Raw genomic sequence first — 119,381 nt, 5'->3', positions numbered from 1 at the left:
TCTTTAACAAAAGCATAACACGTTCGACAATGGAACATACGACACTTTCACAATGGGCAAATTTATTAAAAATGAAATCCTTGAAGAAATTAATTTCAAGTGTTTGATACGTTTTCAAGTTTGAAATCCAGAAAAGAAAAAAAAAACGTTGTAATTTAGGTAAGGTTGCATTGTTGCCAATTTGGACGATAGATAAATTGTAACAACTGAATTTTAAAGTTTAATTGACACTTATTTTATAGTAGTTTAACAATCAATTAATGTAGTTAATTATAAAATGTGTATTATGGTTCAATAAACAAACAAAAAACACTAAATTTTCAGATGGGGAGAGGAGGAGCGGGGGGGGGGGGGTGACACGCAAAGTTGACCCCACCGGGTGACACCCACCCTAGTGACGCCATTGGCCTACAAGAATCTACCTAGACAGAGAGAGTGAGTTGATATAAGCTTTGTTTAAAAAAAAGGATAGTTGAGTCCAATAGAACTGTTCCTACATCATTTGTCAGTGTGGGCGTATGTCTCGAAGGTCCGGACAGCGCCTGTTCACAGGCCTACTGGACGTATTTTGGGCAGCAATGCATAACGCCGCTTTAAAAACAATGAGATCGACAAAAAAAGTTTCTACAATTTCCTAAGATTACTTGGTATGTTTTTTGTGACATATTTTTCGGATATTTTCATACATGGCGAAAAAAACTATAAATAGCAATATTTTGTTGTTGGTGTCTCCGGTGTATGAAATAAATGACGTGTTGCTCTGTGACATCCTCATTGTTCAGCTCTTCTGTTTGTGACTTTTAATTAGTTGTCAATTTTGAAGTTCAACTTAATCTGCCTGACATTGTTTAGTCTATCATGACAATCTACAATAGCCTTTTATTTTGCATTCTACGAAATAAATTGTGTCGTTTTTTTTTTAATTAAGAGTTTTATTTTAGATAATATATTCACTCAAAATCCATCGTATTCTTTAAATTAATTACATATTGTATAGCAAAAGGATATGATTTACAAGATATTGTCTAGCAAGAGGATACAATCATATTGAATGTATAAAAGTAGGACAAGATACTACTACAAATTGTAAACAATATGACATTATGATTTGATCTTACTTTACATTATATATCAATAAGATATGCTCCTTATCTGATCTTATATAATACAGACGTTACTTCAAAAAAGAAGATGATTACGCCCTACGCGTCATGCATTTAGTCATGCATATCAACAAAATTACCAATGACCCATATTCTGCCAATTACTGGTTTTCCTGGCTAGCTCAGGCAACCCATTCCATGCTCTAATATCACTAGGGAAGAAGGAGCAAATGAACACATTTGTCCTAGCATATGGGACGAGGAATGTGCCTTTATCTTTGTGTCTTTCTGAGTATTTTATTAAATTTTGTTTTTGTATTTGAAGATTATGGTTCAGTGTTTTATGTATAATTGCTACTTTACTTTTAAGTCTTCTATCTTGAAGGCTTTCTAAATTTAGTGATTTTACTAAAGCTGTTAGGCCTACTCTAGTCAAATGGAAATATTTGTTTGTTATGAAGCTCACTGCTCTATTTTGTGTCTGTTCCAGTTTCTTAATGTTTTCTTGAGTTGAGTCGTATAAAAACGTGAACTAAACTGGTAACTGCTAATTTTGATTATTTTTAAAAGGTTTTTAATAATAATGTAGATATCTATTAGTTCTCAACAATAAAAAAACAAAACAACTAACATGCTGACAGCTCAAAGTATTACTTCTGCTTGTCTCTCAACGTATCCCCTAAGGATTTAGTCATGAGTGTCACTGACAATGACTAAGTGCTGACTTCCTGCCATTCTGACAAATCACGAAAGAAACAAAATAAGTAGAGAGACATTTCAATGGATTTGTAAAGATGAGCAAAGGGCGGGGAGGAGGCGGAAGCTAATCAGTTGATCAGCCATAACTTCATCTCAGAACGACCCTTGGAGTTAAGCAGATTCCCCGTCCATTACAAGTCACTTGAACTTCAGTTTTTCCTTAAAAATTCTGGTTTATTTATATAACATGATTCCCGTACCCCATTCCTTTGTTTCCTGGACATACCGTTAGAAGTAGATAGTTTAGTAGTCTTTATATGTCTTCTAATTCTTTTAGTAGTCTATATATGTCTTCTAATTTTCAATCTATATGTATATGTATATATATATAAAATTTTAGTTGAATAAATAGAGGACTGTCTATGGCCTCATTCACTATGAAAAATCTCAGACAAATGAGATTAATGCCTGGGCATTAGTTATGGTCGGAAATTAAGTCGCCCACGCAGCAAGTGCCGATACAGTTTGGGGTCAGCAATCTGCCAGGGTGTAGTCGTGACCTCCGTAGCCCTATGTCGAAGGTGCCGGTGTAGTACTGTGTGCTGCAAACTGCCAAAGGGTCGTAGGCTCCTGATTGTTCCTCAGGGATGACTCCCGAAGCAGACCAAGGGAAAGGTGAAAGTGAATGTGAAGTTAGACGTGAACGTGGCCTAACTGATGTCTTATAATGAATATCTAATTGATCTAATTGTTTTGTAAAGGGTCAATCTCTTATTCAAAGCCTCAAGAAAAAAACATTTCCGTAAAAAAAAAATAATAAATTCCTTAAGGTCCAATGGAATTGCCATTACGCTACAGTTTACGCGATAATGTGAAAAACTAATTATTAATTGTTGTTTTTAATTATCTTCCACTTATATGCATATTAAATAAAGTTTTCTCTTTAAAAATAAAAGTAAATATTTTTTTGTAAATATAAAAGTTAGTATGACAGAACTTACTTAACTTAGTAGGCCTAATACATTTGTAAAAAAAATATTTTTTTTTGACAAAAAATCTAAAACCGTTTCCATAAATATTTTTCAAATATATGGTAAATAATACTCTCCTGTGTTTATTACTGTTATGGTGTATTTTTATGAAAAAACTGCTTGAATAGTACAAATGATTTTAAAAATTAAAATATTCGCTTTCAGAAAATATAAAAGTAGCCGTTGCATCAGAATTTTTAAAGGTAAAAAATATCATGATGTCGGATTTTCAATATCTTTTCTATTTTACGAGATCTAAACTGGACGGACAGACTGACCACACAAAACTAATAGTGTCTATTCCCCTTTCGGGGGCCGCTAAAAATCTTAGCAAACTGGAGATATTTCTTTCAAGATACAGTAAAAAGAGGAAATAGAAAAAGTCACCAATTTGGTTGGACATCAGCTATTCATTGCCGACTGCGTTGTGCACCAATGTCAAAATGAATGTGATGTGCACCAAATGTCTATTCGATTGTGTTTTGCAAAGATATAAGGAATCTCAACTCAATGATGTTGTGCTTCAAATGTCAACTCGATTATGTTGTGCACGCGATGCTACTTCATTTGTGTAGTGCACCAAATGTTACTTCGATTGTCAACAAAGCTTAAAAGTGTATCAATTAGTTTGGATCAGTCATGTGATTAAATATGTAATAGATCAAGACTAACAATAATTGTTTTGTGCGATTAGAATTGTTTGTTTTTTTACCAATTTGTTGTTGTTTAGCGAAATTTCATGCTTTTAGCTTTCTTAATACGCTATGATCCTTTCACTTGTCTGGACCAGTTGGAAAGGGGTAAGGGAAGAAAGAACGGGGTATTTAGGTGATCGCTTTTGAAATGATTTTTTTTAAAGGGAACGAATTTGTAGGCTAAAGCCTTCTGAGGCTTATCAAGCCAACACAGTAAACACTCTACTAGCGAAGAGTCTTTTTTGAACACGTAAGATTGTATAGTTATTTGTTGTTTCTATTTCATGTTTGTGTTCACTAAGCCACAGATGACAATCTATAAAGGAGGCTAATTCAACTTTAACCACCACTTAAGTTAAGTACATTTTCTTTCCTTTGTTTGAGATACCAAAAAAAATGTATTACCATTAGTTAATTAAATAACTGGTTAGTTTTTACATTGATTCTTGTGTTGTCAGGTAAAAGAAATAGTTGTGCAAAATTTCAGCTTGATCCGAGATTGGGTGTTGGAGAAATCACGTGTTCAAATTTTTGACCAGTTGAGCGAGTTGATATGAGCTTTGTAAAGACTAAAATAATTGTAATGGAGCAATTATTGCCACTTTTTTTTTTTTGTTAAATTTTTCCACCAACTTTTTGAGTGAATAATACTTTAGACTTTAATAAATGATTTTGAACATTTAAAGATGGGGTACAAATTTCACCATCGCTAAAGAGTCAAAGTCGATAAAACCTTGTACAAAATAAACTTAATTAATTTTAAAATATTTTTACTCTAAAAAAAAGTAAATGATTTCATGGGGTATCTGATGCAAATATCAGCCATAGCCGATGAGGGTGTCATCTGAACGGCCCGTAATTAGATTTAAAAAATGTTTATAGAGTCCCGTGCACGGCCCCCACCAATCGAAGACCATAGGCGCTGCCTAGTTTGCCAATGCAAAAGACCGGCCCTGCATGTGGCCAGCACTAAGACCAAATGCATTTAATTTCAAAAAAAAATATGTCAGAATAGCCAAGGAGGTTGAGTGGCTCAGGGACATTCTTAGGATCTTGAAGTTCTGGGAGTTCCATTCTTGATCGAGATTGGCACGCGTGGTCTGGTTTGGATGCCAAGCGTTATAGCACTCTGCCACCTCGTCCCTTCAAATCAAAGAGTAATTGATTATATAGTGCAGTGCAAAGCAAATAGTTATTGATTATACGCAGTGCAGTGCAAAGCAAGCATTACTCGAAATGTGCCAAAGGTTAAAAGGTACCTCCGATTTCATTGACAAATGAATCGAATGGAGAATATGCTGCATTGTAAAGAAAATTTTTAGCAAAAAAAAAAAAAACTTGCAAGTTTATTAAGTTCAGAATAAAACTGTGTGAACTATCGATTGCCCCGGATTTTTATTTCAATCTTCTTTCCCTCATTATTTTCCTTTCATCTGTTACTTTCTGTCTCTCTCTGTAGTAGGATGATATGTTTCTTCACAAATACTCAGACCGAACATTATGTCGATAACAAAGACCTCCTCGTTTGGGATTTTGAAGGCCAGTATGCATTTTACAGGACATAGTTGGCAACCAAAATCCCCAGTGAGTTAGGCACTATCCAGCATCCATACAGAATCATTCTTGCTTCCTCGGAGTTGATTACTTTCCGTGCAGTGAAGTTGTCTCTTTTTAGAATGTCGTATTCAGCACAGTGTTAGTTGTAAATGCCAAATTATCCTTTTTTTTGATGAACAATGCTATTACATGTACAATGAGCACAATTTGAAGTCAACACATTTCAACATGTTTCTGTGTAAATGTTTTGGGAGTGTGTCTGTGTGTGTTGACATCAATATTACATCAAGCAATCACTAAGTAACACATGAATACTAATCACGATCTAGATCTTTATTAAAGTGTCTGCAGCTCCGAGCAGCCCAGCTGTGCAAGCCAGTGATTTCTCCATGACACAACTAAGTAGGGATGTATGTACCATCTGTGACATAGCACTCTGTGCCATAAAATAACGTCGAAATGAGAGAGGGGTGGATTAGGATTACTACATCATACTGTACGACTAAATATGGAATTTTCAAAGTTCACAAAGTTTAAGGTTTGTCTTCGTGAGCTGAATGTCTACCTAAACAAACACCGTGTCTGGTCTGAAGAGTTTAACAATTTCCTGGTGTGCGCTTCTGAAAATCGTGACGACGGCAAAAGTTTGAACCGTGCACGTCCACATCTCCCAAAGATCTACACAATATTTGACTATTGATCAAGTTTTGTTTTAAAGTATGATACACTAATACAATCAAAGTCCGATAGACAAGAAAAATTGGTAATCTTCAAAAGGACTTATATTCAACTGGTCTTCTCTTAATGTAATTAATCCTGTAATTACATCTATTAATTATACTCCTTATGTTATTAGATCAATATACATGTATTATACTAGGTATATGATTTATGCTATTAGATCAATCTAATATTTCATATGCTATTTTATCTATTATATATGGCTCCTTTTGTCTCGAAAGGCAATGGATGCGCCCAAATGAGTCACTGGTTTTGGCTTAATCTTGAGACGGGGCAGAATCTGGTGTGGCTAATCAAGCCAATTCTAGAACGGCAGACTTTGCCACAATTCGTACATGTGTATGCCTCTGATTTAGGGCTAGCAGACAGGGCAGCTTTCTTTTTATCCCTCTTGATTAAAGCCGCTTCAATTCTTTTGTTCTCAGCAAGGGTTGTCCCAGCACGCACAGTCTGTCTCCATGCACTCCGGTCTTTGGCTATGTTTTCCCACATACTTTCGCTGATGCCTGAGGCTCTCATGTCTCGCTTGCAGACATCTCTATATGTTAGTCTTGGGCGGCCCTTGGGTCTGACTCCTTCCACAAGCTCAGCATATAAGATATCTTTCGGGATTCTGCCATCTGGCATGCGGGTGACATGTCCGAGCCAGCGTAATCTTCTTTGTGTCAGGAGAGCATACATGCTGTTCATATTGGCCAATCTTAAAACTTCCTGATTGGAGACATGGTCCCTCCAAGAGATGCCCATTATGCGTCTCAGGCAGCGCAAGTGGAAACTATTCAATCTGTGCTCTTGGTACATGTATGTTGACCAGCTCTCACTGCCATAAAGGAGAGTGCTCACAACACAGGCGTTGTAGACTAGGATTTTGGTCGCTGTGGTCAATTTACCATTTTCCCAGACGCGCTTGGAGAGTTTTGCCAATGCTGTGGTAGCTTTTCCTATCCTTTTTGTCAGCTCGATGTCTAAGTCTAGGTTACTGACAATTGTTGAACCCAAGTAGGTAAATTCCTGCACCACTGAAAGGGTGTGGTTCCCAATTTGTATTATAGGTATTTCTGCGACGTCTTGTGCCAGGATTTCGGTCTTGGAGAGACTTATAGTAAGGCTAAACTCTTGACAAGCAGCTGCTAAGGCGTTCACTAGCTTCTGTAGACCTCCTTGTGAGTGAGATACGAGTGCCGCGTCATCGGCAAACAGCAGCTCCCTTATCAAGATACGACGCCTTTTCGTTTTGGCTTTAAGACGTGCCAGGTTAAAGAGCCTTCCATCGGATCTGCTATGGATGTATATTCCGTCTTCCAGGGATTTAAAAGCACTGGATAGTACGACTGAGAAGAAGATGCCAAATAGTGTAGGGGCCAGTACACATCCTTGTTTGACACCGCTCTTAATGGAGAATGGCCTGGAGGAAGAACTTTCAAACTGAACGGTGCCCTGCATATTTTCGTGAAAAGCTGACACTAGTTTTCTTAACTTATTTGGGCAGCCGATTCTCTCTAGTACATCAAACAGACCGCTTCTGCTAACAAGGTCAAAGGCCTTGGTCAAATCAATAAATGCTATGAAGAGGGGCTGCTTTTGTTCTCTGCTCTTCTCCTGTAGCTGCCGAAGAGAGAAAATCATATCTGTTGTAGATCTACCTGCCCTAAAGCCACACTGCGACTCTGGATAAACACGATCTGCCAGGATCTGTAATCGCTTTAGTAATACTCTAGCAAAAGCCTTTCCGACTATGCTAAGCAGTGAGATGCCTCTGTAATTGTTACAATCAGAGCGGTCGCCTTTATTTTTATAAATTGTAACAATGTTGGAGTCTTTCAATTCCTGGGGGACCATTCCTTGTTCCCAGCACAAGCTTAGCAGTTCATGGAGTGGTTTGATTAGGGCATGTTTTCCAGCCTGAATTACTTCAGCAGGAATGCCATCTCCTCCGGGTGTTTTCCCATGTGCAAGCATGTCAATGGCAATGCTCAGCTCCTTTACTGAGGGCGTTTCGTCTAATTCCGTCAAAACTGGAAGTGATGGAAAGTTGGAAACAGCATTTGGTGAGATGGCGTTTTCAATCTGGTAGAGTTCTGCATAGTGTTCAACCCATCGTTCCATTTGCAGCGCACGATCGCTGATGATTGAGCCATCTTTTGACTTGAGCGGAGCACACTTGCTGGTGTGAGGTCCAAATGCTTTTCTCATGCCCTCATATAGTCCTCTTATGTTACCACAGTCGGCACAAGATTGAATATCTTCGCATAGCTCCTGCCAGTATTTGTTAGCACATTGTCTCGCTACTCTTTGGGCATTGTTACGTGCAGCTCTGAACCTTTTTAAGTTGCTTGGGGTGGGATCCTTCTTGTAGATTAGCATGGCTGCTCTCTTGTTCGTAGTGGCAGTTTCCATTTCTGGTAGACTAGCTTCAAACCAGTCTTCGCTTTTCTTGGTTTTGTTTCCAAAGACCAGTGATGATGTTTGGTAGATTGTATCACGCATAAACGTCCAGCTTTTTTCTACCTCAGTCACAGAGAAGTTTTTAAAAGCTTCCTCTAATTTGTTCTCAAATTCGGTGCAAAGATCAGGATTTTTTGTGCTAGTAGTATACAGGCGTGATTTTCTTTTTCCCTGTGATGTGTGGATCTTAGTTGGCAGCAGTCTTGTCCGGCAGGACACTAAAGTATGATCAGTATCACAATCCGCGCTTTGGTAGCTACGTGTCAGCAGTATATTTCCAATGTCCTTTTTTCGTGTCAGTATCATATTCAGCTGGTGCCAGTGCCCAGACCTAGGGTGCCTCCATGAGACACAGTGCTGTGGTTTTGTTCTGAAGTATGTGTTGGTAATGCAGAGCTTATGGTATGTGCAGAATTCAAGCAGTCTTTGTCCGTTCTCATTCATCTTTCCGATTCCAAAAAGCCCAAGACAGTCTGGCCAGGTAGTGTGATCTGATCCTACTCTGGCATTGAAGTCACCTAGAAGGATCATATGTTCTTTTTGAGGAATGTTTGCAATGGCTTCTTTGAGGTCTTCATAGAACTTGTCTTTGTCCTCCTGAAGCGAGCTTAGTGTGGGGGCATAGGCACTAACTAGAGTGACTTTTCCAGATGCTGTCATCATACTTATGCTTAGTAGCCGTTCCGAGCCACCAACTGGAGGGACTATCATGGGAAGAAGACTGTTCTTGACAGCAAAGCCCACACCATGTATTCGAGTCTCATCCTGTGCTTTCCCTTTCCAAAAGAAAGTGTAGTCAGTCTCGCGGAGCATGCCGTTTTCGGCCAGTCGGGTTTCTTGCAGGGCTGCAATGTCGATATGTAGCCTTTTTAGCTCGTTGTTTATAACTGCCGTCTTCCTTGCATCGTCGATCTGCCTTAGATCATTAGTGAGACCAGGACACATTGTCCTGACATTCCAAGTGGCCAGTCGCATGACAGGGATTTTCTTTTTCAGTTTAATTTTTCTTCTTTTGTTGCTTGGTGCAAGTTTCCAGCCTACTTGTCGTTTTAAACTAAGCTCTAAGCACCCATTAGAGCAGGCAGGCTGTGGCGGATCAGCACCTAACTGACTGGGGGCTGCCCAGGTTGAGGCGGGCGGTAGCTGATCAGTGAGGCGCGAAGACCTCTCCCACCGTCAGAGACAACCCGTGGCGTCCATACATTACGCCAATCAAGTTGGACTTATAACCCGTAACTGTTGTCTCCCGTGTTGTTTTAGCCGCTTTGCAGCAGCACCAGAGTTTCCTCTCCGGGGCGCATTCCTGGGCCTTGGATAAAGGGGTCATGGGTGGCCCATGCGTCATGATCCCTCTCTCGACCTTGCTGATGTGATCCAAAGGAACGCATCGCATTACATTTGGCACCAACTCAGTTGCAGAAGCTGCCGGAGGGAATTTCGCAGCTGATACTCCCAACGCCTAAGGGGCTTCACTCCTGATTTCTCCTCGAGGTTGTCTCCTGAAGCCTCAGTACCGCAAGGCAGCGGGGGTTTGAAGTCAGAGTACCCCTCTCCTAGATGAACTGCCTTACTAGGCTGACGAGCTCCATCTGCCCGAAGCTCCCGGTTTTGTGGCGCCAGGTATCCGCCTTCACCCCTTCACCTGTTAGTAAGAGCAGTTTCGCCGGGCTTAATATCTAAGCCACACGAGCAGGCCAGGTGCTGGACTTAGTTGTCAGAGGCTATTTGAGACGCATGCCATTAGGAGTATTTTATAGACAATGGGAGCTTAACCCCATTGACACCCCTGGCCATGACAACCTTTGAAACCCAGTGTTTATCTATTATATTGTAATTATATCTAGAGCATTTTGAAAACGAGCTATGGCTATGTTTTAGTGCTAATTACTTTCTATGTTTCTCGATTGATCTCGATGACTGCTTCAGACAAAACAATTCTTTACAACAAACTTGAACAAAGGGATATTAAACATTTCTCTGGAAACAACCACTAAACATGTCGCAAGTGTTCAGTAGTTTTAGCCTCATCTGAAATTTGAGAAGCACTGATTTGTTTCCTACTTGATGTTTATAATTCAAGAGGAAGTTAAACCTCTCTTCTTATCGAGGAGGTACGGAAAGTTGGGCGAACTCTCTAAGTATTGGAGTAAACTTTATATTCCCAAGCTTTGTGTGTGTGACTCTTGTATGACATTTAGGACAGCACAATGCACATTTTGTTTGGTATTTCAGTTCCCAGATTTGATACGTGAACAAAATAAAGGGCAATTAGCGACATACAACAAAAGCAAAGTATTACCTGCGTACGCGTTGGAGAGCTCGGCTGAGTTGTATTCATTTCCTGATACACCCATGACATGATCTATCTGCAGAGAGCCACGATGTGAATACTTTAGTTAAACTGTTAAAGTGTGTGATTGTAGGAGTCCGCAGAGACAAGCAGATCAAACGTGTCTCTTCCCAGAGAATATCGCCACACACCAATCGTTTTGTATTATATACGAGCCCTAAACTCTCAGGAACAATGAGTAACTAGAATTAGCTATAACTTAGAGCCATTCTATCATTAGATATAATTTAATGCCATTTTATCATTAGCAAGGCATCCATGAGCCCAGAAACAAAATTTATCTAAATTTTGTTGAAAGATCCGTATGCCATTAAAACTCTGACATCTACCTATTTAATATAAATTAATTAAATTTATATATATATATATATATATATATATATATATATATATATATATATATATATATATATATATATATATATATATATATATATATATATATATAAATTCCGAAGATTAATGAAGAAACTTTAAGAATATCGCCAATATATACTGATATAATGAAACTTATTTCTACATCAGTTCAACATTTTACTTTAGCACATTTCTATTTGTCTAAATCTAAACACTCAATACTCTAATGAAATGCCACAACTGTAGATCTAGTCTGTGAATCACTCACCACTGTATGGACAGCTCTAACTCTCCCCCATGGAGCTCACGCGGTTTTAAAGCGACTGTTTTTTTTTTATTCTTTCTCTCGAGAAACAATCGAATGTCACCCACTCGAGAGAAGGGAAATTTCCTTCCGACATTTACTTCCTAAAGCTAATTTTGACTCATGCCATTGAGATTCACCGTTCAAGACAAAGCGATGTGATTCATGCAATATTGTAGACACTTTTTTTTTCTCAATATCCTCGCTACTCTTAGGGTCTCAGTTGTAAAATGTCAAGTACTTTTGTCCTGTAACTCATCTTATGGAACAAACTCTAAGGTCTATGAGTCAGTTTTCGTGGTAATTTAGAAGCTTTATCTTTTTCTCAAAAAAAAATAAATTAATAAAACACAAATTTAAAATTTACAAAAGTGTTAATTATAAAACTTTAACCGGAGAGATGTAACAAAATAAACTTGTTAGCATCACAAGGTCTATAGGGCTCCTGACAACTGTGTTACCGATATCTAGCCTGTGTACAACAATTTGATATTTTGCCAAATTGACTTAGGAAAATTTTAGAAATTGTTGTACAAAAAATAAGTCTTAAGACAAATGTTAAAGCAATAGTCTAGTCAGTTGAAAGTCATCTATTAATTTAAACTAATGATACTGCATAGGTTTAGTAAGTTCAAAATCCACATTAAAATGAGAGTATAGCGGAATAGGTATTTCCATATACATATATAGATATATTATGTTTGGCTTCAACTTAATTGTTTCGCCGCCAATTTAGACACCCTAAAATTCTGGCACCTTCGGGGACAGTCCACTCACGCTTAAAGGTAGAACCTAATATATTATAGTATGTAGGCTATCCAAATAAAGTAAAATCTCCCAGTATGCCTGCCGTAATGCGAGAGTTTAGTTTGTTTCCGGTTCCCGGGTAAGTTACAGTCCTAACCCAAACGGAAGGACTGTTCAGTCATTGGGGACCTACGTGGCTCAGTTTTGCTTTATCGGTGTAATGAAATACACATATAAATGTCAAAGATGGGGGTACAGCTTTGATTCTCATAGAAAGTTGGGATGCCCTGAAACTAAGTTTACTCTGACTAGAGTGACAAAATGTGAGACATTTGAATTGAATAACTTCTGCAGAAAATGCATAATTAGAGTCAGGTGGCCACAAAAATATATTATTGAATTAACTGAAAAAAAAATCATCTCTTTATTTTTTTAATAATTTAAGCTTATTTAAAAGAAATTAAAAGAAAAAATTAGTATAAATTATTGAAGAATACGTGGGAATAACGAACTGCTTGCTAGAATAACTGTAGAAAAGGTAATAAATAGGCCAGATAAAATAATATGCCTACACTATTTTAAAAGACTATAACTTGAACTAAAAGCTATAAACAATTAATCAATGGCGGATATCAACCCTAGAACAAACATTCATATTGTTGCCCAAACTTCTATCCGATTGAAATAGAAATTTCTATAAAAAATGTGAAGTAGTCTATTTTTCAAAGCTACTTGCATGACTCACTCATAGAATCAAATGTCTAACAATGACTCTGAAGTGAAATTCACTTTTAGCTCTTAAGTTCTTCAAACCGCTGATTGGTCAGTTTGTTTCCACGTGACCTCATCCGCCTTGGCTACTACTTTGATCAGTTTAGTTAGCCAGTTTTGTTTTTAGGAGGACAAAGTCAAAAATAAATAAATAAGAACCCACAAAATTGTATGGCGCATTGTTCATTTACGTCACAATGAAAATGAAAACTTGGTAGCACCTGAATAGAGTCTCACTGTCCACTGATCAGCTCAAACAAAGTTAGTGGGTTTTTTTTCCAGAACGCAATTAATAATAAAAACAGATAAAATAAACAAATACTTTTTTTTAAAAAGCAAACTTATATTGAGTGAAATTGCATCAACTATTTTCAATCAAACATGAATAAAATTATAAAAGATCTAGTTCCCCATTGAGACCTTGCTATCTATAGGGCAGATGATGTAAAGGTCGTCTGTCTCTGCGGTTAAAGAGGGTGTCATGTGGCCAGCACAACGACCAACCGCCTTTACTTTCCCCCAGACTAATCTTAGGCACCCATTAGAGCTGGGTGGACTCAGAGGCGCCCAAAGATCCCGAAGTTAAAAAATCCCAGTCTTCACCAGGATTCGAACCCGGGACCTCGGTTCGGAAGCTAAGTGCTTCATCGCTCAGCCACTGCGACTAACAATAATACATACGTGCGCTTGGAAATATCTGCTCTATGGTCCAATCACTTTTGTTGGTCAGTTGGAGGCAGGTATCTGGGGGAAGGTTTCCGTACTGCCTTTTCAAAAGCATTTTTTTTAAGTTGCTCGTGTCAAAATTCAAACTCGAGTTCTCCGCTATGGTAGGTCGACACGTTAACCACTGAGCTATTCAAGTACTCATTAAAATACAAAGTTTTAAAGCACATCGTCTTTGTCTTCATGAGATGTTGCAAAATATACAGGACGCACATGGGTCCTCATTTCATTCAGTGCCGACTTGATGTTCCATTAGCATGAGAATCAGGGCAAGCTCATAATTATCAGATCTAATCAACATGAGTATTCGCCTGTACCTTAAGAGGCAGTTTCAAAGTGTGTCTGTGTGTGTGTGTATACATATTTAGTAGAATGTTATAATTATTTTTTTAATTGCCCTATCCCAGCATATTCAGTTAGTTGACATGTTGTTATTAAGACAGTCGAACTGAATGCAGTGACTATGAGTTTACAATTGTTGTTGACGGTCATTGACTTGTAGCACCAAACTGCTGGTAGATAATTAAACCGCTGTAGGCCTATTATATATTAACTTGTACAACGAGATAACTTGAATAACTTCTTTGTGAGCACTATTATATATAAATTTTATTACAATACATGTATAGACAAATTTAACTTGAAATAAAATGAAATAATGTAGCAGATTTAAGTTATAATATAGAATGGTATTTTGAACAAAATCTAACTCACTACAAAAACACGTCTTTTCACTCAAACAATCTGGAGTCGTTTTTCGAACCTAAGTCCGCTGACGACAATGCCGCTTCTCTTGCATCATTCACACTGCATAGCTAACCTTCTCCCACCGTCACCATAGAAACACACACACACACACTCCATAATAATAATGTAGTACAAGAGAACATGTTAAAGACTAGAGACTAGACGACCAGAGCATATACCACTGATTCTGTCAACCAGATGTAGCACTACTTCTATTGGAATGTATAAATAGTGCTCTTGTCAAGCAGCAATTAAAGCGTTAATGCTACGAATGTGTCTCACTATATAACCAATACTCAATATAGCACAAGTCAACTAGTAGAAATACAGCTACACGGAACCAATGGTCTTTGATCATCCTCGCTGCAATATTCATCAGCAATACACCAACGAAAACAAACTTTAAGACTTATGTGGTGTCGCTTTGAACAGTGTCCGTTTTCTAGTATTTGAACAATTTGACACGGTGGGGACACTAACATTTTGTAATAGCCTTAACATTTTCTACGTTCCAAGTCAAAATGTGTGGTCATCATCAGGCCAGTGGCGTAGCTAGGGGAGGGGGAGGGTCCAAATTCAAAAGTTCTCCCGGGCCCCCAAATGAATGTCCGAAACTTTAGTTTTCATTAAAGATTACGCCACTGGCATGTAATCTTGCTAGTCACGTGGAGTCGAAAATACTAGACAGCATTGATCTAGATTCTAGCTGATGTTATAGAAGCATTTGCTGCACAGAAAGCATGACTTGAAAAAAGTTGTTTAGGGGAGGGGGAAGGGGGTGCCTCGTTGCGTGAGTGCGATGTTCGCTTGGTGTTGGTGATAGACGGGCTTGTCGAGTTGGAGGTCAGTAGTTCGTACCCTGGCCAGGACTTGTTTTGGCATCTTCACCTTTATCTTTCCTTAAAACAGTAGTCTTCAAGTGCTGCCTTTATATAAGTAGCATATATAGTATTCCTTATTTCAGCACTAAGCTTCATATTTCGTCTTGTAGGTAAAAACTAGCTTTAAAGAAACAACGAAACGAATGAAATCATTACACATTACTAAAGACGAAGCGACGTGCACTAGCCCGTATTTATCTCTCCAAATGATCAAGGCCACCTACAAGTAATGTGCAGAGACACGCTGAATATATCACAAAGGAGCAAACTATTTCATTAAATTGAGTTGAACAGGCAAGTGTAGACACATCTATACAAAGAAATCCAACAAACGCAACACGGACGTCTTATGAGCACAAAGAAGTGACATACATACTATTTAAATCATTCTTTTGAAATCTGAAAAGGAAACAGGCCTCTTTAAGGAGAAATAATATAGGTCAGGGGTGACCAATATTTTTAGGTCAGGGGCCTTTATACATTTCTTATTCATGTTTCACCGCATCACCGCTAAACGACGTCGATTCAAATGGAACTTTACCGACATCACAATGCATTGTGGACAAGCTTCGAAAAGTCGCGTAACACCTCTTCACATGCCGGATAGATCCGCGTACCTTAGTTTGGGCGTCACTGATATAGCTACAACTACTCTACTTCTCCTGTGCGTGCAAGTAGCCTACTCATGCGTTAAGTGACTAAATCTTGCGTACTAGATTTAGTCTTTAGGACTACGAGTACAAAACGGTTCTCGGAAAAGTTGTCCTATTAAAAAAAAAAACCACTTGAATAAATATGTTTGAGAATAGCACTACACACCGGCTACGCCCGTTGATTAGTCCCTATACTATAAAAACTTTTTTTTGTTGTTGGCTGGACCTAACCTCCTTGTTTAAGCACTCCAATAATACGGCCCGCATTATAACGATCACTCTAACATTGTTTAGCCCAAGAATTCTAGTATCTGTTATGTTGAATGAGAACGGCCCTCTCTCTCTCTCTCTCTCTTACTCTCTCCTCTCTCTCTGTCTTACGCTGTTGACAGAAAGATTTACTATCAGCCAACATTGGAGTGCGGTTATTTAAATCTAGTACGCCTATCTCCATCCATATGAAATGAAATATCAACATATCGATCAAGTTCCCGAAAGAAACAGTGGCCATTTCTAGACCAAAACAAAAAAAAAGTTGTGAGAAAATAAAATAGACCCTCTCCTTTTCCCTAATTCCGAAGAGGAACTGCTCGAAGGATATAAGCAATGGTTGAAAGGCTTGGAAACTGAGTTCATGTCTATCCTAACTTTCTACCCGAAAGATCCTTTCTACCTAGTCGCCACCATCAGTTTACGAGTCAGAGCAGTGGAAATCATAGGTAAGCCACTGTTCATTGAATTGTCTAGCTCAAGATGGTAACGGTCATCTGTGTGTGTGTGTGGGGGGGGGGGGTGAGTGAAGCAGAAATGGCTGTTTATAACGACAGCCAGACAGACTATAGTTTCGTAAACCTGGATTTTCTTCGAAGGAATCCTCGGCTGGTTTGTATAAATGTAAATGTATTTGTTTGCTGGAGAATACAAAGAAATTAAACAGTAGACGACCTTCATAGACAGAATCTAATTGTTTCAAATAACTGTAGACCTTCATAGACAGAATCTAATTGTTTCAAATAACTGTAGACCTTCATAGACAGAATCTAATTGTTTCAAATAACTGTAGACCTTCATAGACAGAATCTAATTGTTTCAAATAACTGTAGACCTTCATAGACAGAATCTAATTGTTTCAAATAACTGTAGACCTGCATAGACAGGATCTAATTGTTTCAAATAACTGTAGACCTGCATAGACAGAATCTAATTGTTTCAAATAACTGTAGACCTTCATAGACAGAATCTAATTGTTTCAAATAACTGTAGACCTTCATAGACAGAATCTAATTGTTTCAAATAACTGTAGACCTTCATAGACAGAATCTAATTGTTTCAAATAACTGTAGACCTTCATAGACAGAATCTAATTGTTTCAAATAACTGTAGACCTTCATAGACAGAATCTAATTGTTTCAAATAACTGTAGACCTTCATAGACAGAATCTAATTGTTTCAAATAACTGTAGACCTTCATAGACAGAATCTAATTGTTTCAAATAACTGTAGACCTGCATAGACAGGATCTAATTGTTTCAAATAACTGTAGACCTTCATAGACAGAATCTAATTGTTTCAAATAACTGTAGACCTTCATAGACAGAATCTAATTGTTTCAAATAACTGTAGACCTTCATAGACAGAATCTAATTGTTTCAAATAACTGTAGACCTTCATAGACAGAATCTAATTGTTTCAAATAACTGTAGACCTTCATAGACAGAATCTAATTGTTTCAAATAACTGTAGACCTTCATAGACATAATCTAATTGTTTCAAATAACTGTAGACCTTCATAGACAGAATCTAATTGTTTCAAATAACTGTAGACCTTCATAGACAGAATCTAATTGTTTCAAATAACTGTAGACCTTCATAGACAGAATCTTTTTTTTTCAAAGCCTTGAATGTAAATAAACCCGACTACTAATTTTAATATTGAAGATATATGTAATTAAATAATGTCCGGTTATTACTTAGTCCTATTAATAGATTTTTGGTCTTTCTGTTCATATCCGCGTGTTTCAATCCTAGTTGTAAATAACACTTCAATTATCTTAAGTATATATGCCTGTGAGTGAGTACGCTGACAATTAACCAACCTTTGGCGACTATTTACGAAGTTAACAGTCAAAGAGCTCAGTAATACTAGTCTTGTTTCTAGAGAAATTGGGAGAAAAACTGCGGGTATAAGGAACACAAATAGAAGAAGAAAATCCCTAAGCAGACAGTGGCCTGTTCAGGACAACGTGTTCAACTCGAAAATATTTTTAATGGTTAGCAAAATACCTAAACACCGGACTGAGCTACAAATAAAGTTGGATTAGATCATGGATTAGATTAGCATGCAGAAAGAATTAACTACTCAATATTTACAATTTGTAACAATAATGTCGAAACAAAAACTGGCAAGCATTCGATACCTACCTATATTGTATTTATGTAGTTAAAAGCCATCAAAGCAACAGTAAATATTTAAATATTATAAAGTTTGAGTGAATAAGAGTTTGACTGGTAACATTGCTATGACCTACAAGGAACTATGTCACTGTAGCATAATACCCAACTTTTTTTTTTTCCTTTTATATTATTTATTTCCTTAACAAGACAAGTCCATGTTTTGAAATGAATAGACTTCCCGCTGTGCTTGAGAAAATACAACTAACAATCAGGATTCATTGGCTAGAAAATCACAGTCTCACATTAAAGTTAGGAATAAGAATTTAAACAAATCTTTTATCTTGCTACCAAACAAGAGAGTTGAAGAGACAATGATGTTTGCTACAGGTTATCTTGCTATCAAACAAGAGAGTTGAAGAGACAATGATGTTTGCTACAAGGTATCTTGCTACCAAACAAGAGAATTGAAGAGACAATAATGCTTGCAACAAGGTATCTTGGTACCAAACAAGAGAGTTGAAGAGACAATGATGTTTGCTACAAGGTATCTTGGTACCAAACAAGAGAATTGAAGAGACAATAATGCTTGCAACAAGGTATCTTGGTACCAAACAAGAGAGTTGAAGAGACAATGATGTTTGCTACAAGGTATCTTGGTACCAAACAAGAGAGTTGAAGAGACAATGATGTTTGCTACAGGGTATCTTGGTACCAAACAAGAGAGTTGAAGAGACAATGATGTTTGCTACAGGGTATCTTGCTACCAAACAAGAGACAATGATGTTTACTGATATGGGACAGGTTATTAGTGCTGTACAAATAGTTGATTTCATAACAGAGAAATGAAGAAGAAAAAGAAATGACAAAAGGAAAATTATTATTGTCTTATATCAAGACACACCTCATTAACATTTAAAGTTTCTTCAGCGCCAATTTATAATGTAGACCAATGAATAAAGTTGCCAAGAGGAACTAGCTGTTTTCAGAATACATGTCGCCTATATTGTGTAAGACACGTGACATGATAATAGGTCTTCTCTGTTCTGATTATTTGTTCTTAAAGAACTGTATGAGTGCACATATGATATGATTGTACATGTGTCTTAGCGCTACAATATCTACAGTATTTACAATATCTTTCAAGGTGTTGTCAAACTGATCTTAGAAGGATTTACTAACCACTTACTCATTTTACCCTATATTCATAAGCCTATTTATGTACAGCCCTTAAATTGTATAGAAGCAAATAGATCTACTATTCAGAGAAAGAATAAATTATTTTTTAAAATAAATATTTATAAATACATTTTTACAAAAGACAATAACTCCATTATACAACTTAAAAATGAAATAAACGAATCAAAAATTATTTTAAAAAATGTTAGCAGTAACCGGATGTCAATCTCGTGATTCTGACACCGTCAACTTCTTGTACGAACGCTGCTACCTATTAGGCCGTCGGGCATTGTAGAATCAAACATTGATTTATTGGTACTTTAATTTTATAGAGACAACTAGAACTAGAGCCTCTGATTTAGTACTCTAGAATCGAGACGTACTATATTAGATTTACGTAAACATATAAGCAAAGCTTAAATAATCTATCAAGCAACTTGAAGCAACTTTACATTTAATAAACAACTCATTTATCGGTGCACTACGGCTCCAATTAATAGCCAAATTTATATTTATTTAATTTTGACTTGAAAATTGATAACGGTCAATCTAGAGTTTTCTCCGTGTGGCTAACGAGCTAGTTATTATTTTCTCAGCGATATACATCAACTGTTCAATTTATAGGAGCCGTTTTTGAGATCAGCGTCCAGGTTCCTCCATGACGTTGTGACTTGAATAAAGGTATTGTAATAAGCTTTGTAACAAAACAAAACATTGTTATCATTTTGTTAGGAGCAATAACTGTGTAAGGCTCATTAAGTTTGGGATCACGTTGTTGTCGGTTCTTTCCCTAGCGCACCAATGTTGTCATCGTTTGTGCTATCCTACATATACCTACTGCAACATGCATGTGGTGTTCATGTGTACCCTCTCTCTTTGGACTAGTTCACTACCTGTGCAGGTGGTCGGCTCAGTTGCTTTGTGACGTGTTTTGGACGCCATTAAATAATTGTGTAGCATATTTAAACGTTTCCCGCTAACTACGATCTTCCCCGCCCCTCTACCATCACCCAATGCACACTGCATACGACTTGGCGTTATGGGGACTATTTCAAAAGGAATTACAATGACACCGGGTGTCGGCCAAGATAACACGCGGGGCCTTGCCGGTTAGGATACACACATTAAAATTGTGAAACAGAAAGACAGAGGGTCTTAACTAGAAGGACAAGGAGTCCAACTAAATTGTGGCTTTAATAAGAGGCTAAGAACCGGTGGTAATAATAGGGGGAGAAAACTTCTCGTATTTATCAGTAAGTAAAAGTAAAAAGTAAAGTTGCCCTTTCAGACCTTGCTATCTATGAGACCTATAATGTTATGTCATCTGTTTCTGTGGCCCACGGTTAACGAGGGTGTCGTGTGGACAGCACAATGACCAACTGCCTTAATTTTACTCGGGGGAGTCCAAAAAATCCCGGAATTAAAAAATCCCAGTTGTTACCAGGATTCGAACCCGAGAGTCTCAGTTTCGAAGCCAAGCGCTTTGCCCCTCAACCATTACGCACCTCAATACAAGTTCTATACAAGCTTCAAACTCAAGAAAGAGGATAGCTCTTTATACAAGGCTGCAAAACAGTATGAGAACCCCTTCAGTGTGATATAGAAGGTAATGTCACCAAAGCTGCAAAACAGTATGAGAGCCACTTCAGTGTGATATAGAAGGTAATGTCACCAAAGCTGCAAAACAGTATGAGAACCCCTTCAGTGTGATATAGAAGGTAATGTCACCAAGTTCTAGGACGACGAGTCGCACTACTACCTAGTCTAGACCTGTCACACTCTCGTGCTTAGTAGCCTACACGTAGTGGATTTTTTTCCCCCCTAAAAGCCACCGGATACTGGAGTTTCAATCTCTGATTTGTTTTCTAGGGCCTAGGTTTTCTAACAGGTACAAGTGTAATAAGACCACCTGTTGCCTCCTCCCATTTTTTTTTCTCTTTTCCGCATGGATCCTAATTCAAACAGGATTGAATGAACATATCCACCTTGCAGTGGGGACTGGGCAGTAAGCAAGTCATTTTTTTAGCATCACTAAAAAAGAGAAATTTTCGACAAGCTAAAATCAAAATAAATAAATAAACACAAACAAATGGGTAAAAAATTGGGGGTATATTTTTACTAATGTAAACAAGCAAACATGTGCTTCACTCTCTCTGTGTGTGTGTGTGTGAGAGAGAGAGAGAGAGAGCACGTGATTCATATTTTTTTATTGAAAATGATAAATTTGAAATAAAGAGGCTAGAAATGATTGCAGTTGTTCTGTTCGCAACAAGTTGACGGCCGTGTGTGTTACTTGTAGTGATCCGATGTGACATACAAGTGGCATCCATTCACGCACATACCTACATTTAGATACTGGTTCTATAGTATTCGATCAGCCCATGGTATGTCTTCCCTAACAAAGAAGAAGCTATTTACACATTTAACAATTCAGCTAAACGCATGGCTGATAACATTTGGGGGAGGGGGGTGTAAAATTATACAATACTTACAATACGAAAGAAGAGAAACCGCGCTACTTTTAGGATCAAGGTCAATGGTTTAATCTGTAACTTCCTGGTTTCATATTTTGACATATGTAAACATTAATATGTGTCTCGGTTGCAGTGTAATAGTATGGTTTAATTCAATTAAAGTGTGAAATAAACACAACTTAGGAGTGGTTAAGAAGCTACAAAATCTAGAATGATAGATTTATAATAGATTAAATAATTTAAAAAAAAAACACACCAGTTTCAATATTCAAAGACATTGGCCAAGTAGGCCTACTTGGAAACTTGTTTTTTTTTCTTTCTGAGAATTGGTCAAAAGGAAGAAAAAAAAGAGGGGGGGGGGGTCAAAATGGGCCATGTGGTGAATACAATCTTATCCCCCCCCCCCCCCCAAAAAAAAAAGCTATATAAGTTGCATGTCTATATTTTGGCGCCTTTCGAATTTGATTTTATCTTCTTCCAGGGTCGCCTATACTTGGTTTCAATCTAGATATAAGATAGTTCTAGACTATACAAAATCCCTACTTAGGTCTATTGTCCCCCTTTAGTAATCCGCCGTTGAAAATACAAGAGAATTTGATTTTGATTGGCAACAATAACATTCAATGTTACTTTTAGAACAAGGTTCTTTCTAATAATAATAGAGATATTATTGGGATATTTCTTTTGTTTTTAATACAAATAACTACTTCTGGATCAGAGTCGAAATGGAGCTGTGGTCTATCGTATTTCGTCTAGATCTATATAATATTACAATCAATGGATATAAGTAATATAACATCTATATAATCTAGATCTAGATCTCATTTGCATGCTTTGTCATTGTGTTAATTAAAAAAAAAAAGAACTATTAATAAAATTAAGTGTTGCTTAAGTGAGTACAATAGTTATAGTGAGGTCACTTACCTGTATAAATGAAACATTGTTGATTTACTTTCGGAAGCGTGAAACTGCCACCATTAAGAAAGTGGTACTAAACGGAAATCAAACAATGATAATTATAACTTATTGGCTTGGGTGATGAAAGCGTCTAGATCCCGCGCGCTCATGGTGACACTAGCGCGTGTGTCGCACAGGACGCCTCGAGGAACTCCTTCCGGCACATGGCGCGGTCCACGTTGCGAAACCAGGATATGTTATTTTATTGACAAGGGGAGGGAGGAGAGGTCACAATTAGTAACGCAGGGTGGAGTCACATAGCAGTTGTTTGATTCCTATATAACGTTTTACCGCATGCAGTGTTGGGTCATTCAAATTTTGGAAATTCCCAAATGGCTTTCTACTTCTTGAGGGGATGTGACACGACTGCATTCAGGCGATAGCCTTAGTTAATAAATGGTATCGGTCTCTAAGACATTAGGACGGTCATCCGAAGACAGAGACACAAACTTTTAGTTCTTTACCTATCTTAGTGCATACTTCTATAGGTACTATCTTAGTGCATACTTCTATAGGTACTATCTTAGTGAGTACTTCTATAGGTACTATCTTAGTGCGTACTTCTATAGGTAATATCTTAGAGTGTACTTCTACAGGTACCACTGGCGGATCCAGGGGGGGGGGGGTGGACGAATTATAGTATAGAATTCACACAATTTGTATGCGAATTTATTACTTATGTTAATAATATATACTAATTATTTATATTTCAACCTATTTTAAGATTTTATTTTGCCCCGCCCCTTCTAGTATTTTGGCCGATTTGGTAGGGTCGGGAGGGGGCGATGGCATCAATCCGCCCCCCCCCCCCCAACCATAAACTTTCGAGTGGAGGGGGCGGTCCTATTTATTTGTATAAATCACAGCTTGCTAACAGAATCAATTAAATATCTATATGATTAAAACTTGTTATTGGTATTTTAACCGGTCTTTATATAATTTCATTCACCTGTTGGCCGATTGGAAGGGGAAGAGTGAATACCTCCACTGCCCTTCCCATCTAAACCCTTTGAGTGGGGGGGGGGGTCGGCTCTACTTTTATGGAGAAATAGTATGTGAACAAAATTAGTCAAATATCTATATAATATAAACAGGTGGAAGTGCGATACATGCAATTCCCTTCCCCCATCAAACAAATCAATACTTTTTCTTTTTGTATTATAGTGAGAAATTACAAAATTTAAAAAATCTGTAACTAATATAATTTATATATGCTATAAAGTAAATTCTTATATCGAGTCGCCCAACCCCTATTCTTTAATGCAAAATGCAATCAATACCAGAAATTATACAAAGGAGCGAGAATTAATCGTTTTCATTTTACCGCCCTTCCCCTTTCCAGACAGAGTTTGTGTAATTTGACATGAATTTATCATAACTATTTTAAGAAAGACTTTTTCAAACGAAATTTTTCAATATAACAGTCACGAATGAGATGAGTTCAAAAGCCAGATAATCTTTTCCTAGTCGACTTTTTCCAACCTTTACTCTATCTCATATTTTTTTAGTTAAATAAATTTAGGACTATAACTCACTATTTATGCTAGAATTTTATTGAATATTATTAATCGAATTTTTTTTTTCGGCGGCGATCCTCAAAACCTTAATTTAAATATGTGGGGTATCTAATCTTTTCAAAGAACAAATCGGTTTTATTTGTAATGTATTAAGGGACTATAAATTCATATTAGAATATTTTTCTCATTATTCAAAAGGTCCTTTATAATAGAATGAATAATGAGCTGTAGGTCAGGAGAATGCGTTACTGCAGTGAAGAATGCCAAAAAACGCTTTTAGCGTCGAGGCTTCGCCTCGAACCTCACTGATGAATAATAAGCTGTAGATGTCAGGAGAATGCGTTTCTGCAGTGAAGAATGCAACAAAACACTTTTGGAGTCGGGGCTTCGCCCCGAACCCCACTAATAAATAATGAGCTGTAGATGTCAGAAGAATGCGTTTCTGCAGTGAAAAATGCAAGAAAACGCTTTTGGCGTCGGGGCTTCACCCCGAACACCACTAATAAGTAATGAGCTGTAGATGTCAGGAGAATGCGTTTCAGCCGTGAAAAATGCAAGAAAATGCTTTCGGCGTCGGGGCTTCGCTCCGAACCCCACTAATAAATAATGAGCTGTAAATGTCAGAAGAATGCGTTTCTGCAGAGAAAAATGCAAGAAAACGCTTTTGGGCGTCGGAAGCCCCGAACCCCACTGAAGAAGCTTACAGCGCTCTCCTAGACCCCCAAGCTTGCATGAGAAAGACTGTTTTTTTGTCTGTTTTTTTCGCCGAAGATTGAGAAACAGTCTTATTTTATTCTCATATATCGAAGATATAGATATATAGATATATATATATATATAAAGATATATATGCTGTACGCACGTTATGCATAGGGTTAGGGTTTACTGGGCGTTAGGGTTAGGGTTTGTAAAAAAATCGCCCCCCCCCACTCCAAAGTTCTGGATCCGCCAGTGATAGGTACTAACTTAGTGCATACTTCTATAGGTACTATCTTAGTGAATACTTCTATTGGTACTATCTTAGTGCGTACTTCTTTAGGTACTATCTTAGTGCATACTTCTATAGGTACTATTTTAGTGCATACTTCTATTGGTACTATCTTAGTGTATTTTCTATTGTTACTATCTTAGTGCGTACTTCTTTAGGTACTATCTTAGTGCATACTTCTATACGTACTAACTTAGTAGGCCTACATATTTCTGTTGGTACTATCTCTCATGGAAAGAGATTAAGTAATCTACTATGTATATATATATATGTAAATAGCAGGGCCAGACTTAACCATTGTAGGGGCCTTTGCGAAACGGATATCGCGGGGCCAAGTTTGGGTAAGGAAGCGGATAATAAGTGAAATTTAAGAATTTGTATTAGAAAATAAATTCGTCTATGCATTTTATTTATTCTTTACTACGTACTTTACGAGCCTTGCGTGTAGCAAAGTCATACAGTATATCATAATAATTCTGTTTCCTACATAGATCACGCTCAATAGCAAGAATTACCAAATGTTTCAATCTATCTTTGAGAATTGTTGACCTCAAGTAATTCTTTATTAGTTTGAGGCGCGAGAAGCTTCCAACACCAGATTACACAATTACTACTGATGCATAATGCCGCGCGTAGGATTGGCGTTTTCCATATTGAATGACACCCCAAAATGACATTTTTTGTCTATCTATTTCCTTATATTTTTAGGACTTTTTCGTATATTTTGCAAGTTCGGGAGATTTTCAGGAGCTCCTGGTAAATCGACAGGAGGGCGCGGGAAATCTGTTTTAAGTTATAAAATGGTTTAATTTAATAATTTATACACCTTGAATTAGCGCGGGTCCAATGAAAGTGCGGGGCCCACTGCGGTCGCATAGGGTGCAGTGGCGTATGGCCGGCCTTGCAAAATAGCGGCGTATGCTACGCCGCCGGTCGACTAGTAGTAAATATAAGAAGCATTACCAAGAAATAAATAAACAGAAATCGTCACAGTCAGGATCTCCAGAGTTTCGGTCGATTAGCGGGTCCTTCTTATGGGCTGACTGTCGCGGGCTGTGTCAGACGGCCAGGTCTGTGCTCACGAGCTTGGCTCTAACTGGCCCGTTCACCGGTGAGCTAGTAGAGGTCCATGCCGCTAAATAATGGTAGATCGGCCGATACGGGAAATATCAAACAAAGGGTGCTAACTCACTCCTGTCCTGCTGAAGACTAATTTTCCGATTTGAGGTCGCTCTCAAATTCAACTCATTCGTATCTTATCTTATATAATGCAGACGTTACTTCAAAAAAGAAAAGAAGATGATTACGTACTACGTCATTCACCTAGATCTATCTGTATCTTTCATCTAATTTTCTAAATTCTAAAAAAAAAAAGGGGGAGCACGGAGAAGATTAGGACCTAAAGGCAGTAGATTGGTTTATAGTGCCCGTCGCAAAAACCATGTTGTTTTTCTTTTAACGTTTTCTGCAGAATTTTCAGAAAATGTTAATTTAGCTTTTAATTTCCTGCAATCTCTGATCTAATAAATTTACACTACATCCTACAGGTTATGGTATGGTACCCCAAATATTTCATTTACAACAATGTTATTTTGTTCATTCATAGATTTCATTAAACTGGGTCAGAATGTGGACCGAGTTATACTCTCCCGCCAAATGTGATTTTCCTTGAAAACTAAATTATGGGATAGGTTTATAATCTGCAGGACAACTTTGGTATAGCCACATTTCTTGGCTCGCTGCTGTGCTTAAGGATATAATCGATGTGGCGTGTATTGTCGCACACTCTGACACGTAGACCTGCAGTAACTTGTAATAAGTCATTTCTAACCAAATGTTTCTATCTCGGGCTTGTTAGACAACAAATAGGATGTCCCACTTCCGTCTCGTTTTCGTGGTGAACCTTCACCATACGTGCTAAGCAAGAATGTAGCGTTCTTAGTTGGCATCACTAGACCATTAATCGCCTGTAACCTGATATATATATATATATATATATATATATATATATATATATATATATATATATATATATATATATATATATATATATATATATATATATTTATATATATATATATGTATTTATATATATATATATCAAATTATGTGTCATAGCCAAGTGCTGGTGTATTAACTTTGCAACTTGGTTATGGCAACCGAACCTATACACACACACACACACACACACACACATATATATATATATATATATATATAATAGGTAGGCAGATTCTGATAGGGTTGAACACCCTGCCATTATGTGTTCAATTGACTCACCCACATTTCCACATTTTCGGCATTTGTCAACAATATTAAGTTTTAGAATATGCTACTTGTAATTTTTTTGTCCTAATTACTCTGTCCTGTATTGCTGTAACAAAGCCTTCAGTTTCAGGGTAGAGATGACCTGCTTTAAGCTATGCTAAGGAAGCAGCCTTGTCAATGTTGTCCCCTTCTAATAAAGCCGGGAGTGGAGTGTTTCGTGGAGTGTTTTTTTTTCCCATTGGCGAATCTCATGCCCTACGTCGTCCAAACCGACATTAACATCAACATTGTTTAGGTTCAGAGGGGTCGCATCATAGTCGTATTTGCGTAGGAAGGAAACTAGTTCATTGCTGGAGGCATGCAGTTTTGATCGTATTTTGGAAACTTGCGTCTTACACAGTTTGAAGATGTTCTGCAATCCACGGCCTCCATCCTTCCGGGGCAGGTATAGCCTTATGGTGGAGGACTTGGGATGTAAATATCGAAATTTGTTTAATAATTTCCTCGTGAGTCTGTCAATGTCATGTAGGTCGGTGCACTGGCGGATCCAGGGGGGGGCGGTAGGGGCGATCGCCCCCCACACACACACACACGCGGACGAATTTTAGTATAGAATTCACACAATTTGTATACGAATTTATTACTTATTTTAATAATATATACAAATTATTTATATTTAAACCTATTTTTAGATTATTTCGCCCCCCCCCCCTCTAGTATGTTGGTCAACATGGTGGGGTCGGGAGGGGGCGATGGCATCAATTCCGCCCCCCCCCCCAATAAACTTTCGAGTGGGGGAGGGGCGGTCCAATTTATATGTAGAAATCACAGCTTGCTAACAGAATCAATTGAATATCTATATGATTAAAACTTGTTATTGGTATTTTAACCGATCTTTATATTATGTCGTTCCCCTCTTGGCCGATGGGGTGGGGATCGAATACCTCTACTACCCTTCCCACCTAAAACCTTTGAGTGGGGGGGGGGGCGGTCCTACTTTTCGGAGAAATCATAGTTTGTGAACAAAATTAGTTGAATTAATGGTAATAGGCGATATTATGCCGCCCACGCCTGATCCGGTTCTTTCTGTGGTCCTACCGTAGACCATAGGCTCATAAACCTACACTCCAAAGCTGTACCATCGCAAATTAATATTAAGCCGAAAAAAAAATATTTAGTTTTTACGGTTCCTTATTATTGCTGTAATAGAGGCAACGCCATATTGTTATGATGTTCTGGAGAGGAAGTAAAGAAAAAAATGTCACTGAACTATATATCGTTTGGAGCGCTATATTATAGTTTAGGATTAGGTTTAGTAGGATCAAAATAAAAGGTTTACTGCTAGGTTTAGGGTTAGGTTTAGAATAAGAATTAGGTATAGAATTAGGGTTAGGTTTAGAATTAGGTTTAGGGTTAGTGTTTAGGTTTAGTACTAGGTTTAGGGAATTAAGTTTAGGGTTAGGTTTAGTATTTAGGTTTAGGGATAGGGTTAGTGCTAGGTTTAGAGTTAGGTTTAGTATTTAGGTTTAGGGTTAGTGCTAGGTTTAGGGTTAGGTTTAGGGTTAGTGCTAGGTTTAGGGTTAGATTTAAGGTTAGGGTTAGGTTTCACTAAACCTATTCTAAACCTAACCCTAATCCTAAAACTAACCCTAATTCTAAACCTAAACCTAACCCCTAATCCTAAACCTAGCAGTAAACCTAACCCTAATTCTAAACCTAATCTTAAACCTAGCACTAAACCTAACCCTAAACCTAATTCTAACCCTAACCCTAATTCTAAACCTAATAATCCTAATCCTAAACCTAACCCTAATTCTAACCCTAACCCTAATTCTAAACTTAATCCTAGCCCTAAACCTAATTCTAAACCTAACCCTAATTCTAAACCTAACCCTAAACCTAATTCTAACCCTAACCCTAAAGCTAGCACTAAATCTAAATTTTGATCATACTAAATTCCATCAAAATAATATATAGTTCAGTGATACTTGCTCTTAGTTTATTGTTTTTTAAACTTCTGGGATGGAGAGTTACATCCTCTTAAGAACGTAGTAAACAAAATGGCGTATTTTTCATTACAACAACAATATTACCGAATTAATATATAAATTTTATATTATGAAAAATCATAGTTTGTGAACAAAATAAGTTGAATTAATATATACATTTTATATTATGTCGCTCTCCTTCAGGTATTTTTGCCGATTCGGTGGGGGGGGGGGGGCGGCGATTGCATGTACTGCCCTCCCCACTCTAGCCCTCTGAGTGGGGGGGGGGCGGTCCTATTTTTATGGAGAAATCATTGTATGTGAACAAAATTAGTTGAATATGTATATAATATAAACTAGGTGAACCCATTGTATATTATGTTGCACCACACTCTAAACTCAAATTTTTTAATTAGTAAATATAAAATGAAAAAAGGTTGTACCAGGTGGGAGGGGCGATACATGCAATCACCTTCCCCCCATGTGACAAACCAATACTTTTTCTTTTTGTATTATAGTTAAGAAATTACAAAATAAAAAAAAATCTGTCACTAATATAATTTATACATGCTATAAAATTAAATTCTTATATCGAGTCGCCCCAACCCTATTCTTTAATGCCAAATGCAATCATTAGCAGAAATTATAAAAAGGAGTGAGGATTAATCATTTTCACTCTATCGCCCCCTCCCCTTTCCAGACAGAGTTTATGTAATTTCACATGAATTTATTATAATTATTTTAAGAAAGACTTTGCTTTGGAAAAGTTTTAATTCAAACGAAATTTTTCAGTATAAGTGTCACGATTGAGATGAGTTCTAAACCCAAATAATTTTGTTCCTAGTCGCCTTTTTCCAACCTTAACTCAATCTGATATTTTTCTAGTTAAATAAGTTTTGGACTATAACTCACAATTTATGCTTGTATTTTATTGAATATTATTTATCGAATAATTTTTTTTCGGCGGCGATCCTCAAAGCCTTAATCTAAAGATGTGGGGTATCTTATCTTTTCAAGGAACAAATCGGTTTTATTTGCAATGTATTAAGGGTGTAAAAATTTATATTAGAATGTTTTTCAATATTATTCAAAAGGTCATTTATAATAGGATGAATAATGAGTTTTAGGTCAGGAGAATGCGTTTCTACAGTGAAGAATGCAAGAAAACGCCTTTTCGTGATTGGGCTTCGACCCGAACCCCACTGATGAATAATGAGCTATAAATGTCAGGAGAATGCGTTTCTGCAGTGAAGAATGCAAAAAAACGCTTTTTGCGTCGGGGCTTTGCCCCAAACCCCATTAATAAATAATGAGCTGTAGATGTAGGGAGAATGTGTTTTTGCAGTGAAGAATGCAAGAAAATGCTTTTTTGCGTCGGGGCTTCGCCCCGAACCCCACTGATAAATAATGAGCTGTAGATGTCAGAAGGATGCGTTTCTGCAGTGAAAAATGCAAGAAAACGCTTTTTGCGTCGGGGCTTCCCCGAACCCCACTGGGGAAATCCCCCAGACCCCCAAGCTTGCAAGAGAAAGGCCTCAACATGACTTTTTTATTTTTTCGCTGAAGGTTGAGAAACACTGCTCTATTTTATTCTCATATAGGCCTATATATATATATGCTGTACGCACGTTTATGCATAGGGTTAGGGTTTACTCGGCGTCAGGGCCGGTCTTAAGCCACTGCAGCCTATGCGGTCGCAGTGGGCCCCGCGCTTTCATAGGCCCCGCGCTAATTATAATATATGTGTAATTACATAATGATGCAAAATATACGAAAACGTTAAGGCTAAAGAAAACTGAGAGTTGATGGGTTTGTTCAGATTCTTGTGACAGCAAAGGAATTGGCTGAAAACATGGAAGTTGTTGCAATCTTTCCAGCCAAACGTCAACGGAAAAGGCAATATGATAAATCTGTGGAAAATTTCACACCTGGAAATGCTGAAGATGACTACAGGATAAATTGCTTCAACAGAATTGTGGACATTGCAATTCAATCCTTGCAGCCTAGATTTGAACAACTAAAATCAAACCACAATTTATTAGGGTTTCTTGCTAGCTTCAAGAACCTTCAGCTTGAGGACATTAGAAAGTTTGCAGGGATCATCAAGCAAGCGTCATCAACAGACCAGTCGGCAGATATATGTGGGCGAGAATTAATAGTTGAAATGGAATCTTTAAGGCATATTCTACCAAATATCAACAAAACCCCCGGTAGAAATTTTAGCTTATCTGTCAACTAATGAAATGTACACTGCTTTCCCAAACTACTTTGTTGCACTCAGAATTTTTTTAACAATACCCGTAACTGTGGCATCTGGTGAAAGAAGCTTCTCGCGCCTCAAACTAATCAAGAATTACTTGAGGTCAACAATTCGCGAGGATAGATAGAACAAGTTGGCAATTCTTGCTATTGAGTGTGATCTATGTAGGAAACAGAATTTTGATGATATATTGTATGACTTCGCTTCACGCAAGGCTCGTAAGTAAGTAAAGAATGAATAAAATGCAAAGACGAATTTATTTTCTTTTAAAAACCTTTAACTTCACTTATTATCCTTATCCCTACCCAGACTAGGCCCCGCGCAACCTGTTTCGCATATGGCCCCGCAACAGCTAGGACCGGCCCTGCTCGGCGTTAGGGTTAGGGTTTGGAAAAAAATTGCCCCCCCCCCCCCCACTCCAAAGTTCTGGATCCGCTAGTGGGTCGGTGTCTGTCCATTTGATGATATAGCTTATAGTGACTCTGTGGAGGAGCACTGGGACGGCCCAGCTATTTATTGCAGTGATGAGGTTACTGCTAGACAGTTCCGTGTTTCGAGTTTTATTTACCCTCTGCTTGTATTTACCAAGAAAGTCCCTGTTGTAATTTGTCTGGTTTATCGTGGCATTCTGGTTTATTCCAAGATGTTTATAAAGAGAGGCAGAGTTCAGTTCTTCGATGCCTTCAATGCAATGTTGGTGTTGGCTGCCTTGCCTTATCATTAACTTATCATTATTATTATTATTATTATTATTGTTAATAAAGGCAACGTCTTTGATTCCGAAAATTGTGCTGTATTAAGGTAATTAAGCGTCCCTTAGATTCTTCCAGTGCAGTTTAGGCTATCTGAATCAGCCGGCAGGCCTACAATCAATGACTTAGAAGTATTCAAGTTTGCTAACATGCAAGATTAGATTGACACATAGATTTATATACGAATATGACGTAATTATATTCTATTAAGAAGGAACGTCTGTAATTTATAAGATAAGATGATTTTTAAACAAATCTATAAGTTTTTATTTTTACGGTCTATAGGCCTACTATACTGTGAAAAGACAACTCCAGCTTTTTCAGCTGTTAGTTTTATTTTAGTTACATCCCTTTTCTAAAAGGGCTGCTCATAAAAAGTCGTAAATAAACAGTGAGATGACAACGATCTAGATCTAGAGTCTAGATCTCTCTATATATAAATCTAGTCTAGATCTCTAGATCTAAATTCTAGATTAGATGTAAATTATCTAGACCGTGACACAACTTTAATAGATCTATATCTTAAATTAAGTTAAATCAAAATGGTATCATTAGCTTTAACTTTAACTTTAAGTACTTTAACTAGATCTAGATCTAGTTTAGTCATTAAGTTTATATAAATCCGATGCGGCGATGGCGATATCAGTTTAACTGTAATTGTAATTAGTGTAATTTCAATTAATTTGTAATTCAGATGAATAACTTATAAGATATAGATTATAGATCTAGATCTAATGATATTATAATGATAATCTGATAATCATATAACTTATAATGATATATTATATTATATAATTATTATTATTATAGATCTATATACAAATTACACTAATTACTACAGTGAATTAACTGATATCACGGATTTATAAACTTAATTTTTTAATGAGTTAAAGTTAATCATAGTTAATGACTTAATTTCTTCTATATATAGATCTAGATCTAGTATAACTTATACTTATACTGTCACTAGCACTATAAGTATTGTTACAGTATTGTATCTAGAGTCTAGATCTAGACCTGATATAAATTGGAAAACACTAACCATAGATAAACACCAAAACCTTAAGGACATAAATGAGCTTTTCATAGAAACTTTACACAACCTAAGTTTAGATCAAATCATTAAAAAGCCAACTAGATTAAACAACACATTAGATCTCTTCTTAACCAACAGACCTGGATTAGTAGTTGATTATGAAATTATCCCTGGTCTATCAGACCATGAGATCATAAAAATACACAGTCAGATAAAAGCAGTAGCCAATACAAAACCCAAAAGAAAAATCTTACTCTGGAATAAATGTAACCTGACACAACTACACCAAGCTGCACTAAACTTTCAACAAACATTCTTATTAGAAAAAGACATTAACCAACCAGTCGATGAACTCTGGAATTTCATTAAAAACCATCTTAAAAGCATTATAGAAAATCATATACCAACTAAATACACATCAAACAAAATAAATAAATGCTGGTTTAATAATAGACTAAAGAAGCTTTGTAAACAGAAGTTAAACCTATATAAAAAATTTAAAGAAACTAATGCAGAAAGAGTTTACAAAAAGTATTTAAAAATTAAACACTTAACCCAAAAAGTAAGCAGACAGCTGCAGAGTGAATACATAAACAATGTAATATCTAAAGATAACAACAAAAACCTATGGTCATACATTAAGTCTAAGAAAATGGAAACAACAGGCATAGCGCCATTAAAAGATGAACATAACATAATACATAATGATAATGAAACTAAAGCAAACATCCTAAACAAATACTTTGCATCAGCATTCTCAGCCCCAGGAGACAAAGACATATTACTGAATTTGAACCAAGTAGACAATAGAAGATATAGTAGTACAAGAAAATGGAATTCAAAAAACTATTAGCCAACACCAAACCAAATAAAGCTTCTGGACCTGATGGTATTCCAGCTAGATTACTCAAAGAACTAAGCAATGAGCTAGCCCCAGTGTTTAAAATACTCTTTCAGGCCTCACTTAACCAGGGCAGAGTACCAAAGGACTGGAAAGAAGCTAATGTCACCCCCCTATTTAAAAAAGGAGAAAAATCTGACCCAGGAAACTACAGACCAGTATCACTTACCAGCATCACATGTAAAATCCTAGAACACATAGTTTGTAGCAACATCATAAACCACTTAGACAAACATAATGTCCTCACACCATACCAACATGGCTTTAGGAAATATAGATCATGTGAAACACAACTAATAGGACTAATTGATGATTTTTCAAAAGGTTTAGATAATAGTGAACAAATAGATGCTATCTTACTAGATTTTTCTAAGGCTTTTGACAAAGTACACCACCATAGTTTGCTTAAAAATTCAAATATTTCGGCATTAATGGTTCACTGCATCAGTGGATTAAAGATTTTCTGATAGGGAGAGAACAAACTGTAATAATAAATGGCTCTAAATCAACACCGATAACAGTAAACTCAGGTGTACCACAAGGAACAGTATTGGGTCCACTACTATTTTTAATTTACATAAATGATTTACCAAATTGCATTACTTCAGGAACAAAAGTCAGATTATTTGCAGACGATTGCATAATATATAGAACAATAAAAACAACACAGGACACAGATATTTTACAAAGAGAATTAGATGAATTACAGAAATGGGAATCAAATTGGAGCATGTCTTTCCACCCAGAAAAATGTCAGTTGTTAAGAGTAACAAAAAAACTAAAACAAATTAATTCCACTTATCTTATTCATGGCAAACCAGTAACACAGACTAAAAACGCAAAATACCTAGGTGTTATAATAAATGAAAAACTGTCATGGAATCCACATATTGATGAAACTACAAAAAAATCAAACAAAGCATTAGGATTTATTAAAAGAAATTTCTATAAATCAAATAAGAACATAAAACTAAAATGTTATTTAACCTTGGTTAGGCCAATAATAGAATATGCATCCTCCATTTGGGACCCCTCAACTCAAGAAAACATTAAAAAACTGGAACAGACACAAAATAGAGCAGTGAGATTCATAACAAACGAATATTCACATTTGACTAGAGTAACACCTTTAGTAAAATCACTAAATTTAGAAAGCCTTCAGGACAGAAGGCTCAAAAGTAAAGTAGCAATCATACATAAAACACTGAACCATAATCTTCAAATACAAAAACAAAGTTTAATAAAATACTCTGAAAGACACAAAGATAAAGGCACATTCCTCATCCCATATGCTAGGACAAATTTGTACAAACACTCATTCTTCCCTAGTGCTATTAGAGCATGGAATGGGTTGCCTGAGCTAGCCAGGAAAACCAGTGACTTGGCTGAATTTAAGTCATTGGTTAATCTGCATGACTAAATGCATGACGCGTAGGACGTAATCATCTTCTTTTTTGAAGTAACGTCTGTATTATATAAGATAAGATAAGATATTTAATTTCACTATTCGTCTATATTCACTATATTGCTATTCAATTGTTACGAATATATAAAATTTATATTTTATAAATGATAATAGAGTCTAGACTATATAATATATTCTAATTCTGAGTATTTATCAATGTAGATCTACTTGTCTTGTGCTAGACTAACTAGATCTAGACTCTAGAGTCTAGTATTGACATTGTGATTGTTATTGTTATTGTACAAACTGTAACAAACTCAACTGTAACAACAAGATCGACGATAAAGATTCAAGATGTCCGAAGATATATCCCTTTTGAATTTCTTTGTTTTTAATTCGGAATATGGACCAAGAGAAGGAGAGGTAATCAGCAATCTAGATTCTATATAGCCCTGATCTAGACTATAGTATATTAGTAGCTCTAGATAGAATAAAAAGAGGTATACATACCGAATAAGAATAAGTGTGATGGAGTCTTAGTCATAATTTACATCTAGTCATTCTAGTATGAATCTAGATTCTAGAGACAAGACTTCTGTATATAAGACTTGAGTTAGACTTGAGTACATAGACGTCATAGTCACATAGTCATAATGGGATAGTCATGGTGTGATAGTCTTGATTACTCTAGAGTCATGACTCTATATTATATTATTGACTAGATACTATATTATTAGTGTATATATATATATATATATATATATATATATATATATATATATATATATAGATATATAGATTTATAGATATATATATATATATATATATATATATATATATATATATATATAGATAGATAGATAGATAGATAGATAGATAGATAGATAGATAGGCAGGCAGGCAGGCAGGCAGACAGACAGACAGACAGACAGACAGACAGATAGATAGATAGATAGATAGATAGATAGATAGATAGATAGATAGATAGATAGATAGATAGATAGAGTCTAGATTAGTTGAGATGAGTAGATCTAGATTTCTAGACTAGACTAGATTATAGATCTAGAAATACTAGAATCTAGTCTGTCTAGATCTATATCTAAGATCTAGAAGTTTCTAGTTAGTAGTAGATAATCTGTGTATGTACTAGATCTAGAATAATCTAGATCTAGTGTATAGGAATATCTATTGTTATAAATTTAAGGCAAAGGCAAGCACTCAATGAAAAGGAAATGAATTAAAGAAGATGTGAATAAAGCACACAGAAATGGAGTCTCAACTTTAGTTCCTTCAGTCCTTTCCTACCCAAACCTCAATACAGACCACTGACACATTTCCCAGTGTCACTCCAGGTCCTCACTCCAATGGACCTCATTCACCAATCGTAAACAAACAACATTTAGTCACGTGATCTTATTGAGAAAACAACGAAACAAACTGTCACGTGACAACCATCATGAATTAAACATGAGATTGTAAATTATATAGAAGAGATAGAGCACCACGTGGCTAAATGTTGTTTGTTTACGATTGGTGATTGAGGTCCATTATCCAATAGCATGAAGGACGGCTCTTAGCTCCAGACAGCTCAGACTCATATCGCATGCAGATCACTTCAGTTGGATCTCAACAGTACTTCTTCCTTCTCATATTATGCACCATAAGCGTCAGCACAGGATAAAGTTATAATAGTATTTTAAAATAAAATACTGATCCATATGTAATATATCTGAGATTTTCTACTAGACAATAAGATCTACATCTAGTCTAGATTCTAGGGGGTTTAATAACTGTTAAGATTATAGACTTATTAAATAATCTAGGTCACTAGGCTAATGTTTGGCAGTCTTGGAAATAGTTTATAATAGATCTAGATCTATAGTGTTCTCCTAAGAAAATCTGAACATTATTTTACAAAACAGAGAGAAACTTCAATTCTTATTATCAGACACAAAATACATTCAACATAATAGTTTCTGTTATAGTGTAAACAGCAAATATAGTTTTCACTTTATTAGTAGTGCTAAAATCACCTAATTATGAGATACCAAATTTTAAATTTGTATTTTTCCTTTTTCACCTAAAAATTTTCTGTATTGAAATTAATTTCAGGAAGAGAAAAAAATATTATTTTACTACCCAGGAGAAGTTGATGTGGATACAAAGATCAAGAGAGTAGGATTAAGTGAAGCAATTATCAAGTTTTCTGAGTAAGTATTCATTAATAATAATAATAATAATTGGATTAATAAAAATGTGTATGCCTATTTTAACAAAAAATTCTAATTAATGTAGAAAGAGTTCCATGAAAGATAGTAATTTTTGTTAGTTAAAAATAAGGTTTATTGTTAACAGTAACAATGATTTAGCAGTAAGTGGCATTCTTTGTATTATTGCACACAACTTTTAATCTAATTTTATCATAAATATTTTATCATTTTCTATCTATTAAAAATTTGTTAAAAAAATGTGGCAATATGCACTAATTTATACCAGTTCTTGTTCTTTCCATGGAGAGTTATTATTTTTTTTTATCTTTTGTTAACCAGAACTTTTTCAGATAAACCCTGTCAGAGTCTTCATACCCAAAAGACAAGGCAAGTTTTCTATGAACCAGAACAATGTTTTTGGATTGTTATGGTAAGGAAGTTGAAAAACTTGAATATTTTAAAATATGTTTTTATCATATCATGGTAGGGCTGTTAACCATTTTTAATGTTGCTGCATAGGTGGTAATATGATGCTTTAGAAACTGGAAAATAACAATAGTAATGGGGTATAACTAGATCTGCCCTTTGTGAAAACACTAATCTGGGGTTTTATTAAATGTGCTACTTATTACTTTTAATACATATTATACAATTTCTGCTCCACTTTACAGTTCAAAATAACCAATGTCAACTAGTTCTAGACATTATTTTTTTATTTTAAAATTCAACTATTTCATTTCTTGTCTTTTAGACTGTTGCCATCCCATTCAAAGAAAAAATAAAAGATGGACAGCCTTTTACAGAGTACAGAGATGATCATGTTCAGGACTCAGTGTATGAAGCCATTCTAAGACAAGCTTATAAAATGTTTAAGGTGGGAGTCATTTGATTTCATGTTATGTTAATTTTTTTTAACACTAATAATATTTGCTTAGAAAAATTAAACAATTTTATAATGGCATTTTTTTTATAAACAAAAGTTTGTGGAGCAATTTATACTAGGCAGGACACCTTGGCAAAAAGTAGTGTACTTGCCAAGCTTAAGGGCCTATGGCAGACTATGATTGAGATAACTTATCGATGTATTAATGAGCTAGGGCAGAAAATAATGGAGAAAAAAAATTAACAGATCTTGTGTGGTGCCCCAGCAGTCCAGCAGACCAAAGGATTTGTGAAAGTGAATGTGAAGTTAGATGTGAACCTGGCCTAACTGATGTCTTATAATGAATATCTAATTGATCTAATTGTTTTGTAAAGGGCCAATCTCTTATTCCTCAAGAATAAAACATTTTCCTAAAAAAAATTAAAAAAAAAATTTTTTTCCTTTAGGTTAGGTGTTCTATAGTAGCCTTATGGTGCTGTAGTTCACGCGATAATATGAAAAACTACTTATTAATTGTTGTTTTAAATTATGTCTGACTTATATGCGTACTAAATAGATTTTTTCTCTTTAAAAAAATAGTAAACATTTTTTTGTGTGTAAATATAGTACATAGTATTACAGAACTTACATAGCTTGACAATACAAATATATGTGTTACAAAAATATGGAAATTGATAGTCTCCCCTAATAAAGAGCTTCAAGTGTTTTTTACTATTAATAATGAATAGTTGTAAAAGTGGTGTATTTTTATGAAAAAACTGCTTGCCTAAGTGATTTAAAAAATTAGATTTCAGAAAAGAAAAATTTAGCCGTTGCATCAGAACTTTAAATGGTCTAAAATATTATGATGCCGGATTTTCACTATCTTTTCTAGTTTACGAGATCTAAACGGGACAGACAGACAGGCCACACAAAACTAATGGCGTCTTTTCCCCTTTCGGGGGCCGCTAACAAAATGGGACATTGGGAAAGGGTGCCATATAGAACCAAGTCCATTGCATTTGGCAGAAATGTAAGATAGCCTCATCAGACGTATCACATTCCACTACACCTTTCCTTTAAGGAGACATTTTTCCTTTGGGTGCAGTGGTGATAAACAAGAAAAATGAGATAAGTCTCCCGGAGTGCTTGGCCTTTGACCTCATCCTCTAATTTCCCTCACTTTAAGTGGTGAAGGTTTAGAGACCTCTGAAAAACAGGTGTAATAAAATTGTGTACATTGAAGCCATTGAATCTCAAGAGACACAGTCTGGACTCTCAAGACAATCAATAATCATAATGTCACTGGTATTTATACAAATAAAAGTAAACCAGATGCTACAAGATTTTATGGTCGAAATTTCCTTAGAATACTGTTTTATATGTAATATTTTAGTTCATTACATGCTTTGTTATAGAGAAAACAAATTCATAGAGAAAGAAAATTGTTTATCTAAAAATTTAAAAACAAAAAAGCCATTTCAACATGTCAGGAAAAACACTTGCCCTTGATTGGTATGGCATTGTACATGCATTAGGAATTTTTATCCAGGAATTTTAACAAAAAGAATTTAAGTTTCTCAAGTCTTCACTCAAATAGAGTTTGATTATGATAACTGATCCACACATATGATCCACATGATTTTTTTGAAATACTAGTTTGTATTGTTTTTGTTATGAACATAATGATAACAGAGTCGAAAACCATGTCCGCTTAGAATGGCTTTAATACACTGAATGACTACACAACACACATTTCGTGAACACATTCTCACGGACGAGTTACAAGCACATGTAAACATAAGAATGACAACCGATACAGCATATAATTTTCATAACAGTTTTACTTTGCTCATTGAATCTTTTTTTTTCCTCTAGCTCTTCAATGGAACATTTACCACAATTCTAGCTCGTGCTAATGGTGAAGTTGAGGCATTAAAGCAAAGACTTGAACACTTTTATGACAAGGTTTGCTGAAACTTGTTACAGTACATGTCCTGTGTTCCTATTTCTGTTATTTATTTTTCACATATTTTTGGATGTTTCTTTAGAATTGAAGATAATTACACCCAAGCCCAAATCTTCTCCAGGGCAGCGGGAGGCAAAGTTGGAACCTGAGACTATTGAGACGACAGTACAGAGGTCTTACCACATGACCAGGCAGCCCTGACCATTTGCTGTGTGCTTCCTCATTGTATTAGCTTTCAGTCATGAGTGGCCTTCATGGTAGCATAATATATGAAAGGTTTTATGGGGTAGTAAATAAAGTTTTTAATGCAGTATTTCAGAGAAATGGGCACCTATAGACCATCAAATTAGTATTCTGTTGGTTTTTTGGTCCCTCACATAGTCAAGTATTAAAATGCTCTGCATATATTTACATTAATATATAAATAACTTGCAAAACAGACAGACTTAGGTGGCAAAAATGGGAATCTAAATCGACCACTTGCAAACAATAATTATGTCTGCATTGGTTGTGGCAAAATATGTAAGTCACAATTAGGTCTGCGTAACCACTAGACATGAAATATCACACTCCTCTTTAATCTTCAGACTTCAAAGCAAGCCTTATTATTAAATAAACTTTCAAAACTTATTGTCAACAAAATTTATAGAAAACAAATAATGCTCTTGTAACAACACTTCATATAAATTTATCACTTATAGAATAGGTCTTACAATTGTGAATATTTCTGGTTGAGAAGAATTTAACACTTCAAACATTGATAAATAGTAATAATAACCCTCTCTTTCTTGAAAATGTCATTCTTGCTGTTAAAAGTGATAAGTGCTTTGTATAAACTCTGCCCAGCACCACATGAATTTTTAGTGGAGTATTTGTCAATAGGATGCAAAACTAAACACTTTTAAAATTTTATATCTCTGAATATAAAGAATATATATATATCAAAGTTCATCCCTCCCTTTTTCCCTCCTGAATATTTCTATTTTACAAACGTCCTATATAATCTTGTAACTTGGTGTTAGGTGTCATTGTACACGGAAGCTTTTTCAACATTAATTACATTTTAAAAACTTGAATTTTAGAACACATACCAGGTACAGAACTTGTAGCTCATGTGAATCTGACTGGAATAGGATCCCAATTTATTATTTAAGCATAATGTCTAAATTAGATCATATCTCATCTGGATGAAATAATTTGAAGGTTTGTTGCATTAGCTTAGGCAACTTGTCCTTATTGCCTTTTTTTTTTGCATTTAAAAAAAATTATTTAAAAAAAACTGTTGATCTTTTTTTTTTTTTAACATTGCAATTTTTTTTTATCCTCAAAGTATCTGTTGACTCTGAAACTTGCTCAAGGTGATATACTAGATGTCTTCAATGGAATACACTTTTTACCACTTGATAAAAATACTTATCTACGGATTCAGTGTTTCATCAACAGTCTGGAGGCAACATTTCCCTTTGTCAAATACACAGCTTTCTTATACAATGAAAAGCTTGTCTGGTAAGTTGTTGTTTTATCATACTTGTTCTTTCATAGACTAAAGTCTGCTGGGTTTTTTTTACAAGCTGTTGTGGAATGTTGAAATATTAGCAAGTTGGATTGTTATCTAATATATAAAGCAGAATGTAAGGCATAAGTATGTATGTATGTTCCTCATAGAAATCAAAACCGTTTTACCAATCTTGATAAAATTTGGCATAAATGTTCCATAGATCATGGCGGAGACTGTATGTTTAATGTCCCCCCTCCCACAACCAGGTGGGGGGAATGGCTAATAATAAAAGAAAATGCCTAAATTTGTCTCTGTTAAAGTGCGAAACTCTTTTACAAATCAGGTAAACCTGCAGTCCGCGGGTCATACTCGGCTAGTTTTTTTATAAACTAAACTTGATAAGTAATCCATCTTTTCAGGATATTTGAAAGAGTGTATTGTGGTAGATGTTAATACACCATTTTACTGTTTAAGTTCCACAGTTTATAAATGTATTGCATGTTAATATGATTTGTTTTTATTAGACTATTTAATTAGACTATTAGGAGGTTGTTTAGTGCAATATTTTGAATGGGATAAATATTTCAAACAAAAAAATATTGCGAAAATAAATGCTTATTTTATTCACTGTTATCTCTCTTTAAAAATCTTTATGCTATCATTATGTAGCATGAATAGGGTTATTCATTATTTCAACACTGATCTTCAATTATGTTTTTGTTTACTAGGAGTGGGCTAGAACAAGAGGACATGAGGATAATGTACAAATATTTAACTCACAGCCTGTTTCCTACCTTTATGGAGCAAGAGTTACATGGTGGTCAAAATAGGCCACCAGTTACTTCTGGTCATTATGGAAAGTTAGTGGGTGTTTTTTTATTCCTTATAATTATGTGTATTGTATTTTACTCTTTTGATGTAAAAGTTGTAATCTTTATTTGCAATTTTTTTCAGATTCATGACAGGACCTCCTAATCTGAATGATGATCGCAATATGGGAAAACTGCCCAGGGTGTATGTCAACACTGAGGAAATTGATGAAGAATGTTATCTTTTAGTTTACACTGCTTTAAGTGCTACAATATGTTTACTAGTCAATGGTAAGGAATACATTATAACAAGACTACACTATACTGCAATGCATTAATTTTAAAAAAATTCTTGTTCATATTTTAATTAGATTGGGAGATCATTTTCATGTTTATAAAATGTACTTTGATTTGATGATCAGAAATAAAACTTTTCAGCTTCTCAGAATGTCACATAAACTTTACACTGTTTAGTGACATTAAATTCTGAAAGAAAAAGATATATAATTTACAATTATTGATTAACTTGTTGGTTGCTTTTGAAACTCAAAAATTCCTGTAAGATCCAATTCTAAATTATCACATTTCATTTACAACTTTGCTATCTTTTATTAGTATATTTTTATAACATTATACAATACTGTAGTTTATTTGCCAAATATCCATTAAGACTAACTATCTTCTTAGGATATGAAAATTTAGTAGTTTATAATGAAAAACTTTATCACTAATGTTTATCGTAAAATTTGAAATGAAAAATATCTAGTAGAGCATTGATGTTACAAACTCTAAGAATCTTTGAAATCTACTAGTATCTAAAACTTTCTAAAACTAAATGGGTTGACTATAAATTTTCCTAATCCAGGTTAAATAAGCACAGACATTATTTTTTTAGTGATTTAAACAAATCTTCAGATGCTCACATTTTGTTAGATTTACAATGTAACAGCCAAAAACCATTTAGCTAGCATTTTCTAAAAAATGTATTTTATTTAGACAACAATTCTGATAATTACACATATTTGGATTAAACAAAAGCTGAATGCAGATGCTCTACAATTATGTTAGGTTCTTGGAGATCAGATCAGACAGGAAAGCACTTGGTTTTCCAACTGAAAATCTATTTTATATATGTTTTTTTAAAGTTTTGTATCAAATTAGGTTCATATAAAGTGTAGTATGTAGTAAAAAGAATGTGTCTGACCATTTGTAAATAGTATAAGATTATAAGAGATGCGATGTTCTGCTAAATCAAATTAATTTATTTTAGAGTTTCAAGTTTATCTTAGAGTACAGTTAACAACTATGTGATTCAGTCAAACACAAAGACATTTTGTTTAAGTTGAGTTTTTTAAAGAAAAATGTATAACTAGACTAAAAACTCTGTCGTAAGTAAATGTTGATCATTTTTATTGTCAGTGAGAAGTCCACTAACTGTGCCTTTGTGTCGTAAGCTGGACTCCATGTTGGGCCCTCAGATGACCAAATTAGCTTCAGATATTAGCGAGCAATACAATAAACGAGTGGCTGCATTGAAGTAAGAACTTATCAGTATTTGTTTCTTCTTTTTTAATGACAAAAATTCCGATTTAAAAGTTAGATTTATATGTGATTGATTTTTTTTTCAGTGCCTTAGGCACTCACAACTCTGCAGAAGTTGAGATTCAAACTTGAGCTCCTTTTGAAAAGTAGCCAAGTGGTTTTTGCCACTCTGCCACACATTCTGTGTATAATGGGAATAGAAAACATTTACTTCACTCCAACCTGTAAAAGTTTTATGGAAATAAGAAGAAAATAAGAAGAATAGCTTTATCACTATGGGACTTACTAAAGGTTCAACTACATATGTTTGAAGGACTTTTGCAAAAGCAAAAAGAAATCATAAATTCACAAAATAAACATTTTGCATTTCAACAAAGAAATAGTGTATAAATCCTCTTAAAAGAGGAACCAAATAAAAAGAGTGCCAGGTTAATCTTCCATTTTTCATTTTCAGAGTCTTGGATTTCAATCCTTATATTCAAATTTTTAAATTTTTTAACTTTTATTTTTTACATTTTATTTCATAATTTTTTTTTTCACCATCTTGTCTGGACATTTTTGTGTGTATAAGAAAATTTTTTTTATCTTTCAGTTCTACAGAGCCTGTATTTAAATATGTCTACTTCAACCACATGAACTTAGCTCAACAGACAACAGTGCACATTGACCTTCAAAAAAGGTCAGGGGTAAATATTCATAAAGATGTCTTGCGACTTCTTGGAGATATAAATGCAGATCTCACAAAGTAAGCCCTGCTTTTTAAATGTCTCTATTGATTTTTAGTTTTTTTTTTTTTTTTTCAGTAATCACAAAACAAAATTTATTCTTAGTACCTTCTTGAGCAAACATTTACAATGAAAAGATGTTGAACAGCATCTGTTATGCATGCATAGATCATTCTTCAACTATAAGCTTCCCTCAAAGAAAACTGTGACGATCTTAAAAAAACAAACAAAAAAAAACCACAATTTTCACTTTTATAATGTCTTGGTATAAAGTCAACAGTTTCTGAACTAAAACTTGATTTTCTCATTCAAATTTGTTTTTTAAATTATGTAAAAAAAAAATTTTTTAACCACAGAGAGAATGAAGATGGTGAGACCATTGTGAAAACAACATCTGATGTTTGGGTCGTGGGTAAAAAATCAGATCAAAGAGAGTTTTATGTCATCATAACCCAGAGAACAGCTAATTTGATAGACATTAATGGTAAATAGTTCATTGAATGAATCACTTTTTTTCATCAAATATTTCACATTTTTTTTGTCTCACTTCACTCTTGCTGCCTCACTTTACCCCTGCTGTCTCACTTCACTCTTGCTGTGTCTCACTTCACTCTTGATGTCTCACTTTTGCTGTGTCTCACTTCACTTTGCTGTCTCACTTTACCCCTGCTGTTTCACTTCACTCTTGCTGTCTCACTTTACCCCTGCTGTTTCACTTCACTCTTGCTGTCTCACTTTACTCTAAGAACATTGTGTCTTTGTTTATATGAATACCTTCACACATTTACTGGTATATCAAAAGTGGGAACAATAAAGTATTTCACATATCTTAAGCTAAAAAAAATGTAAACGCTAAGCCTCTTCACATTTAGTTTATGTTGTGAAACAATTTTTTCAATTATCTGCATGGAACAATTTAGTCCCTTTATTTTATTTCTTCTTGCTAGAAATCTTTTTATCATCATCTTCCTCATTATTTTAAGCGTCACAATTATTTGAATGCAACATTTTATTTCATTGAAGGGTTTTAGTGAGTTGCTGGAATTTCTTGTTAGCTCAATATTCATAAAATATTTTTTTAACCAAATCTTTTTCTTAACATTTTCCAGAAGAAGTAAAAAGGTTGTGCAGTACCTACTTGAACAGCATATTTTTTCTAGATTGAACTTGATTGACCCGATTCTGCACTGATGATTTTGTTTTAAATGAATGAGTCCTACTAAATGATAAAAAAAACTATTTAATTTATTTATTGTATGACTGAGACAAATGTGTGTGCTTTTGTCATAGCTCATGACATTAACAACTTTGTAAATAAAAATGTTAGGTTGGATTAGAAAATAAGAGCATTAACATAAGAAGCTTTTATTCTTTAAATAAGCACAAGTTTTAGATTTTTTAAAGAACTGTATTCAATGTGTACATTTAAAATAACTAGTCAAAACATAATTATAGAAATTTGTTATTGACCTTGTTTTATGGATTTTTTTAGTGGTAGTACTAGCTGATTGTTTAGGTGAGTTTTTTTTATTCTTTAACAAATACATATTTGGTCTCTATACATTTGTGCACATGGAAATTTGCAATTTATTATTTTTGGTTTGAATATAAATCTGAAAATCCACTTCAAACAATGCAATGTTTTTTCTGTTTTTTCTTCCTCTCAGACTGTGTTAAGATTAATTAAATAAAACCCATAGTCTCAATTTATTTATAACTTTTAATCACTAAGCAAATATTTGTATTCATTTTACTTTGCTTTTGGTTGACACTAAATGGGTCCTTCTTATTTATCTCCCCTGAATTATTTTTTTTTAACACAACAAAATTATTGTCAAAGATAATTATTGCTGTTGTAATAGATTTACCAATATTATATCTTTAAATGGCTTTGCAGTAGATTATATTTCTGCTTAATCAAATGTCCTAGGTTTTAATTCTGCTCTCGCACAGGTTAGGAAGATATTAAATTGTCCCCATGATGGTCCAGAATTTTAAGCCTGCTTACTTCCATCCCCTGCTGTCATATAGGAGGTTTTGGTTAGGTCATAATTATCTTAGTTTCTGAAGGAACGCCTGAAACCTTTTTTTTAAAATCCCATTTTTGTAACATGGATAAAGCATAGAAGCTGACATTGGTCCTTGCCATTTTTTAATTTTCAAAACTCTTATCACTGAAAAGTATAATTGTACTAAGCTGCATTTGAGACATTTGTTTTTTCTCACGAGAGTACTTATGCAGGCATATAAATGAGTCACATGATTTATTAATTTAATGATAATACTGATAGCACTTGGTGAACAAATCCAGCCCAATATTTAAACACTAAACCCTTCTAAGAAGTGACTAGATTGATACATTGTCAAAGTTAAAAACCTAAATTAATTTCATTAAGCCTCCTGTGACAAAAAGCCAGAAGACATTCAGTTATGTAAGTTCTGTGGTCATTTATTGGCTCATTTTTGTGTGTGTGATTTGTTTATTCATTTTGACTTGTAGGAACCATGGGATGGAAGGCTTTCAAGTTGTGCCTATCATTCATTGAGGAATCAAACTAGATTTCACTAAACATGTTAGTATGTAACATGCTAGTAACTTGACTAGAATTTTCATGAAGTGGGTTTTATTATACAAGTACATACTTGAACTAACACTAATGCAAGTTCAATTTTCAGTCATTTTTTATGTGAATAATTGCTGGTGTGAAAAAAAAAAAAAAAAACAAGATGATTCCATTATGTCATATAAGAAATGTTTTGATAAACTGCCTGGTTGTTTGGTGTGTGATCCTGACTGTCATCAGCTGCCCTCCAGCAGTAGATTTGTGTTAAGGTGTACTAGGGGCCTAATAATCTTCAATTATGAATCAACATCCAAAACAATCAAATGAATACCAGTAATTTAGATTGCTAACATGGTTCAGGAATGAACTATGTTCACAATTCTTGATGCACAAGTGATGTGATGGTAAGGTAAGGCGTGTAACTAACATAGTGATTGTTTTTTTTTTTATAGTTCTAGTACATTCCTGAATTATAACAGCTATTATACAACATACCATTAACAGAGTATAGAAAGTCCTATCAGTGTGCTCTCTGCTACTACTACTATACAAGTTTTGTGTACCCAAGACACATTTCTATTTCATAGACTGCCTGGTATGTTTTATGGAATGTAATTGATTCTGTGTAGCAAAACAAATGTTCTTATTTAATTTGTTTATGTTTCATTATTAAATTAATTATTCTATTACACCACCAAGCTACTTCTTAAATATGTCTGATTAAAATGTTTTGTCTAGCTTCCTGCTGTTTTTGGAATTTCCAAACATTTCTAAGATAAATCAAATAGGACAAGCCAGATGTTTATTCACTTTTATTTTACAAGGGGGAAGACAATGACATTTTTGTTGTTTGTTACATTAAATTTCTGTTTCATTTTCTTTTTCGTCTAATTGAACTTGAATGCACATGTACTACATGATTGTGTGTGTATATATATATATATTCTAGAGGGGACTCAAATGACAATGTGCCAGGGGTTGCCAAAGATCATCGGAAATAATGGATTTTTTTTTTGTACTCTAATGTGTAAAACATTGCATTGTACAAAAATTTTCTCATTGGTCATTCCTTTTTTTAGTGGCCCCCAAAAGGAGAATAGTCACACTTAGTATTGTGTGCTCCGTATGTCCGTTCCTCCATCTGTCCATCCCATTTAGATCTCAAAAAACAGAAAAGCAAATGGAAATGCAAAAGGGAAGTTATTTTTGGTATAGTTTTAATATATTTATGCAAACGTTGTTTTTTTTTTCTAGAATAATGTTATTTAAAAAAATTAATACTAAATTAAGTGTTTTCTGTCAGACAAGTTACTTATATTTTAAATAAAATCTTTACTATTGTTTTAAAAGAAAAAGACTGCATTTAGTATGTATACACGTCCAATATAATTTAAAATAATAATTAATAAGCATTGTTTCTTATAATGTAAGTGAACCATTTTATGCTAAAAAGCGGGATATATTTATCAGAGGAGGAGGGCATTTAGGCGGTGTAAAAAAATGTCCACTTCTTTTTCATTTATCATTCATCATTTATTAATGCAAAGTAATTGCTCTTACGAAGTCATCAGATTCATAATGAAGGAATTAAAAAAAAAAGGATTTTTTAAGTTACTAGTCCTTTTACAAAGACTCACTCTGTCTGTCTATCTGTGTATCTGTCTGGCCAAAAGTTTGAACACGTTATTTCTCCAACACCCAATCTCGGATCTGAAATTTTGAACAATTGTTTCTTTAACCTGACAACACAAGAATCAATTTAAAAAATTAACATATTAGTTAATTAATTATGGTAATAAATTACTTTGTTTGGTATCTCAAACAAAGGAAAGAAATTGTACTTGACTGAAGTGGTGCTATAAGCTGAATTAGTCCCCTTTATATTACGCTGCCTTCTGAGGCTTAGTGAACACAAACATGAAATAGAAACAATAGATCACTATATAATCTTCCGAAGCAAGGGACATTTTGGCGCGAAATACATTATACGTTTATTGTATTATTTCTTTAAAGCAATTATGCATATCTATGTTTTGCATGAGTGTTTGTGTTAAGACATATTTTTCACGTACAGAAGAAGAAATATTTTTGTCCACTATTTTTAGCGGCCCCCGTAAGGGGAAAAAGCCGCTATTAGGTTTGTGCAAAATGTCCGTCTGTCACACTCAGATCTCGAAAACTAGAAGAGATATGAAAAATATTATTTCATCATTAAATGCGGCTTGAAAAGTTTAGGTGCAACGGCTACTTTTGGTTTTCTAAAAGCAAACCGTTTAATTTATAAAATTAATTATGCAAGCGATTTTTTCATAAAAATACACCAATTCTAAAACAATTACGTAAATGTAAGGGAGGCAATGTTACAATATGCTAACAAAGATGGACAATTTTTGTGTATTTTCAGTATCACTAAGTCAAATATATTTTTAAAATGTACACGAAATGTTTACAACAAAAATAAATAATAGTTAAAAATGTTTTTTCTGGTCAACTAGCTGCTAAAATTAAAAGAAAACATTTCTGTTTGTTTATAAAGGCTAATAATGCATTTTGTATGTAAATATCATGCACATTTTTTTAATGGACTTTTTATGCAGCGATTTTCGTGCAGTAGCGTAACGTCGCTACATGATCAGGTGCTAAACCAATTCCTTAAACTTTTTTAAAAAATCAGATTTTATTTATTTTTTGTTTAGTGCCCCCATCCAAATAAAAGAAGATTATTTTTGTGCGTTTTGTCTGTTGGTCGGTCTGTTAGATTAAAAAAACTAGAACTCTAAAAGCTATTGAAAATCTGTTTACACTTTAATGTTCCTCCCGTAACATCTCAATAGTTTTCAGTATCTAAAAATTGATTGTTCCGGATTTTTTTGTGCAAAACTAATCAACCCCAACAAATGTTTGTTTGCTCTTCTAATTTATATTACATTCAATTTCCATGCTTAAACGTTGCAAAAACACATTATCAATAATATGTTGTTCCGTTTTTTATGTAAATAGCATATTAATGCTAAATCAAAATCTCTATACTGACTTATATTTCATTAAGTGTAAAAATGTTCCGGATATTGTTTTATAAAACATGAATTATGCCTAATGATTGTTTGAAATCGCATAATTTACTAATATTACACTTATATTATTTGACAATGCGTCACTATAATTTGGTTATCAATATCAAATAGTTCCGTATTTTCATCTTTAAACAAATTTTAAAAATATCGACAATAGGTTGTTCAGGGCTTTAAAAAAAGTAATTTACTAGAATTGATTACTGAAAATTACTTTTTAGAAATTAATTTTTCTTGCTAAAACATAACATAGAAGTTTTGTAATCGATAAAGAAAGTTCCAGATTTTGTTTCTTACAAATCGTCGCCAGCAATTTCAGAATTTATTTAAAAATCTACTAAAGCCAAATAATTGTTTGAACTCCCTCTTCTAATTAATTAACAAATAATCTTCTCATTTACGAAATAATGTTTTTACGGATTTTTATGAAAAATATTTTAACTCACTACTCTCTTACAGTACATTTAACTTTCTACCTAAAACATTATAAAATCTAATTATCATTAATATTATGTTCCGATTTTTAAGGAAAACAGAATCCAAACACCAAAGTAAGGTATGAAAATCTCTCCACATGGCTGTAGTGCATCTAATTTTTATACGAGACCGTCCAAAAAATTTAATTAACGCTATTACATTTAACTGAAATTCTCTTTTTCTTTTACTATTTATACAAACATCCGGAACAATCTATTATATAAACTTTTCAATTATGTTCATACCTAAAAATTATTGCGATGTTTTGAAACGTAAAATAAAGGTTAATCAATTTTTAATAACTTTTAGTTGTTTTTTTTATATCAAGATGACGGACAGACCGACTGACAGACAAAACGCATAAACAATGCGGCTTTGATCCTTTTAAAATAAATTCTATTAGAACTCAGTGCACCAATGTCTATGAACCCTCGTTAAATATCTCGTGTAAATAACGACATTTATTTTTTTTATGGTACCGGTACTAGCCTATTGTGAGGTAATGGAATTTTTTTTCTTTGACGTTTTCTTCTTCTTCTTCATCGTTCTCATTGTTATGTTGGAGTGTTCATATGACTAGACCAATACATGAGATGAACTGCGCAGTGGTTTCCAAATCAGGGAGCTCTCCATATAGTTTTCTTTCTATTGGGGTGATTTGGGGCCAATGTCTTATACGGGCCTCTTGGTAGAGAGAGCAGTTTTGGAGGACGTGGTCGGCATTTTCTGGTGATACTCCACATGGGCAGATTTCACTGGTTCCAATTTTGAGCTTCCGGAACATGTGTTGTCGCATTCTGTTGTGTCCGGTCCTGAGTCGAAAGATTAGACGCTGGTCTTGTCGGGATAGCTTATAGTAAGCATCATCTTTCTTGTGATTTGGATGGGAGCTCGTCCATTTCTCATTTATTTTATCTACAATTAATTTCTTCATTTCTTCTGGATAGAGAGCAGAGTTTACTTGTGAGTTTGTTCTCCCACTCTTGGCGAGTGTGTCAGCCTTCTCATTTCCTGCTAGTTGTATGTGAGCTGGTATCCATTGAATGACAGTTTTTTTGCTGTTGTGGTTGAGCTTTGTGAGTGCTGTTCTGAGGTTTTTAATATAAGGGGAATCAGAGTTTTGCAGGCTTTGGAGGGTTGTTTTTGCGTCTGTTAGAAAGACAATCTGACTGTGAGGGGAACTTGGATGATTTGCTAGCATGGTAGCAGCTAGTGCTAGTGCTTCCCTTTCTGCTCTGTGACTGTCAGAGAGCTCTCCAGTTGCAAAGGATTTTTCTAGTTTTCCTCCATCTGGCCATTCGATAAGTATTCCAGCTCCTCCATTTGTGGTGGCTTTATGGGATGAGCCATCCGTGTAAACTCTGATCCACTGATTGCTAGGGTAATTGGTATGTAGAAAACAGTTCACTATTTCCTTGAGCTCTGTTGGTCTGTAATCAGATTTTCTTTTTATGTTTTCAATATGGTCCCTTATAGTAGGAAGAGGGCTTTCGTCCCAGGGTGGAGATTCATTATAGTGTATCGAGGATTCCAGAGTAATTTTTTCAAGTTGGTGTTTCTTTTTTAGGTTTAGAGATTCCTGTATGAAATTGGTCCTTTTGAGACGGTTTTTTGTGCCAGTTTTGTGGATTTTTGTTCTGAGTGGGTGCCTCTCCAAGGTTTCCAATTTTGTGAATTGGGAAAGGATTTTTATTTCTCTTCTTTGACGTCATATGAATGAATTCTTTAAAAGAAATGCTAAAAGAACGCACTCGGTGCACCAATGTCTATGAACACTCGATAAATGGCTCGATAAATGGCTCGTAATGATGAAGGCGATTTTTATTCTAGCTAGGCCGTGTGACGTAGTGTTTTTTTTCCTTTGACGTCATATGGAATGAATTCTTTAATTGAAATGCTTAAAGAACGCACTCGGTGCACCAAAGTCTATGAACACTCGATAAATGGCTCGTAATGATGAAGGCGATTTTTAGTCTAGCTAGGCCGTGTGACGTAGTGTTTTTTTTCCCTCTGACGTCATATGGAATTAATTCTTTAAATAAAATGCTTAAAGAACGCACTCGTTGCACCAAAGTCTATGAACACTCGATAAATGGCTCGTAATGATGAAGGCGATTTTTAGTCTAGCTAGGCCGTGTGACGTAGTGTTTTTTTTTCCCTCTGACGTTATATGGAATTAATTCTTCAAATGAAATGAAAAAAGAACTCGGTTTAGTAGGCTAATGTTTATTAAGCCTCGTTATGTGACTCGCGTTTAAAAAAGGAATGATATCTTGATTTAGATCTAATCTAGAATTTTTAAACTAGATCTAGATTTTTATTACAGTATATCTAGATCTGGATTTATATTCTAATTAAAATTATTCTAGATCTAGAATTTCTAGATCTATATATAGTTAAGACTAAAATAGACTAGATTAAGATGTAGAATTTCAATATCTAAACTTAAAGTGTAAAAAAAAAAGTGTAGTTTTTCATTTCCAAACGTTTTGATCAATACTGTAATGTTTTAATATACTAAAACTAATCTACTATTTTTTATTTAATTTAAATTTACGGCAAATGAATCTTTGAAACATTATTACTTTTGACCATCAAAATTTAATCACCTCTTGAATATTATTTGCGAATATGCAGATCCGACAGGGATCCGACTTCGACGGGGGTCGCCTCTGAGTTTGTGTAACACAAACTCTCTTTGTAATCTTGTTGGTATTTAAGTTTGTTATTTAATTATTGTTAAATCTCTAACATTAGACAACACCAGGCTGCCATCCATACTTCACAGTATGCATGCATGAAATAGTCAAAATTATTAAGTTATTAAGACTTTTTTAGTGGGAGCGGGGGGGGGGGGAATTATAGTATATATTTTGTTTGTCTCGGTATAAAATAGCTATATATACTACACATTTGCTAATGCTAAGTAAAAATATAATACATTAACCATGTTTCTCAAAATACTAAAGTTAAGTATGTATAGACACCATGGTTATTGGCCTAAGTCACTTGAATTCGATGGTCCATTAAAAAGTTGTGTGCAAGTCCCTTGAGGTATTCAATGATGTTCCTCTGTTGATAAGTTTGTACAATTACATTGATTCTTTTGTCTGTGTCAATATACTTTTTTCGTTTAGAAAGAGGCTGGTCTCCCCGGATATATTGTTCATATATAAGGTCTCGGCCTTTCTGGACAGCTCGTATTCCATCAATGAATTTCCATATGGTTGGGTGGCTCATTCCAAACTCGGCTTGTAGTCGCCGATGTGCTGCTTCCACAAAATTGTTTGTTCGATTATCCCCATTGAGTGTTCTCTGATAGACCACATAGGAGGACATCGTCGAGTTGTACTGACGTCCAATCTAAGTGTCCTCATTTGCCAGAGTTTCAACAGCCATATCTAAGTCCTCGATGGGAACAAATGCCAATGCAACTATCATTCTAGCTGCCAAAGCAAACTCTGAATCATTGTTGTACATTGGAAGAAGATTTTCATCTGCCAATTTCTTCCGCATATTTTTGTCAGATGAAACAAGCAGCCACATAACGGATAAGTTGACCGATGAGCTCCGATAGCAGCCTGCTCAAAGTCAATAGAAAAAGTTGAAGGGTTAAGATCTGGCCACAAATCTTTCACTGCTTCTTTGTTTGGCAGTAGAGCATATAAGACAGGCAGCACAAAACCTCTTTCTGCCATAATAACGTAGATCTGTAAGAATATAGAAGGGGAGATTCTAAATGTTCCATCCACGTAAAGCTTTTTTATTTGACTGCTCCAACTGCCATTTGATTCTCTTCCAAATAGTAAAATTCTTTTATTGTCATTTTCTCCAGAGTCATACAAAAGAAACTTTTCTTTCAGCTCAGATGAAACTATATAGTTTTGGTATCTTTTCAAAGTAGGCCTATCTTAGTGTCATGAATTTGTTTCTATCCATTGTCGCCCCTAGTGTTTGGTTACATTAGTAGATTCACGTTAGAGTTTGTACTGACCACATTCCGTGTCTTGATTTTTACTATGTGTGGAGTTATTGTCGTCATTCAGCGTAATAAAGCTTTAGATGTTAACATGGTTTTTGTTATATTAAAGTATGACATTTAGCTAGTTCGTATTTTACACTAATGTTAAATTTTTAAAAAAAGTCTTTTGGAAAGAAATCGAAAAATGTCATCCAGTGCGATTGGCAGAACTCACATATAAATAAAGGGGAGGGGATAGCATGTCATTACCATTCAGAAATCTGACTTATTATAGACCTATAGTCATGAAATAAGCAAAACCTTTATATTAAAAAAAAATTCGCTGGACGGTGTTAGAATTCATATTATACATATAATATTAAGGTAGAGTGAAATAAACATTGTTTTAAAAGCTACGTGCTTATTAAATTATCGTCAAATTGCGCCAAAACGTCTCGCGCCAAAACGTCACGTACCGATAATCTTCCATGTTTATATAGTCTCTTCGCTAGCAGAGTGGCTACCGCGTTGGCTTGAGAAGTGTAAGAAGTCTTTAGCCCACAAGTTTGAATTCATGTCATTCCCCCCCCCCTTTTTTTTTTTTAAATACATTTAAAAAGTGGTCACCCAGATACCCCATTCTTTCCCTTCCCCCCTTTTTTTTCCAAATGGTTTAGACCAGTGATAGGATCATAGCGTATTGGGAACGCTAAAATCATAAAATTGCGCTAAACAAAACTATTGATAAAAAATATTTCTAGTAGTACACTTATTATTAGTCTAGTTCTATTACAAATTTAATTACATGACTGATCCAAACTAATTGATACACACTAATATAAGCTTTGTTTTTTATTTATTTTTTTTTTTTATTTTTTTTTTACAAATACTAGGTCGGCAACCTTTTGAGTCGCAAGAGCCAAAAATTCCTATTTACACAATTTCAAAGTTTTTAAAGAGCCACAAAGTTTTTTCTTGCCAGAACGCGAGCAAGCGTTCTCTTACATGAATATAATTAAAAGTAAAGCAAGAAGCCAACAAAAAAACTAAAAATTTAAGTATTGTTTGAAACTAAAAACAAAAAGTTTTGAGCCAAATGTATCCAAACTTTCTAAAACCAAAGCCATCGCTCCAATTGAATTTGCTTGCTCAATTGTCTTGTTATTGACGTACAAGTTAGGATTGTATGTAAATATCTAATTCTCTATGTTTATCTGCTTACAAAATAAGTAATTATCTAATAATGCCTTATGTATAGGCCTATTATCTAATTTGTTGTGAAAAAATTAGTCATATATAAATAAATATATATTTTTTCCTATGAATAAATATATTCGTTTTTATTTATCGAAGAACTTTATTATGCAAGTAGGCATACTATTTATCTTTGGAAACATTTCTGGACCTCTAAATGGCTCGTAATGATGAAGGCGATTTTTATTCTAGCTAGGCCGTGTGACGTAGTGTTTTTTTTTCCTTTGACGTCATATGGAATGAATTCTTTAATTGAAATGCTTAAAGAACGCACTCGGTGCACCAAAGTCTATGAACACTCGATAAATGGCTCGTAATGATGAAGGCGATTTTTAGTCTAGCCATGGAACTATACTAATGGAACACCAGCTTCGAGATTTTATGATCAGAGTGCCGTCGCGCATCTTTTTTCGCGCACCATACCAATTTGAAAAATCGATGAGGATGCCAAAGAAGAAATTTACTCCGAGAGCCACTTGGATTGACCTTCATTGAGAGTAAAACTTCCCCACACTATATTTTATTAGATCTGTAAAAACTTTATCCATTTTCTGACTATCTGATAAAATAGATACAATTTCCCTGAATAATGGATCGTCACAAAAGATTTTTTTTTAAGGCCACTTCATTAAAATAGGTGTTTCCAATACTTCCTCATTTGGGTATTTTACACAAAATCTGGATTTTTTTTATGTACATGTCATTTTTATCATCTGTCCCGCGCAATCAAACCATCCACTTTTCCCGGTCACCAATGTTCTTAACAAGATATCAAGAGAGAGAGGCTGGTCCATTATTTGCGTAGTCCAGCCAGCTTTTTTTTTTTGACAACCTTTTTTCGTTCTCTCTCATGAAGGATATGTTTTGAAAATTAGTCTTACAAAATACAATTCCAAACCAACTCATGCAGTTATCGTCTTTTCACAGTATTGAGGAGTCATACTTTTTGCTAGCCAGAGTGTTAATTGGCAAAAGTGAAAAATTCATTTTCTTTAATTTTTTAAAGTAAATATTCATAACTATATCTTTTATATAATAATATATTTTTAAAATAATAATCTTTTATAATTATATAGACATACTTTAATAGATCTAATAAATGATTAACTCGGACCTACCAATATGGGTATATAAATACTTAAATCTGGGTATTTAAAATTTCGAATGCGAATTTTTACAAAACCGGACTTATATTGATCTAGATCTCTTGTATAATATCTAGAACAATATAGATCTACAACACCTAGGCCTAGACTAAAGTTAAAGACAAAGGTCTAGATTTATTTAACGTTTTAAAAAAAATCAATAGATCTAATATAGACAGTCATGAGATCCACTCTATTTTATCTAGATCTAGACCATACATGAGATCAATAATTGTCAATTTATATTAATATGAATATTTATAGATCTAGTCATAGTCAAATCTAGTGACTCTAGTGTCTCTAGTCCAGAATCTAGATTGAAGATTCTAGATCTAGATCTATCGATCATCTATGATCTAGTCTGTCTATAGCTATACTTACTATTATAGGCCTACACTTTTACAGTATATGAGTATACTCATACGAGTCATACTGGCTATACTATAGTATAGACACTATAGTTAGTTACTTAGTATAGTTAATACTTTTTAATAGTAGATCTATAATCTATCAATTCTATCTAAATTATTCTAAATCTAGACTTCACTTTCACATCACATTTATACTTAAAGTGACGATACTACTTATAGATCTACCAGTTGATAAACATCATCATCATAGATAATAATCTACATCTATAATCATAGTGCCCTTTATTTAGTCAATATAGTCAAGTCAAGGTAGTGGAACGTAAACTCGAAGGTTTTATACAATATGGTATGAGTCTATGAGTTAGTATAAGATCTAATTATTTTGTTACTTTGTATGTGACAGTATGTCAATGTCTCAATTAAAATAATTAATATCACCAGCCATATCATTTTAAATATTTAAAAAGTAGACATAGATTTTTATTATATTATAAATAGATATATTAGATCTACATATAATTTTACAAACTTTAGAAATGATTGATTTTATTTTTTATTGATAAGCCTTCTAGACTAGATCTAGCATCTCTAGCTAGACTCTAATATGTAGATTGTAGATCTTTGAATTGGATTGATATTCACCTTCCTAAATTGTCTCTAAAGTCTATAGCTGATTTGAGAGGCCCAACAAGGCAAGACGAGTCTATTAGTACTCTGTCTCTTGATCTATCTAGTAGGCCTACTAAGCTAGTGCATTAGCCATAGTGTAGTCAAATCTTGACAACTAGTCTTCTAGATCTAAGCTTCTAGAATAATTAGATCTAGATCCAGTTTAGATTTAGAGTATAAAAGTTTTTACCACCTAAAATACTAAATCTACTGATCTAAATTCTAGATATATAGATCCAGTTCAGATTAGGATATAAAAATATTCCACTAGCTAAAATTCTAAATCTACTGATCTATACTTAATATGTTAGATATTATATGACATCTATCTACAAAAATTATTATTAAGATATAATTATAGATTCTAGACTAGTTATTTATGTACATAAAATATATAAATAAAAGATAAAATTTATGCAGGCCTAGGTCCCATAAATGATAAATGTATAATTGATCCAGATCTATCAGTAAAAGTTACCTTCGATTGGCAGTTTTACCCAATCTAATCTATACAAGACAATTTATAATCCATGCCTTGCCTACACCCCATATATATTAGTTTCCATTCCATGCCATACCCAGACCCATGAGTTCATGAAATAATAAATGATGTGGTGTCAAGTTGGATCTATCCCCTGAAATTCAGTACTTTAATATAAAACTCACATATCTAGTTAATTATTTGCTGACACTCTGATAAACTTGGACTTGTGTGATACATATATGTTTCTTATCAGATTTAATTAATGAAGTTTTGGTGCATTTTAACCAGTAATAAGGCTACAAAAGTAGCATCAGGTGTATTCTAACCATTGGTATTTTTCCTGGCAACATTTCTATTCTAGTCTGTGATAAATTATAAATAAAAAAAAATGTTTGTAATGTTTCAGTTATTAACAAGTAGAACCATGGCAACCAGTTCTGATGATGTACCAGAATGGCTCAAAGATCATACTTATACTATTTCTACTCTCTGGGCATCCATTCAATATTTAATGTAAGTACTACTATACAATTTTTATTTTAGTTATCTAATAGATGTTTTATGAATTGTGTGATTTTCATGGTCAAGCAACATCCAAATATCTGGGATGGAATTTAACATTTTTCTCTAAGTTTTTTTATTTTTTATTTATAACACTCTTAAGCACATTCATCTTTCATGAATGCCTAATATACCTTGGCTGTTGTGCAGGCCATTCCTTTACAATAAACTGTTAGATGAAATTAGGCAAAATTGTCTGATAATTTGTATGTTTGATACAACGTTTTCAATTTAATATTATTATTTTTTTATTGTAATGTTTTCAAAAGAAATTAACCAATATGCCTAATTGTATAATTACAGTTATGTTTGGAAATGCAAGAAAAAGGCATGCATTCCTGAAAAGTCAATGATTGGTTGCACCTCTTAAAGGTAAGGTACTGCAATTTTTCCCATGTACTTTTCTCATAAGCTGAAGTACTTGTATTTTTGAAAAACTAGTTTTCCATGAAAATGTAAATCATAATATATGTTATAGTTGCTTTTAGATTAGTTCAATGTGCATCAAATTAACTGAACATCTGCCTTCACCTATAGTAATAATTCATAACTATTAAGGTCAGGGCCATGTCTACACATTAACGCAGTAGCTCCTTTTAAGTACAGACTATTTTTAGAATGGCAAAATTATATAACTATAATTAATAACATATATACGTTTAGCATGGTCAACACATATGTCACACATATTTTTATATTTTTTTTAAAATCCTTTTATTTATTTTTATAACTAGATAACTTTCTGTTATGAGAAAAGATGAGATTCTTGGACTCCTGCATAGCACCACCAGAAAGGAAAATCCCATCATGTTGCAAAATAAAAGTCTTGGACCAATTTTAATTTAAGATATATATATTATACTGTAATCTGTATACATATTTATGTATATCCTGTCATTCAGCCAACAGGTTTGGATTTAGTATATCTTTAAATCTGTTTGATATTGTACTTGAAAACTATTAATCTGAGCCCCATTAAAACAAGAGGGAGTGCAGTAGATGAGTGGTAAGGGAAATTTTACTTTTTTAAAATTAAAATAAGAATCTAACAAAAGTTAACATATAAAATATGGTGCATTCTCCTTAAAACTAAAACCTGGTGCAAAGGTAAAAATGTTGGCAAAAAAAAAAGCAACATCAATTAAATATTCTTAATTCCCTTTGCAACATGCATGTTGTTCCCTCATAAGTTTCTTGACAGAGGAAATCTTGTTTATATTAGATTTGAATTAAGCAAATTAAGAAAAAAATTATAATCATTATTTCAAATGGTTTTATCTAAACCTTATGAATTATTTTTCAGTTATAAGTATATTGAAATGAATGGATAATCATGAAATCGTTAAATAATTGCTGCTATCATTCCATTGACTAAAGAACCATAATTTTTTTTTAAATTAATTTCAAAATGATTTTTTTCAAGCAGAGTTCACATAGATCTTGAGTGAAATTTTTCTTTTTTTGACTAATGCTTCAATTTTATTGTATCATTAGTTTTTTATTTTTATTACCCAGAATATTTTAAAAATGAGTACACTATTTTCATGTAATAATGTAACTTGGTATTCACACATCAAAATACGCTATAATCTTTAGGCCATATAGATTTGTATAAATATAAATTAACTTGCTTAAATACATTGTAAATGTATATTGTTTGGATAAGAATAAAGTTTTTCTGTAGACAATTATTGTTCAAGATTTGTTGATGCTCCTGCTTAATAAATTATATATACAGGTCATTAGTTTTAACACACTACTGACACAAGAAAAACTGGTCGCCCCCACTTCCATTACATAGATGTAATAAAACGTGACCTCAAATCAGTGAACATCAATACTGACAATTGGGAAGACATAGCTTTAGACCGCAACAGATGGAGAGACAGTGACCAAGAAAGCTATGGACAGTGAAAGTACATAGGTCTCAGCTCAGGAAGAAAAACGTACAGTCCGAAAAACGGCCAGCTCCTCTACCACCGAAGCAAAAGCCACCTTAACCTGTGCTATCTGTGGACGGGAGTGTCTCCAAAATAGGGCTCCACAGCCACATGAGCAAGTGTGCTCTGAGATGAAACCTTAGTCTTTCTACGACTGAAGGAGGCCAATGATGACGATACAGGTCATTAGTTTTAACACGTCTGATAATAAATGACAGTACAAGTTATTGAATGAAAATTTGTCATTATTTCAGGTGCTTTAGGCCTACATCAATGTGAGGTACCAGTACTTTGATTGTGTCATATAACAATTTAAAGCAACATTTTGAAATGAATAGTGTGTAGAATTGACAGTAAATACATTTAAGTGATGGGCTGTGATCTGCATGAATTGAGAGCTAATCATGTATTGAATTTGTGTTTTTGATCTTTACTTCAAGTAAATGTTAATGAACAATTAATTTTTAATGAATAAATAATTTAAAAATAAATACAAAGAAACCATAAACATCTACTTTATTTTAATAATTTTTTTTCATCAGAACAGAATTTCCAACTTTGCATTCTTAAAATAAAATATAATTTATTTAGAGTAGAGTCAGAACACAAAATCATAGTTTTGAAATTAAGTAAATTAAGTTTTAGAAGCTGTGATCTCTTTTAAACATTTGTATATAGACTACACACAATTTAATTATTATTTTTCATCAAATTGCAGGAACTCGTACATGTACTTATGCATATTTGACAATAAAAAACCTTAGTCAATGAAATAGTAATACTAGTAAATGAGATAAAAGTAAACTAAATATCATCAATGCTATTGAAGCCACACTTGTTTCTTTTTATCTTGTTTGGTGGACTGCAATTAAAGTTGCTATTAATTTTACTGATTGTCTTAGCTGAAATGCCAGTGTCGTCTCTTTGAATCCTAAGCTTATTTTCTTGGTTAATGGAAGTCCAGATGTTTGGAGTTTCATTTTAAACACCTATATATTCCGAAATGGCCTTCCGATAGGCAAAACCTATTTGCCTAACATGTCATATGCACATAAAGAGGTACCACAGAAATGCTTTAAAGACAAGCTAAGGCGCCAACTTGCTTTAACTGACATAGAATAAGAGAGCACCTGGTTGCATACAGCTTCAGAATGAGACAGCTGGAGGTCACTTACAAAGGTGTGGTATACACCAATAAAAATTAATTGCCGAGGGTAGACGGCAAAAAGAAAAAAAACAACTGATTCTACCACAGGCGGACAATGGTTATGCCTGTGCTCATATGTAGGTCACAGCTGGGGCTGAGTAGCCACTGGAAACATAGCATTCCTCATAAGTCTTCGGAATCAAAGACAAGCCTATCATTTTTGTAGAATAGTTTGTAGCTTCTGTAAATGCATGAAATGCCGTCACAAATGACACAAGTCCTCTGTGAGTTTGATCATAGTTTGATGGATTATAAACATCTTACTTCTTTGCCTTATATTAAATGGTCCTTCTGTCTGTTCCACTAGGTACTTGCGTTTATCTAAATATCATTGATATATCGTAACATGCCATCAAAATAAAAACTAGAATCTCTGCAACTGGTTTACAAGTCAGAAGTCATCAATAACACTTGCCATTTAAAAAAAACAACAATTGAGATTACTGATTAGTCAAATTAGTGACTGATTATTCGATTCATTTAGGCCTTTAGGCCTATAATTTTTTTTATGTGAATATATAATGATCCTTTACACTTTGTGACTTTACTAGTAGATCTATACTTTGGAGTAGACTTGTTTGTTGAGCTAAAGTCGGAAGTACACATTGAATTTTACTGTGATCTAGTAATCATCTAGTCAAATGTAGTGATCTACTAGTACTAGATCTAGATCTAGATGTAGAGTCTAGTAGTAGAGAGAGTAGGCCTATCTGTCATATCGTGATCAGTAGGTGGCTGAAGTTTTATAAATCTATTCCATGACAAAAACCCTGGCTAGATTTAGAATTTAGATCTACTGGTCTAGACATCTAGATCTAACTAGCATTAAACTAGAAAACTGAATTAGAGAAGTAGCTTTCTGGATCTAGATCTAGAACTAGAATCTATATATATATTACTAATATTAGATCTAGTTGCGTCAAACGCTTAATTTTTGGTTGTTGTTTTTAATAAATGCACATAAAATACATTGTATTTTGGCAATAAAAAATACCCAGTTGGTAGTCAAGTAATTCTAATAATTAATTAATGAATGACTCTATCAGTATTTGTTTTAGATCTATCAGATTCATATGACTTATTATTTATACTTATTTTATATCATTCGTCCAAGAAAATCTAGCTCTAGATCTATTTCATTTTAGATTAGGCTATAGTTGTTTTTTTTTTTTTTTTTTTGGTCATTTTATTTAGGCTACAATATTATCAAGATTAACTTTTTCTTTGTTTCCCACGAGACGTGTATGCCTATAGCCTAGTCCTTTCGATAATAATAAAAAAAACGATTAGAAATGCGTAGCTTGGAGTGTCAAAACTGTATTAGGCCTCCTATTTTTATTTCGTGCAATTTAGTATATCGTAACAAATACGCATTTAGCGGAACGGTAGACAGGTCTTCATCCAGATTTAGTGTAAATAAACCAAACACAGAAACACTGAAAGATTGTATTTTCGGAATTTAGATTCTATTTTTTGGAAAATAAGTGGCATTTTATAGGGTGATCGAAAAAAATAACTTTTGTGACGATCTCTTATTCAGGGAAATTGTATCTATTTTATCAGATAGTCAGAAAATGGATAAAGTTTTTACAGATCTAATAAAATATAGTGTGGGGAAGTTTTACTCTCAATGAAGGTCAATCCAAGTGGCTCTCGGAGTAAATTTCTTCTTTGGCATCCTCATCGATTTTTCAAATTGGTATGGTGCGCGAAAAAAGATGCGCGACGGCACTTCGACTCTCTTTGTCTTTGTAAAAAACTCGAAGCTGGTGTTCCATTAGTATAGTTCCATGGTCTAGCTAGGCCGTGTGACGTAGTGTTTTTTTTTCCCCTCTGACGTTATATGGAATTAATTCTTCAAATGAAATGAAAAAAGAACTCGGTTTAGTAGGCTAATGTTTATTAAGCCTCGTTATGTGACTCGCGTTTAAAAAAGGAATGATATCTTGATTTAGATCTAATCTAGAATTTTTAAACTAGATCTAGATTTTTATTACAGTATATCTAGATCTGGATTTATATTCTAATTAAAATTATTCTAGATCTAGAATTTCTAGATCTATATATAGTTTAGACTAAAATAGACTAGATTAAGATGTAGAATTTCAATATCTAAACTTAAAGTGTAAAAAAAAAGGGTAGTTTTTCATTTCCAAACGTTTTGATCAATACTGTAATGTTTTAATATACTAAAACTAATCTACTATTTTTTATTTAATTTAAATTTACGGCAAATGAATCTTTGAAACATTATTACTTTTGACCATCAAAATTAAATCACCTCTTGAATATTATTTTCAAACAATACACTAAATTTTTAGTTTTTTGTTGGCTTCTTGCTTTACTTTTAATTATATTCATGTAAGAGAACGCTTGCTCGCATGAATATGTCGATCCGAATATAATTAGCACTCCAATAGTCACCCGTTTCAATTCACTGTAGCAATCTGGAAAACAATTCCATGCGTCGAATATAAGTTCCTCATCTCGCAGCATTTCTTTAAAACCTGTCCACTTTTGGTGCGTTACGTAGAAACATTTCTGGACCTCTAAATTTTCCAACTTGCTTTTCCACTCTGTAAATTCTCCACTCCACAAAGTTTAACTTTTTGAAGTCTAGTATCATTACCAAATAGCTCAAAGTGGATTTCATTACTACTTGTGTTGAGGGTATTTGCTATGAATGCTAGAATGGTTTCGAAATGATCAAATCTCTCAGAAAATTCATCTGTATTTTTTTAAAAATAACCGTGCTAAAGTAACTCCTGTCAACAGTTGCTCTGGTTTTATCGCAATATGGCTTTAGAAAGTGAAAATGAAGTCATTTACCGCTCTGAATAAGTAAAGTTCCCCTTTCAGACCTTGCGCTCTGAGGGCAGCTAATGTAAAGGTCATCTCTTTCTGTGGTCCACGTTTAACAAAGGTGTCATGTTGCCTGCACAACGACCAACCGCCTTACTTTCCCCAACTTACGTCAAGTACCCATTAGAGCTGGGTGGATTTAGAAGCGCAAAAAAATATTTTTTTTAAATCCCAGTCTTCACTAGGATTCTTATTTGGGACACCGATTAGGATTCCAAGCGCTTTACTGCTCATCTACCGCTCTTATCTTCTACCAAAACATCGGCTGTATTTCCGTTATCTTGTAGTTTTCGATTCACCTTATTTACTTTTGCTGAAATAGCCATCATAAAGTCACACTTTTGTAACCATTTGTCGTTCTCTAACTCAGGGAAATTAACACCGCTAAAATATAAAAATGTATTTATTTAATTCAAGCACAAGTCTTGAAGTTTCAACATCATACCCGTAGAAAGCCATTGCACTTTAATGGGAATATAAGGAGATCAGAATACTCAGTCTCCTTTTCGTTTAAGAATTCTTTAAACTTACAAAGGTAGAGTGCTTTTGACGAGCCCTTCTTGGTGTAGTATGCAATGAAACGTAAGAAATTCGTGGAGAATCGCAGATTCTTCTATATTTTTTCCTGTCATACTTCTGGCTCCATCAGTTCCTATTGAAACAAGTTTATTAAAATGGATCTTATTGTCTTCAAGGTATTTGTGCACGGCATTCGCTAAATCGTCTCCTCTAGTTTGTCACGAGAGCGGTAGCAATCCTTGGGAAGACATATATCTGACAGAAAGCCAACTTGTGCCATGTCTTTTGTGTCGCAAGACTCATCTATAGGCCTATCAAATGTTAAGACAGAAGAAAGTTGAATATCTTCCACCTGCAAATATGTTAAATTTCAAGACATCTGGATGGGTGCGATGAAAAGCGAGTACAAGTGGCTGAGAGATAGAATCTGTGCCTGTCTGTGTCATTTTACGTCTCGAGAGACGATCTTTTCCCTTTGCAACTTCTTGTGTGACTAAAGAGGCCAATCCTTGATACACAGCTGCGATCGCAGGTTGGGCATATATAATCACCAGACGCCGTTGCATTTTCACCCTTCTTTCTGCTTCTGTTGTGTATGACATCTGCAATCTGTGACCCTTCCTTTATGCTCTCTCTCTCCATGTGGATCTGTCCAGTGCCACCTCTTTCCAGTTGCCAGTGTCGATTTTGAAGAGCTTCATGTCGCGTTTGCATACATCCGTACAACGTAAAAGTGGGCGACCAGCGGCTCTCCTGCCTTTTATTAGATCGCCATACAGGATGTCCTGTGGAAGTCGACCTACTGGCATTCTACGAACGTGGCCTAGCCAGACAAGGCGTCTGCTGCTGATAACAGAGCGAATGTCCTGGCACCCTGCTCTTTGTAGCACTTCCTTATAGGTTATCTTATCTTGCCACCTTATTTTAAAGATCCGCCTTAGGCATCGGAGGTGGAAGACATTCAGCTTTTTTTCCTGCCATGAGTAGGTTGACCATGTTTCACTTCCGTACAGCAAGGTGCTCAACACGGTAGACTAGGGCTTTAGTACTGCTAGTCAGCAATATGTTGTCCCAGACTCTTTTCTGCAACCGTGACATGGTGGCCGTTGCCTTGGCTATCCTGTTGTTTATGTCTTTATCCAGTAGAGTGTTGTTGGATATGATGGAGCCAAGGTAACAAAAGTGATCAACAATTTCTAGTGGTTGGCCATTAATGCTTACTTGAGGCGCAGTGTTTGTGTTTTGGACAAGTATCTTAGTCTTGCTTTGACTGATGTTTAAGCCGAAATTCTGGCAAGCAGCAGATAGTTTGTCAACCAGGGACTGTAGCTGAATATTTGAGAATGGAACTAAAGAGACGCAGCTTAATATCCAAAGAGCCGCATGTGGCTCGCGAGCCGCAGGTTGCCGACCCCTGGCCTAAATGAAATGAGATATTACACGATCTATTTCCTATTATAAAATAAAAAAAATGTTTTAAATTACCGAAATTATGAGAATTTGATTTAAAAAATAATCGAAAATATATTTGAGCATCTATGACAATTGCATGCGGACATTTTTTTAGTGGGCCCCGACAGAAGCTAAACTATAGGCCTAAACATATGTAGCCTAAATGTGTGTGTATGTTTTGAGAGAGGTTTTTTATAGTCAGATTCTGGTAATACAGGCCTATAATGTGATTCTTTGTCAACTTTATTTCAGACTTAGCTCTTAAAAACAGATCTTGAAGGGGACGAAAAGATATAGGCCTATTTGTGTTTATTGAATTCAATAAGTAAGTTATTAAATAAACAAAAAACAATATTTGTACACAAGGAAAAATTAAATAATAAAATAATTCAAAAGAAAAACAAGGTTACAATGACAGTTTGTGTGGAAAAACAAACTCAAAATCGGCCCCAGAAGTGGTCTACCCAGGCAGGCTTCAATATTTTCAGAAAGTACATCCGAATGAAATTATATCAAAGACAAATTACAGGTAAGAATGGAAAAAGAAGGTTGACAGATCTTGTGTAGTGCCCCAACGGTCCAGCAGATCAAAGGATAGGTGAAAGTGAATGTAAAGCTAGATGTGAACGTGGCCTAACTAGTTCCCCTTTCAGACCTTGTGGTCTATAGGGCAGATGATGTAAAGTTCCTCTGTTTTTGTAGCCTACGGTTAACGAGGGTCGTGTCATGTATCCAGCACAACGACTAACCGCCTTTACTTTTCCCCAACTAATGTCAGGTACTCATTAGAGCTGGGTGGACTCAGAAGATTCCGAAGTTCAAAATTCCAGTCTCCACCAGGATTCGAACCCGGGACCCCCGGTTCGGAAGCCAAGCCCTTTGCCGCTCAGCCACCGCGACTCTCCTGGCCTAACTGATGTCTTATAATTGATCTAATTGTTTTGAAAAAGCTCAATCTCTTATTTGAATCCTCAAGGGAGTAACGATTTCGTGTTTCTCTTTGAACATACGCAAAAATGCAATTTACAAGATTACTATTTGTTTTAATTTATGTATATTATATAATGCATACTAAATTGATTTTTTTCTCTATAAAAAAATAGTAAATATTTGTTTGTGTGTAAATATAGTACTTAATATAACAGAACTTACATAACTTAACAATATAAATATAAAAACAAAAATATTTGACAAAAAATCTACAACTGTCTGCATAAATGTGTTAGAAATATGGAAAACGGTCGCTTCCCCTGATAAAGAACCTCAAGTGTTTGAGTGTTTAATAGTTAATAGTTGTAAAAGTGGTGTATTTTAATGAAAAAACTGCTTGCATAAATTATTTTAAAAATTAGATTTTTCTTCAGAAAAGAAAAAAAGTAGCCGTTGCATCAGAACTTTGAATGGTCTAAAATATTGTGATGTCGGATTTTCACTATCTTTTCTAGTTTGCGAGATCTAAACGGGACGGACGGACAGACGGACAGACATTGCACACAAAACTAATGGCGTCTTTTCCCCTTTCAGGGGCTGCTAAAAACGGCACAAGAACGTTAGCTTATGGTGGCTTATCTCTTTTTCTGTACGGGGTCCATGATGAAATCTGGAGATGTGTTGTGCTGTTTTGTAAAATGTTTTACATATTTCAAAGTTGAAGATATTATAGTTTACTTCCTATTCCAAAACTCCCGCAAGACGGGGGATGGGAGCGGGCAGGGTTTGAACCCGGGGCCCGGGACCATCGATAAATCCAAACGCAAACCGCTCGACCAAGCAGCCATCCCAAGCAACAGTTTTGTGGCTATAACCGCTAACAAGAGTAGGGTGCTAAAAGGCAACCACACATTTTTAGCGGCCCCCGTAAGGGGAAAAAGCCGCTATTAGGTTTGTGCAAAATGTCCGTCTGTCCGTCTGTCACACTCAGATCTCGAAAACTAGAAGAGATATGAAAAATATTATTTCATCATTAAATGCGGCTTGAAAAGTTTAGGTGCAACGGCTACTTTTGGTTTTCTAAAAGCGATTTTTTCATAAAAATACACCAATTCTAAAACAATTACGTAAATGTAAGGGAGGCAATGTTACAATATGCTAACAAAGATGGACAATCTTTGTGTATTTTCAGTATCACTAAGTCAAATATATTTTTAACATGTACAGGAAATGTTTACAACAAATATAAATAATAGTTAAAGATGTTTTTTCTGGTCAACTAGCTGCTAAAATTAAAAGAAAACATTTCTGTTTGTTTATAAAGGCTAATAATGCATTTTGTATGTAAATATCACGCACATTTTTTTTAATGGATTTTTTATGCAGCGATTTTCGTGCAGTAGAGTAACGTCGCTACATGACCAGGTGCTAAACCAATTCCTTAAACTTTTTTAAAAAATCAGTTTTTTTTTTATTTTTTGTTTAGTGCCCCCATCCGAATAAAAGAAGATTATTTTTGTGCGTTTTGTCTGTTGGTCGGTCTGTCCGTCACGATTAGATTAAAAAAACTAGAACTCTAAAAGCTATTGAAAATCTGATTTACACTTTAATGTTCCCCCCGTAACATCTCAATAGTTTTAAGTATCTAAAAATTGATTGTTCCGGATTTTTTTGTGCAAAACTAATCAACCCCCAACAAATGTTTGTTTGCTCTTCTAATTTGTATTACATTCAATTTCCATGCTTAAACGTTACAAAAACACATTATTAATAATATGTTGTTCCGTTTTTTATGTAAATAGCATATAAATGCTAAATCAAAATCTCTATACTGACTTATATTTCATTGTGTAAAAATGTTCCGGATATTGTTTTATAAAACATGAATTATGCCTAATGATTGTTTGAAATCGCATAATTTACTAATATTACACTTATATTATTTGACTATAATTTGGTTATCAATATCAAATTGTTCCGTATTTTCATCTTTAAACAAATTTTAAAAAATATCGATAATAGGTTGTTCAGGGCTTTAAAAAAAAGTAATTTACTAGAATTGATTACTGAAAATTACTTTTTAGACATTTAATTTTTTTGCTAAAACATAACATAGAAGTTTTGTAATCGATAAAGAAAGTTCCGGATTTTGTTTCTTACAAATCGTCGCCAGAAATTTCCGAATTTATTTAAAAATCTACTAACGGCAAATAATTGTTTGAACTCCCTCTTCTAATTAATAAACAAATAATCTTCTCATTTACGAAATAATGTTTTTACGGATTTTTATGAAAAATATTTTAACTCACTACTCTCTTACAGTACATTTAACTTTCTACCTAAAACATTAAAAAATCTAATTATCGTTAATATTATGTTCCGATTTTTAAGGAAAACAGAATCCAAACACCAAAGTAAGGTATGAAAATCTCTCCACATGGCTGTAGTACATCTAATTTTTATACGAGACCATCCAAAAAATTTAATTAACGGTATTTCATTTATCTGAAATTCTCTTTTTCTTTTACTATTTATACAAACATCCGGAACAATCTATCATATAAACTTTTCAATTGTGTTCATACCTAAAAATTATTGCGATGTTTTGAAACGTAGAATAAAGGTTAATCAATTTTTAATAACTTTTAGTTGTTGTTTTTATTTTATATCAAGATGATGGACAGACCGACTGACAGACAAAACGCAAAAACAATGCGGCTTTGATCCTTTTAAAATAAATTCTATTAGAACTCAGTGCACCAACGTCTATGAACCCTCGTTAAATATCTCGTGTAAATAACGACATTTTTTTTTATGGTACCGGTACTAGCCTATTGTGAGGTAATGGAATTTTTTTTTCTTTGACGTCATATGAATGGACTCTTTAAATGTAATGTTAAAAGAACGCACTCGGTGCACCAATGTCTATTAACCCTCGAAAAATTGCTTGTATTAATGAAAACATATTTTAGTCTAACTAAGCCGTGTGACGTAGTGTTTTTTTTTCCTTTGACGTCATATGGAATGAATTCTTTAAAAGAAATGCTAAAAGAACGCACTCGCTGCACCAATGTCTATGAACACTCGATAAATGGCTCGTAATGATGAAGGCGATTTTTATTCTAGCTAGGCCGTGTGACGTAGTGTTTTTTTTTCCTTTGACGTCATATGGAATGAATTCTTTAAATGAAATGCTTAAAGAACGCACTCGGTGCACCAAAGTCAATGAACACTCGATAAATGGCTAGTATCGATGAAGGCGATTTTTAGTCTAGCTAGGCCGTGTGACGTAGTGTTTTTTTTTCCTCTGACGTTATATGGAATTAATTCTTCAAATGAAATGAAAAAAGAACTCGGTATAGTAATGTTTATGAAGCCTCGTTATGTGACTCGCGTTTAAAAAAGGAATGATATCTTGATTTAGATCTAATCTAGATTTTTTAAACTAGATCTAGATTTTTATTACAGTATATCTAGATCTGGATTTATATTCTAATTAAAATTATTTTAGAGTCTATATCTAGAATTTCTAGATCTAGTTTAGACTAAAATAGACTAGATTAAGATGTAGAATTTCAATTTCTAAACTTAAAGTGTAAAAAAAAAAGTGTAGATTTTCATTTCCAAACGTTTTGATCAATATATTGTAATGTTTTAATATACTAAAACTAATCTACTATTTTTTATTTAATTTAAATTTAAATTTACGGCAAATCAATCTTTTAAACATTATTACTTTTGACCATCGGATGGCTGCCTGGTCGTGCGGTTTGCGCGCTGGACTGTCGTTCAGATTTATGGATGGTCCAGGGTTCAAACCCTGCCCGCTCCCATCCCCCGTCGTCCTGCGGGAGGTTTGGACTAGGAAGTAATTATCTTCAACTCTGAAGGAACATCCGAAACATGTAAAACATTTTACATCAAAATTAAATCACCTCTTGAATATTATTTGCGAATATGCAGATCCGACAGGGATCCGACTTCGACGGGGGCCGCCTCTGAGTTTGTGTAACACAAGCTCTCTTTGTAATCTTGTTACTTTAGTATTTTCGTCAACAGCTTGATCACACACCTATAGGTCTAGTGGTTGAGATTTTGTTTAAAAAAAAAATGTCATACGTATTAGATCTAAATCTAGAGCTCATTAATTCTGCACCGAGTGACCAATCTTAAGAATATAAAAATATTTCTATTAATTTTATTTTCAACCAGGCTATTTCTACTATACACTATAGTCTGTAGTAGTAGCGTATATACTTTATTCTAGACATGCTACTGTAGTTTTTAGTAGTAGCATATATACTTTATAGTATAATATAGATCTAGATTCTATATCTATGGTCTACGTGTTGTTATTAATTATAGGCCTACACATTCATATTTAAAGCGCAATAGTGTCCGAGGTACCTTACTATTTTTGTTTCTTACTACACATTCAAGTCCAGCCTAATAATAGATTGTTAAGTAGACTGCTAACGCGTGTATGGTCTTATGACGTCACCATGGAATTTCCTTATTTAAATAACCCAAAATAGTAGGAGGTGTTGACAGGGAAGTGATTCACTAAAGATGGCGGAGCGGCAGAGAGCCAGGCTTATCGAGCTAACACAACAAGATGGCAATGACCACTGTGCAGATTGTGGATCTAAAAGTGAGCCTTTTATTTTTTAAACAAATATTTTCATCATAATATCAGATCTAGTTCTAGAATAATTCTTGACTTGACAGTATAGAGGGTCTAGTCGTCATCTCTCACTGTCGGCAGTGTCGGTGTCCATAAATTTGATTTAATAATTTAATATTAATTAATAAAAGTAAAAAAAAGTGAAATTATCTGAAATTGAATATTAATATTAATAATAATTTATAGATTAATATTATTTAATCATTATTATTCAATTAATTCAATAATTCAATTACATTTTCATTTACAATATAATGGGCTATAATGAATATTTAATTGACAATATCTATAAAATAAATACTAGATCTAGATAGTAGATCTAACTAAAAGATCTAGATCTAGATCTAATTATTTCTAATAAAAATAAAAATTCTTCTCATCATCATTAATCATTCATCATCATGTCAGTCTCAATGTTTAGTCAGTCTAATCGTCTAATGATGGCGTATAGATCTAGACACTCCACATGACATATAATATCATGATCTCGATACTACATTTAGTTTAGATCTAGATCTATAGTCTATACTATAGACTCTATAGATTATACTTAGTCTTAGTCATTTTATAGAGGCTAATAATAGACTCTAAATAGAGTTTAATAGAGCAATATTGCCTAGATCCTGCTCTATATAGATCTTTAATTCTTTACTATAACTATACAATTATACTAGATTTAGATAGTAGATCTATATTATAGATAAATAGATTAGATTGTAATCTACATATTTTTAATAGTTTTATATTAATTATAAATTTATGTATTAGCCTATTAATGGCTATAGGTCTATAATTTAGTGTGTGCATTATATCCATATTATTATTGTTATTGTAGGACTAGATCTAGTAGATCTATATTTTATCACTTTCTTTATAAAATATAACATTACAGTCAGAGGTACTGTGACATTAATAACTGTGGATGTGATCATTTCAAAGGCAAAATTGAACCTTTTTTTTATGTAAGAAAATATAATGCTTAAAACCTCAGTATTAACATGGGGAATTTTTTTTTTTTTTTAGTGCCATTGAAATGCAAAATAAAAACTTGAGACTTTTTTATCTAGTATATATATATATTCAAACCCCTTACTCAATGTTTTGGTCAAAGGAAAGGCAGTGGTTGACAATAAGCAACAAGCTGGACCTTGAGTGTCATTTTAGGAACTGAATAGCCAACTTATTTGTAGTGGCAAATTATTTGCCTTTTTTCTTAAAATCGTTAAGGTTTTTGGGAAGATTCCTTCTTACTAGCTTCAGCTCATATAGACATTTATAAACTAAGTTTTTCAACCTGATATTTTAATGTAGACATGTAACTCACTCAGAAGTAGTGAGCACTTTTAGTCTCTTTAAAGTATTTAGACATCCAGTCCTGCCACCACTTTCTACTCTAAATTAACACTTTCTCTTTGAAGTAGTTGGAAGACATTAGAAGTAAGTACAGAAGAGTTTTCAACTTTACTAGCTGCTTGATTAAAATGATTTCTTTACTAGACATATTTAAAATATAGAAAACAAGGCATTCTAACCTACAAGCACTGTTTCTTTCTCATTAATATATCATATTCATGGGCTATATTGTTTTTATTTGACTTATGTTACAGATATATTACTACATCCAGTTATTCTATGATTTATAGGATCTGTACAACAGTTTTAATTGTCTAATTATTGATACAATGAAATCTTTGTTTTCTTTTCTAGCCAGGACTCCAAATTTAATGAAGAAATTTAAACATTAAAATGGATTTTGAAAAATTCATTTCTTGAATAATGTTGTGACACTATTTAACTGTGATACTGAAAATAATAATGGACCTCATTCACCAATCGTAAACAAACAACATTTAGCCACATGATAATATTGATAAAACAACAAAAAAAACTGTCACATGACAGCCTATGTGTATTACATAATTTGTATAGAAGAAAGAGAATTACATGGCTAAATGTTGTTTGTTTACGATTGGTGAATGAGGTCCATTGAAATTCTACTTGCTATTAACTTTCATTGTATATATTCCTATTATATTTATATCTATTTTAGATCCTGACTGGGCATCTTGTACTATAGGTGTATTTGTTTGTAATGTATGTGCTGGTATACACAGGAGTTTAGGCTCATCACAGAGTCGCATCAAATCTATTAGGTTAGATAACTGGGACAGAGACCAGGTGCAGGTAAGAATATCAACTTTGATTATTCTTTTCTTTTTATTGAATGTTAATTCATTCTACTTATTTGGCTTCATTATCTTGACAGTGTAAATTTTTATATGTGTTAATTTTCATCTCTTGTGTATTTACAGGTGATGGAAATGATAGGTAATAATAAAGCTAAAGAAAAATATGAAATGCATGTCCCTTCCTATTACAAGAGGCCAACTAGTCAGACTGTTGAGTAAGTGATTTATTTCTCTTTCTTATTTTTTTACTTGTAATTTAGTTCTAAAATTCTATTTAGTAAAATTACCTGTTTAACTTTAGGATATGATCAGTTGCAATATAATACAATAAAGGCAAGTCTTTCTTTTTTTTTTTCAAGCAACAGTTTAGGACAAAAGAAATCTATATCTGAAGTTGATTTTCTAAAATTGTGTTACACTTAGTTACCTGATTGTTCAATATCCGTTTCAAAGTTTCTTTACAAATATTTATAAGAAACAAAAAAGGCTTTTGTTGACTAAGCAAATATAGCTATCTACTTAGAAATATATACTTATACATTAAATTTAAAACTATCAGCCTCCAGCACTCAGTTCTCCGACATGCAATGATGTATGCATCTGCTACACATGCATGTTGTCACTTGCTCAGTAAAACATATTGTGAAAATAGATGGAAGATGACATAAGAAAAGCCCTAGCTAATATCCTCAGTTTTGGGAATCTTTCTCATCTGTCTTTTATATTTTAGACTTAAAAGTCTAATTGAAAGTTATTACATCATTAATTAGAATGTTCTTGACATGTACTGTTAAATTCTTAAAGTGAAGCTAACCTTTGATAATCCAATGTTTTCTGTAATCCTACACACACCCCCACCACTGGTCCCATAACCGCCAGAGTCAACTGTATAATTGTGAAATTTGATTTAAACTTTTGACCATAAATAATCATTTGATACACACACACTCAAAAGTTGAAGGTTTCCAATGATGTTTTCTTTGCTCCAATTTTTGAATAGGCTAAATAGTATGTTTTATATCTTAGTGTTTTAAAAAAAGAGTGGATTCTAGCAAAATACCAGAGGCTAGAGTTTACAGACCCAGATAAACAGATGTCTTATAATGTGGCAGAAAAAACGGGTATTCTTTGGAAGCTTGGTAGAGATCGAAAGCAATTTGCACAGCGGAAATTTGTCCTCTCTAGATCTGAAAATAAGCTGTACTACTATGTTAATGAAGACAATGGCAAGGTGACTTTTTTTTTTTACTTTATCTGTTTATAAGGAAATCTTATTAGTTCAATGTTCTGGATAAATTGTTTTAGGGAAACCTAATTGTATTTAATCTATGCTTATGTTTTATCAAACTTTTTTAGCAAAAACAGCCCAAAGCTGAAGCTGACTTGGATTTCTTAAATGCAGTGTTTGTCCCAGAAAAGATAGGCAATCCCTACGGGCTGCAAATTACATATTTCAAAAATGGCTCTACCAGAAACTTGTTTGTTTATTCAGAAAATTCAAAAGTAAGGTGCTCAATTTCTTTCAGTATTAGTTTACATGACTCGATAGATGGAATCAGGTTTCTATATAATTTAAATAATTCATATTGGAAAATGCAAATTACAAATATGTAATTTGATTTACATGGCGTTTTTAAAATCATTTTTTTTTTATTTAACATCATTATCGTATTTAAAAAAATATATTTTTAATTTAATATCATTAATATAAATTGTTATTGGAAATGTGAAATATTTATAGCTCAACACTAGTCTATCTACCTTGTTTGAACTTCAATTACTAAGAACTTTTTTCTGCTTGTGTTTTGTCTTTGTATCTAACAGCTTTAGATCTAATAGTAAAATTCATTTAACATGCAAGCAAGCTTTTGTAATTAAAGCAATAAGTAAAAATGTAAAAAAAATTGTGTAACAAAATTACATGATTTTTAAATTCTTGTAGGGAATAAACACAATGTTGACATTTTTTAGCCATGATGTAATTTAATCTTTATTTTTTTTAGAATAATAAACGTATATCTTCAAATGACTGCTTATTGCACTAAGTTAATTAGGAATATGCCTGACACACGCAAACCCCAATAGATAACAAAAGATATTGTGAAACTATTAAATGTAAAACAATGCACAATATAAAAAGAAGTTAAATCCACAACAAATTAGAAAAAGTAATGATTGGACTGTTTCTTGTAATGGAACTCTTTCTATAACAGACTTAGGAAATGTTACAATGGCATCACTGTTAGTAACCTTGTGATGGCTCCAAATAGGGATTTGGCGATTAAAATCAAATACTTAGTCAAATCTCTTCAAAGAGATTAAAGAGGGGCAATTAGGGATGCTACTTCTGTGTACAAAATAGGGGAGGGGGGGGACATTATGACAAGCAGAGTGTATTTATCATGCATAACTACCTATAGATGGGAGCCAAACAATATAGGGTCCTACCATCAGCGTTTCGATCTGGATATCTAATTATTTTAAACATATGCATCTGTAGACTTACATTTCAACAAATAGATGTAAAAAAAAAACATTAGTTGATAACATAAAAAAAACAACTCTTATAAATAAAAGTTATTAAAAGTTTAATATAGACAAGGGAGACCAATATGCTTATCAACAATATGTCAGCCAGTCTAGGTATCGGGTGATATAAACTATTACCTTTCTTTCTTATAGTAAGCATAATCTATAAATTAAATTTTATCATTATCTTCTTGCATTCTGCAGTTTATTTGTCATATTTATATCCCCAAATAAAGCCTAATCATTTTAATGCATGTTTTTAGGATATAGTTGATTGGTTTATGTGCATTAGAGCTGCCAAATGGGAGAGAAGAAGAATAGCCTTCCCTGACAGAGATCTGACACAGGTATTTCTACCATAAAATATATTTTATTTTGTAAAATAAGCTATAATTTTAACTTTTTTTTTAAAAAAAAAGTAATTGTAAATACTATATAACTTATTATTGAATTGAATGTCTCTCACAATTTTTGTTCTCTTGTTACTTCTTCAAGATTCATTCCCTATTCAACCAACTGCTCATTTATGACAGTGGCATTATTCCTTACTAATGCTTTTGTTTCATTCCAGCTTGCTGAAGACTTGACCAAAGATTTTCTAGCAGAAGGTTGGCTTAGTAAGATGGGACCTAAAAATGAACCATTCAGAAGACGTTGGTTTACTTTAGACCGTAGAAAGTTGATGTATTTTGAAGAGCCACTGGTAAGATATAGTATAGACTATTTTCATTATAGTAGTAATGAAGTCTAAAAAATATATTTCTTTTATGTTAAATTAAAAGCATCTACATTTTTTAATATCCATTTAAATAGATAGTCATTTCCATTTCTATAAAAGAATCTCTATTCCTTTTATTTTTTTTCCTCCTGTATAGTATATTTTTCTTCAACGTTAATTTTGTTACAGTGAGAAAAGTTTTTAACATGAGAACCTCTGTCTAAATCTAATGTATGGTTAATGGACTATAAAGATCCATACTCTATCATCAAAATGAAATCCATCTATAATACCACTCTCATACCAAAGCTGCATCTTAAAAAAATAAAGAGTGTGCTTGTTATATTTAAGCTGTATTTTCATTATTTATAGAATGCTTTCGCAAAAGGTGAAGTTTTTATTGGTCACAAGGATGGTGGCTACAGCATAACTACAGGCGGGGAAGAAGGAGACAGAGGCTCCAACAGTCAGAATGTGAACAGTAGCTATTGTTTTACATTACACACACCTGATAGGAAATTTGTCTTGAGGGCGGAAACCCAGGAGGAGATGCACAAGTGGTTACTGGAGCTTCAGAAAGTTGTGGAGATGCCTTTAACAACACAGGACAGTAAATGTAATTTTTTTTTTTCAGTATTTATTGGAATAATTATATAGAATAGAACATATAAAGTAGTAGTCAAGACTCCCATACCAACTGCATTACAATTGATATTAATGAATTAACACTGCAAATATACCCACTTTTAAAAAACATTTTTTTTTTAAACATTGATTCACTGATATTAATTACCTATGATCTTTCAAGCATAGGGATCAAGGCTTTGTTATAATTATTACATCTTTAAATTTAATAGTACCAGGTGACTGAGCATCACTCAGTTGAATGATTTTTTAGGAAAATTGAAAGATGATATTTTCCCAATCTCATTTTGAAAACATTTTTGTGATGTCATTCAGTAAAATTTCATTCATACTTGATTTACAGCCAAAATTAATTTTGCTTAATAAACCATTTTGAAACAAATATAACGGTCAGCCTGGAATTTTCACGATGTACCCAATAAGCTGAGAATTTTCTCACTGATATATATACACATTGAAAATTTAAAGAAAGTTGTTAGAGCTGCTTTTGAAATAAAATTTATATATCAATATATATACATACATATATAAAAAAATTGCTTGTTTAAGAGTATAGGATTTACATAGATTAATTCACATTTCATAAAAGACACATTTTACTGTCTTCTTACAGTGGCTGGCTTGCTGGTGCCCAAGAAGTCATCTAATTCCTTCCGTCTTATAAAAAGATAAAACACTCAAGCCTGCTAGTTCCTCATTCTAGTGATCTGTTGAACACAAGATGAAGATGCGAGCATTAGGGAGCTGAGAGCTTCACTTCTAACTGAAAGCATGTTGAATGTAAGAGATCTGCTTGTTCCATATGTCAATCTTACATTCATTTACCACTGACTGATATTTGACAAATATCGTTAATGTCCTCACCCAAGATTATACATTACTGTGGCTGTAATATATGAAATAAAACTATGGTGCTATTTTGCATCTTATTTTTATCACATGTTAATTTTTACTCACTTAAAGTACACACGAAGAAAATATTATCACTTTTGTGTTGTATCCTCAAAATGTAAACAGTGAATGAGTTTAACCTTTATTTCTACTTCAAAACATTGTATATAATCCTATTTCATTAATTTCAAATATCATCTTATATTCATTTAAAGAAGTATTATTAACAATACAATATCATCTGTTGAGATTAGTTTTCATTCTGTGAATTAGTTGTTTAAACAATGTTATTGATAAAGTTTTGTAATGAAGTTTTGATAGGGTATTTATTTTGAATGGAAAAAGGTTTCTGTATGTTTGTCATAGATTAATTGTATATTTTATTTTAATCAGGACCAGTGATTGGGGACCATTACAACATAACTTTATCATTTTATGGCACTAAGAGTTATTAAATAATATTTTAAATATTTTTTTTTGTCTTTTGTCTGCATGAACTTTAAAGAAACACACTTATCTTTTGATTTTCCAGTAAACTTCAATTTAATTGCACAAAATTCTTATTTGAAGGCCAGTTTTGTCATAGTCATATTTTATGTATCATAAAATTTCACATTATATTGAAACATGATCATGGTTAGATCTGGTGATTGAACATTCTGTAGAGCAAATTATTTCAATTTGAAATTAGGATGATATAAATATTGAATATTCATTTAAATCATTGGCTTTTTATTTAATATAGATGTAGTAATAATGTTTGTCATTTTATTATTTTTTCTTTTTACATTACAAAAGCAATGCTACATATGTGCTGAATAGAATATACCACCATGCCACTAATCTAACATTGGATGAAAATATGTTTGCCCCCATCGAAAGAAAGAAATTTAGTATAATAGTTGCAGTTTAAATTGTATAATTGATTTATAATTATTATTTTATTTGAGAGTTGTGCTTCATGTCTCAAAGTTTACTGATTTTTCAATTGTATTTATTTGACATTATTGTACATATTCTACTACATTTTTTTTCACATAAAATTGTCACTAGTCATCCAAATAGAATTGAATTGAAGCTTATAGACAACAAGTTGGATAGAATGAATCTTTCAAAAATGTTTGTATGGGTAAAAAGCATGTGCTATGCTGGTAGTTTTTTGGTTTTTAAAGAAAGTCTTGTCCATTCTTGTCACGCTGATTTTATAGACGAGATATGATCTATTGTTGCAATCATTTGTCATTTTTGACAAATTAATCTGTGTTTGTTTTTTTTTAAACCACATTTATTTATATTCTGCTTTGGCACCTAAAGATTTTTTGCTATTAGCTTGTGCATTTAAATGAAGTCCAGATTTTTAGATTATAGTCTGTCAAATTTAGATTGATCTATATCATACATTTGACAGGTTGGAGGTTGTGATTAGTTTAATGTTGTTGTTTTACTTTTAAACAAAAAACAACTTAGCTTATATCTTTAAGAAAGGAAATTAATAGATAAATGAGAACATTTGTAAAATTGGAAAACAAATTAACTTGAAATGTATAAATTATTTTTTAATACACAATTTTGCTTGAAATGAAATTAGAATACCCTAAACACCTTGTCCTCACTAATTAATTGTTGCCTCAAAAAAAAATTGTTATGGGCATACATTTAAAATTTTCAAAACTAATACCCAGTTTAAGTCAATAAAGTTCAGCTAATAGAGTGATATATTAAGCTTAATGCTTTATATAAAAAGAACGAGTTTGTTTGTTTTTTTAAATAGAAATCTTTTTGGCAGCTAATAGATAAAAATTCTTAATGTGACTTTAAATTTAATTTTTTTTTACTGTTTTGGGTTCTGAAAAGGTGAGACACAACTAGATGAAAGATGAAATTCAGCAAAAAGAAATTCCACACATATTTCTATTAGAATTCACCTACAGAATAATAAATGTAGCAATTAACAGCAGCCAATACAAAAAAAAAAATATATATATTTTTCAACTTTTATTCATACCGTATCTAAGGGTTTTTTTTAAATTACATTTTACATTTTGATTTATCTCATGATTATATGAGTATAATAGACTTATTTAAAAATGAAGATTTTGATTTAATTATTTTTATTGCAATTACTAAATTAAGTTACAGGTATAATAAAGTTACTACTGATTTTAAGACTATAATGTCCTAACTAAATTGTAATATAAAAATATTTATGATTTATAACTATTATCATTTATAGCAGAGATTTTCATATTTATAAAACCTTTTAAATTAAGCAATCCATTTATTTTTCATTATTGTCTGCTAACAATGTGTGCCTTTTACGTAAGAGATGTTAGGTGACCCTGTGAATCAGTTTTTGTTGTTTCTACAACTGCATTTGCTTTGTGAGATATATAATGTTTATGATGAATGACTATTGTAAATGTTAATGTAAATAGTTATTACAATGTTATGAATGATTGTATTCACCTCATATGTGACTTTTTCTTATTTTCATTCATTAAAGATTATTAGTTCTAACTACTTTTCTTTTATATTTTATTTTACTTATGTAAATTAAATGAAGTGGATCTAAAGTAAAAATTGACTTTTTTTTAATCCCAAAAACTATTGAATTGCATACTCTTACAATTCATTACTTAGAAGCTCTATCAATTGAGCTGCACAAAAGTGATAGTGAATAGATTGAGTGTCTCTTGTTATTGTCTGAATGCAAATAGTGTTTACCAGGCTTCCAGCAAAAGGAGAACATGTCCTCCTTATTGGCATCATGTCTTCCATTCTGCAGATCTTGGCCTAAAGTGTAAAAATGTCCAGCTTTTTCACAATTACATTTATTGAGTTTTTTCCTCCCTTTCTTCTGTATAATTGTACAAACTGTAGACAGCAGCAAGATGACAAATATTTTGACAAACTCCCTCTTCAATAGGTATTCACTTTTTCAATGCTGTTAATGCAAGGCAGACAAGTACAACAATATGGACCTTTAAGGTATTAAATCCGACTTACGCCACATATCAATTGTTTCCATGTTGGACTTGTCGCAGCTTTTGGCCATAAGATTATGATGGTCACTTATGGTTTTTCAGGAATCATCCTAAAGTGTCTGAATGTGCCCAAAGTGTTGTAGTTAAAGTCTAGTACAGAATATCACCAAGGATCTGTGCTAAGCTTATTACTCTTCACTATGTAACCACTCAGTAGTGTCATACAATCAACGTGTGTGTTGTAACACTTCTTTGCCAATGACTCATGGTTGTATGATTCCTCAGTTCATCTGGCAACCAAAATTAGGGGAACCATTGCAAGGGTGAGCATCTGGAGAATAAACTCAAGATGAATGGAGATGAGACAGAAGTAATTAAACTTGGAACTCAAAACAATATTCCAAAAGTGAATGAAAATTATAAATGGCATGTCAAAACTTCTTGGAAATAAACTTTTATGCTTGAATTTTTTTTTTTTCTGTTTGCTAGAGGTTTAAATGTAAAGATTTTTTGCATAATGGGAAAAATTCTATCTGATAAATATGCATAGTTAAGTTTCAAATACAATACCTTGGAAAATAAAATCACTACACTTAGATGGACTCATATTAATCTTTAGTGGGTCTGTTTCAAAGTGGTATCTTAGAAAGACCCTCATACAAATCTGTCAAATGTAAGAGTTAATCTTAGTCGTTAAGAAAATAGAATGTTTTATAGTTATCTATTGTTTTAAAACTTAAAGACACAACAAAATTCTCTACACCAAGTATAAAGAGGACCAATTCAACTTGTGCCACTACATTTCAAATACAATTTCTTTCCTTTGTTAGATACCAAATGAAATAAGTAATAATAACCAATAGTATGTAATATAGTTCGTCCATCGTGGTTTAATGATGACCACTTTGTCATCCAGGGGGCTGAGGGGTTTGCACTGGGGTTTTATGCCTCCTCATGTGGCTGGTGAGACCTATGTGAGCCCGGAATGTTCTGCCGCACACTGGGCAGGTTTATCCAGCTGGTGATAGTATCGTTTGCCTTGCTTTTCTTCTCGGGCGTTTTTCTTCTGCCAGCGTTGTTCTCTTTTCCTCAGCAACCTGTGCGCCAGTTTTCACAGCGCGACGCCATGATGCTCTGTCATGTGCCTCTGTCTCCCAGGTGCCTGGGTCTATGCTGAACGCCTTCAGAGAAGCTTTGAGGGTGTCCCTGAAGCGCTTTCTTTGACCACCTTGCGAGCGCTTTCCTTCGCTTAGTTGGCCATACAAGAGTCGTTTAGGGATGCGGTGGTCTTCCATTCTGCAGACGTGTCCTGCCCATCGCAGCTGGGACTGCATCAGGATTGTGTGAACGCTTTGCAGACACGCTCTTCGAAGGTATTTTGTCTTGCCATTTGACATTCAGTATTTTTCTCAGACATGTCATGTGGAAGTGGTTCAGTTTCTTTGCGTGTTTTCTGTACACTGTCCACGTTTTTGAAGCATAGAGCAGTGTAGGAAGGATGACGGCTCTATAGACCCCTAGCTTTGTATTTGTGGTGATACCACGTCTGTTCCAGACGTTTTTTAGAGAGTCTGCCATAGGATGCACTGGCCTTGGCGATGCGCAAGTCAATTTCACTATCGATTTTTCCGTTTCTGGAGAGTGTGCTGCCAAGATACGTGAATAGTATGTAATAACCAATAGTTAATTGACTAATTCGTAAGTCTTTAAAATGATTTTTGTTTTGTCAGGTACAAGAAATCATTTTGCAAAATTTCAACTTGATCCGAGAGTGGGTGTGGGAGAAATAATGTGCACAAACATTTTACCAGAGTGAGTTGATATAAACTTTGTAAAAAGAAGCAAAAAGGTGGTTTAGTTATGCTAGGACAAATTTGTACAAATACTCCTTCTTCCCTAGTGCTATTAGAGCATGGAATGGGTTGCCTGAGCTAGCCAGGAAAACCAGTGACTTGGCAGAATTTAAGTCATTGGTTAATATGCATGACTGAATGCATGACACGTAGGACGTAATTATCTTTTTTGAAGTAATGTCTGTATTATATAAGATAAGATTTAATAATGGATAAACATTCTACAAGATATAAAAGAATTTTCTTATCGGAATAAAAATGTAGTCTTGAAAATGCTATTAAAGTTTTACTGAACAAACATTTAGTTTAACAGTAGTAGGCCAATAGGTTCTAATTAAAAATCTAATTTAAAAAAAAATATATTGTTTGTGCTGTATTTACATTTGAAAAAGCACTAAGTTATTTGATATATAGCGCTATTTTAATTCCAAGTATTATATGTTAGTGTTACTGTTAAATATTTCTTGGGGGCCCTAAGGGGGCCCATGTGTAAATTTGTCCCTGATTATTGATTTGAAATGGTCAATATAAAGATTTCAATATGTGTACGAATCAAATAAGAATTAAAGTGAGAATAACATATTTTAAACAACTAAGCACGGTAACGTTTGAGTAGAAAATTAAAAAATGTAAAGAACCACAACTCTCAACAGCTGATTATTACAAAAAGGGAGTCATCAAGGGTCTTTGTTGTCAATTTCATGAATTGAAAATTTAATTAGAGATTTTTATCTTTTAAAATCAATACATATTTATTCAAAATGTACAGCTAATCGTCTTTAAATGTAAGCCCTTTGGGCTGTGGTAATTTCAACGTCATGCCTAGCAAAAGACGTTACGGCTACAGATCCAGAAGGGACCGAACAGAAGTCAGTTGCTGCATCAAATATTTGATGTTTGGATTTAATGTTTTGTTCTGGGTGAGAGAATTTTATAATCTATAGAGTATAAATCTAGTATAATGTGTATATTTTTATTACATCTGATTGTTTATTTCTTATCATTAAACTATTCTTTTTATGATTTAGATGATACATTTTACTATGACAAATATTAATATTTTAGATCTATGTTACGAATAAAACTAGATCTAGATCTAGATTAAAACCTTGCCGTCCTTGCCTAGGTAGTACTCAGTAGGTCGCCTAGCCTAGGACCTAGATTATAGATTCCTAGATCTAGAATTAGAGTATTAGTAGTATCTACTCTAGAATTAGAAATAGATCTAGTAATTTTGAAATAGAATTTAATAAACATAAACTAGATAAGATTATATAGAAGATTTACACAAATTACACTGTTGACATTGTAACCTGTTAAAAAAAGAGTTGAAAAAAAGATTTCCAACAGCACCAAACTTAAATATCACTGTAGTTATAGATCTATATAGATTATTATAGATATCTATAAATTACATTTTGAAGATAAAAAAAAATGGTAATAGGCGATATTATGCCGCCCACGCCTGATCCGGTTCTTTCTGTGGTCTTACTGTAGACAATAAGCTCCTAAACCTACCCTTCAAAGCTGTACCATCGCAAATTAATATTAAGCCGAAAAAAAAATAATTTAGTTTTCAAGTTCTTTTATCATTGTTGTAATGAAAAATACGCCATTTTGTTTACTACGTTCTTAAGAGGATGTAACTCTCCATCCCAGAAGTTTAAAAAACAATAAACTAAGAGCAAGTATCACTGAACTATATATTATTTTGATGGAATTTAGTATGATCAAAATTTAGATTTAGTGCTAGCTTTAGGGTTAGGGTTGGAATTAGGTTTAGGGTTAGGTTTAGGATTAGGGTTAGAATTAGGTTTAGGGTTAGGATTAGGTTTAGAATTAGGGTTAGGGTTAGAATTAGGTTTAGGGTTAGGTTTAGGATTAGGATTATTAGGTTTAGAATTAGGATTATTAGGTTTAGAATTAGGGTTAGGGTTAGAATTAGGTTTAGTGCTAGGTTTAAGATTAGGTTTAGAATTAGGGTTAGGTTTACTGCTAGGTTTAAGGTTAGGGGTTTGGGGTTAGGTTTAGGTTTAGGATTAGGGTTAGGTTTAGAATAGGTTTAGTGAAACCTAACATCCATCCATCCCAGTGGCGCTACAGCCCATGGAGGGCTCTGGCCTGCTTTAACACATCCTTCCATTCAGATCTCTCCTGGGCCTTTCGTCTCCACGCCCTAACCCCTAGCTGCTTCAGATCTGCTTCCACGTCATCTATCCATCGCATTCGAGGTCTGCCTTTGGGTCGCCTGCCTTTTGGTTTTTAGGGTTAGGGTTAGGTTTAGGATTAGGTTTAGAATTAGGGTTAGAATTAGGTTTAGGGTTAGGATTAGGTTTAGAATTAGGGTTAGGGTTAGAATTAGGTTTAGGGTTAGGTTTAGTGCTAGGTTTAAGATTAGGGTTAGGTTTACTGCTAGGTTTAGGGTTAGGGGTTTGGGGTTAGGTTTAGGTTTAGAATAAGGGTTAGTTTTAGGATTAGGGTTAGGTTTAGAATAGGTTTAGTGAAACGTAACCCTAACCTTAAATCTAACCCTAAACCTAGCACTAACCCTAAACCTAAATACTAAACCTAACCTTAAACCTTGCACTAACCCTATCCCTAAACCTAAATACTAAACCTAACCCTAAACTTAATTCCCTAAACCTAGTACTAACCCTAATTCTATACCTAATTCTTATTCTAAACCTAACCCTAAACCTAGCAGTAAACCTTTTATTTTGATCCTACTAAACCTAATCCTAAACTATAATATAGTGCTCCAAACGATATATAGTTCAGTGACATTTTTTTCTTTACTTCCTCTCCAGAACATCATAACAATATGGCGTTGCCTCTATTACAGCAATAATAAGGAACCGTAAAAACTAAATTTTTTTTTTTTCGGCTTAATATTAATTTGCGATGGTACAGCTTTGGAGTGTAGGTTTATGACCCTATGGTCTACGGTAGGACCACAGAAAGAACCGGATCAGGCGTGGGCGGCATAATATCGCCTATTACCAAAAAAATTTACTTAAAAAAAAGAAAAAAACAGTTTTGTAAAGTTGGCTAAGTGTCATTAGTTTAAGCAGAAATCAGGTCAAGTCATGTCATTCTGAATTATACTTTTTTATACATGTATGATGTTGTGTCATATTCATTTATAAGACATACCATGGTTAGTTGATGTTGAAATTGAATTTGACCTAATCAACATGACCTATGCCAGTGCTTCATTTGAGAGGTAGCCTCCTTTACAGTGGTGCATAAATATTTTTTTCAGATCTAAATTATATGGAAGATATATTGAGGAACTGTAAGATTTTTTTAAATGCATATTTAAAAAGCTACATAAAATTTATCAAATATGAAATATTATTTATTTTGACACCAAAAATGCTATTAAGTAATATTTCAAGCAATTTGCATCTGAATCCAGTAAATACTATACAAGTATCATTTTTTATTTTGGACATAGAGATCTGTGTATGCTAGAGTTCCTCAAACTGTGGGGATGTCCTTTGGGAGGGGGAGGAGCAAGGTCTGATAATAATTTTTCAAGTGGCAAATTTTTTAAAGTGTAGGTATAGGGTTGATACTGACTATACTATGGCATCATTTTCAATTTTGGAGATCTGTGTATGCCAGCGTAGGGTGTATCACCTTGGGCGGGAGGGAGGAATCGCCTAGAGGGGGAGGGAGGTGAAGTTGGATGTATAATTCATATAGAATAGATTTATAAGGAAAAGGACATTAAAATAAAATATAATTCAAATATTTTAAATAAGACACATCGGTTCATCTTTTAGTCAAGACCTTACAAATTTATGCCATTTTTGCATCTGCAACAAAATAGACTAAAAGCTTTTTGAAGAAGACATTTATAAAAAAAACTTCATCAACAGAAATTCTCCTGACTATTGTACATTATTTTGTGGATGACTTTTGTTTGACAAAGATAAAAAGTTAGCAGCAGCAAAATTTCTTACTTAACATGAAAATGATCTTACAACATTGACACTTATTATAGACGCACATGCACTATATTACCTTGAATGTCCCTCACAGTAATATTGGCCAGTGCTGCGTCCTTCTATATTACACTTAATTAGACCTGCAACTTTTTTTTTTTTTACTAGAAATGAGTAGTGAGTGCACTGGTGCAGAGAAAACACTTCAATAGTGATCCTCACCACCCTTTTAGCTTCTTTAACCTCTTATTGACATGTGGCCTTTTAAGAGAAAAAAGGCATCAAAGACGCCAGGAGAAAGATATTCTGAAGCTTAGAAAGAAGAAAATGTTTAGTATGGACTATGCTGGGGAGAACATGTTGATTCCCCAATGCTATTCCCAGAAAGAACTTTTTACAAAACAAACTTTAAAATTTCGTGGGGCCACGTTTGGGTAGGGAAGCGGACAATAAGTGAAATGTAAGAGTTTGTATTAGAAAATAAATACGTCTATGCATTTTATTCAATCTTTACTACGTACAAAATTACTTTACGAGCCTTGTGTATAGCAAAGTCATACAGTATATCAAAATAATTCTGTTTCCTACATAGATCCCGCTCAATAGCAAGAAATACCCAATGTTTCAATCTATCTTTGAGAATTGTTGACCTCAAGTTTGAGGCGCGAGAAGCTTCTTTCACCTGATTACACAATTACGGCTATGCATAATGCCATTTTTATTTATCGCTGGTAGGATTGACGTTATCCATATTGAATGACACCCCAAAATGACATTTTTTTTGGATATATTTCCGTATATTTTAAGGACTTTTTCGTATATTTTGCAATTTCGGGAGATTTCCAGGAGCTCCTGGTAAATCGACAGGAGGGCGCAGGAAATCTGTTTTAAGTTATAAAATGGTTTCATTTAAGAATTTATACACTTGAATTAGCGCAGGTCCTATGAAAGACCAGCCCTGCAAAATAGCGGCGTATGTTATGCCTCCGGTCGACTAGTAATTTATAATTTATATATTCTTTTTCATTAATTCTTAAAACCCTCTCTGAACTCACTCTTGGGGAGGCGGGGGGTGCAATTAGTAAAAGTTTAAGAAACACTGTTGTATGCCGATTGCATTGTTTTCATTCCTTTCATCTTGAATAAGACATAAGACATGATTTTGACAGATTCACCAATGACAGATCACCTATGCTCTGGCTTAGCACTATATTTTTGACCTGTTTACACTTACTGGTTGTATTACATTATCTTCTTAATAAATTAAGACAGTTTTGTTTCATAGTCAAGTTGTTTTATTTATTCAAAAAGAAATAAATGGGTGATTACCAGGAATTTAGTGGGCTATTTTAAGTCTGATTCTAAGATTCCATCTCGAATTCATAACCAAACTATAAATGAAATGTGTTTTTAAAACCATTCACAATAGTATATAACTTTATACAAAATTGTTTTAAAACACCTTTTTTTTTTGACATAACAATTCACATACACTGACCAGATTTTTCAAACATTGGTGGCATCTCTGAAAAGGTTTTCTTCTGTTCTGTCAGTACCTACATTTTAAAAGAAATTTTTGCTTTTGAAACTATTTCCCCACTCACCACCCCCTAAAAAAGAAAAAAAAAATTGCATAAAATCACTGACTTTTGTTCGGCTTAGTAATTCAATATTTAATCATTTCATAAGCTCTATTTTGCTTTTGGTCAGACCCCTTTTTTGTTATCACTCTTGCATCGTAACGCTCTCTGACCCATGAATTTTATTATCTTTTTTTTTTTTGTACCTCTACCCCCAGCACACAAAAACACAAATTCAGTCAATGTCAACTTGATATGACAACAAATATTTTTTTTTATATGCAAACGCGTTTCGCGCCTAGGAAAAATGTACGCACATAAAAAAGTTTGAATATAGTGCTTCAAAACGGAGACTTTTTGATATATCAGGTTTGAAAAAAACATTTTGGGTCTAAATTATGAATAAAGAATCATCGATCGTGAAAGTGCTTAGTTGTTCTAAGCACACAGAAAGTAGTAACGTAAAATTTTTCATATTCATCCACCGCATGATGGAGAATTAGTGATGAGTAAACTCAGGCTTCTGTATATATATATATATATATATATATATATATATATATATATATATATATATATATATATATATATATATATATATATATATAATAACTGAAGGGAGGCAACTCAACGAGGACATAGACGTTTATTTACATTGAGACATGACAAACACAAAGGGCATCTGCCTTGAGCACAGCATCTCCATATTGGCTCTCTACTTGGGCGGAAATCGTTTGTCTCTCATGTCAACATCCGACTTGTTTAGTCACAGATAGTGCGCACCTTCTTTCTGCACTATCTTGGATGGCGGTGCGCATGGCAAAGTCATAACATTGCCCCCGTCTTAGCACTTTTCGTCCCGAAAAGAAACACTGCAGCTGAGGTTTGACAGTTCAGGTGGAGGTCGATCAGTGGGAGCCACAGGCGGCAGGGAGCGTGTTCCCCACGAGGCCATCCGCATTGTTTTCCTCCAGTGCCGCTTTCTCTTTCTCCAGTTGACCAGGCTGTTGTTGCGATAATGACGTGGCCGTTTGCCACACAAAGAGATAGGGTCGAGCACTGTTTTCTTCAGCACAGCCGTTGATCGGACACGCTGTCTCAGCAGACCTTCTCGACAGACGCCTCTCAAGGGAGCTGCAGGTTCGCTTGCAGCCACGTTGCAAGCAAAGTCCAATGCACCGCAGTCATCCTCAGACAACAGTCTCACGTCCAGAATATAGGTCTCTTCAGGTTCAAGTGGAAAATGTCTTCCTCTTGACAGCTCAGATTTAGAGTAGTTTGATTGACATTCATCTATGCCAATGTCGATGATGATGGTAGAAGTACATATGCCCTGTTGGTGATTTTCTTGGCATCTAAATTCTACGTGTGATGCGCCGCACGTACAGTTCATGCTAAACTTCTGGATGCAGTTGTCAAGCTTCGAATTTCTCTCGTGAGCACCGACAGATAGGCAGAGGTCTTTAAGGTCCATAGCAACAGGCTTGAACGCAGACCCGACGTTGTCTTGCTCCGTCAGGCTCATTGAGGTACTGGTAACAGGTACAACAGGAACATCCGCTTCAGGCACATAACAGACTTCAGTTAAGGTACCGGTAACAGGTACAACAGGAACAAACGCTTCAGGCACGTAACAGTCTTCAGTTTCTTCATTTGTCTCTTTCCGTTCGACTCGATACATCCCGTTAAGATCATCACAGCAATTGCCATCACGTTTCTCGTCTTGAAAGTCACAACCACAAGACTTGCCCACAACACAGACACAGACGGCGCTCAAATCCCCAGCGTCTCCGTCACCACTGTTTGTGCAGCCACAGTCTTGACCACGCAACTTCTTTATCAACGAGTCTACAGGCAACTGCTCCTTTACCAACGAGTCTACTCCTTCTTTCAGCTGAGACACCATTTTATCTACCTTGTTCCCCATACTGTCCATTTGTTCACACATTGTATCAATACCTTCATTTATCTTGCCAATAAGCTCATAAATCTCCGGTTCAATTTCAAATAGGTAGGTCTCCGGATCTTCGTCTTCATCGATCAGGTCTTGCCGAAGACGAGCTGTAAGCACCTCCTTGCTACCACCAAGCTTCAGGCGTCTGTAACGAAGTTCATGCCTTAGCTCTTTAACTAAGAGCTGGTCTAGTTGTTTCAAAGATGTCATTGTGCTAGAATCCTACCTCCTCTCGTTGAGTCGCCTATAATCCCACTTCTGAGACCAATTGTAATAACTGAAGGGAGGCAACTCAACGAGGACATAGACGTTTATTTACATTGAGACATGACAAACACAAAGGGCATCTGCCTTGAGCACAGCATCTCCATATTGGCTCTCTACTTGGGCGGAAATCGTTTGTCTCTCATGTCAACATCCGACTTGTTTAGTCACAGATAGTGCGCACCTTCTTTCTGCACTATCTTGGATGGCGGTGCGCATGGCAAAGTCATAACAATATATATATATATATGTTGTTGTACTCAGCTGTACTCACCATTGCTTTTAAATCCCTGGAAGATGGAGTATATATCCATATTTGCATATATATATATTGCTGTAACTTAGCCAACAGCGAGCCCAAAGAACCTCAACGAAAGGATTACAAAATATAACGTTTAATAATCCATTAGAAACTACATCTAGATCTAAACTAATAATCACATCTCAGGCCTTCGTGTTTTCCTTCTCTCCTCTGTTTCTCTATCGTGTCCTATGGTACATAATGTCACGCCAAATGACAGTGCGCAATGTAGAGTCATGATAATAATAATATATATATATATATATATATATATATATATATATATATATATATATATATATATATATATATATATATATATATATATAATTCAGCAACCGGGGGAGGGGGGATGAATATCAAAATACCCCATTGCTACACTCTTTTGGTAACTATAGTTTGGTAACTATAGTTCTGTTTTAGTTTTTTTTTTTTTTTTTTTTTTTTTGGGGGGGGGCTTGAACCTAACCCTCCTCCTGGAAATTGGGGACAGTATCTTGCTTTGGATTTATTCAGACTGATACTTGAATCTTCATAGATTATAGTCATGACATATATCGGAAAGTTATGAACCTCACACCCCCCCTCCTTTTTTCTTTTTTTACGCTATGACCATGAAATTTGGTAATTATAGTTTTGTTTTTGAGGGGGGGGGTTAATCTTAAACACCACTGTCTACGGTCATGGAATTTGGTAATTATAGTTTTGTTTTTTAGGGGGGGGGGAAGGGTAAATCTTAAATACCACTGTCTACGGTCATGGAATTTGGCAGTTTTGGTTTTGCTAGTCTTTATTAAAATTGGAGGTTTGACTACGTTAATGGAATTCTTCAATTGGCTGCTGCTTTGTTCTTTGCCACAATTCTTCATTGGGGATTAAGTCTGGCCATTGGATCTAACGATTTTCCTGAGCCAGGTGTTGCTGAATGTTCAAGCCAGTGCGTTACTAAATTCATTATACTTTATAAATGAAACATCTAAGAGATTCTTATTTTCAAATAAGTAGCTGTAATAACACAATAATTAGAAATGTGTTTTAAATAAAAATATGTAAGCCAAATTGAATTTTAAGATGATTCACCCTTTATCTCTTAGTCTGTTGAACACACGATCTGTCGACCGTCTTTCTCTGTCCCTCTCTGTCTTTTGCCTTGGATAGAATCTCTTTCAATGACATGCCCCTCCATTCTATTATAGTGTCTTCCCATCTCTTACTCTGCCTCTTTTTTCTTTGCCGGCACTGTTCCCTGAAGGAAGTTCTTTAGATCTTTGCTAGACCTGAGGACCTTGCGATATAATGATATAGCCATAAAGTTTCAGTTTGAGTTTTTTTTTTTTGCCATTGGTTAGCAGGTCTTTGTGGGGCCCAATTTCTGGTGTGATCCCGTTTGTAATCTCTTCGTTTGTGATGAAGTCTTTGTAGCATCTCAAACTTAATATTTAGAAAAAATTATAACGGTCAAAACAAACTTTTCTCTTCGTGGCTAATTAGTATTTTTTCCCCAAGAGGTAAACTGTCAAATTTCTAGGAAATCGTTAAAGCCGTTTTCAAGATCTGTGTCCACCCAGGCAGGTTTTAGGTTTCACTCATAAAGAGTTAGCTAGGTAATATGAGCATTCGTACAATCAAACTTTCAGTTTCCTAAAAATAGATTCTGAGCATGTTTGAAATTTGGTATATCGCTGAGTATTGAACGTAAATTGTAATATTTGAATTCAGGGTAAATATCTCCAAATACAAGTAGTATCAGTAGTTGTACTCGAATTATCAAGTAGCAGACGTAGTAGTTGCAATGAAGAGCAGTGCTATGAGTAATATCTTCTAAGTACAAATCAAGAACGTGGCGACGTGTTATGAACATAAAGATAACAGAGTCGAAAACCATGTCTGCTTAGTCTGGCTTTTATACACTGAATGACTACACAACACACATCTCTTCGTGAACGGGGCAGTTTAACGTCAGCGACATTGTCAGACCCAGGACAAGGCTTTTACCGTCAGTCCCAGGACGTGGTTGTTTAACGTCAGCGACATTGACAGACCCAGGACGAGGCTTTTAACATCAGTCCAAGGGCGGGGCAGTTTAACGTCAGCGACATTGTCAGACCCAGGACGAGGCTTTTAACGTCAGTCCCAGGACGGGGCAGTTTAACATCAGCGACATTGTCAGTCCCAGGACGAGGCTTTTAAAGTCAGTCCCAGGACGGGGCAGTTTAACGTCAGCGACATTGTCAGACCCAGAACGAGGCTTTTAACGTCAGTCCCAGGACGGGGCAGTTTAACGTCAGCAACATTGTCAGACCCAGGACGAATCTTTTAACGTCAGTCCCAGGACGGGGCAGTTTAACGTCAGCGACATTGTCAGACCCAGGACGAGGCTTTTAATGTCAGTCCCATGACGGAGCAGTTTAACGTCAGTCCCAGGACGGGGCAGTTTAACGTCAGCAACATTGTCAGACCTATGATGAGGCTTTTAACGTCAGTCCCAGGACGGGGCAGTTTAACGTCAGCGACATTGTCAGACCCAGGATGAGGCTTTTAATGTCAGTCCCAGCACATGGCTTTTAACGTCAGTCCCAGGACGGGGCAGTTTAACGTAAGCAACATTGTCAGACCCAGGACGAGGCTTTTAACGTCAGTCCCAGGACGAGGCTTTTAACGTCAGTCCCAGGTCGGGGCAGTTTAACGTCAGCGACTTTGTCAGACCCAGGACGAGGCTTTTAACGTCAGTCCCAGGACAGGGCAGTTTAACGTCAGCGACATTGTCAGACCCAGGACGAGGCTTTTAACGTCAGTCCGAGGACGAGGCTTTTAACGTCAGTCCGAGGACGAGGCTTTTAACGTCAGTCCCAGGACGGGGCAGTTTAACGTCAGCGACATTGTCAGACCCAAGACGAGGCTTTTAACGTCAGTCCCAGGACATGGCTTTTAACGTCAGTCCCAGGACATGGCTTTTAACGTCAGTCCCAGGACGGGGCAGTTTAACGTCAGCAACATTGTCAGACCCAGGACGAGGCTTTTAACGTCACTCCCAGGACGAGACTTTTAACGTCAGTCCCAGGACGGGGCAGTTTAACGTCAGCGACATTGTCAGACCCAGGACGAGGCTTTTAACGTCAGTCCCAGGACGGGGCAGTTTAACGTCAGCGACATTGTCAGACCCAGGACGAGGCTTTTAACGTCAGTCCCAGGACGAGGCTTTTAACAATTGAAAAGTGATTAACCTAAAAATATAATAACAGTAATAGAAATATTATTTAATATCAAAGACATACTACCTAACCAATGAACCCCCTAAAGACAGAAAAATGATACAAGTATACTCTACTCCAGAACAATCAACACAATATCAGATATCCCTGACCCCCAACACCCTATTTCTGAAAAACTACATGAGCATTATACAGGTATATGAAAATCAAACTAGATAATTCTCTACCCTAAAGTCCATTATTTTTCTAAACGTTAATTCCAAGTGATTAGGATCAAACACCTTATTATTATGTAGACATTTGAGCCAGGTAGCCCAAACAAGATTCCTGTATTCGGAAACAATAATCAAGTTAAAGTTATGTATCATTTTATTTTTTAGTTTTGGCAGCTTGTTTAAAATAATAGACAGGTTAACATTTATCCAATCAAAAGTTGGGTAATATCCCTGAACCCCAACATCCCATTTATGGAATATCGGACTTATTAATATCAGTACTGATCGAACTTCAAAAGAAAACTCCTCTATTTCAAGTGCGACAAAATGTGCGCAAAATGAGTTCTATTAATAGCAAACACAATTTAAGCGAACAACTAGGGGGGAAAAAAGAACAACTAGATCTAGGAATGTATTAAAAGCCAAACCTTTTCAGATCTTCTTAAGAAAGATGGGTGCTAAAGGGGCGTTTACAGAAAGTGTTTTAGCCATTTTCAAACTTGAATCTATTCAAAAACATCCGCCCATTTTTCTCTCGTAATTTAAAGCTAGATCTATACAAAAAAAAACAACAACAACATTAAAACGCCAATGGAGCAGTCTTACTATAATAAAACTCTAATGAAGTTTCTAGAAACAAACTAGACAGAATAATCAATCTCATGGGTGGCCCCTTCAGTTTTTTCTAGTAGATCGGACTTCATAAATTGTGATCCTGAGCAAAATGTCAGGTAGGCTTACGATTGAAGAGGGCATTAATTTGTTCTTCTCCAGGCCTTGATGATTTATACTTTCTACCTTTCGAGCAGAAATGCCGATGGATTCATTTATTATATATAAAAAAAAACACTAGATAAAGTCTTTAAAAAAGTCGTGTTCAAACTACTGTTCAATCGCTGCAGTTTGCTTTTTCCTTTTTCAGGGACTCTCGTTTAGTGTGTGCCATAATTTCTTTGCATGAAGGAGAGCTAGGAGGAAAGATTCAAATTTTTGTTCCTTCTGAATCCCAACACTTTGCACATCTCTGTGTCTGAATCTATTTGTATTTACACGGACTTCAAAAATTACAGTCTTTAAGCATTTTAAAAAAATGTTTTGTGTCTGGAGTAGCACCGTCTAGGACAGAGCACACGGCCCTACCGCCCTGGGACAGAGAACACGGCCCTACCGCTCTGGGACAGAGCACACGGCCCCCCTACCGCCCTGGGACAGAGCACACGGCCCTACCGCCCTGGGACAGAGCACACGGCCCTACCTCCCTGGGACAGAGCACACGGCCCTACCGCTCTAGGACAGAGAAAACGGCCCTACCGCCCTGGGACAGAGCACACGGCCCTACCGCCCTGGGTCAGAGCACACGGCCCTACCGCCCTGGGACAGAGCACACGGCCCTACCGCCCTGGGTCAGAGCACACGGCCCTACCGCCCTGGGACAGAGCACACGGCCCTATCGCCCTGGGACAGAGCACACGGCCCTACCGCCCTGGGACAGAACCCAGGACGAGGCTTTTAACGTCAGTCCCAGGACGAGGCAGTTTAACGTCATACCCAGGACGAGGCTTTTAACGTCAGTCCCAGGACGGGGCAGTTTAACGTCAGTCCCAGGTCGGGACAGTTTAACGTCAGCGACATTGTCAGACCCAGGACGAGGATTTTAACGTCAGTCCCAGGACGGGACAGTTTAACGTCAGCGACATTGTCAGACCCAGGACGAGGCTCTTAATGTCAGTCCGAGGACGAGGCTTTTAACGTCAGTCCCAGGACGGGGCAGTTTAACGTCAGCGACATTGTCAGACCCAGGACGAGGCTTTTAACGTCAGTCCCAGGACGGGGCAGTTTAACGTCAGTCCCAGGACGGGGCAGTTTAACGTCAGCGACATTGTCAGACCCAGGACGAGGCTTTTAACGTCAGTCCCAGGACGGGGCAGTTTAACGTCAGCGACATTGTCAGACCCAGGACGAGGCTTTTAACGTCAGTCCCAGGACGGGGCAGTTTAACGTCAGTCCCAGGACGGGGCAGTTTAACGTCAGCGACATTGTCAGACCCAGGACGAGGCTTTTAACGTCAGTTCCAGGACGGGGCAGTTTAACGTCAGAGACATTGTCAGACCCAGGACGAGGCTTTTAACGTCAGTCCCAGGATGAGGTAGTTTAACGTCATACCCAGGACGAGGCTCTTAACGTCAGTCCGAGGACGGGGCAGTTTAACGTCAGTCCCAGGATGGGGCAGTTTAACGTCAGCGACATTGTCAGACCCAGGACGAGGCTTTTAACGTCAGTCCCAGGACGGGGCAGTTTAACGTCAGCGACATTGTCAGACCCAGGACGAGGCTTTTAACGTCAGTCCCAGGACGGGGCAGTTTAACGTCAGTCCCAGGACGGGGCAGTTTAACGTCAGCGACATTGTCAGACCCAGGACGAGGCTCTTAACGTCAGTCCGAGGACGAGGCTTTTAACGTCAGTCCCAGGACGGGGCAGTTTAACGTCAGCGACATTGTCAGACCCAGGACGAGGCTTTTAACGTCAGTTCCAGGACGGGGCAGTTTAACGTCATAGACATTGTCAGACCCAGGACGAGGCTTTTAACGTCAGTCCCAGGATGAGGCAGTTTAACGTCATACCCATGACGAGGCTTTTAACGTCAGTCCCAGGACGAGGCAGTTTAACGTCAGTCCCAGGACGGGGCAGTTTAACGTCAGTCCCAGGTCGGGACAGTTTAACGTCAGCGACATTGTCAGACCCAGGACGAGGATTTTAACGTCAGTCCCAGGACGGGACAGTTTAACGTCAGCGACATTGTCAGACCCAGGACGAGGCTCTTAATGTCAGTCCGAGGACGAGGCTTTTAACGTCAGTCCCAGGACGGGGCAGTTTAACGTCAGCGACATTGTCAGACCCAGGACGAGGCTTTTAACGTCAGTCCCAGGACGGGGCAGTTTAACGTCAGTCCCAGGACGGGGCAGTTTAACGTCAGCGACATTGTCAGACCCAGGACGAGGCTTTTAACGTCAGTCCCAGGACGAGGCTTTTAACAATTGAAAAGTGATTAACCTAAAAATATAATAACAGTAATAGAAATATTATTTAATATCAAAGACATACTACCTAACCAATGAACCCCCTAAAGACAGAAAAATGATACAAGTATACTCTACTCCAGAACAATCAACACAATATCAGATATCCCTGACCCCCAACACCCTATTTCTGAAAAACTACATGAGCATTATACAGGTATATGAAAATCAAACTAGATAATTCTCTACCCTAAAGTCCATTATTTTTCTAAACGTTAATTCCAAGTGATTAGGATCAAACACCTTATTATTATGTAGACATTTGAGCCAGGTAGCCCAAACAAGATTCCTGTATTCGGAAACAATAATCAAGTTAAAGTTATGTATCATTTTATTTTTTAGTTTTGGCAGCTTGTTTAAAATAATAGACAGGTTAACATTTATCCAATCAAAAGTTGGGTAATATCCCTGAACCCCAACATCCCATTTATGGAATATCGGACTTATTAATATCAGTACTGATCGAACTTCAAAAGAAAACTCCTCTATTTCAAGTGCGACAAAATGTGCGCAAAATGAGTTCTATTAATAGCAAACACAATTTAAGCGAACAACTAGGGGGGAAAAAAGAACAACTAGATCTAGGAATGTATTAAAAGCCAAACCTTTTCAGATCTTCTTAAGAAAGATGGGTGCTAAAGGGGCGTTTACAGAAAGTGTTTTAGCCATTTTCAAACTTGAATCTATTCAAAAACATCCGCCCATTTTTCTCTCGTAATTTAAAGCTAGATCTATACAAAAAAAAACAACAACAACATTAAAACGCCAATGGAGCAGTCTTACTATAATAAAACTCTAATGAAGTTTCTAGAAACAAACTAGACAGAATAATCAATCTCATGGGTGGCCCCTTCAGTTTTTTCTAGTAGATCGGACTTCATAAATTGTGATCCTGAGCAAAATGTCAGGTAGGCTTACGATTGAAGAGGGCATTAATTTGTTCTTCTCCAGGCCTTGATGATTTATACTTTCTACCTTTCGAGCAGAAATGCCGATGGATTCATTTATTATATATAAAAAAAAACACTAGATAAAGTCTTTAAAAAAGTCGTGTTCAAACTACTGTTCAATCGCTGCAGTTTGCTTTTTCCTTTTTCAGGGACTCTCGTTTAGTGTGTGCCATAATTTCTTTGCATGAAGGAGAGCTAGGAGGAAAGATTCAAATTTTTGTTCCTTCTGAATCCCAACACTTTGCACATCTCTGTGTCTGAATCTATTTGTATTTACACGGACTTCAAAAATTACAGTCTTTAAGCATTTTAAAAAAATGTTTTGTGTCTGGAGTAGCACCGTCTAGGACAGAGCACACGGCCCTACCGCCCTGGGACAGAGAACACGGCCCTACCGCTCTGGGACAGAGCACACGGCCCCCCTACCGCCCTGGGACAGAGCACACGGCCCTACCGCCCTGGGACAGAGCACACGGCCCTACCTCCCTGGGACAGAGCACACGGCCCTACCGCTCTAGGACAGAGAAAACGGCCCTACCGCCCTGGGACAGAGCACACGGCCCTACCGCCCTGGGTCAGAGCACACGGCCCTACCGCCCTGGGACAGAGCACACGGCCCTACCGCCCTGGGTCAGAGCACACGGCCCTACCGCCCTGGGACAGAGCACACGGCCCTATCGCCCTGGGACAGAGCACACGGCCCTACCGCCCTGGGACAGAACCCAGGACGAGGCTTTTAACGTCAGTCCCAGGACGAGGCAGTTTAACGTCATACCCAGGACGAGGCTTTTAACGTCAGTCCCAGGACGGGGCAGTTTAACGTCAGTCCCAGGTCGGGACAGTTTAACGTCAGCGACATTGTCAGACCCAGGACGAGGATTTTAACGTCAGTCCCAGGACGGGACAGTTTAACGTCAGCGACATTGTCAGACCCAGGACGAGGCTCTTAATGTCAGTCCGAGGACGAGGCTTTTAACGTCAGTCCCAGGACGGGGCAGTTTAACGTCAGCGACATTGTCAGACCCAGGACGAGGCTTTTAACGTCAGTCCCAGGACGGGGCAGTTTAACGTCAGTCCCAGGACGGGGCAGTTTAACGTCAGCGACATTGTCAGACCCAGGACGAGGCTTTTAACGTCAGTCCCAGGACGGGGCAGTTTAACGTCAGCGACATTGTCAGACCCAGGACGAGGCTTTTAACGTCAGTCCCAGGACGGGGCAGTTTAACGTCAGTCCCAGGACGGGGCAGTTTAACGTCAGCGACATTGTCAGACCCAGGACGAGGCTTTTAACGTCAGTTCCAGGACGGGGCAGTTTAACGTCAGAGACATTGTCAGACCCAGGACGAGGCTTTTAACGTCAGTCCCAGGATGAGGTAGTTTAACGTCATACCCAGGACGAGGCTCTTAACGTCAGTCCGAGGACGGGGCAGTTTAACGTCAGTCCCAGGATGGGGCAGTTTAACGTCAGCGACATTGTCAGACCCAGGACGAGGCTTTTAACGTCAGTCCCAGGACGGGGCAGTTTAACGTCAGCGACATTGTCAGACCCAGGACGAGGCTTTTAACGTCAGTCCCAGGACGGGGCAGTTTAACGTCAGTCCCAGGACGGGGCAGTTTAACGTCAGCGACATTGTCAGACCCAGGACGAGGCTCTTAACGTCAGTCCGAGGACGAGGCTTTTAACGTCAGTCCCAGGACGGGGCAGTTTAACGTCAGCGACATTGTCAGACCCAGGACGAGGCTTTTAACGTCAGTTCCAGGACGGGGCAGTTTAACGTCAGAGACATTGTCAGACCCAGGACGAGGCTTTTAACGTCAGTCCCAGGATGAGGCAGTTTAACGTCATACCCATGACGAGGCTTTTAACGTCAGTCCCAGGACGAGGCAGTTTAACGTCAGTCCCAGGACGGGGCAGTTTAACGTCAGTCCCAGGTCGGGACAGTTTAACGTCAGCGACATTGTCAGACCCAGGACGAGGATTTTAACGTCAGTCCCAGGACGGGACAGTTTAACGTCAGCGACATTGTCAGACCCAGGACGAGGCTCTTAATGTCAGTCCGAGGACGAGGCTTTTAACGTCAGTCCCAGGACGGGGCAGTTTAACGTCAGCGACATTGTCAGACCCAGGACGAGGCTTTTAACGTCAGTCCCAGGACGGGGCAGTTTAACGTCAGTCCCAAGACGGGGCAGTTTAACGTCAGCGACATTGTCAGACCCAGGACGAGGCTTTTAACGTCAGTCCCAGGACGGGGCAGTTTAACGTCAGCGACATTGTCAGACCCAGGACGAGGCTTTTAACGTCAGTCCCAGGACGGGGCAGTTTAACGTCAGTCCCAGGACGGGGCAGTTTAACGTCAGCGACATTGTCAGACCCAGGACGAGGCTCTTAACGTCAGTCCGAGGACGAGGCTTTTAACGTCAGTCCCAGGACGGGGCAGTTTAACGTCAACGACATTGTCAGACCCAGGACGAGGCTTTTAACGTCAGTTCCAGGACGGGGCAGTTTAACGTCAGAGACATTGTCAGACCCAGGACGAGGCTTTTAACGTCAGTCCCAGGATGAGGTAGTTTAACGTCATACCCAGGACGAGGCTCTTAACGTCAGTCCGAGGACGGGGCAGTTTAACGTCAGTCCCAGGATGGGGCAGTTTAACGTCAGCGACATTGTCAGACCCAGGACGAGGCTTTTAACGTCAGTCCCAGGACGGGGCAGTTTAACGTCAGCGACATTGTCAGACCCAGGACGAGGCTTTTAACGTCAGTCCCAGGACGGGGCAGTTTAACGTCAGTCCCAGGACGGGGCAGTTTAACGTCAGCGACATTGTCAGACCCAGGACGAGGCTCTTAACGTCAGTCCGAGGACGAGGCTTTTAACGTCAGTCCCAGGACGGGGCAGTTTAACGTCAGCGACATTGTCAGACCCAGGACGAGGCTTTTAACGTCAGTTCCAGGACGGGGCAGTTTAACGTCAGAGACATTGTCAGACCCAGGACGAGGCTTTTAACGTCAGTCCCAGGATGAGGCAGTTTAACGTCATACCCATGACGAGGCTTTTAACGTCAGTCCCAGGACGAGGCAGTTTAACGTCAGTCCCAGGATGAGGCAGTTTACTTCTTGAGTAATTTAACATGGTACTTACCAAAGACAGGATGTAGAATTAGCGTGGGTCCTATGAATTTTTTTTTTAAGTTCTCATAATTGACAAGTATTAAATCATAAACAGGATAGAGGCCCTACCGTCCTGGGACAGAGCACACGGCCCTACCGCCATGGGACAGAGCACACGGCCATACCGCCCTGGACTAAGACCTTCTCTTGGAATGCATGTTTCTTTAGTTCTAGAGAAATTGTATTTGTCCTGAAAGCAGGGGTGCTGAAGGATTTTTTAAATAGTAAATCTCAGAAGGTTTATTCAATTTTAGCTTTATCATCATAGGAATCCTTGGGCCTTAGGCCTCTTTTCTTTGCCCCTTTTTTTTTTTGGGCCCTCTTGCCTCTTTTGTGGGCTTTTTAAAATTTTTATTTGTAAGTTCTCATAATAACTTGAACCGAAATTGGGCGTGGGAGAAACATTTGACCAGACAGAGTGAGTTAATATAAGCTTCGTACAAATCAGTGCAAACAATCTTATCTTTACTTTTTTAAATGTACTAGCTATAGAAAAAAAAAGACAGAGGAATCTCTCTACTAAATGTGACTTATAAGATACTGTCTAGGCTTATAACTAAGAGATTTGGAAAATATTCAGAAGAAATCTTAGGTGACTACCAATGTGGTTTCAGACCCAACAAATCCACAACCGACCACATCTTCACACTAAGATGTATACTAGAAAAATGCCATGAATACAACATACCAATCCACCAACTCTTTATAGACTATAAAATGGCTTATGGCAGTATCAGAAGGAAATACCTATATGACACTCTACAGGATTTTGGAATACCCAAGCTGACAAGACTTATACATATGACATTAAACAACTCAAAAAGCAAAGTCATAATACAAGGAGAACACTCACGGGAATTTAGGATTAAACGAGGGTTAAGACAAGGAGACGCACTTTCCTGCATGCTTTTCAATTTAACACTGGAGAGAGTTATAAGAAATATACACATAAACACAAGGGGAACTATTACTACTTCAGGAGAGAAAACATGGGTCCACAACCAACAGGGACGATATACAGCCAACCTCTACACTACCTTGCTTATGCCGATGACATTGCCTTATTGGGTAAAGAAACCTCTGACATCGCTAGAGCCTTCATACAACTAGAAGAAGCATCTCGACCAGCAGGACTTGAGGTCAATGACAGTAAAACCAAGTACATCACAATGACAAGAGACAATCAAACAGAGGGACAAAATATCAAAATCAAAGACCACGAATTTGAAAACGTCCAAACTTTCAAATATCTAGGAAGTACTATTAATTTCAAAAATGACCTACTAACAGAAATAAAGGAGAGAATAGCAGGAGGCAACAGAGCATTTTATAGCACCCACCATTTACTTAAGAGCAAAACGATTTCAAGGAAAACCAAGAAAATAATATACAAAACCACAATAAGTTCAGCAGCAATGTATGGAAGTGAGACCTGGACACTGACAAAGACATCTGAAAATTTACTTAACACTTGGGAAAGAAAAATTCTTAGGAAAATCTATGGTGCCATACAGGATGAAACAGGGTGGAGGACACGCACTAACCATGAGTTATATCAATTGTATGAAGACCCACCAATAGTGAACGAAATAAAAAAGAACAGACTACGTTGGGCAGGTCACCTTGAAAGAATGTCAGAAAACAGAGGGGCGAAAATCGTATACAGGCAAAAACCAAAAGGCAGGCGACCCAAAGGCAGACCCCAAATGCGATGGATAGATGATGTGGAAGCAGATCTGAAGCAGGCCCAGGAGAGATCTGAATGGAAGGATGTGTTAAAGCAGGCCAGAGCCCTCCATGGGCTGTAGCGCCACTGGGATGGATGGATGGATAGCTATAGAAAAACCACCCATGCTATTTTTGTTACTATTGTGTTTACTACTGACATACTTTGATTGATTTATGACTAAAAAAAAATATCCGAGAAGACTGTTTATACAAATGTTATTTGTTTGAACACATTGCAAAAATATGTTGTCGTTCACTGCCAAGTTTTGTTTGTAGCCTCAACGTGATATTCTCACCATTCACTCTTCGTAGAGCTTGAGCTGTTCTCTCTGACAGCTCGCAACCTCTTTCTGCAAATGCTCTCTATCTCAACTGACTCTGTCTAGTTCAAAGTTTGAACACGTTATTTCTCCCTCACCCGTTCTCGGATCAAGTTGATACTTGGCGCAATTAGTCATTGGTGAATTCAAGACATGAATCAATAAAACAAATTAACCAATTTGTCAATTAAATAATGGTAATTAATTATTTTGTTTGATACCGGCTAGGGAAATTAATTCATCTTCGGTATAGATATAGCTAAATATATCGGTTGAACTGATGTTTTAAAAGATGTATGTAACAGCACAACGTCTCGTGCTGTTAGGCATTGTCATATCTTCTGGTTGTGGGCGTGGCTAGTCCTATATTGATCTCACCCATTTCTTTAACCTCTCGCCCGTCCCTCTCCGGCTCTTTGGCCTCTTCTAGAACTCGGACATATATTGATCTTTTTAAAGTCCTGTAAAAGTGCTGATGTATAATTGCGTGAGCTCCTAATAAAACGTACAGCCTGTTCCTTGGAGAGTTACATGACAAGTCTTTAATGCGAGCTTTATACTCAAAATGAGTACCATGTAATACGGTGTCCTGTTGACGAACTGACCAAGGTCAGCTAAAGTCCTGTGTAAGTAAACGAGCAGAATGAACTCGAGTCTTGGTGTAAACTTTGATTGGCTGATTGCTTTGTGGGCTATCAGTTGGACTGCCCCCCCCTCCCTCACGTTCTCTCTCTTTAGCCTATTCTCTATTTCCCCACCATTTGTTTTTCTCTTACGAGCTCCCAGTAGCATTCAGAATTACCCTCCCCTTAAGTCAGAGCATGGTTGAATAAACACACCCGAAAACTGCGGGCTCCATACATTTACACAAGAAACTATTACATTTGTGTTTCCTTTTTGTCAACTTTCGCTTTCCAATGTTGAGTTTAGTTTCCACATGATTCCCCCGATACTTCTTGTTATCATTAAAGGAGGCAACTGTTGACTATTAACCTATACATTACTTCCCATTATACATTACTTCCCATCCCCCCCCCCCCACACACACACATCTCAAAAAAATCTACGTTATGATTCTATTTGTTAGAAACTATTTGTCTAGTATCAGTAGGGACGACGGAGTACTGCGTACGATCCTTTATATTGAACGACATAGGACATATTTATATTTTAGCATTGGTTAATAGTGACAGGTTTTAAGTGTTTCAATATTAAAAAAAGAAAAAGGGGGGGGGCAGAATTTAAAGCAAAATGATGAAATTCTTGCCGTTGAGTCCCCCCCCCCCCCCCCCCCGTTATAAAATATTTTCTATGTCAATGTTAAGCATTAGTATACAGCGTTCAGCCGTTTAGAAAAATCAAAATCCCATCCAAGGTTTAAAAAAAAAAAATAAAAAAAAATGAGGTTACAGTTCCTCCATGCGGCAGCTATCAGCGCTATCATGTTATCAAGAATGAGTGAGAGGGTGCCCTCTTAGCTCTCCATAACATTCAGTTGGAGCAGGCGTTAAGTTGGTGGGCATCGTGCCCTTTTTATGTCTCTGAAGATGAAGATATTTCTCCCAAGAAGTGGCGTAACTCATCGTGTGTAGATTGGCGTGGGCTTTAGCAATGACAAGACATCTTCATTGGGCCAGGGGCGCCTGGTAAATATCTCGGGCGCCTGATTTTTATCTTGGATGGGCGCCTGACATTTAACTTAGATGAGCGCCTAGTATATATCTCAGATGAGCGCCTAGTATATATCTCAGATGGGCGCCTGACATTTAACTTAGATGAGCGCCTAGTATATATCTCAGATGGGCGCCTAGTATATATCTCAGATGGGCGCCTGACATTTAACTTAGATGAGCGCCTAGTATATATCTCAGATTGGCGCCTGACATTTAACTTAGATGAGCGCCTAGTATATATCTCAGATGGGCGCCTGACATTTAACTTAGATGAGCGTCTAGTATATATCTCAGATGGGCGCCTGACATTTAACTTAGATGAGCGCCTAGTATATATCTCAGATGGGCGCCTGACATTTAACTTAGATGAGCGCCTAGTATATATCTCAGATGGGCGCCTGACATTTAACTTAGATGAGCGCCTAGTATATATCTCAGATGGGCGCCTGACATTTAACTTAGATGAGCGCCTAGTATATATCTCAGATGGGCGCCTAGTATATATCTCAGATGAGCGCCTAGTATATATCTCAGATGAGCGCCTAGTATATATCTCAGATGGGCGCCTGGCATTTAACTTAGATCAGGACCTCACATATTTCAGATGGTGCATGACATTTAACTTTGATGGGTGAAAACACAAACTCTCTTTGTAATTATCTTGTTTTGTTTTTAATAATGTAATTTCTTTTTTTTTTTTTTTGTTTCAGACTTTTTACTTTTATGTAACCCCTTTTCGATTCGCACACCTCCCACCTCCTAGCGACGCCTCTAAGAATAATGTATTTGTGATATAAAGACTATTTCCTAGCACTCTTCCCAACCTCGCCCCGAACTGGGCAGTAGATGTAGATGTTGTGAATGATTCTGTTGTCACTAATTCAGTTAGTTCAAGAACACACACACACACACACTCTGTCTCATTCTTTGTGTGTGTGTGTGTGTGTCTTGTGCATACAAAGACTAGTCTCCTTTACGTACAACAGAATATATATTGGCCGGTTAAAATTCAACATTCACTTTCCTTTTTTCTTCTGTCATCTCCTCTCTCACTCTCCCTCGCTCCCTCCCTCCATCTCTCTCTCTCTCTACTTTTTAATCCTTCTTTTTTTACTTCTATATTCCCCTCTCACTTTCTCAACTTGTTAAACCGTCTTTCTCTCCCTTGAGAAGTTGAAAACGATGCTCACTTATTGTTCACTTGATAGAATGAAAGGTCATTACTACATTCTCATCAGTAGCTAGATCTGATAGAATGAAAGGTCATTGTTACATTCTCATCAGTAGGTAGATCTGATAGAATGAAAGGTCATTGTTACATTCTCATCAGTAGCTAGATCTGATAGAATGAAAGGTCATTGCTACATTCTCATCAGTAGCTAGATCTGATAGAATGAAAGGCCATTGCTACATTCTCATCAGTAGCTAGATCTGATAGAATGAAAGGTCATTGCTACATTCTCATCAGTAGCTAGATCTGATAGAATGAAAGGTCATTGCTACATTCTCATCAGTAGCTAGATCTGATAGAATGAAAGGTCATTGTTACATTCTCATCAGTAGCTAGATCTGATAGAATGAAAGGTCATTGCTACATTCTCATCAGTAGCTAGATCTGATAGAATGAAAGGTCATTGCTACATTCTCATCAGTAGCTAGACCTGATAGAATGAAAGGTCATTGCTACATTCTCATCAGTAGCTAGATCTGATAGAATGAAAGGTCATTGTTACATTCTCATCAGTAGCTAGATCTGATAGAATGAAAGGTCATTGCTACATTCTCATCAGTAGCTAGATCTGATAGAATGAAAGGTCATTGCTACATTCTCATCAGTAGCTAGATCTGATAGAATGAAAGGTCATTGCTACATTCTCATCAGTAGCTAGATCTGATAGAATGAAAGGTCATTGCTACATTCTCATCAGTAGCTAGATATGATAGAATGAAAGGTCATTGCTACATTCTCATCAGTAGCTAGACCTGACAGAATCATAGCACTCACAAGCTAAATATTTGCTTGAATCTATCAATTCTATTCACTTGCTGGGACATGGTCTCAGTTGTGAATGCCATTTTGACATGTTTTTTAAAGCAATTTACAACTAGTACTATGCCCTAGACATTTTATATTTATATATCTGTTTATTTATTTATTATTTAGGTCTGTGATTCCCCCTTCCTTTTTTAAGTAGGTTAAATATTGCAGCACCTTGCAAATGCTTCCATTAATGTAAAGACACCACACCAGTGGACAGTGTGAGCAGAGAGATAGTGACCACTTTTCTTTTTTGTTGTACATTTTTTGATAAAGTTTGTTTTCTTAACTTGTAGAACAGAATTGACAACTATTGATACAGAGTGATGTGTATGTTTTAATGCACAACTAGTGGTACAATGATGAGTATGTTTTAATGCACAACTAGTAATACAGAGTGATGAGTATGTTTTAATGCACAACTAGTAATACAGAGTGATGAGTATGTTTTAATGCACAACTAGTAATACAGAGTGATGTGTATGTTGTACTTAGTTCAATGATCTAAAGTTAGGGTTGACAAAAGGATAGGGAATAGTTCTAGCACTCTTTCACTCTACTAAATTGCTATTAAAGTACCTGTTCTAATATAGTAGTGTTATTGTTTTCAAGTGTTATGTTGATTACTTTACAGGTAATTGGATTGTTACTGTTAGCTATTGGACTGTGGGCCTGGTCAGAGAAGGATGTATTTCACAATGTGACCAGACTGACCAACCTCGCCTTAGACCCTGCTCTAGTGTTTATAGTTGTGGGCATGTCCATGTTCTGTATGAGCTTTACTGGCTGTGTTGGTGCACTCAGGGAGAATACATGTCTCTTATTGTTTGTAAGTATAGACTTTTTGTGGGTGTTTGATGCACTCATAAACATATGCACATCTCTAAGTGTCTACACAGTTATTTAGTGATTTAACTTGAGTCTTTTAAGAACACTGTACAGTGAGTTGGATGCTCATATAATTAATGTTCTTCAGTGTATGTAGTCTTAAAAGAAAGCACATCTTTTACATTAAAAGTAATATAATCTACCATATAATGCCTAGCAGCAGCCAGAAGTAGTTAAAGAACATGTCTGCAGTATTGATTAGATTATTTGAATCTATTGTTTGTTATGAAGACTTGTGAATCAAATTATTGAAGTGATAAGACAGCTGTTTGTTCAGTGTCAAGTTCCTTAATAGAATTTTTTTGATGAGTTTTGGAGGGTATGGATTTTTCCCCTTGCTTAAAACCTCAGTTATAAAAATGGTGTACATCCAATATGATTTATATAATGCTTCACTTTGTGAGATCAACTTTTACATTTTAATAAACCATTCTAGTCAATGTGTGCTGTGTGGGAGATGAGTATTTAGCATTTTACTAAAGGATGTAATAAAATGTTTGGGGGTTTCCATTTGCTTTGTTTGAAATCCCTCTTTTGCATTTACACATTGAGCATTGTTAGTATATTTAATCCATTAACATTTGATTATGCTTGCATTTTATTAGAACCAGTATTCATTAAAAATATTTCATTCTTTTATTTTTACAGTTTATGATCTCACTTGGCATTATGTTTTCATTTGAGCTTCTGGTTGGAATTCTGGGATTCGTTTACAAAGATTGGGTTAGTTTAAATGTCTTAGAAAAGAAAAATATTTTTTATATATTCAGCTAAACATTCTTTTTTTTTTTCATCAAAGCCTTATAAATTTTGAAAAAAAGATTTTTACCTAAACATTAAGACCTCTTTACTAATTGTTTTATAATAAGTAGGACTATTAATTTATTTTTCAGATTTAAAAAAAAATTATAGCTTATGGTTTTCTTTCGAAAATTAATACCAATTTAATCAATAAATATTAACACTAGATACTTAAAAATTGACTGTCTAAAAATTTCTTCAAAATACAAAGTTTCATAGAAGTAAAGGGCGAAAATACATGGCTGCTAAACCAAAAGACTTCTGCTAGAGGCTGGAAATTTTTATTCAAGATCTCAAAATTATTCTTGAGATTTACCTGACCAATCCTAGTTCTTGACCTAAAACACTCACCTGACTTCTAGTTCTTGCCTTTAGTTTTTCAAAGCAACTTGAAAGATAACATTAAACTTCAATTTGTAATTATTTGGTAGTTGAAAGACTTGTACCATATTAAGCTTTGAATCAGAAACAAAAAAAATTGAACTCTTAAAATAATACATGTGTTACTTTTACGTCAGGTGCGAGATTCCATTCAAACTCAAGTGAAGTACATGATCATCAACTATAGGGATGACCTAGACCTGAACAATTTTGTGGACTGGGTACAGAGAGATTGGGTAATATTATAACATTCATTTTTTTATAACTGAACATCTGACATCATTTCAAGTGACAAACTGATACAAAGACTATTTGTCTTAATGCTGTTTTTTTGTTTTTGTTTAGCTTAATTGCTGTGGAGTTCAAAATTTTCGTGACTGGGAAGCCAACATCTACTTTAACTGTTCCTCTCCAGGAGTTGAAGCTTGTGGCGTGCCTTTTTCTTGCTGTAAACCCAAGGCAGAGGCAAGGAGCACTGATTGTCTATATGTATTTGTAGGGATTACTTTATAATCAAAGCTTATTTCATTTAACTTACTTATGTGGAACAATAAGGTGTTTTTTGTGTGTGTTGTGCAGCTGTAACTTATTGCTGCAACAGCAGGGTTTTTGCAAGAGAGGATTTGAACCTCTCATGCCCTCAATCCAATGGAATTTGATGATGATGCTGATGATTGTTGCATAATGTGGCTGTTATTACTATTGTGTTGATGAGCCACAAGTCCTAAACATAAGCCCTGGAGCTTTGCTTCATTTTAGGGGTATAACAGTTCACTTGGTTCATGGCTCACTTAAATTTAGTCAATAATTTGGTTCACAGCACACAAATTTCTACATTCAGTTTTATTTATTCCATTAAATCTTTTCTTTAATACCAGTAATAATAATATTTATGTACAGATTTATCTTATGACCAGCTTTACACACTGGCTACACTCAATTTACCTATTTTTTTGTTATTATTGCACAGGAAGAGTTAACTAACCGACACTGTGGATTTGAAATAATGAAATCTGATCATGTAAGTGAAAATATTTTTTTCTTTCATTTTATAGCTAATTCTTTATTGTTGAAATATTTTAAATGTTAACTAATTCGCTTCATTCTTCTCTAATTTAATCTCTGGTTTTTGTTTAATGTCTAAAATATCAAATACAATTTTTTAACAAACTGATTAAACAAATAAAACAAAGAGAACAAGTAAAAAATACTTTCCAATGACCGGATATATATAATAGTATTAATTTTTACTGTATAATTTAATATGACTTTGAATAAAAATCTTTCTTTTTTTCGCCAGGAATTTGATAGAGCAACTAGAATCAACACTATTGGCTGCATCCCAGCTGGTGAGAAATGGCTGGAGACCAATCTGATTCCAGTAGCTGGTGCAGCTGTTGGTGTGGCACTACTGCAGATACTAGGGATTTGCTTTGCCCAAAATCTTAGGAGTGATATTCAGTCGCAGAAAGCCAAGTGGACTCTATGACAAGGGGTCGAGGTCTAGTCACTTTTTTTTTCAAGAAGCAGCAGGTTGATTTTAAATCGTTATTACTATTTGGACTTTGTTATTGGTTCGTTTGGGTCTTTTGTCACTAGCAAGATATTCAACTTTTTAAAAAATCAAATATTGAATTTAAAATTTGCTTTCCTAAGATTTTTTGAATTAGTAGTGATATTTACCAAACCTCTAAATTGTAAAACAAACAAATCTTCTACTTACTTATTTTGTCAAGAACTAACTTTTAATTATTTTAAATTTAAAAAATTGATTTGTAGACTGTTTCACATCTAAATCAGCTTTAGAAGGAAAAATTAAAATTTTAAATCTAATTATTGTATTAACCATTTCTTGAATCAATTAATTTTTCAGTCTTCATTGTTTGGTTTGTTTGTAACATTACAAATTAATACCTTTGTTTTATCTTTGTAAACTATTAAATTAGTTAATGCTAAATTGTACATTATTGACTCATTTCTCTGACCCTCTTTCAGCCAGTACTGATGTGTTGGCACTGAATTGAGCATCAAACCATACTTATTAAATTTTTTTGCCAAGAAGAGCTCTATTGCAATAAACCAAATGTCTGCTGCTAACTTCAATGACAAAGCTTAATACTGTCATTATGACTAGACCTCGGAACAACAATAATTTTTTTTTTTTTTGCTCATCATCCGTCTCACTTTCTTTTCCTGTGACCTTGACACTACCTTCTCTGACCGTAACCTTACCATCTGAGTGTCTCAGCTAGTTAGTCTTAACTTTTTTTTTCTCCTCCATTCAATCGCATGTGACTTCATTGTTCAATGTGCTTTAGTTTAGATATTTTCTGGAAGAGGAAATGAAATCTGTAAATAAATGTTGTATTGTTATCAGGGTACAGTTCAACTGAGTGTTAAGTACATATGTCATGCATGACTAGCAACACAGGATGTACAAATTAAGATGACAATTATGAAGTATATATTATTATCTGTGGAATATATTGATTCCCTTTTGTTTGTACATAAGAAGGATATATTTGTATAATATTAACTAATCATAATTTTGTTTCCAGTGTATAATTAATTATGACCTAATTGTGTTCTTGTCTTGTTTCTTTTTTATTAAACTTATAATTAGTTTAATGGGTCCGGAGTGTTCACATTTTTATAACATTATATTTAATAACTATAGTATACAAAATGGTATTTTGTTTCTTTTTTTTTTTAGAAAACTCTACAAACCTACTAATAATAACTGTGAATTAAAAAAGACAACATTTAAATGGTTTTGTTCTTAATGTCTTGACTTTGAATATGTACATAACTTATGGAACAGAAAAGATATGACTTCTTCTGTCAGCTAGGACTATAGGAATAAACTATGCTTGTTTTTTTTTTTTACTTCCTTAGTCTAAAGTTAGTTGTTTTTTTTTTTCTGTAGTTTTGAGTCAAAGTTTAACCTTTTGAATGAAATTGTATTTCTTACTACATACACACTGTTATGAATCCTGATTGATCACTGAGCATTGGAACAAAACAATTTTACTTGTTTCAATCAGATATTCTTGATTTCTATTTATATATATATAATAAATAATTTTTTATTTTTTTTTACATTTGTTCTTGTGCTCTGTTTAACCTTCAAACTCCTAAAGTGCAACATTTTACAGTTTTGAGAAATTAATTGTACACTAGTATTTTATATATTGTATTTATTTGTTTAATGTGATACTTTAAAAACCAAACACTATTTCATAACTTTTATCTTCCTGTTTGTATTACTGTATGCTTTGCCGTTTGATACACATTTGTTAGTTTTGTATTTATGTTAACTATATTTCAGATATTTACTTTTTTTCTATGCATTGGTCTAAATCCACTATGAATTATACATACAATATTTGTGCTAATTCGTTTTTTAAATTAAAATTATTTTATTTCTGCTTTTATATATATATAAATATATTGTTTAAATCATATATTTATATAAATACAGTTTACTTTAAACAAATATTGAAACAGAGATTTATATTAATTAAAAGAAAACTATTTGGGTAACAAAGTTTGAAATCAATGTTTGACAAACTTACTTTGTATGTTTATACAAGAAGAAGAAGAAGGAATTATCTTCAGGTCTTAAGTTTAAGGGTAAATGTTGTAATGGAATAAATGTCATTCAACTGAACAGTTAGTTAATAAACAACAATTGTGCAACACAGATAATATTTAGTAATAACCTAATTACAAATTAACAAGATATATCAATGAATGCCAAACAAGAATCGTGGTTGTTTAACATTGCATTAGTAATTGTACAAATGGCACACCTTCACATGCTACTCCATCTCGGCAACTTTGTACTCAACAAACAACACTAGATAAAGTCATGGCTCCAAGGGCGAGAAGATGACACTCTTCCTCATAGCCCCAAGCCTAACACCCTGAAATAAAAGAGAACCTAGATCTAGCGATGCCGCTACATCACAGAATTTCTCATCAGCGACACTCGTACCATATGGTCAACCTACTTACTACATCTATGTACTTACGTACCGTTAAAATGGGAAAGAACTGTAACGAAACCAGTTTAAAAGATCTCTCCACTGCAAAGGAACTAAGCGTGACACACAATATTCTTGACAACAAAATGCACCCAATACAAACTACTTCCTTTACATTAAAACACACCTATTGAACACGAAAAGAAAACTTCACGCGCACACGACAAATGTAGCATTTGATACAATTATAATTCTATATTGTTGTTTTAAAAAGTAGACAAAATATTTTTTGTATATTAACTTTAACAGTTAAAATGTAATATGTCTTTTTTTTTTAGGATTTAAAAAAAAATAAAAAATCTGACATTAAATTTGTAATATTTTAGATACAATTTTGATCTTAAAGGTTTTTTTTAAATTCAAGCATCTAGCACTATGTAAAAGTTTTACCGTTAAACTTTTGTATTTTTTGCTTAGTTATTTTTTTTTATTCAAATATCTAGCATAATGTAAAAAGTTTTACTGTTCAACTTGTTTATTTCATACCTATTTTTGATGTTAGACAAATGTTAGGTGAGAGACACTTTCATTTTACTCTTTGAAATGATTGCCATTTACAGTGTTTATTCCATTTGAACCATTGTTTTTATTTACTTATAGACCTTGAACTGCACAAATATTATTTATCATACCATGGCTCAAAATAGAAGACTTACTTAATGATAACCAATTTTTTTATAGGCTCAGTTCATTTCTTGTTTTTTGTGTTTTTTTTTTTTTTTAATTTCGTCTAATTTCTTGTTCAAATTACTGTCTGATATTACTAATGGTGTTTATTGTGTGCTAATTATTGCAAAATGAATTAAATGTGATAAAGATTTCTTACTGAATGATAATGTACAAAGTTTTAAGTTGTTTCATGAAAATCTGTTCAAAAGAATTTTGATTTCAAGAAAATCAAAAGTAATAGAGTAAATTGTATTATTTTTTTATTTTACTTCTTTATTTTGTGTTTGTGCCATGGAAAGTCTCACTTAGCATGTTCATTTATTGTACTAGAGTTTTGTGTTTGAAATAGAGTGACTTTGAAAGGAATATTACTAGAGTCCAAAAAGTTTAAAACAAAAAAACAATTTATCAAGATTTATGCATAAATATCAGAATAGCACTGGTCAACATAAGTTCATGTATAAATATACACATCTGATTCACTACTCATCCAGCATGTCTTGTATTTAATACTAGCATATCCTACATACTAACTTATATTTGACTGTTGCTGCTCAGTCTGGTTCCATGAGATAGTAAGTGATCCAAAGCTCTTTTTCAATACACTTACCAACTTCATCCCTTACCCTATGTTATCTGCTAGTTTCATTGCATTTCACAGCAGCTGATGTAACCAAAGGATTGGCAAGTGCTGATACAGTTTGAGATCAGCAGCATCACAGGCTCTGTGTGGTGCAAGCTGCTGTGTGGTTGACATTGTTCCAGCTAAAGCTAATGCCCAGGCACTCATCTTTTCTTCATTAGATTATCCAGTCCTTTCATGATTGAAGGAAGCCATACATTGCATTACAGTGAATTCTTTTCTCTGAGAAAACTCAGCTGTTGTATAATCAATGAATAGAAATACATGATACATGCAGCTACTATTTTTATATTAATAAAGGTTTCTTTTTGTACAGACAGGGAGCACCTTGGTATTGGTAGATAGTGGTTTTAAACCAAAAAAAAAAATACCAATAGTCTTTTACGTAAAGCTGTAAAATTATAATTTTGTTATGAAAAATAGTAGTAATTTTAAAGTGCTGCAAAAAATGTAACACCATTCTACTTCATAAACCTAAAATATCAAACAATCTTAAATTTTCAATCCAATTTATACATTTTCTTCAAATCATGTCCTGCAGACTGGGCCACCATTCTATTATTCTAAGAAGCTTGCATGTTGTATGTATTGCTCACACCTTCTTGAAATTATCAATTTACCCAGAAGAAGAAAAAAAATGATCTTGCTGTCCTACTTTTGAACTTTGCGTAATTGACCTCTTTACTGGCAGCTAATTTGTGTGTGTGTGCATGTCAAGTTGATCCCAGCATGCAAGTGGCAAGCTTGCCCAGCACTGTAGTAGACACACAGTTGGTCATGCTGAGTAGTTGTTTTTTTTTGACTTAATAATGTTAAGAATAAAAGGGGAAAAGTTATTTTCAATATGCGTTATCTAGATCAAGATACAGACTGGATCCCAGTATATTAGCTGTTGTTTTATATCATGCATATACAAGTAAAGCTATTCTACAAGCACATGACTCCAAATTAAATGTGATCAAATATCCAATAGAAGGCATCTATAAATGAATATTATTTGTAGTTGTGCTGAAATATCTATGTAGTAGTCTTATCAGCATACTTAATATGTAGATTGAAAATGTCTTTGTTGTATATTTAACACTTTTACTGGTCACCTAGTAATTCAGATAAATGTAATTATATTTGGTTTGAAAAATGGTTTTATAATTTAGTTTATGTGTTCAACTTATGGACACAGAATAATGCTTAGAAACAAATGTGAACTTTTTTTATTTGCTTTGCTGTGACAATTCCAAGGGAAATAAATGTAAACAGTACATTCTAACAATAGCCCATGAACTGGAGCAGTAGGCTGAAGACTTAGTAACAGTCTAATCATATTTTGCATTTATCTTTTATGCAGCGTTCTGGAAATTGATTTATAAAGATGCTACCATTTGTATTTATTTTTTAAATGACAATTTTGTGTGTGCAATAAATTTAGGATGTTATTTTATCTTTTTTTTTTTAATCTATTTATTTAATGTTGTCTGCTACACCTTCTTTGCAATCATGTCCAGTGGTCAAGACGCCACCTTTTATGTAATGGGGTAAAATTGCAGAGAATATTACTAGTTCAGGAAGCCAACCTTTTTCTACCCTGCCCTTGAAAACCACTGCTCTAGTATTTGTCTCTGTAACTTTTGCTAAATTGAACTGCATCTATTATTTACTCACCTGTTTGATTGTTTTCTATTTCAATATTTTACAAAGTGTATTATGATGATTTCAGAGATTAAAAACAAATATATTTCAATCAAATAATTTGTTTGTCAGCACGCTTCAAAAATATTTCAGGTATGGGAATACTGTTTTATGATGAGCTGTTTTAATTAAAATATAATTATTTTCAATGAATCAGTATATTTTAGCAAATGGTAAAGGGCTTGGATGACAAAAAGACTAGATGGTCTATTTGTTGAGTTTCCTAACCCTAATGTTGAACAGAACTAAAAGATCTAGTGGTCAAGTTCTTAAGTTTAGACTGTCTTGAGCTTGAGTTCATGTGAAGTCTGGGAATATCTGCTTGGAATTTCAAAGGCA

At 35.1% G+C, this 119,381-nt stretch overlaps 3 protein-coding genes and 1 long non-coding RNA gene across 9 annotated transcripts; all 4 read left to right on the top strand.

The window, feature by feature from the left end:
- Positions 1 to 29,468: 29,468 nt before the first annotated feature.
- Positions 29,469 to 48,981, top strand: LOC106069913 (vacuolar fusion protein CCZ1 homolog). 5 transcript variants are annotated; one of them, XM_056020359.1, is made up of 13 exons: positions 29,469 to 29,773; positions 36,146 to 36,346; positions 38,036 to 38,133; positions 38,473 to 38,563; positions 38,885 to 39,007; positions 40,874 to 40,963; positions 42,295 to 42,470; positions 43,191 to 43,322; positions 43,417 to 43,562; positions 44,691 to 44,808; positions 45,406 to 45,558; positions 45,895 to 46,022; positions 46,648 to 48,981. In XM_056020359.1, exons 2-13 carry the CDS (start codon positions 36,278 to 36,280, stop codon positions 46,701 to 46,703), a joined length of 1,380 nt encoding a protein of 459 aa, XP_055876334.1. In that variant the 5' UTR covers positions 29,469 to 29,773; positions 36,146 to 36,277; the 3' UTR covers positions 46,704 to 48,981. The 5 variants fall into 5 exon arrangements, with proteins under 5 accessions (XP_055876334.1, XP_055876337.1, XP_055876336.1 ...); XM_056020361.1 differs by lacking the exon at positions 29,469 to 29,773 and adding an exon at positions 32,919 to 32,972; XM_056020360.1 differs by lacking the exon at positions 29,469 to 29,773 and adding an exon at positions 32,936 to 33,060.
- A 9,111-nt stretch (positions 48,982 to 58,092) lies between these two features.
- Positions 58,093 to 61,783, top strand: LOC129924587 (uncharacterized). Of its 2 annotated transcripts, XR_008776571.1 has the most exons (5): positions 58,093 to 58,137; positions 58,601 to 58,727; positions 59,941 to 60,047; positions 60,399 to 60,467; positions 60,830 to 61,783. It is a non-coding gene; the product is annotated as an uncharacterized LOC129924587 (long non-coding RNA). The 2 variants fall into 2 exon arrangements; XR_008776570.1 differs by lacking the exon at positions 58,093 to 58,137 and having other exon boundaries at positions 58,145 to 58,727.
- Positions 61,784 to 73,497: 11,714 nt separating this feature from the next.
- On the top strand, positions 73,498 to 83,178 carry LOC106069914 (arf-GAP with dual PH domain-containing protein 1-like). Its single transcript, XM_013229691.2, has 9 exons — positions 73,498 to 73,656; positions 75,740 to 75,873; positions 76,002 to 76,093; positions 76,905 to 77,109; positions 77,235 to 77,381; positions 78,671 to 78,754; positions 78,979 to 79,110; positions 79,498 to 79,741; positions 80,384 to 83,178. Exons 1-9 carry the CDS (start codon positions 73,575 to 73,577, stop codon positions 80,440 to 80,442), a joined length of 1,179 nt encoding a protein of 392 aa, XP_013085145.2. The 5' UTR covers positions 73,498 to 73,574; the 3' UTR covers positions 80,443 to 83,178.
- A 2,973-nt stretch (positions 83,179 to 86,151) lies between these two features.
- Positions 86,152 to 119,102, top strand: LOC106066645 (tetraspanin-17-like). The gene is made up of 7 exons (XM_056020364.1): positions 86,152 to 86,418; positions 110,563 to 110,757; positions 111,465 to 111,539; positions 112,136 to 112,234; positions 112,344 to 112,463; positions 112,969 to 113,019; positions 113,299 to 119,102. Exons 1-7 carry the CDS (start codon positions 86,317 to 86,319, stop codon positions 113,485 to 113,487), a joined length of 831 nt encoding a protein of 276 aa, XP_055876339.1. The 5' UTR covers positions 86,152 to 86,316; the 3' UTR covers positions 113,488 to 119,102.
- The last annotated feature ends 279 nt before the right edge of the window (positions 119,103 to 119,381 follow it).

Source organism: Biomphalaria glabrata, chromosome 2, assembly GCF_947242115.1.
Source record: "Biomphalaria glabrata chromosome 2, xgBioGlab47.1, whole genome shotgun sequence".
Classification (NCBI taxonomy): domain Eukaryota; kingdom Metazoa; phylum Mollusca; class Gastropoda; family Planorbidae; genus Biomphalaria; species Biomphalaria glabrata.
The sequence above is the reverse complement of the archived record's forward strand: the minus strand, read 5'-3'. Positions and strand labels throughout refer to the sequence as shown.

Excerpts from the sequence above, each read along its gene's own strand:
- LOC106066645 (XM_056020364.1), top strand. The coding sequence starts at position 86,317 with ATGCCTAGCAAAAGACGTTACGGCTACAGATCCAGAAGGGACCGAACA. Across the intron at positions 110,758-111,464 it reads ATACATGTCTCTTATTGTTT|TTTATGATCTCACTTGGCAT; the intron begins GTAAGTATAGAC and ends TTATTTTTACAG. Across the intron at positions 111,540-112,135 it reads GATTCGTTTACAAAGATTGG|GTGCGAGATTCCATTCAAAC; the intron begins GTTAGTTTAAAT and ends CTTTTACGTCAG.
- LOC106069913 (XM_056020359.1), top strand. The coding sequence starts at position 36,278 with ATGTCCGAAGATATATCCCTTTTGAATTTCTTTGTTTTTAATTCGGAA. Across the intron at positions 39,008-40,873 it reads AAGCTTATAAAATGTTTAAG|CTCTTCAATGGAACATTTAC; the intron begins GTGGGAGTCATT and ends TTTTTCCTCTAG. Across the intron at positions 42,471-43,190 it reads TACAATGAAAAGCTTGTCTG|GAGTGGGCTAGAACAAGAGG; the intron begins GTAAGTTGTTGT and ends TTTGTTTACTAG.
- LOC106069914 (XM_013229691.2), top strand. The coding sequence starts at position 73,575 with ATGGCGGAGCGGCAGAGAGCCAGGCTTATCGAGCTAACACAACAAGAT. Across the intron at positions 75,874-76,001 it reads GGGACAGAGACCAGGTGCAG|GTGATGGAAATGATAGGTAA; the intron begins GTAAGAATATCA and ends GTGTATTTACAG. Across the intron at positions 76,094-76,904 it reads CCAACTAGTCAGACTGTTGA|TGTTTTAAAAAAAGAGTGGA; the intron begins GTAAGTGATTTA and ends TTTATATCTTAG.